The following is a 103,169-nucleotide window of genomic DNA, read 5'->3' as shown; positions in this document are numbered from 1 at the left end:
ATTTTTATTTGGGGGATTGTTGGCCAGGAAGACACTGGGAGAAACTCCCTTCTGTTTTCAAATAGTATGTTGCGTCAGGTATACAGTCAAATACAGGTATACAAAATACAGTCAATTCACTTTACAGGATATTCTGTGAAACAGTTTGAGACGACTTGAAGACGCGATAAGGCGCTATATCAAATGCAAGGATTATTATTATTGTTATTATTAAATAGCGCTAGAGCGTCTTTAACATAACGTCTAGCAGAACAGGTAGACGGGACCTCTCATCCAAAAGACGCCACTTTCAATAGTGCAGTGCATCCTCCACACTGTATTGGGGTGTTAGCCTACACTCTTGAGTTCAAAGTCCCAAAGTGGACTTGAATTCACAACCGTCTGACTCAGAAGCAAGAGTGCTACCAACTGAGCCAGACTGACACACTGATACAATGTGGATTACAAAGTTTCCATTTGTAAATACTGTTCTGCCCATACTTACAGTATTGTAACATGCTGCTCAAAACTCACAGGACATTTCTTGGAAAAATTCATTCAAAAGTTTGCTATGAAATAAGAGAAGTCCTGTTGTGGGCGCAACCTTGCAGAGTGGGTAATGCATCAGTTACTGCCTTCTTAAGAACATAAGAAATAGGAGGAGTAGGCCATTCGGCCCCTCGAGCCCACCCCGCCATTTAATAAGATCATGGCTGATCTTCTAACCTAATTCCATTTAGCTGCCCTATCCCCATATCCCTTAATCCCTTTAGTTTTTAAAAATCTACCGATCTCAGTCTTGAATATGTTCAATGACTGACATCCACAGCCTTCTGGGGTAGAGAATTCCATAAATTCACTACCCTCTGAGTGAAGAAATGTTTTCTCAACTCAGTTCTAAAGGGCTGACCTTTAATCCTGAGACTATGACCCCTAGTTTTAGATTCTCCAACCGGGGAAACAGTCTCAAATTACCTACCCTGTCAAGACCCTTAAGAATCTTATAGGTTTATATAAGATCACCTCTAATTCTTCGATATTCTAGAGAATATAGGCATAGTCTACTCAACCTTTCCTCGTAGGTCAACCCCCTCATCCTAGGAACCAACCTAGTGACCCTACGCTGCAGCCCCTCTAAGGTGAGTATATTCTTTCTTACATAAGGTGTGGTCTTCAGTCATGTTTCTGTAGATTCAACAAACTGCCACCGATTTTTTTTTTACTGAATTAATTGCAAACAAGAAAAAAGGATCTTTAAACAATACTAATATTACTGAGTGCCTGAACTCATTAATACTTAAGAAAAAAGAAATGACTCTGCAAGGCATCGTTTACAACTTGCATAGAAAAAGAGCAATGGGTTTGAGGCAAGCCATCTGGGCAGCATATGGTGATAGCACTGACATCCAGCTTAGCATGTGCTGATTTTGTTAAAAATAAAAAAAAGAAATTATAATGCACACACTGTGAGAAGCTACAAGATTATGCTTCTTTGGAAATTTGCACATTGCTCTAAACAACACCCATTGCTCTAATCAGTTCTTGGTTCCTGGCTCAATTCCAGGCAGGGCGAAACCTTGGGCATGTTTCTTTAGTCCACATGCCCAATAATAATCCCTCCAAGACAAACAATGTTTGTGGGACTGTTCAACTGTTCAAACATTTTCAATGTTTGTGACTGTTTGTGGGACACTGCTGTGCGCAATTGGTTGCCGCGATTCGTCCGCAAATATACGGTCAATTCACTTTACAGTCTATTCTGCGAAGCGTTCTGAGAAGTCGAGAATAAATAATATATATTAGTGCTAGTTTGATGACAATTTTAAGTAAATACAGTGCTTGTTTCACCAGTTACAGATGTTGAACTGCACAGGATGTACCGCTAGGTGGCTCTTCAACATTTTCTCTTCACTCACTCAGTAAATATACTGTATGTACCGCAACAAATCCACAGGACATGTTGCTTTAGGAATGCAGATACACCGCAATACTGTATTATTCCTAACGACGCAGACTGTTCTGGTTATTTGCATCGAAAATCTAAGCACAGTTGACAGTAAAACAAGCCACCAGGGACCAGCGAGGAGAGTCAAGAGGCAATGAGCCCAAGTGTGGAGTAAAGTTGAAATGGGGGGGCAGAGAAAGTTACTCTCTGGACACAGCCTTTCTGTGCGAACCAGACAGACAGCAACAGGCACACACAGCAGCACAGGGGAGAGAGAAAGACACACAGTCACAGCAGTTACAACAGAGCAATACTAGAGAGAGAGACACACATATACACACACAGCAAGTATAACAGAGCAATATTAGAGAGAGACACAGCAAATATAACAGAGCAATATTAGAGAAAGAGACACACAGCAATTATAACAGAGCAATATTAGAGAGAGACACAGCAATTATAACAGAGCAATATTAGAGAGAGACACAGCAATTATAACAGAGCAATATTAGAGAGAGAGACAGCAATTATAACAGAGCAATATTAGAGAGAGACACAGCAATTATAACAGAGCAATATTAGAGAGAGAAAGAGACACACAGCAATTATAACAGCAATAGTAGAGAGAGAGGGACAAACACTCACACACAGCACTCAAAGCAGAGCAATACTGGAGAGAGAGACACACACACAAATAGAGCAACAGGGACATATGCACACTCACTCACTCACACACACACACACACTTAAAAGCCACAGAAACACACACCTGCACATACTGAGAACAATCCACACACACACACACACACACACACATAGTGATAGAGCCATCCAGATACACACCAACACACACACAGATACTCATTGAGAAACCAAGAGATAAAGTCATAAAGCAATCTGGACACACACACACACACACACACACTGGAGCACAGGAGGTACACCTGCAAGAAACAACACCCCAAGAGAGTTGGAGAAGCAGACACAAGTGGAAGAGAGAGGGAGACACACACACACACACACACATATACACACACACACACACACACATACATGCAGACCACATCCACACAGGCAAAATACCAGAGAAACACAGACAGACGCATGGATGGATCCAGAGGGAGTTGTGAGCAAAACCCCCTGAAAGAGATTTGAGATCAGGTTAAGCATTGCATAATGTTTAAGTGCACAACAGATCTCGAAAGAGAGAGACAGAGAGACAGAGAGAGAGGGAGAGGGATGGATGGATGGATGGGATGGATGGATAGAGCTGACAGCAGGAGGAAGTGTGGAAAGTGAAAGAAAGGGCGGAGTCTGTAACGTGCAATGCGAGAGAGAGAGGAGAGAAAGAGAAAGGAGAGAAAGAGGAAGCAACTGCAGTCGGTGCCTGAGAGCTGAAGCTCTCGCATGTACCCAAGGCTGAGAGAGGGGGGGGGGGGAGTCAAACTGATCTGAAGGCTGTGTCAGAAAAGAGCAACCAACAGAGATAGCCAGAGAGGGACTGAGGGTGGTGGGGGGGGGGGGGGGGAGGGGGGAAGAGTTTAAACAAGAGAAGTGCTGCTGGGGTGTGAAGGTGGGACCACCTGTAGAGGAGGAGGAGAAGGAGGAGGAGGAGGAGGAGAAAAAGGGGGTTGGATGTGATGTTGGTGAGCAGCAACCAGGTGCACAGCGACTTGACTTCAGGGAGCAACTGTTAGAGGAGACCGAAGGTGAACAGCGGACTTGGCGTCTTTGCGTGTCTGAGAGGCAGCACTGATCTACCTGGACATCCCCAGAGCATCCCACCAGCCCAGCCTGGCTCATCGTCAGGAGCCCCGAAAGGGCGGACCGGTCACTTGGGGGGGCGGGCGGGCGGGGGGGGAAGAAGGCAGGGAATTCTTCCGCTCCCGTTGAGCCCGCAAGCCAAAGCCCTTAACGGGTCGGGTGGTCCTAGCTGGGCAAGCAGCGGTCAAAGCTTGCCAGACAGCGGAGTGGTCCGCCCAGCCCGTGCCCAGCAGCGCCCGCTATCGCTGGATGAGGATCTCGTGAGATGTCATGAAATGAGGCTCCGGATTGCAAATGTTCTAACACTTCTCGTCTTGGGTGCCTTTCTCTCTCTGTCGCTGTACGTTTCCTGGCTCAATTTCAAAGGTGAGGTTCACTTCTTACACGTTCTCTTTCCTTGAACGGCAGAGGCTCGGTCGATGGGTGTGTTGAAGGCTGGTGTGTCCAGTCAACCAAAGGCTCAAATTCGCACCAGTCGGTCCTGTCACCTGCTCGCAAAGTAATTAACAATAATAATCCTTGCATTTGATAAAGTGCCTTATCACATTGTCAAGACATCTCAAAGCGCTTCACAGGATATACTGTAAAGTGGAGTAACTGTGTGTGTTTTGTGGGCAAAAATAGTTATCGATTGCGCCCAAAAGATGACCAATTGAGGTTATATTATCTATTTATAAAATGGTATGGTGTTAACTAACGTGGCTCATCTGAACAGAGCGGTTGTTTTTGAAAGGCTTGCTACGTGTGTAAGGTTCTATGCTGCACATGGTCTACGCTGACACTCCAGTGCAGTCCTGGGGTCGCCTTGCATTGTCAGAGGTGTTGTCCTTACAAAGCATCCCTTCTGCCTATACAGGTGGATGTTAATCATCCAACGGCACTATTCAAAAAGAGAAGGGAGTTTCCCCTGGTGTTCTGGCCAGCAATCCCCCAAATAAAATTGGCCATTCACTTCATGACTGTTTGTTTGACATCGCTGTGTGTAAATTGCCCTCAGCATTCTCCTACAAAATACAGTTATGACACTTTACAGTTGAATCCTATGAAGAGCTTTGAGACATCCTCCCAATGTGAAAGATGCTATATCAAATCCAATGAATATTCTTATGGGAGGTGGGTGAGAATGCAGCAGTTATGCTTGGGTGGTAAGTATGCATATGACCTTAAATTGTAGTGAAAAGCAATTGTTACATATGAAAACAAGCCAGTTAATTTATTGTATTATAACATCGAAAAACTGAAAGCAGTTTGTGTTACAGAAATAATTATCTGATTTTCTCCTACCTCTCCCTCTCTGCCCAATAGCTATAGTATGTTTATAATAGCCTATTTATAAAATAGAGGTCAGTTTTTTTAATTGAAAAGGATGTAGGTTTTTGAAGAATTTGTTTGTACAGCATTTACTAGAATACAAGAGGAGTGATATTAACTCAACTATATAAGATAATCATTTCTGTGATCTAGCCTCCGGAAGGCGGGTAATAATAATAATAATCCTTGCATTTAGTATAGCGCTTTTCACGTCGGGAGGATGTGAAACTTCCAGAAGCCTGACACCACTTTGCAGTGATACACCCTCGGCAAAACCCCCGGCCAATTGTGTCATTCAGATCATTGCTTCCTCCCTGCCATTGACAGTCCTGCCGGCTCACGCTCTGTTTATTGGTTGGTCTAGGTCAAGCCCCCAAGTTGGAAATGAGTCACTTTGGCTCAAGCTTTGCTCCCACAGAAGCAGGTCACCACAAGCAGGACAATTGCAAAACCAGACAGAGCTGGAATTGCACAGATCAATCGATCAGCAAGTGAAATGGAAGATAATTCTAAAGATAGGGCTGGAGAAGGGGAGAAGACGTGATGCAGCGGGACAAGTAAAACTATTGCAAGAACATTAAAACAATCAGAAATAAAAAATATATACATTACCTTGAAGTTTTATGCCTATAGAACATACTGCTTTGATTTTCTATTATTAAACAGCAAATCCCGATCATGTTTTGAATGAAACATTCTTTGAAGTGTTAATAACCCTTGTGTTTGCCTTATCACAGTGTCAAAATAACTTAAAGTGCTTTACCTTAATAATAATCCTTGCATTTGATATAGCACTTTTCACGTCTTCTAGATGTCTCAAAGCACTTCACAGAATATGCTGTAAGGTGAATTGACTGTATATTTGTGGGCGAACGCGGCAGCCAATTGCGCACAGCAATGTCCCACAAACAGTCGTAGATTGAAAATGACCAATTTTATTATTGTTTTGTTTTTTTGAGGGATTATTATTAGGCGTGTGGAGTAAGGAAACTTGCCCAAGGTTTCGCCCTCTGCCTGGAATTGAACTCAGGTCTCTAGCTTGCAAAGCGAGTGCTCTAACCACTGAGCTACAGGACTGCACGGGTAGGGTCTCTTTGGAGCTGAACTGGTTCCAAGGTGACATGTTTGGCAACAGAATGTTGGAATCAAGCCATCCCTCCGTTACGTTCTTGGTAATCCGGTTTCTGAGCCTGGCGGATCCACAGTATTCTAGGGCATTGCTAATGACACCATAGTCAGCCTGGTTCAGTATCAGGAAAGGGAAGACTAGTGACCGTGGCAGGGAACCCTCCCACTCAGCTCCTGTTAACCAAGCAAGCCAAAGCCCCAATGGGTAGGTTGGACCTAGCTGGACAAGCATGAAATTCGTGATATCAATGGGAAAGCTATGCAGCTTTAGGTGGTTAGACTCCAGCAATGCACACTCTGGTGTCCCTAATTCTTTACTCTTGCCAACCTCCACCTACTACTTTCCGGAATTAGGTAAGCAGGATGCATCCCTCCAGGGAGAGAGTGCGCATTCATTCCAACAATTTATCTCTGGGATTTTTAGTGTAAGTGGGATATATGGAATTCTCAGCTTGGTTTGGATACTCCTGAGCATAGTGATTGGTTTCTGATGTGTTAGACACCTGTCTGAACAAAAAAAATCTTTGCGTTTCATATAGAGCCTTTCATGTAGGAGGATGTCTCGATATCCTCCTTCACTTGATATACCGTAGAGTGCAATACTTCAGCCATGAAGTGAGAACCAATTTTATTTGGGGACTGTTGGCCAGTATACCGGGAGAAACTCCCTTTTCCTTTCAAATAATTCCATGGGATCTTTAACATCCACCAGGCAGGCAGGGAGGCAGGCAGACAGGACATGTATGTATGTATGTGTGTGTGTGTGTGTGTGTGTGTGTGTGTCTGTATGCTTTCAGATATGTACGTACAAATGCTTTCAGATATGTCAAAGCAGTAGAACAAGATGGAACAGGTTCAGAGTTGTGTAGAGAAATTTCAAATCAAACACCAACAACTATTTCTTCACACAGAGGATAATTAAAGACTGGAATGTGTTACCATGAAAGATGGTCGAGATCAGCATCTGTTTAAGAAATGGCATAACGCTGTGATTAAAAGTGTATTCTGAAAGTGTGAGATCTGAAGGACCTTCTTCATCCAAAACTGATTTATGATCTTAATTGTTAAAGACACAAAACAATTGCATTTTCTGCCCTTATGATAATCACATCATGATCTCAGAGGGGAAGGTGATGAGCGTGGGAATAAAGGTCAGTTGACTTCAGATCCCCAGTTGTCATAATCAAGCTATATCGTGCTCTGGTCAGTCTGTGCCCAGATTACCATGTACAGTTCTAGTCGCTGCAACATAAGGCTACTGAGGTCCTAGAGGCAGTTTCAGCGAGCAATGAGGATGATTCCCAGTGTTAGAGGGATGAACTATGAGCAACGAGTAGTTAAGCTAGGGCTCTTCAGTTTTGAAAGATGTCTCAGAGGGGATCCTACACACAATTTTATAAACGTTTTCAAATAAGATTGAAAAATTAAACCCAGTACAATACTTTAGGGTGCACCAGACAACAAGTTTTTTTTTACCCAGAAGATAATTAATGACTGGAACAGATTGTCAGGTAGGGTGGTAACGGCTAGGACACCGGATTCATTTAAGAAGCAGCTTAATACAGTGATGGTAAAATGATAGGATGGGCATTCTGGATGGATGAGATCAAATAGGCTGAAGGACTTCCTTCATCCAAATTGATCTTGGGATATGATTTCTTGCATTTCAGATGAGAGTTTCAGGTGAACAAAGGTGAATCCCAAGTAAGATAACATGAATATCGCAACAATCAGAGACATTGGTTGAAATCAGCTGAGATAAATTCCGTGAATGGGCGGATAAGCGCAACAACAACAACAAAATTACATTTGTATAGTGCCTTTCATGTCGGGAGGAGGCCCCAAAGCGCTGGACAGACAGAGTTACAGACCCGAGCTGGGGGTCGGGGCGCAGGAGAGTGGAGGGCAGGGGTGGAAGCAAGAAGATTGAAAATACGGTTGAAGAGGACGGTCTTGAGGTGAGCCTTGAAGGTGGTGAAGGAGGGGGTGAGACAGAGGGACTATGGGATGGAGTTCCAGAGGGTGGGTGCAGATAGGCGGAAAGCCTGCCTGCCAATAGTAGGGCGAGCAAGGCGGGGGACGTGAAGCTGGCCGGAGCCTGCTGAGCGGAGGGAGTGAACAGGGTGGTAGGGGGTTAGGAGGTTGGGGAGGTAGGGGGGGAGCAAGACCGTGGAGGGCTTTGAAGGTGTGTACCAGGATCTTGAACTGTACTCTCTGTGTGATCGGAAGCCAGTGGAGTTGGGTAAGGATGCGATTAATAGGGTCGCGAAGCCTGGTGCGGGAGAGGACACGGGCTGCAGAGTTTTGGATGATCTGCAGCCTATGGAGGGAGGAGTTGGGTGCAGTGCAGTGCCAAATATAGCAGAGAGTTCATCTTGGAAAATAACAACAACAACAACAAGATTACATTTGTATAGCACCTTTCACATCAGGAGGACGTCCCAAGGCGCTGGACAGTGTACAGCATTTCAGACCCAAGCTGGGGTCAGGGAGGGAGAAGGGAGGGGAAGGGGGTGACCAATGGCATAGTCAAAGAGGAGAGTTTTGAGGTGGGACTTGAAGGAGGCTAAAGAGGGGGTGAGGCGGAGTGATTGGGGGGATAGAGTTCCAGAGTTTGGGGGCAGAGTGGATGAAGGCTCTCCCGCCAATGATGGGGCTGGTGGGTTGGGAGACTTGGAGCAGGCTGGAGCCGGCTGAGGGGAGGGAGCGGAAGGGTTGGTAGGGGTTTAGGAGGCCACAGTGATAGGGTCGAGCGAGGCCATGGAGGGCTTTGTAGGTGAGAACCAGGATTTTGAACAGGATCCTCTGAAGGATAGGGAGTCAATGGAGTCGGGCGAGAATGAGGTCACAGAGTTTGGTGCGGGAGAGGACACGGGCTGCAGAGTTCTGGATTATCTGCAAATCTAGGACCTCCTTTTAACAAAGGTTTGAGATACATTTTTCATTAGATCTGGAGATTGTGTTTAAGGAGGAGGTACTTCTCTTAGGTTGGTGGATGAAACCTAGTATTACAGCCAGCCAAGATACTGTTTCAATATTTTCCTGCAGAACTTGGACTTTCAGTAAGATTTGTGCCTCATCCAAAGCATAATTCAAATCTAGAATGCATTAAATAATGTCGGGCAAATTAGTTTGAGATGTGGATTGTTTCCAGGAAATCAACTACCGAATAATTCAGAACCAAAGTTCAAAAGGAAAGTGTTTGGTGAATACGAAGAAACCAGGAAATAAAATACTTTATTGGAGGTTAGGTGTGGCTATGTTTTATACAAACAGTACAAGACATTGATGCACAAGTCTCAAATTAAATGTATCACACAATAGTACAATTGGACAGAAAAGGGTTTGTTTGCCTCTGTACTTGTGTGATTGCAGTACTGCTGATTACCTTAATCATTCAACATTTAATAAATTCGTTTTAATTCAATTTGTGTTTGAATCTGCAAGAGACACTGTACGCTTCCAAGGAGTAGCTTGTCATTAGTCCCGATCTGGCGCATATACTGGCCTGAATTCATAGCCTTGGTAATGGAGCAGCTGGTGGTAGCATTCCAAAGATGAAGATGAAAAAACTGTTCCCAATGAAGGAAAGGGCAGAAGCATTCATAAAATAATTACATGAACCATCCTGTATTGTAACAATAGTGTGATCCTCTGCTGTCATGCTCTCCTTGGTCTTTGCATTCTTGTTCTTGCCTGGAAGTCATTTGTTCAATAACCCTTCTAAACAAAATATGCTAGAATGACTCACTCCATAGCATTCTTGCCTCTGAGTCATAACGATTGTGGGTTCAATGAAACATTAAGACTTTAAACATACAGCCCAGGTTGACATCTCCATTACAGTGCTTGGGGTAGCATTGTTGGAGGTGCTATCCTTTGAGACATTAACCAAGACCCCATCAGATGGATGTTCAGGTGGATGTTAAAATGGCGCTAAGGTACTCGAAAAGAAAAGGGAGTTCCTTCCAGTGTCCTGATCAATAATGCTCCCAGATAAAATTGGTTATCCACTTCATGGCTGTTTGTGTGTCAGATGTGCACAAATTGGTTGCCACATTTACCTACAAAATACACAGTCACTACTCTTCACAGCAAAATCTTGCGCAGCGCTTTGAGATGCCCTCCTGACGTCAGACGTTCTATGTAAAATACAAACATTATAAATGTACTTCCTTCCTGCAAAAAGCAGGTCTTCAAACAGGGTACACAACTGCTGCAAATGGATGTGTTAACAAATTGCAACACATATTACTAATAAAGCTGCTACTGATGTGCATAATTATTTTTAAAGAGATGAGATAATCATAGTGTTTTGCAAGGATTCCTGGCTCCATTAGTGCATTATAATCACTTATTAATAGTCTTTTTTTTGATACTGGTCTACATTTTTGCTAATAATCGCAAGCACACATATCTAAATGTCTACCTGCAAGTATCTGCCAAAACAAGAACACTCAATACTGTCGATGCTTATTAATTTGAATTTTCTAGCTGCGAGCCTACAAGGTAATTAAAAGACAAGTGACGGCTGGACTACACTCTGTTTTTCCTTTGTATATTTTAAGTGAAACATTTCTCGGCTAGAGTTTTATTGAAACAAGTGTTGGCACTATCGTGAATTGGGATACATTAAGCTCACATGACTAAACTTCTATTTCAGAGTCATGAGGAATTACTGCATTTAAACATATGTTTTTTCTTTGTTATACAGAATGCAGAGCAATAATTATCTTGGGCAATTGAAACGCCTCAAAGTTAAATATTTAACTCTGTTCTCGATTTTTCTGCTAGTTGCCCTGGGAATAAATTTGTAATGCAGTTCACTTGTTCTTCATCAATGTTGGAGGTTTCCATTGATACTTTTGTGACTGAACACGAGTGGGAAGGGAAGGCCGATCAAGGGAAACATCCTCTTTTTAAATGAAAAAAATCTACCACAGCAGGCTACTGCTCTGTCAGTGGATAGGATTCTGATAGGTAGATTGTAAATTTATTAGTACAGTAAAACTCACAAAAGTCTTCTGAATTATAATTATGAATTACATGATTATAAATCATATAATCGCCTAAATCATACATGTACCTGAGTCCCATTCAGTTTCCTATCAAAACCACTTAGATTTCTTTGCACTAGTTGTACTTATCACCTCCTAACTCCTAACGTCTCTATCCTACCCTTCAGTACTCCCACATTTACTGGCTGCATTGATTCACGGGGAAATAACATCCTGACTGGTTGATGCCATGCTCACTTACCACATTGAATTACCGGCTGCATGGATTGCGGGAAACACAGTCTTGATCCGTTGAGGTATGCACAGGAGAACTTAATTTCCCGCAATTCAATGTAATTCCAACACTTACATTGAATCTCGGGAAATGATTTCTTTACCAGTCACTGCAGGCACTGCAATTAAGAACTGCAAACTACTGCATGTGCACTTACTGTCTGCATTGAATTACGCATGCGCAAGGTAGACTATTGATTATATCAGACGTTATACGACTTATTCAACGCAGACTTCATATAAGTCATAAATACCAAGGAATGGAGGGATTTAAACACTAGAGTGAGGATCAGTTCTGTGACAGGGAGCAAGTGGAGTTTGGCAAGGACTGTAGTAACCGGGAGTAATTAAATAATACAGTCACAGGTTTATTAATTCTAGGAAATGAGAAACAACTTTTGTAAAGCTTCTCATGACAATTGGTGGAACAAGGGCACATAGGTAACATAAATAATGCTGTTGTCATAGGGGATACAACAGTGAGAGGTATAGACCGATGGTTTTGTAACAGAAGACAGGAGTCAAGGATGGTATGTTGCCTCCCCGGTGCAACAGTCTTAGACATCGCAGAAAGGGTGGATAAAAGTTTTCAGGGGGAAGGAGAACATCCAGAAGTGGTGGTCCAGGTGGGGATCCATGATATTGGTAAAAAAANGGGCTGAGACTCTACAGGGTCAATATCAAAAGCTGGGGAAGATACTAAAGAATCGAACATCCAAGGTGGCAATCTCTGAATTGCTCCCTGTGCCTCGAGCAAATAAGTACCAGAACGGCAGGATCAAGCATATGAATGCTTGGCTGGAGAAATGGTCCAGAAAAGAGGGCTTCAAGTTTCTGGATCATTGGAACCATTTCTGGGGCAGGTGGGACCTGTATCATATAGATGGGTTGCATCTAAACAGGGCTGGGGAGAATGTACTTGCAGACAGGCTATCTAATACTGTTGGGGAGGGTTTAAACTAGTTTTGAGGAGGGAAGGGAATGCAAAAAACGAAGAGCTAGAAAATGGAGAAATAAAACAGGGGGGAAGCACAGAACAGGTCAAGTCGGTCTTGGAATGCATGTGCCTAAATGCATGGAGTTTAGCAAACAAGATTGGTGAGCTGCAGGCTCAAGTGGTCAAAGGGGGGACACAATGCAGTAGTAGTAACAGAGACTTGGCTCAAGCAAGGACAGGAATGGGAGCTGAATATTCCTGGCTACAATGTATTCAGGAGAGATAGGGAAGAAAAAAAATGAGGGTGTGTGGCAATGTTAGTCAAAGATACGGTTATAGCCGTGGAAAGGGTCGAGGTGCTGGAGGGCCCCAAAACGGAATCTATCTGGTTAGAGTTAAGGAACAAAAAAGGAGCTGTTACGCTGATAGGGTTATACTATAGACCACCAAATAATGGGAAGCAAATAGATGAGCAGATCTACAAGCAGATCTCAGACAGATGCAAGGCCAATAGAGTCGTGATAATGGGGGACTTTAATTATCCCAACAAAGACTGGCAAAACAACAGCGCAAAGGGCAAGGAGGGGGAAATATTCCTAAAATGCATACAGGACAACTTTCTTGATCAGTACATTTCCAGCCCAACAAGGAAGGAACCAGTGCTAGATCTAGTTCTGGGGAATTAAGTAGGACAAGTAAAGCAGGTTTCAATGGGAGAGTATCTGGGTAATAGTGATCATAACATCATTAGATTCAAAGTGCATATGGAAAGAGACAAGGAACCATCTAAGGTAAAGATATTCAACTGGAAGAGGGCAAATTTCAGTGAGTTAAAAAGGGACCTAGCCAAGGTGGACTGGAAAGAAAGATTGGAAGTAAAACAACTAAAGAGCAGTGGGAAGTCTTCAAGGATGAGATAGCTCGGGGACAAAATACATACATTCCCACAAAAGGGAAAAGTAGGGCTTCCAAACCTCCGTGGATGATGAAGGTAATTGTATCTAAAATGAAGCAGAAAAAGAAAGCATATGACAAATGTCAAACCCAAGATACAGAAGACAACCAAATCGAATATAGGAAGTGCAGAAGAGATTTGAAAAAGAAAATAAGAGGGGCAAAAAGATTATACGAAAAAAGGTTAGCGGGTAACATTAAAGGGAATTCTAAAATATTTTACAAACATATCAAGGAAAAAAAGGTTAGTCAAAGGTAGGGTGGGGCCAATTAAGGACCAAGGGGAAAATCTTATTGTGGAGGCAGAGGGCATGGTTGATGTAGTGGAGTCCTGTAGCTCAGTGGTTAGAGCACTCGCTTTGCAAGTGAGAGACCTGAGTTCAATTCCAGGCAGGGCGAAACCTTGGGCAAGTTTCCTTACTCCACACGCCTAATAATAATCCCTCCAAAAAAACAAAACAATAATAAATTGGTCATTTTCAATCTACGACTGTTTGTGGGACATTGCTGTGCGCAATTGGCTGCCGCGTTCGCCCACAAATATACAGTCAATTCACTTTACAGTGTGTTCTGTGAAGCGCTTTGGGACGTCCTCCTGACGTGAAAAGCGCTATATCAAATGCAAGGATTATTATTATTATTATTATTATTATTATTATTATTATTATTATTATTATGTACTGAATGTGTACTTTGCATCTGTCTTCACAAAAGAAGTGGATGCACCAAATGCCGCAGTATCGGAGGAGAGGGTAGAAGAAATGGATAGGATAAGTATAAACAGAGGGGAAGTACTGAAAAGGTTGACTGCGCTGAAGGTAGATAAGTCGCCTGGTCCGGATGGAATGCAACCAAGGTTACTATGGGAGGCATAGGTACAAATAGGCTTTGGCTACAATTTTTCAATCTTCCTTGGACACAGGAGTGGTGCCAGAGGACTGGAGAGTGGTCAATGTGATTCCCCTGTACAAAAAGGGACAGAAGGACAAACCTGGGAACTGCAGGCCAGTCAGCCTAACATCAGTAGTGGGGAAACTCCTGGAGTCTATAATCCGGGACAGAATAAATCTTCACTTCGAAGAATATGGGTTAATTAGGGACAGCCAGGACGGATTTGTTAAATGCAAATCTTGTCTAACAAATCTAATAGAATTTTTCGATGAGGTAACGGAGAGGGTGGATAAAGGTAGTGCAGTTGATGTAGTTTATATGGACTTTCAAAAGGCATTTGACAAAGTACCGCATGAAAGACTTGTAAGAAAGATAGAAGCCCATGGTATAAAAGGGCTAGTGGCAGCATGGATCCAGAACTGGCTGGGAGACAGAAAGCAGAGAGTTGTGGTGAACGGCTGCTTTTCTGACTGGAGGGAAGTGTACAGTGGCGTCCCCGGGATCGGTATTAGGACCACTGCTCTTCTTAATATACATAAATTGTCTGGACTTGGGTATAGCAAGTACCATTTCCAAGTTTGCGGACGACACAAAGTTAGGTAGGGTGGTAAATAGTGAGAAGGATAGGAGCCAACTGCAGGAAGACATAGACAGAATGGTAAAATGGGCAGACACATGGCAGATGAGTTTCAATGTAGAGAAATGCGAAGTAATGCATTTTGGTAGAAGGAATGAGGGAAGGCAATACAGGCTGGTAATACAATCTTAAGGGGGTGAAAGAACAGAGAGACCTGAGGGTGCAGGTAAATGAATCCTTGAAGGTGGCAGGACAGGTAGATAAGCCTGTAAAAAGGGCAAATGGGATTCTAGGCTTTATAAATAGGGGCATAGAGTACAAGAGTCAGGAGGTTATGATTAACCTATATAAAATACTGGGTAGGCCTCAGTTAGAATACTGCACCCAGTTCTGGGCGCCACATTATAGGAAGGATGTTAAGGCATTTGAAAGGGTGCAGAGGAGATTTACAAGAATGGTACCAGGAATGAGGGACCTTGATTATGAGGAAAGGCTAGAGAGGCTGGGATTATTCTCATTGGAGCAGAGAAGGTTACAAGGAGACTTAATAGAGGTCTTCAAAATCATGAGGGGATTTGATAGGTTAGAAAGGGAAAAACTGTTTCCACTGGTGGGTATGTCGGTGACTCAAGGTCACAGTTCAGAATAGTATCTAAAAGAAGCAGAGGGGAAGTGAGAAGAAATTTTTTCATGCAGCGAGTTGTTCGAATCTGGAACGTATTATCTGAAAGGGTGGTGGAGGCCGATTTGATAACTACTTTTAAAAACGCGGCGGACGGATATTTGAGGAGGACGGGTTTGCAGGGTTATGGGGAAAGGGCTGGGGAGTGGGATTGACATTACATTGCTCTATTCAGAGTCGGCACAAACTCGATGGGCCGAATGGCCTCTTTTTGTGCTGTACGAATCTATGATTCTATTATTCTATGATAATCCAAACAGAGTAGCGGGGGAAACAATTTCTGTGATGCAGTATTGCAGTGTATCACTTTGATCTTACTGGACAGGATTTTCTTCCCAAATCAGAAGTTTATGATTGAATGATTCAAGGAGCTGTCATCGGACATTTTCTGTCAACTGACACCTGGGCAAGGAGCAATTTTCCATTAATGTTGGTTAAACATCTCCGTAGATTGAGTTTTTAACTACTCAAGCCCAGGATGCAATAGAACTGTGATTTATTCAGCCCAGAGCAGTTAAACTAGTTATGGATGTACATTTGCAGAAGAAAGTGGGTAATTATAGTTTAAAGCCTTGACAGATTTTGCTGATAGAAACTACATTTTTGACCCAACTTTCATTCTACAAACTATGTAAATCATATTTAACCCTGGTCAAGCCTGTCAAACTAAATGCCATCTCTGGGAAATCCACTCAGATGAGCAGATCTCTATAGTCTGACTTTAAAGTAATAATAATAACGCTTGCATTTGATAGAGCACCTTATTACATCTTTGAGATGTCTCAAAGGGCTTCACAGAATATAATATAAAATAAATTGACCGTATTTTTTATAGGCGAAACGCAGCAGCCAATTGCACACAACAGTGTCCCACAAACAGTCATGGATTGAAGTGACCATTTTTTTTGAAGCAATTATTACCCCCAGAAAAGTGATCCACCAATTGACTCACAACCAGGTTCCTACTTACTGCTAGGTAAACAGAGGTGTGTGGAGTAAGGAAACTTGCCCAACATTTAGTTCTGCTGGAAATTGAACCCAGGTATCTTGCTTGCAGTCAAGTTTTCTAACCACTGAGCTACAGGACTCCACAGTTAGTGGTATTAGAAGGGAGAAAAAGAATATGTTTCTGCCTGCCTTATATTGGTATAGGGATGAGTTAAAAACATATTTGTGCCAAACTTACAAAAAGGAGGTTTAATACTCTATTCCTTTTCCCTCTTGGGTTTCAGCAGTGAAGTCCTATAACATATTGGTTAGTGGACTTACCTCACAAATGAGAGGACCTGGGTTCGATTCCCAGGCAGGGCAAAACCTTGGGTGAGTTTCCTTACTCCACATGTCTCTGCTTATCCAACAGTAAGTAGGAACCCGGTTGTTAGTCGCTTTCTGGGGTAATAATCCTCCCAAAAAAACTTTTCAAAAATAATAATTTGGTCACTCAATCTACGACTGTTTGTTGGAAACTGCTGTATGCAATTGGCTGCCATGTTTCGCCACAAAATATACAGTCAATACACTTTACAATATATTCTGTGAAGCACTTTGTCACATCTCAACTATGTGATAAGGTGCTATATTAAATATAAGGATTATTATTATATAGCAGCTAAAAACAGTGTTGTTCTTTCTACAAAGATGTGCACTCAACATTAAAAAAATATTTTATTTCTAAATCTCTTCTGCTTTGCATATTCCAGTAAAATTGTTTTTTTTCAAGTTTGAAAAAAGGGCCATAAAGCCAGCCATCAGAATTTCTAATTCGGGTGAACTTGCATAAGTCATCTCATTGTAAGTGGTATATTCCACTAAGTCGTAGCTGCATCGTTTTCCTATGCAAATGTCTTTGATTTCTTAGCCACTTATCCGACTTGTAAAATCTGACTCATCACAAAGTCATCTCTTTGTTTGCATGGTGTTGCACTCTGCTCAAATGCATGTTGGATAATTGAGCGAAAAGCAGCAGCCAATTGCGCACAAACAGTCATGGATTGAGTGACCATCAGAGTGATGGGATGGTGGCGCAACTAATGGGTAATTGCATACTCCATATAATTACATGATGTCTGTCCAATCCTGACTTCATGCGATAATACGGAGTGCACTGTGTATAGTTTTTTTTATTCACATTCAACCAAACAGTTTAATCTACACACAGTAACAGGGCAAATTGGGAGCAACTTCAGATCTGTTTACTGTTTGCATCCATTGCATCACGCTTAACTCTTGTGTTGACCTTAAATAGAATTTAAGTGAATTGTGTTTCAAGAGTAGTATTACAAATCTGAAATCAAATCTCTTTCAGGAAATAACACCAGCCTTAAGAGCAATTTTTGCATTGTGCCTCGTCTGACCTTGTGCATATTAGAGAGTTGGGCTCCTTTTGTTCCCCCACCCATAGATCCAACAGAAGAGAGTGCTTCTCGCTTCTCTCTCCACATCCCCTCCCTCACCAACAAAGCTCATTTGTTGCAGAACAATGCAGCAGTTGGCCAAGGTGTCAGCACCCTATGAGGGGTGTGAAAGATCGATCAGAAGTTTTTCAAAGCCTTTTCTCAGAATCTGCTGTTTTGTAATTTTAGATTGACTGCAGGATATCACAGGTCTCATCTGAGTTTCTGGATCTTCATTTTGCAGAACAGAAACTGCAACTGCCAACCAAGCTTCTGGTTTGTGAATAAACTGATAAGGTCTGCACTCCAGTAAAGTGCTGCATTGACAGAGATGCACTCCTTTGGATGGGTCATTGAACCAAGGTCTGCGAGTTCAGTTGAAGGTTAAAGATAGCACAGAAGTACTTGAAAAGAAAAGGGAGTGTCTCTCGGTGTCCTGATCAACAATCCCCAAAAATAAAATTGGTCATTCGCTTCATGGCTGATTGTAGGACATTGCTGCATGCAAATTGGCTGCCGCATTCGCCCACAAATTACAGTCACCGCACGTTACAGTATATTCTGTGAAGTGCTTTGGGATCTCCTGCCAATGTGAAAGACACTATGCCAAATGCAAGCATAATTATTATAAATACACTTCCTTGCTGCAAAAGGCAGGTTGTCAAACAGGTACACAGCTGCTGCGAATGAGTTCCTCACAGTGTCATAAAAGTACAACACGTATTACTAACAATAAACCTGATTGTGTGCGTAGAACAATAGAAACATAGAAATTTACAGCACAGAAGTAGGCCATTCGGCCCATTGAGTCAGCACTGGCCCACAGAGCAAGGATATTGCTTCAATCCCAGTGCCCCACCTTATTCCCATATCCCTCCAAGCCCCTTTCTTTCATATGCCTGTCTACTTCCCTCATGAAACCCACATTGGACTCTGCCTCCATGATCCTACTTGTTGCATACCCAACAAATCTCTGGGTGAAAAAATTCTTTCATGTGCATGTTTTTTCTTTGTTAAAAATGGCATAGATTGTCATAGTCATAGTATTGTAAGGACTATGATTATTATTATCAGATATTCGAATCCAGCGAGTCTGTCCAGTTCACTGCTCAACAACTATGCTCAACCTCAGGAATTCACCAGCCCCACCCCTCCATCTCACATTCTCTCTCTGTGTCCTTAATTCCCACATAAAAACCTATCTTTGACCACATCTACAGTCACCTCCTTCCCCGTCCTCCCTTGATTGACGTTCAACCTCATTTTTATGAAGTGCTGCAAAATATTATCCTTATGTGAAGGTCACTAGATAAATGAAAGTTGTTGTTGCTCTCAAGCACCCTCTACACACTTTGATCTCTGGTGAAGCTTCTTTGATGACAACCATCCCACGTTTATATTTATTCAAGCACAGAAATCCTGTGGTGCTATGTTCCCTCATGGTATTAGATCTGGTCATTTCCTCAAATCTTCCCACTCAGCTGCATTGAGATTCTGTTTTTAAATAGGGAGTAAATTTCCCTGTATGCGAGGCCTAATTGGAGTTAACCAGAGAGAAAGTCAGAGCACATGATGTGGGCTTTCCCTCAGGGAGCGAGGGAGCAATTCCTTTTGACTATTCTCAATAATAATAATGATAATAATGACAGCAGAGCAGAAACCAGGTACAGATTGCTCTAGTGCAAGAGATGGTGTAGAAGTAAGCTGAGAAGTGTCTTAAAATGTGGAATTGAATGCTATGCATTTTGCCGTGGTGCACTTTTTAGCTCTTTGAGAAGTTCATAAGCACTTTAACAACAACAGCAACAATTACACTTATATAGCGTCCTTGTTTAAGTGATTCATTCAACCTGAAAGGCATTGTACAAGTGTACATTGTTGTTGGTAGTAATGAGCCTGGAAGTGTCTTAGCTTTGATACATGGCAAGTACTGAGTTAGATGAACTAACCACACCAGTTTCCTTGCCAGTAGTGGGAAGAATTAGCTGGAATTTTTCGACCTGATCACTATCTGATAATAATAATGCTTGAAATTGATATAGCACCTTTCACGTCGTGAGGGTGCCTTAAAATGCTTGACATGAAATATTGTAAAGTTTAGTGATTGAATGTTTTGTGGGCAAACTTTTTACCTTTTACTGGATGGATCTGTTGCTGCCTGTGGATCTATTAGACAAGGGAAAAATTGGACTTTACTGGGGGAAATGCTGCTACATTTACTAAAGACTGATGGGCTACTCTGCTCATTGCCTACCTTTAGTCAATTTATTGCTACGTGCTGTTAAGTAACTATAATGAGATTTCAAAGTATTGTATAAATTTAAATGTATAATTCGAGCACCAAAAACGCACGGCACGGTGTGACAAATTTTTATGGCTACGACTAGACTGTAAATTAATTCACTGGCTTACGAGAATCATTCTCGACCTTTGGGGAACATAGCAAAGCTTGAAATAAACCTGCCAAGTGTGGCTTTTGAACAACGGTACAAGAACCAGATTGTTCACATAGTTTATTTATCCAGCGTTATGGAAAGCATGCAGTGTAATGAAGACTGACAGCTACAGTTCTTATAGCAATTGTGCAATACAGGAGGTTACTTTTGACCCGCACAGTCTCTTTTATAACACAACAGACTGAACTCATTGCCGCTCTCCTCCCTAATGCGAATGCAGATTAAACCGAACAAGGGCTTGCCAGCTCGAAGGTCCGAGACTGCATTGAGCTTCTGCCTGCGATGCGGAGAGGAAGCACTGACAACAAGACCCTGTTGTGCTAGCTGGTGTGTCGTCAGTTCCCGTCCATTCTTTCTTTTGTGCAGTAATGTTATCATTTAAAATGCGCTTATATTGCGTGCATCCTGACCTGGTATCTCACATGCCAGATGATGATGTCACCTTTCACCCTTTCACACATATGACCATCACGTGTTGGATGTTAGTATCCTCACAGAGCTGGGAATCGAGCAAGATAAACCAGGTGAATTTGGAAGGTTTGTTCACTCTGAGCTGATTCTTTATTGGGGGGCTATCAAGGTAACTCAAGCAATCTTACAGATTACAAATTACAGATTACAAAAAGTACAGTTACAAATTAACAAACACCGGGTGGTAGACAAAACCAACTGATAAGGGTTATGTCCCAGGTTTTTTTTATGTAAGGAATACAATGAAACCATTATGGAGACCTCAGTCATTCATATATAAATATTGCATAATAATTATGCACCTCACTGTTAACCAGGTCATCATTCATATGTAAAGGGGGATTTTAAGGAAACAGCACTAAAGACCCTAACAATGTAAGAGGATAATAAATTATAATATTTTTTCATTTGCGCAGAATCTATTGCAAAATGTTCCAAAGTACTTCACAGGTAATTGGTATCAAGTGGAGTCACTGTGGATTTGTAGGCAAACGCAGCAGCCGATTTGCACCCAGCAATGTCCCACAAACAGCTACAAATTGAATGACCAATTAAATTTTGGGGGATTCTTGGCCAGGACACTGGGAGAGATTCCTTTCTCTCTTCATACAGTCATGTGGGATCTTTAACATCCACCTCAAAACGAAGATGGGACCTTGTTAGTGGTTGACCTTGGTCCGTCACACTTCAAGAAGTACCATGACTCTGACAAGATGGCACTCCCTGAGTCCCACATGGGAGTGTCAATTATTATAATGTCTAGAGAGATGTCCATATATAGTGCAGCCTCATTTTAACATGGGACTTGCGAGCCTTAAAATCCCAACCTGTATAATGGCGAGGTACAATATTGTGTTTGACTGAGAGTGGCCGCCACTCAAGGGAGTACGCCAGCCAGCTGCCATGCTTAAATTAACTGCCGACTTCCTGGTCAGCCGGTCACTGCAGTATCACTTCCTGATTTCTGCATCAAGTCAGAAGTGGTGTTGGTGGGCACCTGTTGATCCAGAGGTTGGGCACTCTTTTTGTACTAGTAGTTAAAATGATCGGCCTCCGGGTCATTATGACACTTCTGGTTTCCACATGTGCAGCAAAGTAGTAAGTGACATCAACACGTGCTAATGCATTCAAAGTCTGTAATTTTTAGCACAAAAAGCTATTCAGTGTGCAGGAGGCGAACAGACTGGTTCCACACATGCACAGTGCTAGTGTATTATTAGCAAATTTGCACCATTGGGTCCTGCATTATAACAGGTAGCAGATGGATCGACTGGTCTGGAGGTAGGTTCCTGCCTAAGCAGAGTTTGAGTTTGCTGGAGGACTGATGTCTCTTGTGACTGTTCTGTTTCGAACAGTTTAGTTTATTCAAACGTTGTTGGTGTTCGAGTTAAAAAATTAAAGAATGGCTGGTTATTACCCACGCGCTTCCACCACACCAATTTTTCCTACAACACACAATGATACTGCAGTACGTTTATGCTTCAATGCTAAAGATGGCTACAAGTAGACCAGATGGATATTTGATAACAAACCTTTTTTTTATCAGAAATTATTGGGCAAGGTTATATAAAAAGTGATTGTAATTTAGAATGCTCCGAAACAGATATACCCAGCAGATGATGTTTAATCTTTCTTTCAATGGTTTCACCATAATAAAGTGGCTTTAGGTAGTCCTGACAGGGGAAACGTGGATAGGTTTAAAGCATTGAAAACAACTATGACAGCTTAAAATATATCTCAGTGCTGCAAGTGAAGGTCTGAAATTCTTCTGCGTAATCACAGGGTTAAAAAAATCCAAAGCACACCAATTGTTGCAACCTTTTTCAAATGTAGTGGAACTCAACACCTCCACACTCCCACCCAGTAGCTCTGAGCAACAGTTGAGACAACTACACGTAACTGAAATTCATGTCGGCATAACTGATCTATAACTATTTGCAACTACTGTCACGAATACTATATCTTCACCTCTGTTATAGCATTAACCTTACATTTACTGTAACATTGTACAGTGGTGCTCCTTTCATTCCGCACATACACGTCAAACAGATGAACATTAAGATCACAAAAATAATATTTATTGTAAAATATGCCAATTATTTTTGGCTCTGAAACAAATACCATTGCTGATAGCTATTATGTTACCTTTCTGCTTTAATACAAACAAAGCAACATTCTCCCATTTCACATGAGAACAAAACAACAACAACGTGCATTTATATAGCGACCCTCAAGGCTCAGATAAATAAGGCCTTTGGCCCATTTCAGAATACCCCAAATAACCTGTTCCAGTTATTAATTACCTTCTAGGTAGAGAAATATTTTCTGGCGTCCGTTTTGAAATTGCAGATAGTAATCCTGACGGAGCCCGATGAGCGGAGGGAGCGAGCAGGTTGGTAGCGGGTTAGGAGGTTACAGAGGTAGGGGGCAGCAAGACCATGGGGGGCTTTGAAGGTGAGGACCAGGATCTTGAACTGTATCCTCTGTGTGATGGGAAGCCAGTGGAGTCGGGCGAGGATGGAGGTGATTATTTTCAGTGAAGATAAAAATAAAAAATGTTATTTTTTTCATTGGCCTTTCTTGAAAAAAAATTCCACCTGGGTCTAGATTTACTCTGTTAAAGTAACATTTAGAGCATCCAGAATTTGGCAAATTGTTGAATTTAGTCTTAACCTTGAAACCCATTATCTATCATTTTTAAAATGTTCTAAAACACTGCTTGACTGCAAGCAAGAATAATTTATTCCAACATTGTGCAACTCTTTGACAAGGTCCCATTTTGCACTCAATTTTGGTAACCAAGCTCCAGAATGACAAATTGTTGGAGGCTGTTCAGAGAAGAGAAGGATGATTCTCCTTCTATAGTGTAGTGGTTTGCACGCTCGCCTCGCAAGCGAGAGGACCTGGGTTTGATTCCTGGGCAGGGTGAAACCTTAGGAAAGTTTCCTTACTCCACACTCCTCTGTTTACCTCGCAGTAAGTAGGAACCCGGTTGTTAGTTGATTGGCGGGGGTAATAATCCCTCCAAAAAAAAAGTTGTCACTCAATCCACAACTGTTTATGCAAGATTTATTATTATGGGATTTAGCAATCAGCATAGAAATGTCCGTCATAGTGGAGAAGTTGGGAAAGAAGACAGAGGGGTGGGGGCTCTGTGAGATTAGAAAAGATGATATTTGAAAATGTAACTTAACAGATGGACTAGCACTTATCTATGTTCCTATATTAACCAATGACCCTTCTGCAAGAAATCTGTATCCAACAACAACAGCAGCAAATTGCATTTAAAGAGCGCCTTTCATGTCGGGAGGGCATCCCATGTTTGAGGCGGAGTTCTTGTCCTATCTTTTAAAGCCCTACGCAGTCTCCATGTACTCAGTGGCAAAAGAAACAGAGGGGAGATGATGGGAAAAATTTTTACCCTGAGAATTGTTACGGTCTGGAATGCAGTGCCTGAAAGGGTGGTGGAAGCAGATTCAATTCTAACTTTTAAAAGGGAATTGGATATTTACTTGAAAAGAAAAGAATTGCAAGGCTATGCGAAAAGAGCGAGGGAGTGTTGACTAATTGGACAGTTCCATCAAAGAACAGGCACAGGCACGATGGGTTGAATAGTCTCCTTCTGTACTATAAGACTCTTTGATTCTACTAATAAAAGCCCCAACCCTTCCCGATTTATAAATGTTTAAAAAATTGTTAAAAATAAACCACCAAAAATCTAATTAATAAAATCAGAAGCCCTAATTGTATGATGAATACAATACAATGCAATGTACATTTATACAGTGCCTCTCACGGAAGGAGGATGTTCCAAAGTGCTTTGCACAGTTAGATTTACATCTAAATTACATTTACAAGCTGTTGGTGGACGGATAGGGAGGGAGTGGGAGTGGGATGAAGCTGAAGAATAAGAATGCTGTAAACAAAAGGCAAAGTATTGCAGATGTTGAAATTCTGGTATAGACACAGAAGTTGCTGGGAACACACAGCAGGTCAGACAGCATCCATGAAGAGAGGAAAATTAGTTAACATTTCAGATCTATGACCAATCGTAAGAACTAGGGGATGTTGGAAGGGGGAAGATTATAAGGACAAGCAGAGAAGTGAGCAGGGAAAGAATGATACAGGAAACATTTTTAGATGGAGGACAGAAGATGATGGGCTTAGAGGTATTGATGGTGCAAGAGGCTTTTGTCTTGCACCATCTGACAGCATCGAACAGAGCAGCTGATTTCACAATGATGTCCTTTTTCCAAACAACAACATTACATTTGTATTGCACCTTTCATGTCGAGAGGACGTCCCAAGGTGCTGTGGCGTAGTCCGGTCAAGCTTAGGGCAAAGGAATAAATTATATTGAAATGCATTGACTTGTCACTTTAAGTGACACCTCATCACCCAACAAAAAGCGGGTTTGCTGTGTGATTTTTTTTCATGAAGAGAATGGTCCTTTGAATCCCTGGTTGAATCATACGAGCTAGCATTTGGCTTCCAGAAGGTGATACTGATGCAGGAAGAATCACAAGTTTAATGGTATGAATGTATACTGTTAATATGCGGTTTAGGAGAAAGACTTTCCTCTCCTGGTGAAGGAGAAGGGAGCAGAAAAATGAAAATAGAAACTGCTGTCACAAGCCACAAGTAGACTGGCAACGATCCAGTTTTATAATCTATCGTCTTCTCTTTCTTGGCTGTTACACTTTTTTAACCCACTTCCTTTGCAGCTTCAATAGATAATGTCATCATTCAGGAACATTCTGACCCACCACCGTTTTTATAGCTTACAAACAGTTGAGCTAGGATCTGGTTCACTCGCCCATTTTAAATGGAGCTACTGTGCATTAAGGCTTCTTTTGTCAAAGGTTTCAGGTGTTTATATATCAGTTTGTACAATTTTAAAGACAGATCTGTAGTTGCAATATCCACAGTTGCTGCAAATTTGTTTGCATATTTCCTGTGTGGTTATATTTAAAATTCAAAACTTTCATATGAACGATATTCTTAATGCCAGATAGGAGCCTCACTTGTTTCCATGCAGTCTGACTCAATGTATTAATTCATTCTTCCTCTCCAAAAGTTCCCTTTTTGTTTTCTCTCTGTGTCTCTTTTCTTGTGAAAATAGTGACTCATACTGAGGTAGGTAAAGATCAGTGACACTGGTGGATGAACTAAGGAATGAAAGATGACATTTATTGGGAGTGTAATAAATATTGCCCCTTTAATGTTCTGCCCTCTGCAATGATAAGCTAATTGAGTTTTTTTTAAATCTACTTAACTTGATATGTGTATGAAAGGAGTCAGATAAAATGGTCCTGTGTAGACCAAAGAGAGTAACTAAAGACAAAATTCTCCCTTCCTGAGTTCACGGGGGAGAATGCAACTCCTTAAATAGTGAAGAATAAGGAGACTAAAACCCCACAACCTATTGGGCAGTTTCTGTAAACCCTAATATTACACCGTCTTCTTCAATAAGGATAGTCTCATTCTGGGTGTCCAGTCTCAAACATGAAGAATAGTTCTTAGGCAAGATGTCACAAGCTGAAAGAGATCAGGTGTGTTAGTTGAGTCATTGCTCACTATCCCAAAACAGCGTGAGGCAGCAAAACACAAGGTAGATGGGATCCTGGGCTATATCAGTTGTTACATTTATTGAGTTTAGATCTCCAGACATCATACCCAGGCTGTACAGTGTTCTGATCAGACCATGCCTTGAATACTGCAATGAAAAGTTATTCAGTGTCATCTGGTTAGACCAGTATCCCAACATTCTGGGGTCCCCAAGCCTTGGCTCTTGCTAATCTGCACCTAAAACTTTGTGGAATTAGGTCAGCAGGATGTGTCCTCCAGCGAGAGAGTGCGCATTCCATTACAAGACTATCTCTGGAATTTCCATGTGTAGGTGGGAATGCATGCAATTCTCAGTTTGGTGTTGATACTCTTAAGCCTAGTTATGGGTTTCTGCATGTGTCAGACACCCAGATGATCAAAAAAAAATCTACGAATTATACTGCACTGTTTGTGATCAGTGAACATGACACAGAATATGGCCCTTTCCTGCTCTGCATGACTCATGTAAGAGTGAGTAAGATATCAGAGAAACGTAATGTAGATAAATAGAAGGCAATGCATAGATAGCAAGTTTAAAGTGCAGGAGAAAAAGCCAAGAGCATTAATAAAGACAGAAGACGATCTGATATGATTATCGATCATACACTGAACGCTAAACAAGCATTAGGATATATCTTGAGGACAGTTAATTTTAATTGAAAACAATTTATTTTCTTGACCCGGGAAACTCATTGGCAAATTAGAATGTCATGCAATTTTGGTAAATTTATCTTCAAAGTCTTATTCATTCCCTTGAGAAAATGCAGTGTTGATGGTGAGATTTCGGTCATGAAGAGGAATTCAGAGAATTGTCAGAAAGGAGATCGAGGGGAAACATGATTCAGCTCTTTACACCATCCAGGCCTTTAAAGAGTTATAAGGCACTAGCCTTACCCTTTGCGGCTTCGCTTGCAACCAAAGGATCCGATATAGAATGTAGATTGACACGCAGACCGACATTTCATCTTTATCTATACTCATCTGGGAGGACTCCTTTTGGGATGACTCAGTGGGAGGACTCGGCACTTTAAAAATGTTGTTGTTGTTGCCGCAGCTTAGTGTTGTCTTTGTTCTTAATTTGTTCCCGCAGCTTGTCTCCGTGCTCTGTGAAGCAGGATACCATAGTGCCACGGTCAGCCGGTGCGACCACCAGGTGCAACTGCAGTGTGTGCATACATAAGTAGGTGCTCTGTGAAGCACGATGCCACAGTGCCACTTTGACTCAGCGGCTACCGGTAACTGCAGCAAAATACGTAAAACCGAAAATAACTCATGAAAGATAGGAGATACCCAAAAACAAATATGCCCATGTCACTCCTAGATACAAATTTTCTGATGAGATATAAATCATGTCTCTACGTCAGTCGGCTATTGAAATCCTTCTTGAAGCGCAGACAGACATTGTCATTTTATTACAAAAACACAGAAGTCGCTGGGAACACTCAGCAGGTCAGGCAGCATCTATGGAGAAAGGAAAATGAGTCAACGTTTCGGGTTCAGTTCTACGAAGGGTCATGGACCCGAAACGTTGACTCACTTTCCTTTCTCCACAGATGCTGCCTGACCCTCTGAGTGTTCCCAGCGACTTCTGTTTTTGTTTTCAGATATCCGGCATCTGCAGTATTTTGCATATTGTCGTTTTATTAGTATAATATATAAGAAGATATAAAATAGATAGATAGAAGAAGAAGATACATAATATTAGGGTTGCAAAAAGCGCTCAAAGGGAAAGTAAGTTAATAGATTAAATTAAACAATCTGTGTGGAGTAAGGAAGCTTGCCTTATGTTTCGCCCTGCCGGGAATCAAATCCAGATCTCTCGCTTGCAAGGCTGGTGCTCTAACCACTGAGCTACAGGACTCCACTAATGTTAGGAATGAAAATGATGCACTGTTTAGCTCAGCAAGAGAATGTGCATGAAATGAGAAATGGCACAAGATACCTGTTTTTCCAAAGACCACTCACAATCTAACCTATCATAGTCTTCACCCCAGCATCTCCATCTTGCAGACAAAGTGCTACTTAGCCATCTCCTGAACCACAACTGGAGCAAATCCATAGAAATGTATGATACAGTAGGAGGCCATCCCACATGAGTTGATAGAGCTCCAAAAACATCCAGAATTCTCACACATCCCATATCTATGGTTCATAGCTTCGACTCTTAGATATTAGATAGTGTTAGTGTTCAGAGGGATTTGGGTGTCCTTGTACACCAGTCTCAAAAAGTTAGTTTGCAGGTGCAGCAAGCAACCAAGAAGGTGAACGGCATGTTAGCGTTCATTGCAAAAGGTTTAGAGTACAAGAGTTGGGAAGTCTTGCTGCAACTGTATAGGGCCTTGGTGAGACCGCACCTAGAGTATTGTGTGCAGTTTTGGTCTCCTTATTTAAAAAAGGACATACTTGCCTTAGAGGGGGTGCAGTGTCGATTCACTAGGTTAGTTCCTGGGATGAGGGGACTGACCTATGAGGATAGGCTGAATAAACTAGGGCTGTATTCTCTAGAGTACAGAAGAATTAGGGGAGATCTTATTGAAACATATAAGATTCTTAAAGGGCTGGATAAAGTAGATACTGAGGGTCTGTTTTCCCTGGTAGGAGAATCTATAACCAGGGGTCACAGTCTTAAAATTAAGGGTCAGCCTTTTAGAACAGAGTTGAGGAAACATTTCTTCACTCAGAGGGTAATGAATTTATGGAATTCACTACCCCAAAAGGCTGTAGATGCTCAGTCCTTGAACATCTTCAAGGCTGAGACTGATAGATTTTTAAAAATTAGAGGGATTAGGGGATATGGGGATAGGGCAGGTAAGTAGAGTTAGGTCTGAAGATCAGCGATGATCTTATCGAATGGCGGGGCAGGCTCGAAGGGCCGAATGACCTACTCCTGCTCCTAATTCTTATGTTCTTATGTTCTTATTCTTCCAACCTCCCCTCCCTCTTCCTAGGTTCTGGGGTACAGAGGTCATGCTATTGATTGGAGTGTTCGATCCTCTTAAGTTTTAATGTTTGCTCATGTTAGGAGGCAAAGATCGTGTTAACCGCAAAATCGTGTGTATGCTACGCCAATACAGCTGCCTGCGTATGTTACCAAAAATTGGCACCCACCTGTGTTTTTACACACAATTTGTTTTTGCAATCCAATTTGTCAGTCAAAGTTCAATGTTTAGTCAAGGACTGTCAGATGATCATGCACCAAAAAGAAACATGCCATTGGTTCTTGTTACGCATGATCATTTAGGATGTATTTCAACACCCATGCTTACAGGATACACGTTTTTTAAATACTTAAAATAAGATCTCTGGGAGGATTGTTGTTAGGGGGTTGAATTAATTTACCACTGAGTCTGGATCAGTAAAAGGATTTGGTGAAAGAGGTGGAAAGTGTGACTTTTTTAAAACAAAACAATACGAAATTACATTTATATAGCACCTTTCACATCGGGAGGGGGTCCCAAGGTGCTGGACACTCATGAAAGTGGACCTGAGCTGGGGAAGGCGGTTGGGATCAGGGAGGATGGAGGCCAGGGAGGGTAGAAGTGTGGCCGAAGACACAGTCGAAGAGGAGGGTCTTGAGACGTACCTTGAAGGAGGCAAGGGAGGAAATGAGCAAAGGGAATGTGGAATAGAGTTCCAAAGGGAAGGGGCAACTTAAAATAACAAAGGTAATAATGGTACAGCAATGATGAATAACCCTTCCTCTGTGCTGAACAGTTCTATGAAGTGATCCAATGTCCTTTAAAACTGTTCCAAGTGGATATTCATCCAGGACTTTTTCCGAATGAAGTCTGTCAAAGGAACATCTATTGATTTTAGTAGGAGTCTGTTCTCTGTGTTAATGTCTACTGCTATGAGAGGGAAGGAGAGTGCAAAAGAAATCTTTTAATCTCTCGCTCCACTCCAGGCTTTTTCATTTTAAATCTGTGTGCTAGGGTTGCTTTTATGAGATTAGGTGTTGAAGGACAGGAATTAACACCAGACAGACTCAGTTCTATAGTGTTTATATGTGCCTCAGAGCTGTCAAGTGACACTATTAAAAGGATAGAACCCCATTTCATTGTCAGTCCTTTGCCATTCATGAGACAATCTCTTGTATGAGACAATCTCGAAACGATCTAGAAAAGGCATTACAGTGATCAGAGCACATTGCATTGCAAAACTGCAGAGAAAGTGGAAGAACTTCATAATTATGAAGCTTTAAAAATGTTATAAGTAACCGACACATTCCTATTGCATTAATTGTAGGAGGAATAGGCATGCAAAGTCCACCTTTGATGTGCCATTTATGCTACCTTTACTGTGCAAATGTAGCATAAATGGCATAGCTGCCATCCCAAAGACAGTGAGTGAAGTGCTACAATTTTCTATAGTGCCACAATGTCCCTCGGCTAAGGAATCAATCATGAGAATGGGATTTAGCTCCTGCTGTAATGCCCTTCAGGGTTGAGTGATTTGCCAATGAGTACCTGTTTTTTGGGCTAACACATGAAGAAAGACCTATTTGGTCAGTTAGTGGAACCATATCTGCCCTCCACCCTCCCCGATCCCGACCTCCAGCTCGGGTCTGATATTCTGTCTATCCAGGATCTTGGGATGTCCTCCCGATGTGAAAGGTGCTATACAAAAATGTAATTTTGTTGTTGTTGTTGTTGGAGCTTTATCCCAACTGGAATCAGGGAGAGGAGGAGAAAAAGCAGTACAGTTGCCATTTTGCCTCTGGTCCTGAAGATCATTTCTGTATACGGGGTAGGGCAGGACAAGGGGTTTACAGTAGCAGGTGTCTCTGATACTGCAGAGGTACTTATATTTGAATTGCCTCAGATTACCCTGGAACAAAAATACAACAAGAATGTAAACTGGTGTCGGATTGGCGCAGTTGGTAGCCCTCTCACCTCTGGTTTAGGAGGTTGTGGGATGAGTACTGAACTGCACTTGGAGACTTAAGGTCTAAAATCTCAAAAGATTTTGTCTAGGTTGACAGTCCAAGTGCAATGTTTGGGGTGCACTACATTGCAGTAATAGACAAACATCTAGAAACGGAAAACATAGTAAAGAATAGTCAGCACGGATTTCAAAAAGGAAGGTCATGCTTGACCAACCTCATTGAATTCGTTGAAGGGATAACAGAGAGAGAGCAGACAAGGGTAATGCGGAAGATGTAATATATTTAGATTTCCAAAAGGCATTCAATAAGTTACCACATATTAAACTAATGAATAAGGTCAGGGCATGTGGAGTCAGGGGAAAAATAGCAGAATGGGCAGCAAGCTGGCAAAAAACAGAAAACAGAGAGTAGGGGTAAAGGGTAGCTACTCAGACTGGCAGGGGGTGGGCAGTGGTGTCCACAAGGATCGGTATTGGGACCACTGTTTTTCACAATATACACTAATGACTTGGATTCGGGAATCAGCAGTACAATTTCAAAATTTGCAGACGACGCTAAATTGGGGAGAGTAGTTAATACAGAGGAGGACTGCAACAAATTACAGCAAGACATTTAAATAGCAAATGCATTTCAATGTAGAAAAGTGTGAGGTGGTACATTTTGGTAGAAGGAATAAGGAAGTCACATACATCCTGAAAAATTAAAACCTAAAAGGGACCTAGGAGTACACATACACAATTCACTAAAGGTAGCAACACAGGTTAATAAGGCCGTAAAAAAAAGCAAACCAGGCATTGGGGTTCATTTCTAGAGGGATAAAAATGAAAAGCAGGGAAGTTATGGTAAACATCTATAGAACCTTGGTTAGACCACACTTAGAATACAGTTCTGGTCCCCACATTATAGAAAGGATGTAGAGGCACTGGAGAGGGTGCAAAGGAGATTCACAAGGATGATCCCAGAACTGAGAGGTTATACCTATCAGAAAAGGCTGAACATACTTGGACTCTTCTCTTGAAAAGAGGAGGGTAAGGGGTGACCTGATAGAGGTCTTTAAAATGATGAAAGATTTTGATAGTGTAGACATCGGGAAGATGTTTCCACTTGGGGTGGGGGGAGACCAAAACCAGGGGTCATCAATATAAAATAGTCACAAATAGATGCAAATAAGGAAGTTAGAAGAAATGTCTTCGCACAGAGAGTAGTGGGAATGGGGAATATGCTACCACAAGGAGTTGTTGAGGCAAATAGCAAAGATGAATTTGAGGGAAAACTGGAAAAGTACATGAGGGAGAAAGGAATAGAAGGTTATGCTTGAAGGCTTAGTTGAGGAAGGGCAGGAGGAGGCCTCATGTGGAGCATAAACACCAGTATAGACCAGTTGGGCCGAATGGTCTGTTTCTGTGCTGTATATTCTAATGTATTCTACTGTATACATTGGTGTGTCAGCTTGGCTCAGTTGTAGCATTCGTACCTCTGAGTCAGAAGGTTGTGGGTTCAAGTCCACTTTAGGAGGAACTTCTTCAAGCAGAAGGTGGTAATAATGTGGAACTCATTGCTGGATGCTATATTTGAAGCCAAAAACATCAATGCATTTAATAGAAACATGATGTATACATGAGGGAGAGAGGAATAGAGGGGTATAGTAGAGCAAATAGAGGTGTATAGTAGAGGGTAAGAGGGGTATAGAAGAGAATAGGAGAGTTTGGGGATTGTGCGGAGTTTAAACACAGTCTTAGACGAATTGATCTGAATAGCCTGTTTGTGTACCATATGACTCTTATGTAACCCAATGTAGCATTTTAGAGCATCCAAAGTTTTAAAAATTGTTGAATTCAGTCTTAATTTTGAAGCGTGTTTTCTGTAAATCTCAAAACAATTTACAGAAAACCAGCTTAAAAATTAAGGTTGTATTTTCTAATCGCTCCGAAATGCTGCATAAATAGAGTAAACGTAGACCAAGGTGGGATTTCCCCCCCATAAAGGCATTGGCAATGCAAGTTTTCTAGCTGCTGAAAGAGTTAAAATTCCTGAAAGTTGAGGAAGTAATTACACATTTAAAATTAATGGAAATCTGCTCACTAGCTTACAAGTTGAAAATTGTAATCGGTATGTTTTTATTATAGTTTTGGGGCTATAATCCCTTACAAGTATTTGAATAATGCTGGGTGTACTGAATTTCTCCCTGGGTAATTGCGTTGGAGGTCAAAGAAGAACTGTAACACCAGTTTTACAAACTATCTTCACCTCTCTTAAATGAAACAATGGCAATAGTAAACTGTGGTGTTCCATGGTTTAATTTGAACTGATTCAATTCAAAATTGAGTCCAATATCTGCGAGACTCAAGAGGACAAAGCAGTAGTCTGACAGGTCACCATTGTAGTGAGGACAGTAGAACAGCTAGTTTATTCCATAAGCAAGGAGACATAACTTAAGAATAAAAGGTGTCCTCATGGAAAAGTAATCTGGGGTTCTTACTGCCTTCACAATTGTTACTCATGGAAGAACTTACATTTTTCTATCAACTTGTTTTATAAGCAAACCCAGCCACCATGTTGCAGTGAGGAAATGTTCTGAAGTGAGAAAACAATTTATTTGGAGAATTTTTTGGCCAGGACACCAGGACAAATTCCCTCTCTTTTCAAATAGTAACATCCATCCAAATCGCAGGGTTTTCTTGGCTGTGTGTCCGCCTGGCTCAGTTGATAGCCCTCTTGTGTTCTGAATCAGACGTTTGTTGGTTCAAGCCCACACATCAGGACTTGGAAGCCATCTAATCTATGCTGACGATCCAATGCAGTGCTGGGGTGGGGGGGTTGCTCATTGTCAGATGAGATGTTAAATGATGTTAAATTCCATGGCACTATTCAAAAAGAGAAGGGAGTTTGTCTTGGTGTCCTGGCAAATATTTTAAAAAATGGTTATTTACTCCATGGTTGTTTGTGGGATACTCCTGTGTACAAATTGGTTGTAGTGTTTGCCCACAAATTACGCATAAACACCAGTTTTCAGTGAATTGGGGAGGACTTTGAGCGATCTGGACAACGAAACAAGGAGACTATATCAAATATAGGAAATATTATTATTACTAACATCTCATCTGAAAGAAGACACTTCAGACAGTGCCTATTGCACAGCAGTGGCAGCATAGGGTGACGTGCAGCATGAAACTGTGACGTTCTGATCCAGAGGCAAAAGTACTGAGCCAGGCTGACACCAAGCTGCCTCATGTCAAGCGCAGATCAGAAAGTATGGGGTTTGGACAGGCAGATGGGATTGTGGCTTGAGTTCTGTTTTCTTTGCTGCCGACTCCCAAACTCTGTCAATGACAACCCTATCATTGTACAATCTGTTTACGTAGCATACAGAGGGTGAATCAAGTAAGATCTAGCTGCAAGGACATCTAGATGTGAAGAACTTTTTTTTTCTCTTTTGTCAATCGTCTGACACACATTTTAAATTACATTTTATTTTATATAATTATAGCTAGCAGCCAAGAATAGTGCATTGCACAATTTGAAATTTAAGGGAGAATCTCCAATAAATCAAATAATTTATTTGGGAACGATCCCTGTACATCTGCTGCATGATTTTTGTTTTGAACAGATAGACCAGATCTGAAATAGATTAAAAAGGAGAGACTTGTTAATATTTAAGGAAATATGAAAATCTGCATATATTATGTGATGCGTTCATTTTCAATCCAACACATTGCTGAGGGCATTATTGATGATCAAATTCACAGATTTACCTCTCAGTATTTCTGTTCGGGCTTCCAAGAGTTGAGTTATCAAATTGAATGAACAGCAGTATTCGGCAACTGTAACAAATAAGATTGTCTTGAGGCAATGAAACACTTCACAGGTAATTGTTGTCAAAGGCAAAGATTGTTGTTGTAGAGAACCATGGCAATCATTTTTTATACAGGAAAGTTCCATATTACAGCTGTGCAATGAATGTTATGAAGCGCTCTGAGACGCCGATGGCGTGGAGGGTGCTATATAAATCCAAGTTGTTGTTGTTGTTGTTGTTGATTTGTTAACAAAATATTATGTTACAACTTAACACAAGCATGGAAATTGGTGATAATGAATACATTGATGGAGTGTGTGTGTGGTCCAAGAAGTTACTGCATAATGGAATTCCAGCTTATGGATTCCAGTGGCCTGGCTGGCAAGACACCAGCATTAGTCTAAGATTTTTTCCCCCTAGGTTAAACCAGCATCATGTTAAATGACAGTGAAACACTAAGATTCTCGAGCTGAAAGTCCAATGCACGGTATGATTGACGTTTTGGCATGGGGAAGAACCAACTTCCAACATGTCTGAGGTCCGTTCGTGTTATATGTTATTGTTAGAGTTGCCGTCCTACAAAATATCATCTGGGTCTTTAAAGTAGTACTTTCTGTTTTCCAAATGTGACTGGGGTTTAATAAATCTACATATTGTGTGTCAGTCTGGCTCAGTTGGTAGCCAGATTGGTGATTTGGAACTCACATATTCTAGGCTGACACTATAGTTCTGTGCTGCAGAGGGGAAGGGATGTTGTATTGTACAAGGTGCAGTCTTTTGGATGAGGCATGAACCTAGCATTGCATCTGCTGTGGTTAAAGATCACATGGCATTATTAGAAAAGCCTCTTCCGCTGTCCTGGCCATGAATCCCCCAAATAAAAATGCTTGTTCACTCCATGGCTGTTTGTGGGACATTGCTGTGCTGAAATTGACTGCCTCATTCGCCCACAAAATACAGTTATTTTATACTATATATCCTGTGAAGTGCTTTGGGACTTGTTGATGACATGATAAGGAGCTATATCAAATGCAAGGCTTATTATAAGGAAGCTGAATTCAATATATATAGTAATCAGGATGATAGGTGTAAGCCCATCATACATTAGAATTTTTGCCTCCATTTTAATTTATAATTGAATCTCATAATTTTAATTTATCTGAGATGCCAAATGGGAGCAAGACCCAGATCAATACTTTCAGTTACTTCAAGTCAGCAGAGTAAAACCCCGGACTGCCCAGCCTCTTAGGACGTCCTCCCAACATGAAAAGCGCTATACAAATGTAATTTGTTGTTATTGTTGTTGAGTAAGAGGGCACAGGTTCAGGGCTGTGAGGGATTAATCAGACAGGAAATATTTATTACCCAAAAGTAATCCAATGGATTACCAGGAAGGATGGTTGCTGTCAGACACTAGACTCCTTGCAAAACAGTTTGACATTATGATGGGAAGACATTAGAGTGGATGTTCTGATCAAATGAGTGGAAGCCTTTTTGTCACCCAAACCCTTCTTGTGATTTTGTGCATCATTGTGGCTTAGTGCTGCCGGTATTGAATCACTATGTTTATAGTGCAACAATGTGAATCAAGCTGACAATTTAGACAATAGGGTCTGACAGCATAAATTTAATCCAAAGTTAAATGTTAAAATATCACTAGTCACAGAATAGGGTACGTGTGAGGAGTGAGTGGGTAAGTGAATGACTGGACCTCTTCATTCCATCTCCTTAATTTTTCACACCACTACTGTGTTGTGTGCAACTAAAATAATGCTGCCCTTACTCTGTCCCTTGAAGCTGAATTTATCCATTGCATGTATCAACAGAGAAATCAAATCCAATTTATTTTGTATTGATGCTATGGCCAATGGTGTAATTTCTATGCGCACGTATCATTTATAAATAATTGCACTACTCTTATTCTGAACTTTGCAGGGTTGGGGGTAGGCATGTGTGTGTGACCTGACAATATCAGGTCATCAAAGATAATAGTATGTAACCTTTCACCCCAGTGTCACATTTAGGATGATGTTGCAGCATTATTATCTGTCACTTCTCAGAGCCATTAGAAATTGATAGTTCTGGCGTTGATCATAAGAAAACTGCAAAATCAGAAAATATTCCCTTGAGGCCTGGACTTTGCTTTTTGCTCGTAAAATATACAATCAATTCACTTTACAGTATATTCTGTGAAGCGCTTTGAGACGTCTCGAAGACGTGATAAAGCGCTATATCAAATGCAAGGATTATTACATGAATGAATTCAGTTTTTAAGTTAACACTAACTAATAATCGGTTAGCTGTGGCTGACTTTACTTAATTCCGGCTTGCTGTGTGCCGATGAAAGTGTAAGCAGTGCACCCTTTTGCCAACATTATATTGAACCTTCTCTCCACGTTTTTCCTCGCTGTGGAATGGAGACTGCTAATTAGTTGTTTTCTCCTTCCCTCCCTCTGCGTAGTTCCCCTGATGTGCATGTTTATGCTTGTGGGTTTATTGTAAATGAGTAACGCAATCCAGAGTCGCATTCCTTTCAACGGGAGGACAAAAAAAAAGCCTTCAACAAAAACAAGTACAATGGAAATTTTAATTAGAGTTAAATCACTCCCCTCCCCATCATCACTCCCCTTGGACTGGGAATTTTCATAAGACGATGACATCTGCTGCAGACCAAGATCACAAAAGAGGCCGCATCTTTTGAGAATCTAATTTGAGAATCTTAAGGGTAAATCCTGCTTTCCATTTTGTGAGCAAGAAGAGAGGAAATGGACAGATGTAAGCGTGTTTGCACTGCCAGTGTTTAAAACAATATGTTGGGATTGTTGAGACATTCAGTGTGTAATTACAGTTTCTTTTCAGACATCAAAATGATGTTTACAAAGTTTATTTTGGTGAGGATGATTTCACGGGTCGGTAACTGTGCTATAAAAGTGCTCATATAATTTTGGATCGGAAGTTCTTGGACTGAAATTTAGCTAGAATTTCTAAGGTCAGTCACTTGTTCTGTCCTACATGCTGCAGGGGAAAGAAAGTTCACTCCCCAGAGTGAAAAATGTATCATATACAAGATTATTTTTATATTAATTTCTGCCTCATACACAGGACATATTAACTTGTGCAGATTATGTTTCTGATAAACCTGATGAAATATATTTCCGATTTCATTAGGCCCATGGGGGAGAAGTGTTGTTTCAGCTCGATTGATTTAAATTGTAAGATACGTTGTTGAAAAATACACATTATGTCAGTTTTATGTTTATTGAAGTCTGTAGATGTTTATGATTATTATATTCTTGGTGACTGCTTCCTCATTTGTCTTGGACAAAGTTACTTTGGATTTGGGTGATGCAGTGATTCAAACTGGGTAACTTATTAGCTTACAATAAGATCTGGGGTGAAATGTTCTAGATTCTATATTCATTCAATAATAAAAATACTGCTGTGCACCCAAGCTGGAGGTGGGGACAACTAAGGAAGATGTGGTGGTGGGGTGGGAATAACTAGATGCATGGTTGAAGAGTTTAGACTTGAGACAGGAGTTAAAAAGTGAGGAGGGACAGGGTGAGTTGAAGGGACTGAGTCTGTGAGGCAGAGTGACCATCTGTGAGAGTTGATGCTGTAAGTGCTGAAGATGAGGAGGCACTGCTGGGAGCCAACCCAAGTAGGAGGGCCTCAGTCTTGTTGTCATCGAACTGAAAAAAGTGAAAGCATAAGGAGAGAAACAAGGACAGAGCCCTGAGGAACACCGCATGAGATTGCAGAGTAACATAATTACAGATTATCTAACTGAGAGTCTAAAAGGCAATCAGACCATTAGAAGAACAATAATGTAACAGAGAAAACATCAGGTTATAAAATGGAAGGAATGAGCAGCCCCACTATGAGTGGTATAATTAACGTCCATGGGTACAGACATTCAGTGAACTCTAGGAGTGATGGATGCACAATCCTAGGTTGGGAACCATTCAAGTGTTGACAAAGAAACTAAGTATGATGGAGTGGACTGCTGTTGTTTTCCTACTCGAAGGCAAGATATTTTGACAGACAGACACTAATTTGTTCCAGTCAATTTGAGGCAGTTCAAAGTGAATTATTCTAATGTTCTTGTCACAATCATTCATATGAACATACAAGATCTTGAAACCTAAGGTCATGTTCTCTAATTCACCAATGCACTTTACACTATATTCTGTGAAGTGCTTTGAGACATCTCAACGACGTGATAAGACACTATATGAAATGCAAGGATTATCAACTTTATCGGTGAAAAAGTTTTCCCCCATCCTACACTTTTCATCTCTATCATTGCTGTTCAGTTCTGAAAATTCTTCATTCAGACTTAAGAAATTAATTGTTTATTTGTGGTTTGAATTGCTATAAAGAATAATTTTTCCTTCTTAATATTTTTTCCACGGAAAGGACCCCCACAAGGGGCATTAAGGTGTTCATAGAGCGAAGTTCTGATATAAACGACGATAAAGGTAAACTAATCATTTTAGAAACTGCATTAATTTGTTTTAACTTATTCTTATTCCAGAAATTATAAAAAATATTATGAAGCTATTGCTATCATTAATAGCACATGCCTCACTAAACTAGGTGGAAATATGACCAAACAAAATGCTACATGATGCCAAATCTAATTCCATCACAGATTCATGTTAATGACAACATTTAAAAATTGCACTGATTTGAACTGCAAATTGTCTTAAAGGGAACAGCAAAATATCAAACAAATTCATTAATGTGATACTTTTCTCACCAAAATCAGGGAGCCTCATAGTTTCTATTATAGCAAAATAGCACAGGATTAGAGAATAAGAATACGAGAAAGCATAAAACTGGAGAAGGCCATTGATTCCAGTTAAATTCATAGAATCATAGAATTATACAGCACAGAAGGAGGCCATTTGAATCCTTTCATAATTCTGAAAAATTCTATTAAGTCTGCTCTTAACCTTCTCTGCTCCAAGGAGAATAATCGTAGCGTCTCTAGTCTCTCCTGATAGCTGAAGTCCCTCATTCCTGGTACCATCCTGGTGAATCTCCTTTGCACTCTTTCCAATGCCTTGACATCCTTCCTAAAGTGTGGTGCCCGGCACTGAACACAGGACTGTAGCTGAGGCCTAACCAGTGTTTTGTAAAGGTTCATCATAACTTCCTGACTTTTGTATTCTATGCCCCTATTTATAAAGCCTAATATGCTTTTTTAACAGCTTTATCTACCTGTCCTGCCACCTTCAAAGATTTACTTATATGAACCCCCAGGTCTCTCTGTTCCTTCACCCCCTTTAAGATTGTACCATCAGCTTATATTGCTTCTCCTCATTCTTCCTCCTAAAATGCATCACTTTGCATTTCTCCACATTAAACTTCATCTGCCACATGTCTGCCCATTTTACTAGTCTGTCTATGTCCTCTTGCAGTTTGCTACTGTCCTCCTCACTGTTCACTACTTTTTCTAGCTTAGTATCATCAACAAACTTGGAAATGAAAGGATTAGAGTATAAGAGTAGGGAAGTCTTGCAGCAACTGTATAGGGCCCTGGTGAGACCACACCTGGAATACTGTGTGCAGTTTTGGTTTCCTTATTTAAGGAAGGATGTACTTGCCTTGGAGGGGGTGCAGCGTAGATTTACTCGGTTAGCACCAGGGATGAAGGGGATGAGTTATAAGGATAGGCTGACCAATTTGGGCCTATATTCTGTAGAATATAGAAGAATTAGAGGGGATCTTATAGAAACCTATAAGATCATCAAAAGGCATGATAGAGTAGATAGTGGGAGATTGTTTTCCCTGGTTGGAGAAACTAAAACCAGGGGTCACAACCTTAAAATCAGAGGCCAGTCCTTTCGCACTGAGTTGAGGAAGAACTTCTTCACTCAAAGGGTGGTGAATGTATGGAACTCACTACCCCAAAGAGCTGTTGACGCTCAGTCCTTGAACATATTCAAGACTGAGATAGATTTCTTATTGCAAAAGGGATTAAGGGATATGGGGATAAGGCAGGGTTAGGTTATTAGCTGGAGTTAGATTAGAAGATCAGCCATGATTGAATGGCGGGGCAAGCTCGGTGGCCGAATGGCCTACTCCTGCTCCTACATGTTATGTTAAATTATACTCCCTTTACCCAAGTCCAGAATATTTATATCTGTCTAGGTCACTTATATTAAATTGTGCAACTTTATTTAGAATTATATAATAATAATCCTTGCATTTGATATGGTGCCTTTCACATCGAGAGGATGTCTCAAAGTGTTTCACGGGATTTACTGTGGAGTGGAGTGACCGTGTATTTTGAAGGTAAACACAGCAGTACAATTTGCACAAGTTAAAGAATATATAGAACTCTGCAGCCCGCATATTCTCCCCCATTAAACTCTGTGAGTCCACCTTCCCCATCCTCACCTGCCTTCTCTGTGTCCCTTATCAGCAATGGATCAACTTTAAGATCCCCATCCTTACCTGTAAGTGTCTCGTTGACCTATCATTGAGATTTCTGCGGCCTCACTCCCTTGGCAACTTCCTCCACTTTATCAACATTGGCCTACTCCATGACTCCGACCGACTTTGTCCAACCATCGACAGGTGACCTTTCAGCCACTTTGCCCCTGTTCCTGTAATCAAACTCTCTTTTGAAATTCCTCTACCTCTGCTCCTCTGCTTTCAAAACCCATCTAGAAATCTAACTCTTTGACCTTGCTTGGTTGGGCTGCCATTCAATCTTTGTAAAGCACTTTGAAATGTTTTTCGTGAACAGAAGCTTTAAAAGTTGCAAATTGTTGTTTCCAAAGTGTGTGGGTGGGTGTTTGTTGTGGGTGTGGTTGTGTTTGTCATCTATGTTCAACTTTGAAATTGTTGTACATAGGTCAAATTGAAAGAACTTGCACATACTGGTTGTCAACTGCTTCTACAAATACTGACCTTGCCTTTTGTGGTCAGATTTGCAACAACTTCTCTGACAGAGGAAGAGGGGAACACAAATAGATTTCAATATCTTGCTTTACAGCACCTATTTAAGAAACACACTGCACAGAGAAGATAAGCCACACCCTATACTGTACTGCGCCCTTCTATTCCAAAATAATCTTGGAGGCCAACGACAACCCCAGGCTTCTCTTCTCGATTACCAACCGGCTCCTCGAGAACAAAATTGAGGATTTCCTCAAGACCAAAATCGAGGGGATCCGTTCAGCTGCCTCCACCTTCCCAACAGCCACCTCCTCCCCACCTCTCCCTCACATTTCGGCTCCTACCCATCACTCCCTCGAACCTGTCTCGCACTCCTCTCCCACCACCACGATAACCTGCATGAAGCCCACCACCTGCTCCCACGACCCCAGCACTACCCCTCTCCTTACCTCCCAGCTCCACCTCCTCGCTCCTTTACTCTCAGACCTTGTCAACCTCTCCTTGGCAACTGCCACTGTTCCCACCCCCCCCCGAAAAACAGCTGTCATCACCCCTATCCTAAAAAAACCTTTCCTGGACCCATCCTTGTGACTAACTGCCACCCCATCTCTAACCTTCCTTTCCTAGGTCCTTGAAAGAGTTCCTTCCTCTCCAGTCACTCCCTTTATGAACCCCTCCAATTAGGTTTCTGTGCTGCCCACAGCTCGGAAACAGCCCTGGTCAAGGTGACAAATGACATTCTGTCCATCTGCGATCAGGGCTCCCTCTGTCTCCTCTTCCTCCTTGACCTCTCTGCTGTCTTTGACACCATTGACCAATCTATCCTCCTCCACCACCTCTCCTCTTACCTCAACCTTCAAGGTTCTGCCCTTGAATGGGTCAGATCCTATCTCTCACAGCGGCTCCACTTTGTCATCACAAACAGCTTCTTCTCCAGGCCCGGACCATCTGTGCGGTGTTCCTCAGGGCTCTGTCCTCGGTCCTCTCCTCTTCAACCTGTACATGCTCCCTCTTGGTGACATCATCCACAGACATGGGATCAACTTCCATATGTACGCAGATGACACCCAACTCTATCTCTCTGCCTCCACCCTTAACTCCAGGACCACTGATGGCCTGACAGACTACCTGTTAGACATCAAGTCCTGGATGAGAGACAACTTTCTACAGTTGAACATTAGCAAGACCGAGGCTCTACTGATTAGCTCACGCCAGCGCCTCCGCACCTCAGGCATTGGCAGCTTCAACATCCAAGTATCCACACTCAACCTCCCCAAGCCAGTCAGGAACCTAGGTGTCTTGGTCGACCCTGAACTGTCCTTTCTCCCATACATCCGTGCCATGACCCGCTCTGCCTTTCCCCACCTCCGTAACATTGCCCAACTCCAGCACTGCCTCACCCCTCAGGCCGCCAAAATCCTCATACATGCCTTCATTACATCCAGGCTCGACTATACCAATGCCCTGCTTGTTGGCCTTCCCAATTCTTCCTGTCACAAGCTACAGATCATCCAGAACTCTGCAGCCCATGTCCTCTCCCACACCAGGCTCCCTGACCCCATCACACTCACCCTCGCCCAGCTCTACTGGCTCCCCAGTCCTCGGAGGATCGAATTAAAAATTCTTGTCTTCACTTTCAAGGCCCTCCAAGGCCTTGCTCCCTCCTACCTCTCCCACTTGCTAACCCCCTATCAACCTGTCTGCTCCCTCCACTCAGCAGACTCCGGCCTGCTCCATGTCCCCGCTTGCCCCCCACCCCCCCATTCGGGTCCTAATCCCTGACTGTTCAGCAACATTGGATGTCCTCCCGACATGAAAGGCGCTGTACAAATGTAATTTTGTATTGTAATGTAATGAAACATGCCACTCCTTTCCAAGTACAAAGGCTAGAAACAAAATGTTTCAGCACATTCAACGCGCTGGTGATTTTCACATATAGCGCCTTATCACATTGTTTTGATCCATCTCAAAGCACTTCACAGAATAAAATTGCCACGTTACACTTGAATGGGTGTTACGTTTATTAGTGTATTTGAACTTTCCTTTCTGTGTGAGGTGGATATGCTGTACACCAGATATCTTTTCAAGAGCCATTTCTGAATTGTCTTATTAATAGTCCCAGGTGCACCAATGATTAGAGGAGCTATACTTGTCTTGTACTGCCACATGTGTCTGCATTCAATTTGTAAGTTATCATACTTCATCAGTTAGTTGATTGGCGGATAGCTTTTCAGGGGTAATAATCCCTTCAAATAATTTGGTCACTCAATCCATAACTGTTTATGAGACATTGTTTTGCACAATTGGCTGCTACGTTTCGCCCACAAAATACACAGTCACTCATAAAGAGATGACTAATAATAATATTATTTGCCTTTTATGTAGCACCTTTCATTTCTTGAGGATGTCTTCAAGCATTTTGCAGGAGTCGCAGTATAGTGTAGTAACTGTGTTGTATAGGAGTTGATGGAGGCTCATGTGGCGTATAAATGACATGGACAGGTTGAGCCGAATGGCCTGTTTCTCTGCTTAAACATTCTATGAAATAATAATAATATTTCTTGCATTTGATATAATGCCTTATCACTATGTCAAGACATCTCAAGGTGTTTCACTGTAAACTGGTATTGGGCTGAGGATGTTCATTGGTCTCTGAGTAAATAGCAGTTCAGAGCAGTCCAAATGTCCAATGCAAAGAGTAGTTGCCATGCAGAGCTGTGGATGTTATTGTTGCTCATGTGTGAATTATTTGCAATGTACAAATCCTGCCTGCACACACCTTTACTGAAGTTGATCGTATACACAATCCAAACCACTTTACAGTGCCGTATATCCTGTGAAGCACTTTGAGACGTCTCGATCACGTGATAGGGTACTATATCAAATACAAGGATTATTATTCTTATCTTTCTCCATATTTACGAGGAGAGAATTCAATATTTCAAAAGCCATCACAGATCTCGGTAAACCTACAACAACAGGATGCAGCTGCCTGTTGACTTTGCAGATATGTAGATTGTGGAAGGCTTAACTGCTGGATATGCTTGACAAGTTGCTGATATAAACCAATTCCAACACCACATGTGATATGACTTTATATGGACTAGCTTAGACACTGCTGGGTAGGGATATAAGACAAAACAGTGAATAGAACTTGTAATATGTATTGAGACATTCTCACAATCGCTCTCTTGACACCGCTAATTGTATGCCTGAATGACAGGAAACGGTAAGGTGGATGCCCCGGAAGGATGAGCTCAAATGTTTGTACAAGCTTTCTCCCTACAAATCTATCTTGTGACACTTTATTGTGCATTGCAACAAATTAAAAGCTGGGTTTTCATTTTAAAATCCCCTTCACTTCTTTTTGGGACCCACACTCCCTTGCACCATACCCTAAACTGCTGGTATGAGAACACTTGATGCAATCCATTAGTGTTCATATATATATATGTTTGTGAATGGATTTTTTCCACATGGAACCACTGTCAGGAAGCGATACTCCACCAAGAGCAGCTCCTTCAGGAATAACTGCACATGTGCTCTTTTGTACAAAATGTAATAATTGCTTTTTATTTTATTTTTACAGGGGATGAAATGAGCAAGTACCAGCAAGAGTTTCTGGAACTCAGTGACAAGCTGCAAAAAGCAGAGGAAGAAAACTTGAAACGCTCTAAGGAGCTGCACCAAGTGCTGGAGGTGATTAAGACTGTCCTAGCATCAGAGAGAAAGTCAATGAACATCACTTCAAAGATCGTGTCTGGATTCTCAGGTACACCCGTGGTATATTTGCTCTGCGGAACCAAAAACGCTATAATATTTTTAAATTTGTCCTTATTTTCTTAAAGAGTATCCATAAATTTAAAATAGTGAGCAACAATTTGAAAAATATATGTGGAGAAACACAGTTTAAATCCAAGAATGATCAATGTTTGATACAAAATGTGTCGGGTGAGACTATAGATGCTGAAACATTATTAAGAGACTATAGATGCTGATCAGATTATTAAGATCAAATTATTAAGAACAGTCAGAGACTGACTGCTCTTTTAAAGCTTGAGTCTCAGTGGGTCGAACAGCCTTTTCTCATGCATGACTTTTCTACATGATTTGATTCCACTGTATCTTGTGATTAATTTGCTGTGGAGGGCTTCAGTTTAACTTTATTTTGTCTACTTTCTCTGTTCTTAGATGAAACAAAAGTGAAAGCAAGGAACCTGACCAGAGGTCAGAATAAACTGCAGCCAAGTATCTTCCATCACCTCCCTCACCTACTCACTCGTGAAGACAGTCTTCAACCAAAGTTACTGTTAGGACAAGGGAGGACTGGAGGTAAAGAACCAGCTGCAAGAGATGCAGACAAAGCTGCATCTTAGGACAGCCCACACAAACCAGACTCACATCAAAACAGATTTCTTCATGCATCGTGAATTGAGTGATCAAATTATTAAATAATAATAATTTGATCACTCAATCCATGACTATTTGTGGGACACTGCTATGCTCAATTGGCTGCCACATTTTTGCCCACAAACTTTACAGTGTATTCTGTGAGGCACTTTGAGACATCTCGAAGACGTGATAAGGCCCTATATCAAATGCAAAGATTATTCTTGTTATTATACAAAAAGTATGCAAAAATCCAGTACTGTAGGTACTGGAACAAGAAGCTACAAAGGGTTTCAGAATAACTAGGCATATTCCTCTCAACTGAAAGTAAATATTCAGTGTTTGACTCAGAGCAAAATATTAACTAATCGATTCCTGATTGAAATGCTGCTATGTTAACAAACAGTATTGTTGGCAGGACATCAGAAGGAACCGGTTTCTCTTTTCAAATAGTGCCATTGGATCTATAACATCCACCCGAATAGGTAGACAAGACCTCCATTTAACTTTTCATCCGAAGGATGGCACCTTTAACAATGCAGTTCTCTCCCAGGACTGTATTGGAGTTTCAGCTAAGATGGTGTGAGTTCAAATTCCCAACGGGAAGCTTGATCGCTCAATCTTCTGACTCATAAGTGAGTCAGTGCAATCAACTGAGCCAGGCTGACGTCTAAATTATAGAGCACAAGGAGGAAGAATTAAGAGAAGTAGGATAAAATAACAACAACAACAACATGGTTACATTTGTATAGAGCCTTTCAAGTCGGGAGGACGTCCCGAGATGCTGGACAGCGTACAGCGTTTCAGATACAAGCTGGGATCAGCTGGGGGGGAGAAGGGAGGAGAGGCAGGGGGAAGGGGGAGTGACCGATGTCATAATAACCAGCAGAAAGAAGCAAAGAGAAAACCATGGATATAAAAGTAACAAGCTCTTTGAGAAATAGAGGAGCAAATGGTTAGATATAGGAGAGAGGGAGACAGGGAACGACAGAAAAGCTTAGAACTAAAGACGAGAGTGCACTCACATGTGAAAAGTGGTAGCTGAGAAAATGTAACAGAATTAAAATGTAGAGAAATCGAAGCTGGTCAAAGGGGAGATAGACGTTAAGAGGTTCAGGACTGAAAGCCTGAGCTGAGAGCAATGAGACGCAGCGTACAGTAAAGAAAAACGATAGCAGCAATGCACTGTAAGTTAATGGGTACTTTCAATTATTTTGCTGTTAGACCAAATTGTGTTAATCTCTGAAACCTATTCGTTTACTCCATTATTGTCTCAAATTTCATCTCAGCTGGGGTAGCATTCCCCTTGCCAACTGCTCTGTAAAGTCCTGGAGCTCAGTGGTTAGAGCACTCGCTTTGCAAGCGAGAGACCTGAGTTCAATTCCAGGCAGGGCGAAACCTTGGGCAAGTTTCCTTACTCCACACGCCTAATAATAATCCCTCCAAAACCAAAAACAATAATAAATTGGTCATTTTCAATCTACGACTGTTTGTGGGACATTGCTGTGCACAATTGGTTGCTGCGTTCGCCCACAAATATATAGTCAATTCACTTTACAGTGTGTTCTGTGAAGCGCTTTGGGATGTCCTCCCGACGTGAAAAGCGCTATATCAAATGCAAGGATTATTAAAGGAACGGGACTTTCACCATGCTCACCCTCTGTTTCTATCTCGGGAAACAGCTTGTCCGTAATAATAATAACCCCTTCATCATCCCCAAACTCTCAAAGGCCTTCAACTTCATGACTGATGGGTTTAGAAAGAAAACCTTAACTGGTAAACTGAAAATAAATGTGTGATGACAGTGGGCATGAGTCGTTTTCCTTTCATTGTCTACATGAAAGACATTGCCCTTTATTTAGCCCTGAATTACTCAATCACATTTCCTCCATTTCTACCCAAACCACTTGTGCTTATTATGTTTTGGCTGTTCCTATGTGAAATATCCATCATAAAGTACGTTCAATGCTTTCTTCTCCAGCTCCTTTTGAAGTAATTGTTTTATGCACTGATATAAAAAATGACCTCTTATTCAGAGCGATTGCCATTTGAAAGTGGCTTTAGTGTTCAGATCAATTTTGTGTGAGACGGCTGTAAAAGGCTCAGATGAAGGGTTTGAGATTCTTCAGAATCAAATATTTGTGCAAACCTAGCAAATTCCTCTGTCCACAAGCTTAGAAAGGAAGGACTTGCATTTAACACATTAACACATTGAAAGATCTCAAAGGGTTTTACATTAATTACTGTGAATTACTTTTTGTAGGCATCCATTTGCACCACCATAGTCCCATAAACTTCAATGAGATTAATTAGGTTAACTAATCTGAAAGATTTGTGCAGTCTGGACGCTGTGAAAAATTCCTTTCCCCTTTTGAATTGTATCATGGTATCTTTCACGTTCACTACTTCACTTTACAACATCTTATTTGGCATAGCGCCTTTCACATTGGGAGGACGGCTTAAAGCGCTTCACAGGATACGCATTAAAGTGCTGTGACCGTATATTTTAGAATAGCAACAACAAGATTACATTTGTATTTTATTGGCGAACATGGCAACATCCCACAAACAACTATGAAGTGAGTGACCTATTTTATTTGGGATTGTTGGCCAGGACACCAGGAGAAATCGCCTTCTCTTTTTTAATAGAGCCATGGGATCTTTAACGTTCAGTTGAAGAGACAGATAGTACTTTGGTTTAACGCCTAATCCGAAGCACGGAACCTCCAACATTGCATTGCTCCCGAGCACTGTGTTGGAGTGTCAGCCCATAGAATATATGAATCCCAAGATTAAACATATTAGTAATGTAAATGAGATTACATTGGAAGATGACCCTTTATAGATTAATTGGTTAAATTGGAGCCAGGCTGTACTTTTGGCACACAATGCTATATTACTTATTGCACATGTATTTTTAAATGGAACCCACAGAAATTTCAGGAGCATCTTTGACCCTTCAATCTCTTTAGATCTATGCATATCTCTAATACCTTGTCTCACAGCCACCAACGTCGATTTAGCAAAAGGTTCGTGATCAATGAGTGAGGCATGCATTTAGGCCAAATCCATCCTGAGATTGATTTGGGCACATTGTATGCTTGCAATATATTTCTGTCACCTGGATTTATGATGCAAATACTTGCTATTTCGCTACTATCTTCCTCCCCCCTCGCCTATTCATCCACTCCACTTCCTGGCCTACAGTATAATGCAAATGTGCATGATATTTGTGTTCACATGAACTGTCAAGTCGCAGGTGGCTGCTGCATTTAGATATATTTTTAAATATGATGTTCATGCTTAAAAATATACCTTATCTCTTCCTCCCCATATTCAGGTCATACCTGAAGACCTTCCTATTCGAACGTGCTTACGGTCACCTTCCCCTCCCACTGGTTCGGAGTTGTGCTCTCCCACTGTTAAGCGCTCTGGGATGCTACCCTGCATGAGGGGCGCTATATAAATGCAAGTTGTTGTTGTTGTTCAGTGGTATAAGCAACAGGTCTAGTCAATCTAGCGAGGTGCATCTATTTACTGAACTGGAATGTGACAAAATAGTTCTAAACGTAGAAACTACCGACTGAAATAGTTTCAGCTTGAACTGTAATTGGACAAGTTCTATACCGGATACCAGCTGGAGTTTCCTTTACCTGCAATAACAACAACAAATTGCATTTTTATAGCGCCTTTCACATCGGAAGGATGTCCCAAGGCTTGAAACACTCAATCTGCTTGGAATTGAGTATCGTATCAAAATTCTTGAACCACACTTTGCTTTTACAGTAATTTTGTAGCTTATTTCTCTCAGACCATAACTTAGTTACTCACCAAGCCAGTTCGGAATCTATGTGTATTGTTCGACCCTCAACTGATTTTTCTTCCCCACATCCAAGCCATGACCCGCTCTGCCTTCCCTCACCTCCTTAACACCGCTCGACTCCGCCACTAACTCACCCCTCAGGCCGCTGAAACTCTTGTTCATGCCTTCATCACCTCCAGGCTCGACTATGCAAACGCCCTGCTTATCGGCCTTCCCAACTCCTCCCTCCACAGGCTGCAGATAATCCAGAACTCTGCAGTCCGTGTCCTCTCCTGCACCAAACTCCTCGACCTCATCTCCCCCATTCTCGCCTGACTCCATTGGCTCCCTATCCTTCAGAGGATCCACTTCAAGATCCTGGTTCTCACCTACAAAGCCCTTCATGGCCTCACATCATCCTACCTCTGCAACCTCCTAACCCCTTAACAACCCGCCCGCTCCCTCCGCTCAGCCGGCTCTGGCTGCTCCACGTCCTCCGACCCACCCGCCCCACCATTGGCGGAAGAGCCTTCAGCCACTCTGCCCCCAACCTCTGGAATTCCATCCCCCAATCACTCCACCTCGCCCCCTCCAAGTCCTGCCTCAAGACCCTCCTCTTCGACCATGCCATTGGTCAAACCCCCTTCCCCTCCCCTCCCTTCTCCCTCTCTAACCCCAGCTCGGGTCTGAAATACTGTACTCTGTCCAGCACCTTGGAACGTCCTCCCGACATGAAAGGCACAAGACAAATGTAATCTTGTTGTTGTTAGTTTTACATCAGGTTCTCAGGTTTCTATAATAAAATACGAGGCCAACTGACTCTGTTTATTACATTCACAGACTTTTTAAATTCCTAAACTTACAAATATATATGCAACTTTCTGGCATTTTGTTGCATCAAAGCCATTCTGCACCAACTACAACAGCAACAACTCATATTTATATAGCACCATTCACACGGGGTAGCATCTCAGTTTGATGCCAGGGAGAAGAAGAGATTGAGGCAGGGAGTTCCAGAAATTCGAAGTAGTGGCTGAAAGCATGGTGGAGTGGCAGGGTCATCGATTGGTGCCCAGAAGGCCAGAGCTGGCTGAGTGAAAGGGCTGGTAGAGGAGTGGATTGTGAGCAGGTTGAAGAGGTAGGGAAGTACTCGGGCATGAAGGGATTTGTAGGTGACCTAAGGGAACATGGCTGACGAGTTAACAATGTGCTGATCTGGTCACATGAAATTTTATCCCATTCTCTGTGCTTGTAGGAGACGTTTTGCTCTACCTGTTGCTAGCTGAAGCAACAATTTAGATTTGTTTGTACTTGTTGCTCGTTGAAGATGCTTATTGCTTTCTCTGGACAATTATATTCAATTGCAGTTGCAGGGTGACACAAGAAATTTCTTTCCCTTGACTTTCTGTGGTGAGGCCGTGCAGAGGAAGCTAGTGTGCGTGGCCCTCAAAAAAGCCGATTGGCCTCAAAGGGGCCTTTCCCTCCTGATATCTTTTAGGAAGGCAACATGTGGCAACCATATGCAGTAAACCAAGGAGCTTGGCTATCTCAGGACACTGGCTTAAAGGAATGGATTCTCCTGAATCTCTCGGAGTGCCAGAGTGATTAGTGGCACACATAAACTCTGCCCCCAGTGGAGCAGGCCACTGTTGTTGACTTGCTGACTGACACAGACCTGACCCGTCTAGCAGCCGGGCATTAACATCGCAGCGCACAACTTTCGAGACAAATCTTGGCTGCTGCGTTTCGCCCACAAAATATACAGTCAATTCACCGTACAGTACATTCTGTGAAGCGTTTTGAGACGTCTCGAAGATGTGATAAGCGTTACATCAAATGCAAGGATTATTATTTATGATTAACTCTTATTTGGGTGCCAGTTTGAACAGGCATGGTTGTTTACTGCACCGGCGCTGGGATATCTGCCCCGCAATGTAAGTGGAATCAATTTCACAACATTCTCATCCCAGGCCATTCCTGAACCCATCCTACTTGATGCAACTCTGCACGTATGGAGGGGGCATCGGGGAATGGAGCAAAGGTCATGGGGGAAGAGCAGGAAAGGTTAATGGAACCAGGGTATGGGTGAATTGTTGTCATTTTCTCCTCTACTTGTCCTCCTCCAATCTAGAAGGTGCGGATTGTGCCGTGGTACAGTTCAGTGACGCTCTGTACCTCATCCAAGCTGCCAGTGAGCCCAGACAGTGAGTGCTGCCAGGCTGTCTGAAGCTGCTGCGTTGCAGACTGTAATGAATAAATGTTGCGGTGGAGCAGTGCCATTACTCACAGGGTCACTCAGGAAGGAATGGCTGAATGATTTAACAAGCCGCTGTGGCAGATACCCGTTCAGAATCCTGTTGCTGACATATCCTTGTTTATATCCTTTTGCTAAAACAATGACTTAAATCACATACCTTCTTTGGAGATTATTAAGGGTGCGTTGACCCTCAAATGCTTCAGTGGGTAACTTCATCAAATCTCTCCATCTGCTTTTTGTATGGACGTTCAGTTCTTTTGGCATTTTTTTTCTTAACAGCCTCATCCTGATCCAGGTCAAAATATTGCAGTACCTATCTCTACCCTACCCTATATTTTCAGCACTCTCTCTTACATTTTGATGATCAATTAACATTTTCTACTATTGCCTCTTTTCCATTTAGTTGTTTCTTAAAATCCTTCAACAAGCTAATTTTGCCCACAAAATTTACAATAAATTCACTTTACAGTGTATCCTGCGAAGTGATTTAGGCCCATTTTTCTCATTCTTTCGGAGCACCCACACTACTGTCTTCCAATTATGGCTTTAAGCTGTTTGTAATTGAGTCCAGTGTCCTATGCTCAACCATCCTTCTCATTAACCTGGTCCAGCTGTTATAATTACTCTTGTTAAAGAAACGCTTCCTGGTGTCTTTCCTGAAATTGCCCTCAGCAACTCCAAATCTGTAGCTTGCTGTCTCAAAACATTTGGAAGTATTGTTAATAGTCTGTTTCCTCAATACCATTTAAAATCTTATATACTTCTATGAGGTCCTCTCTTGAGATGTTTCTTTCAGCACTGCAAGGCCCTAGCTTGTCTAATTGTTGCTCATAGTTCATTGTTCCTCCTCACTGCCTCGAGCATCTGGACAGAACAGTAGTAAATGCACCAGTGCCAATTTATCCTTTGATCTCTCACTGCATCAAGCTGCTCATTTAGTGCCATGATATTGGCAAATTTATGATTAGAAGCCACAGCCCACTGAGAATGGTAAGAGAATTGTAAGGGACTGTGGCGAATGGGTAGAAAAGGAAGCATTAATGGTAAGTAAGATAATTCATATATATGAATTGCAAAATAAGGTCATACTAAACACACTGTGCACAAATGCATCATAGGATGTACAACAGGGCAAGATAAATTAAACTTTATTTCCTCCCTAATTTTTAATTCAATTTTTTCATGGTAGGAGTTCATTGGCAAAGACTAGGCAGGCTTTGGGACGTCCTCCCGACGTGAAAGGCGCTCTATAAATGTAATTTTGTTGTTGTCTGACACAGACAAAAACCCATCACCATGCTTAAGAGTATCCAAACCAAACTGAAAATTCCATGCATCCCACCTACACATGGAAATCCCAGAGATAGATTGTTGGAATGGAGGATGCATCTTGCTTACCTAATTCTGGAAAGTATTAGGTACAGGTTGGCAAGAGCCAAAACTTGGGGACCCCAGAGTGTATGTTAGGGTACTGCTGGATCTTAGAGAGAGAAGGAAAGGTAGAGACTGTCCAAATTCACCCTAGGACCTTTGAAGCCAGCAGACATCAGACTTGCATTAGATCAGGGTGAACTGTATTCTGAGCAAGCGCTAAAGATAAAAGAGCAAGGGGCTAACCCATCAGGTCACCCAGTCTCCTTCCCCTAATACTCAGTGACCTCTAAAATAATGCAGGCAATGTGGCAGCATTAACAAATGTTATGCACTACAGTATGATGTCTGGCTAGGTGATGTAATGCTCACTAGTCAGGCAAAGCTCCAGTATCTCAAACCATCCCCCTGATTTATTCTGTATCGTGAAGGTTAATTGTTGATGAATTGTTAAAGGCAAACAGAAGTGCCAATACTTCACTTAGTTTCTTAAACACAGTCATGAGGGTTTCAAAAACTGGAATCGTGATTTCTAAGTGATTTTAGGTCACCTTGCCTCATGTTGCCTAATCGCAATCCCACAGCCTCATTAACTCGAGTAATTTTCGCATTAAATCCCTTCTTAGCACTAGCCCCTGGGAAAAGAGAGAAGAAATAACCTAGGCTCTGGTTAATATTTTTATAAGTTCTTTGAATATGTAAACAAAAGAAGTGAGATAAGAATCTGGGAATTGTTGACCAGGAAGCATGATATCAGCAATGGGGAAAATACAAGAGCTTTTCGTAAGATATTCATAGGGGTCCAATGTCAAGTGCAGGATGTCTGCTCCAGGAAGTAGAAACCGTCAGTGAACAGTTACCACAGGTCAGCGTGACATATTTCCAGTTACTGGAAAGAGTTCCCATTTGTGGAACTTGGATTCTTATTTAGATCCTGGGTTTGCAAAAATAACACAAAATAGACTCCATTATCAATGTTTCCTGTGGCCTCTGCTGTCATCTTTAGATGAGGAGTTAGAATGGAAAAGCAATAGGCTATGCATCTTAAATGTACTGCAGTTATTTGAGGAGATGAAAACTATATTAACAGGTTAAGACTATATTAACAGATGAAAAATGTATTAACAGGTGAGGACTATATTAACAAATGAAGTCTGTATTAACAAATGTGGACTATATTAACAGGTCAGGACTATATTAATAGATTAGCACTGTATTAACAGGTTAGGGATATATTAACAGATGTGGTCTGTATTACCAGATGTGGTCTATATTAACAGGTGAGGTCTATATTAACAGGTGAGGTCTATCTTAACAGGGGAGGTCTATATTAACAGGTGAGGGCTGTATTAACAAGTGAGGACTATGGAGTCATAAGATGTCCTTGGGTTTTTTAATTAAAAATGTGATTTATGTTCTGTGGGTAAAGCTTTCAAAGAAGACTGAACCTGCATCTTTATAATATCAAAACATCTCAAGGTCCTTTAGAGTAATCACCATCAAATGTACTGATGTCTTTTGTGTTCAAACACGGAAGCCATTTTGCGTGAGATAAACCATGAGATGCATGACCAAAAATAAACCATGAGATGCATGACCAATTTATCTGGACAATTATTGACCAGAATACGGAGAGAAACTCCCTTTCCTTTCAAGGCTTGGCATCTCCCGCAATGTGATCCTCCCCAGCACTGCCTGTAGTACCATTTACATTAGGAAGACATGTCAAAATAGTTCACTGGATTTTACTATGATGTGCCATGACTATATTTAGTCATGGTCAGCTAATTCCCACAAACAACAACTTGCATTTATATCCTGCAGATTAGCATCTTGGAGCCTTAACAGTGGTGGAACGTGACGCAGATGTGACCTGAAGATGGGCAAAGAAGGGGGCAAGATGAAGGGATTGAAGCAGAGAGTTTCATAGTTTTGTGACATAGTGGCTGAAAGCATGGCCCTCGGTAGTGGAGTAGAGGGAATGAGGGATGTGTAGGAGGTCAGAGCCAGTTGAGCACAGGAGGAGTCAGGCAAGAACTGGGGTGATGGGGTGTGGGTGAGAAAACAGGCGGCAGAGTTTTTAATTAATTGAATTAAAACAGCCATGAAGTGAATGACCAATTTTATCTGGGGAATTGTTGGCCAGGACATAATTTCTCTGGTTGGAATTGAACTGAAATTGAGTTGGAATTCAATCCAACTCTGTAACCCAGCCAACTCTTAACATTTCTTGGCTGCTCTGGTGGATGCACAGAAAACATGCAAGGGGCTGTTTTTAATGTTTTTCAAGAGAAAGTTGCGCACTGAACTCCAATATCAGGTGCTCCTGGTACAATAAGGAGCGGAAAATTAAGGAGTAGGCAATATATATCGAGGTTTCAAGCTCCACATCACTGTGGAGTGATGTTGCAAGCAATAATAATATAAATAGTAATAATAATAGAGCCTTTGCATTTGATATAGTGTTTTATCATGTTATTGAGGCGTTTCAAATTACTTCACAGAATATAATGTAAAGTGGATTGACTGTGCATTTTGTGGGTGAAATGTTGTTCCCAATGTTGCTTTGGTAAGGAGCAAAACTGTCTCACTTGCAGAAATATAAAGAAGGCTTCAAATGTGTGCTTACAAACTTATTTATGTAATAATAACAATTCTTGCGTTTGAAGTAATCTTGCTTTCTGACATAGAGGTAACTAAAGTTAAAATTCTAATGTATTACTCTGTTTTATTTCCCCCCCCACCCCCACACTTTCTCATCTTAGTTTCGGTGGTGATAGGTGTCCCTACAGTAAAGAGAGAAGTGCAAACTTACCTGCTGGACACACTAGACTCCCTGATCTATGAGCTATCTCCTGAGGAAAAGAAAGATTGCGTAATAATTGTATTCATCGCAGAGGTCAGTCATTTCATAAAACAGCCAAATTGTTGTGGAATTGAAACTAATGTTTTAAATAGACAAGGCAAACAGGATGTTCATTGCCAAATCAAATTAAGATCACCAGAAGTCATATTGAAGCCATACATTGCCCTGGGCAGGTCAGACCTGGAATACTGTGTGCATTTCTGATTACTACAGAATAAGAGGGCTCCAGGGTTTAAAGTATTGCAGAGGAGGGTAAGAAGGAATGAGTCCTTGAAGGCTGAGCTATGAGAAGCAATTAAATAAGCTAACGCATTTAGACTGTGAAAGAGATGTCTTACATCTTACAGGTATATAAAATGGCAATTGGGATTTAAACATTAACATACAACAATACTTTAAGATACACCAAAACAATAGGGCAGAGGCACAGTTGTGAAGGGCAATTTCAAGACAGGCACCAGTGGGCAGAAAACGCATTCTTGTGGAGTCCTGTAGCTCAGTGGTTAGAGCACTCGCTTTGCAAGCGAGAGACCTAAGTTCAATTCCAGGCAGGGCGAAACCTTAGGCAAGTTTCCTTACTCCACACGCCTAATAATAATTCCTCCAAAACCAAAAAACAATAATAAATTGGTCATTTTCAATCTACGACTGTTTGTGGGACATTGCTGTGCGCAATTGGCTGCCGCGTTCGCTCACAAATATACAGTCAATTCACTTTACAGTGTGTTCTGTGAAGCGCTTTGGGACATCCTCCCAACGTGAAAAGCGCTATATCAAATGCAAGGATTATTATTATTCTTATTCTTGGCTGACATCACCAAAGCCATTGCACATGACACTGATTAGAATTTAAGGCCATTAGAAGTATTTCTTTACACAGAACGTCATAATTGGTTGCAGCAGGTTACCAGGAAGGTTAGTGGAGGCCAGGATATTGAATCGAAGCTGTAATAGGAAGTTTGCAGGTGGACATTCTAGAAGAATGAGAGGAAATTGGCTAAAGGCCATTTTTCATCCGAACCTTTCTTGTGATCATAAAACTGTGATTTGTGCACTGAATGTCTGTACAGAGTTCACACGTCAAATGGATTCCATTGTTCGGTTATTCTGTCAGCACTCCCCCCATCCCACACCACCCCCCCCACCTCCACCATCACATTCTCCTGCCTTTTCACATCATTATGATGGGTAGCCATCTCCAGAGTAGTTGTTATCTGAAAGAACTCATTCTATCTAAGTAATCTGGATCACTGTCCACCCAGAATCTCACTCCTCTCAGTCCCTCTTCCAGGAATCTCTCCTCTCAGTCGGCCTTCTCTTTTTCAAATGTAATTTCTCAGTGTGCACATGTGCTGAGTCTGCAGAACAAGATTACATCCTTCAGTTAGTGTTATGTTTTCTTTCAATTATAAATATGTGGGGGTGAAATTGTTTTTTGCTCATTGCAATGTTGGATCGAGTATGAAAAAAAAATTTCTCCAAACAGTTACAAAAAGTGGCTGCTTTTGTAAAATATACCTTTAATTTAAAAGAACCCCATTATAAAGTGCTTTGTTATTACCCAGTTCACTTATTGCACAGTTGAGGTGTGGACCCCAAGCTTTACTTACCCAAAAAAATCCAGTGCACATATTGGCTCCCTTACTACTTCAAAACAGTTGGCTCAGGGAAAGCCAAAATAGCCAACCTCTGGCTCCGTAGGTCACCAACAATGACACTTCCTGAGCATGCATATTTTGACTTCCCACACACCAGTCAGCATTTTATTTTCCTATGCTGATTAACAGTGAAAGTGCTGACTAGCCGTTATAGGACTAGTTGGGATTTTATAGATCTCAACTTCAACATTGGTGAAAGGCGCTACACAAACGTAATTTGTTGTTTTTATAACAGACTACTATATTACAAACACTGTGGTGAACCCTTGTTGCTACCTAGCTGAAAGAGCAATCCTGCTTTTTCTTTCTCCCTCCTCCAAATAAATATTCTGTAGATAGCAGGTCCTTGTATTGAAATAATTTTCTTGTGAGGTTGCATTGGGATAACAGATTTATTAATGTCATAGTTGTGACCAATTTTTTTTCAGCAAAATTGATCATGGGTAAATCTTATCAGATTAATATTTGATACTTAAGTTTAGCAAAGGCTGAGGAATATCTTTTGGCTGTTTTCATTTTCACCATTCATGCCTTGGGCTGCATGTTGAAATTTTTGTATTGCAATCAAATAGTGGTATAATAATAATAATAATAATAATAAACCTTGCATTTGATATAGTGTCTTAGCACATCGTTGAGATGTCTCAAAGCGCTTCATAGAATATACTGTAAAGTGAATAGGCGGTATATGTTGTGGACAAAATGATTTGCCTACTTTATATCAGCAGGTTAAAATCCCCAGCTAAAAGAACAACTTGTGCTTATATAACACCCTTTCAGGTGGATTGAAAGGTTTGTAATGCATAACAGATCCATGATTGAGAGCACCAAGCAGGGAGAGAGAAGAGAGAAATAAGTAGTTCTATAGCCCAAAATACAAGATCCACATTCAAGATCATTTTAAAGGGATTGAAATAAAAAGCCAGGCCGAGGTTTTGGAAGAGAGTGCTCAAGGGTAGTGGCATCTGTAATGATTAAAGGCTTGGCCACCAATGGTGAGAAGGAGGGAGGGAGCATTGAGGAATAGACCTGATTGGAAGATTGGAGGGAACAAAGTGCTTGTGGATACAACTGATCACTTGTACATGAATGGATCATTGCATCTGATCTACAGCAGAAGAAATAAGCAACAAAGACATCTAGAGAAACAGATAGAAGAGCGGAATTCCTCAAGAAGGCTCAGACTTGCTTGTCAACAGCGTTCTACAAAGCCTGTGTCCAATTAATGTTGAAATATTGTAGCCCAGTTGGGCAGGTTATTGAGAAGTCCACCTTCCAGTCCAGTGGAATAGTACAAAGTCATGCTACTTTCAATGAATTGAACAAAGATACCAATGAGATCAAATAGGTTAAATGGTCTTAAAGCTATTAAAATGTAATGAGGATTTTGATTTTGAAGATTTCTCTATATTTGTATTTTACAGGTGAATGAAAATTATGTAAATAGTCTTGCAGAAAACATAAACAATGTGTAAGTATGACTTAATAATAATAATCCTTGCATTTGATATAGCGCCTTATCATGTCTTCGAGAAGTGTCAAAGAGTTCACAGAATCTACTGTGTATATACAGTATATAGATTTTGTGGGTGAAACACGACAGACAATTGCACACAACAGTGTCCCATAAACAGTCATGGATTGAGTGACCAATTTTTTTTTAAGGAATTATTACCCCCGTAAAAACAATCTGCCAATCGACTAATAACCAGGTTCCTACTTAGGCGTGTGCAGTAAAGAAACTTGCCCAGTATTTTGCCCTGATGGAAATCGAACTCAGGTCTCTCACTTGCGAGGTGAGTGCTCTAACCACTGAGCTGTAGGACTCCACTTCATTATATTGCACACATTTAACCTGCCAATAGCAAATTGCACTACATTGGAGCTCATGTGCATTGCCATAAATCCTTCAGGAAATGTAATACTTGGAGCAAGCATGGCCTCATTATATTCATGGGATTGTAGTGCATTGGACCTCTGGTAAATGGTGTTGTGACAATGATGGAATACACCACACTGGAACTCCAGTGAATGGAACCACAGTAATGGTGGAATCTAAGGTCAATCCCCATGTCAGTGTGCTCATGATCCCCACAGTGACATAGCTCAGGAAGTGCTCCCAAGTTGAGAAGGAAAGAAATGCTCTGCATGTCCTTGATCATTTCCTAGTCATAAGAGCAGTTCAGATTGGTATTTGTAGATCACATTCCTCCTCCTCCTCTTGACTCTGATAAGTAGGTAACCAGAAAGGTAAATAAAGGGAGATTACCTCTCCCCAAGTAAAATCAAACTTTATGCTTGGGCTTTTCGACTTTTGGCCACTCTGTGATTTTGAGGATTTTTCATAGTATACTGTATATTTAAAGAAGCATTAATTGTACACATCTAAATGTTTCTTTTTAACTCACGCCCAATCGTAGTTATATCAACAGATGGTCAGCTCCCCCCAATAGCTTGGCTGGTTAAGCTACTGTTTGCAACTGAGCCATAAATACCTAGAAAGTCCCATAATGCCTCGGCCTCAAATTGGTCTGAGCTAAAAGAGGAAGAAACCCCAGCAGCAACCCCAAGTGTCCCATCATTCACGCCCTCTGCACAAACCGCCTCCTTAAGGCAAGCACAACTTCCCCCTCCCTCATACGTACCCTCCCCAACTCTCCTCTCCTACTATTCTCCACGACCATCTCTCCTGTACACCCTAAAATCCTCTCTGCATCACTCTCTCCTCCCTCTCCTCCCACCAGCAAACCCACCCGCATTTCCCTTCAAAATGTCCGTACCCTCTCTAACAAAGCCCTCACCATCTATGACCTCATCCTTGACGAGCATCCGACATTCTTGAGCTCACAGAAAGCTGGCTTTCCCCCAATGACCCCGTCCACTCCTGGCTCCTCCTTCCACCATACCCCCTGTTCAAACCAACATGGCGAGGGGTGGCCCTCATCTCCAAAGCCTCCTTTGGTCTTGTCCCCTACTCCTCTGGCTGCTTCCCCTCCTTTGAGCACCTCACCCTCTTCTATCCCTCTCTCCCACTGAAAATCCTCCTAGTCTACCGCCCCCCTAAACACCCCAGCTCCTTCCTCTCTGACATCTCTACTCTCATCTCTTCCCTGTCCCTCTGCTCCGAACGCCTGCTCATAATGGGCGATTTCAACCTCCACCTACACTCCCCTTGCACCACTTCTTCTGACTTCACTGCGCTCCTCTCCTGCCTAAACCTCACCCTTCACATAAATTCACCTACCCACAACCATGGTCATGCCCTCGACCTCGTAATCACCACGGCCTTTATATTTCCGACCTTAGCATAAGTGGACAAGGCCTTCTCAGACCACTTCCTCATCTCCTTCTCCTCTCACATCCCTCTCTCCTCTGCCAAACCCTCAATCATACTCACCCTCACAAAGGCCTTCACATCCTCAAATATAATAATCCTTGCAATTGATATAGCGTTTTTCATGTCTTTTAGATGTCTCAAAGCGCTTCACAGAATATACTGTAAAGTGAATTGACTATATATTTGTGGGCGAATGCGGCAGCCAATTGCGCACAGCAAAGTCCCACAAACAGTCGTGGATTGAAAATGACCAATTTATTATTGGTTTTTTTTGGAGGGATTACTATTAGGCGAGTGGAGTAAGCAAACTTGCCCAAGGTTTCGCCCTGCCTGGAATTGAACTCAGGTCTCTCACTTGCAAAGCGAGTGCTCTAACCACTGAGCTACAGGACTCCAAATATCCCTGTGGCCTTCCACCCGCAGAGATCATGAAGCTGCTCTCCAGCTGTTCCATGATCGCCTCTCCTCCACCTATAACTCCCTCATCCCCCTGAAATCCAGGACCATCTCAAAACCCTCCCAATCCCTCTGGTATAACAATCATCTCCACTCCCTAAAAACCCAAACCCGGCTGCTCGAACGCAGATGGCAGAAGACTGGCCTGACAGTTCATCACCAACTGTGGCTCGAGCATCTCCATAGCTACCGCCGTTCTTTGACGTGTGCGAAAACGTCCTTCTACTCCAACATCATCTTGGAGTCAAAAAACAATCCCAAAGTCCTTTTTTCCACCACCCACTACCTCCTCCATGCACCGCCTCAGGCGTCCTCACATCCAATGCCAAGTGCGAGGAGGTCATGGACTTCTTTTCATCCAAAATACATAACATCTGCCAGGCAGCCTCATCCTTCTGCCTCTCGTCACCCATCACCACCCCTTCTCTGTCCCCCTCACCCTCCCCATCATCAGCTCCTACCACGAACCCCATCCTACAGTCCTTCCTCCCCATCTCTCCTTCCTCCCTCTCACCCACCAATGAAACCCACCACCTGCTGCCTCGACCCTCTCCCCACCAACTTGCTGGTCACCCAGCTCCCCCTCCTCTGCCCACTACTGGCTGACATCATCCGCAGACATGGGGTACACTTCCATGTATGCGGACGACACCCAACTCTATTTTTCCACCTCACACTGCGACCCCCAGGCCCCTAATGTTCTATCTGCCTGTCAGACATCAGGAGCTGGATGAGCGCGAATTTCCTTCAGTTGAATGTTGACAAGACAGAAGCCATACTCTTTGGCTCTCATCAACGTCTAAAATCACATGCGTCTCAACTCTTCCACCTACCCGATCTCCCCCTAAAACTCTCCGAACCCGTACGCAACCTAAGCTTCAGGTTCGACCCCCAATTATCTTTCCTCCCCCACATCCGGTCCCTCACCAGCACCGTTTTCTTCTACCTCCGAAACATCGCCCATCTCCACTAATACTCCACTCCAAAAATCGCTGAAACCTTGGTCCATGCCTTTGTCACCTCTCGGTTGGACTATTCAAATGCCCTCCTCGCCGGTCTCCCCTCGACTTCCATTCACAAAATCCAGGTCATCCAAAACTCTGCCGCCCGCATTCCCACCCGTACCAAACTCCGCTTCCCGGGTACCCCAGTCCTTGCCAGACTGCACTGGCTGCCTGTCCCAGAGAGGATCGACTTCAAGATCCTCACCCTTGTCTTCAAATCCCTCCACTCCTCTGCACCCCCCCTCCCTCTCTGACCTCCTCTCTCCTCAAAACAGTGTCCGTTGTCTTCACTTCACCTGGTCTGGCCTCCTCCTTGTCCCTCGAATCCTCCGCTCCACCCTCGGTGGCCGTGCCTTCAGCCACTATACCCTGAGGCTCTGGAACTCCCTTCCTCACTCCCTTCGCCTCGCTCCCTCTCTTCCTATTTTCAGGTCTTGGATGAAGACCTTTATTTTCGACCGCGCCTTTGGTCACCTTCCTCCCCCTCCCCCTGGCTCGGCCCCGGGATCCGTTACTGTGAAGCGCTCTGAGACACCGTCCAGCTTGGAGGGCGCTATATAAATCCAAGTTGTTGTTGTTAAAAAATCATTGGAAAGTTGCCAATAACATGCATAAAGAAATGATAATTTTATGTTGTATTGGTTCTCGTATTAATACCACACGTTAAATTGGTGCTTATATTGGCATTGATGTTAATGATAACAATCTAATTTGAGCTCTCAGGCAAAACGAATATCTTTTGGATTACCTGCAGTGTAGTCCAAATCTGTTCTGCATAAGCAAGCCCAATTACTAGGTTCAGTTTACTAGTAGATTGATTTCCAAGTTACCTTTTCATGGATTCGGCCAAATAGATTTCCCCAGTTACTGGAACATTTCGCCTGGAGCCATAAGCTTCATTGTAACATTATCAGTTGTGAGGCAATGTGTGAGAAATTAGAAAGTCCAACAGAAGAACTGCTAATTGCCCTTCTGGTGAATGAGAGAAAAATCAACGTGGTGTTGTTTTCAATAGGTTTCTTTGGAATAAACATTAATTTTGAGTTCTTGATCTTCTGCCCACAGATATCACAATGAAATAGAGTCTGGACTTCTGGAAATCATCTCCCCTTCTCCTGGGTTTTACCCTGACCTCTCAAATCTCAGGGAGACCTTTGGAGACACACAACAGAGAGTTAAGTAAGTTTATCCAGTAATACACCAGCACACTATTATGTTACCTTTCCACTAAAAGCATTTCTACCAATCACTTAAGAACGGTACACGTTCCGTTACCACATATGGTGGGTTATTCTGTGATTCGTGCAGGTTATTCTGTGACCGTAATGGGGCTTACTCTGTAAAGGTGCAATGAATAATTATGTGACTGTGTAATGGATTACTATATCAGTACAATACAAACATAAAGATGGCCAAAGCACTGTCAACGTCAAGCTTGCTGGCAAGGAGAAAAGTAGAGTGGGTATTCTGGAGGGAGGGGTTTGAGATCAGCCAATGGGCCTTCTTCATCAAAACTAATCTTATGATCGTGTGATGTTTAATTGAAGAGGAAGAGGTGGGTTGCTAATGGCTGACTGTGGAGATTAGTTGGCACAGTTAATTCAAAAGCTACTTTTTATAACTGTGGCTATTGTTTCCAACCTAAGGAAAGCTGCATGGATTCAGTTATGCCTCATGTGGGTTAGATACTAAATTTAATAACAGATATGCAAAATAATATGTACAACCTCTCCAAAAAAACAATTCTTAGAAAATTAAATGATCAGCAAGTATGACTTTGTCTTTCGCTAGTTGCATATCATTATTAATAATAATAATCTTTGCATTTGGTATAGCACCTTATCACATCATTGGGATGTCTCAAAGCGCTTCAGTCTGACAGATAACTTGTCACAGTGATGGTCTGAAGTTAGGGTTACAACTTATCGTTGAGTGTGTGGAATTGATACCACCCATTTTACTTTTTCAATGGTGTTGTCTGGTCACTTGCTGATATGCCTCCTTCTGCCAGATATCTATGTGAGCAGCAATGTGTTACTGCTGATAGAGCTATATCACATTCATCAGAAATGAGTTGGCAGTAATTGCTGGCTGCTTCCAATTTTCTGCTTTTAAAACCCGAGTGAGACATACGGGTTGTATTGTTATAATACTAATATAATCACCGGCTCAGTAAAAAACAAATAGTTTCCAATAATCCATTCTAAAAATACAAATCTCTTTTTCCTTACCTCTTTATAATGAGATTATAATGAGATTGTCCATGAATGAAATTGTAAATAATTGGATGACATCAAAAATATGGGATTTCACAAACTGCAGCATTTTACTTTCCAATCTTTCTTTTGTCAGACTTTTCCCTACCACGTCATGATCCCCTACAAACAGTCAATAGTCTTAGGAGTTAGTGCATCATGAATACCTCTCTTTCCCCTATTACCACCTCTCCAGAAACAACAACAAAATGCATCTATATCATGCCTGTCACATAGGGTAACATCTCGGAACATTGTAAAATGGTGTATTTTGATGCCGAACCAGGGATAAAGGGAAAGTGACTGTAGGCACGGTCAAAGAGGAAAGACTTTGGCTATGATATGAAGATGGGCAAAGAGGGCAAGCTGGAGGGACTGGGGCAAGGAGTTCCAGAGAATTGGAGTTTAGTGGCTGAAAACACAATCACCAATGGTGGAGTGGAGGGAGAGTGGGGGGAGAGACGTGGAGAAGGCCCAACTGAACACAGGTCGGAGATAGAGAGATGCCAGGGCATGAAGTGATTTCTAGGTGAAACTCAAAATAATTGAAAAAATTTTAACTAAAGGATTTGTTCTAAAGTCGAATGCAGTTTCAGACTCTTATCAAGAGATGAAGTGTCCCAATAAACAAACTCTAAATAACTTAGTTTCAGAAGTTTTGCTGAAGTGTTGGAGCACAGTGCCTATGACCCATGAATAAATGGCTTTGTTCATCACCTGACGTCTGAAACTTCCTTCCAAGCCGTTTGGAAAATTGCTTTCCTAACTAATTTCTAAAATTGACTCCATCGATTTATAAATAAATGATTGGTAATTAAAAATGACTTGGTTGATGGCTCCGCACCCAGAAATAAGAAATACCAATCCGTCTTCCAGCCAGGAGCTTCCGAATTCAGAAGAGTTTTACAAATGACGGTGTTGATGAAAGCTCCAGTCTGACCTATGTTACTTTAGTGATGATGAGGCTGCAATTACAGCAGCCAAACCTCGTCCCCTTTCATTATTTCTCCTCTACAAAGATCGGAGAATTCATTAGGGATCCAGGTCTATCATTAAGCTCCTGACCTCAATATAAAAAAAAGGTTGGTTTATTCACTCGTATTCTATGCAGTACTTTCAAAAGAGCACCTCCTCCATTACATTATTTACGAAGTTTCCCAAGTGGGTTAAAGCACCATCCTGCAATACAAGTTCAGAGCATGTGGAGTCAGAGGAAAAATAGTAGAATGGATAGCAAGCTGGCTGCAAAACAGAAAACAGAAAGTAGGGACAAAGGGTAGCTACTCAGACAGGCAGGGGGTGGGCAGTGGTGTTCCACAAGGCTCGGTATTGGGTCCACTGTTGTTCACAATATACACTAATGATTTGGATTCGGGAATCAGCAGTACAATTTCAAAATTTGCGGACGACACCAAATTGGGGGGAGTAGTTAATACAGAGGAGGACTGCAACAAATTACAGCAAGACATTAATAAACTTGCTGAGTGGGCATTTTTAAATGGCAAATGCCAATGTAGAAAAGTGTGAGGTGGTACATTTTGGTAGAAAGAATAAGGAAGTCATGTACATCCTGGAAAATTAAAACCTAAATGGGATAGAGGAGCAAAGGCACCTAGGGGTACACGTACACAATTCACTGAAGGTAGCAACCCAGGTTAATAAGACCATAAAAAAGAAAACCAGGCATTGGGGTTTATTTCTAGAGAGATAGAAATGAAACGCAGGGAAGTTATGGTAAACCTCTATAGAACCGTGGTTAGACCACACTTAGAATACTGTGTGCAGTTCTGGTTCCCACATTATAGAAGGGATGTAGAGGCACTGGAGAGGGTGCAAAGGAGATTCACAAGGATGATCCCAGAACTGAGAGGTTATACCTATCAGGAAAGGCTGAACATGCTTGGACTCTTCTCTTGAAAAGAGGAGGGTAAGGGGTGACCTGATAGAGGTCTATAAAATGATGAAAGGTTTTGATAGGGTAGACATAGGGAAGATGTTTCCACTTGTGGGAGAGACTGCAATGGCTCAGAAACAACCATGGAGTGAGTGACCAATTTGATTTAGAGGATTGTTGAACAGGACATCGGGAGAAACCTTTCTCTTTTCGAATAGTGTCATGGGATCTTTTATATCTACCTGAACAGGCTGACGAGACTTCGGTTTAACGTCTCATCTGAAGGACCTCAAACAGTGCACCTATAATAATAATAATAATAATAATCCTTGCATTTGATATAGCGCTTTTCACATTAGGAGGATGTCCCAAAGCGCTTCACAGAACACACTGTAAAGTGACTTGACTGTATATTTGTGGGCGAACGCGGCAGCCAATTGCGCACAGCAATGTCCCACAAACAGTCGTGGATTGAAAATAACCAATTTATTATTGTTTTTGGTTTTGGAGGGATTATTATTAGGTGTGTGGAGTAAGGAAACTTGCCCAAGGTTTCGCCCTGCCTGGAATTGAACTCAGGTCTCTCGCTTGCAAAGCGAGTGCTCTAACCACTGAGCTACAGGACTCCACGTACCCCCCCACCCCACAACTGCATTGAAGTGTCAACTTCGACTATGCGAGTTCAAATCCCAGTGTGGGATTTGAACCCACAACCTTTGACCTCGATGTGAGGGTGATGCTACTCAGCAAGCTGAAACACACTTTCTTATACACTGTCTTGAAAGCTTCCAAATCCAAAATGCACCTAAAATCAAATCCCACCACCACGTTCACTAAAGTAGAACATAACTCCTCTGCAAAGAAAACCAAACATTCAAGTAAAGCTCATTGAGCTTCTGTATTTTGTATGTGATTGTGATATCACTTTAAATTGCCTGGGAAAACAAAGCTTGCTTTAGGTTTGGACTGGAAGAAATGTCTTCCCGTATGGTCAATAAGAATAATTTTCGGGATTTCCAGATGGTCTTCTAGCAGTATGAAGGACTTTTATGTGGCTGTGCTTCAAAAGTAATAAATGACATGACCAAGACTGCAGCAGCTAATAACTACAAACAAAATCACAGCTGCTGAAAAACACAAACGTGAGGCTCTCTTTGCTCACTTGAATCAAATCTCCCTTGCATCGATGTACTGGTATTTTCAACGGTTTATGCAGCAGAGTTTTTGTTTCTTTCTAGGTGGAGAACAAAGCAGAATTTGGATTACAGCTTTCTAATGATGTATGCTCAACCCAAAGGAACCTTCTATTTACAGGTACTGAGCAGTAGAATGATGTTGCCTAAGATTTTATGTTAGAACATGACACTGTGTGCTCTCAGGTATTCAATTCCTGCCACCCCCTCCCCCACCAACCAAAAAAAATCAATTCAGTGTTTTCCATTTAATGGATCAACTCTCAGGATTTAAACACAGTGATGTAATAGCAGTGATTTAAAATGCAAGAGAAGTGGCTGCTGGAAAATATCAGGTTATAACAACAATCTGAAGTTTCATCTAAATCAGATGTGCGCTTCACTTCTTAATGGAAATTATTTAAAAAAGCCCACAGGGAGAGCAATCGATGCAGCTTGCTCTGAGTTTAAGTACCATCTTGGGTCTTTTTTTCCGTAACCAAAGAAATCTTGCCACTTTTCTCTAAGGTTGCAGCACTATTGACTTTTCCAGGTAAAGGAAAATGTTTATTATCTTCTGCATGCTTGGCTTTTATTTATGGAGGGAATGCAATTTGCTGCATTTTATTTCCGCATATTTTCAACGCTTTCCACAGCCCAGCATCTATCTAACACCATAATGCCTATTTTCCTGGTACACAGGTATACATTCTCTCTCTATACCATCCCACACCACCAGGAATATCAAGCTCACTCAGATACAGGCTGAAGCTCCCTCTACTGAATCCCATCAGCGTTCCTTAATATTGGTCTCAGAGGGCCATCAAAGTGTGATATTTTCTGTTTGTCTCTGAAACAGAGAATCAGGAAATAAATTCTACCCAAATCTAGATGCACTCTATTTACGTTGAGTTCAGTCTTAACTTTGAAGTTGTTTTTCTGTAGTTCTTAAAAGAAACTTACAGTACATAGACTTCAAAATTATGGCCATATTTAAGAATTTGCTGAATTCTGAACACTCTGAAATGCTACATCAATAGAGTAAATAAATCTTTAGATCCAGATGGAATTTCAACCCCTGCATATATAGGCTTGTTTTTACATTGAACATTTTCCATCTTGTGTTTGAATGAATGAGAAAACTGTAGTTTGCATGTAGTTTATATCAACAATTAACTCTCTGCTGTGTTTCCTACTCACAAAGGTAATTGGTTGTTGATTTTAATTTAAAGTTGGACAAGATTGATAACTGGGTGTGTTTTGGACATTTGGTTCAATGTTTGAGTTGACCATAGAGTAAAATTCTAATTATCATTTCGCCAACAAAATATAGTCAATTCACTTTACGTGTCAATGGGAAGAAAATTAGAAAAATAATTTGATCCAATAAATTTACGATGGATGGTGGTGTGGTGGGGTAGTGCAGACCTTATTCTGTAACATGTAGCATGATTGAGTTCCACCCTAATAAGAGTTCCACTATGGAAGCTTTTGCCACCAAAACAATAATAATTATCCTTGCATTTGATGTAGCATCTTTCACATCAGGAGGGCGTCTCACAGCGCTTACCGAATTCACTGTGAAGTGTAAACTGTGTACTTTGTAGGTGTACTATGGACGATCTGATAGGGTTTCCAGTTGCTTCCTCTGACTAAACAGAGAGGTGGCAGAAGCAAGCATGATTCTCTACGTTGACAAGTGACGTGATCAGCTGTGATGGCCTGAGGAATGGAATGGAGCTCTCCACCTATTCTGTAGCCATGTGTTAGTCAGAATTCACTGGCTTAACTGCAAACAAAAACAATTCCTGTCTTCTCACTTTGTGTACATTGCAGACATATTGTTCCACGATTTCCTGAATGATGCAGTTCAGTGATTGCCTTGAATCCCATTGGCGGAGGTTTTCAATGATTGAGAAAGGGTGTGTTCGGCTTGCAGTCACCAGTGAGATGAATGTGTCACTTTTGATGGCCTGCTTGGTGGAGAGATCCATTAGTACAGTGTATCAGCTAATAGCAGTTGTTTGAGATCCCTGTGGCCCCTTTTACACATGCCTACTTTACATTGCACAGGCTTTTTGCAGCCCATTTACACTCCCCACTACCCCCACCCCCAGCACCATCACTAATTCATCGCTCTAATTGAAGGGAAGCTAAATGTTCGGAGAAGGTACACACAGAGAGAGCGAGAGAGAGAGAAGTAGAAATTGTGACTGAACTGTGTTTAATAATTAATTTGTTATTTCCCGGTTTGTTGCCCTCTGTGGATTATAAATACTCCAGGGTAACTATGTTGTCAAATATTCTGTTCTTACTTCGTCTTTGAGTCAAAAGATTGTGGGATCCAACCCCATGTCGGGACTTTGAGCTCACAGATTAAACCGAGGCTCCGTCTTCCTGTTCAGGTAGAAGTTAAAGATCCCACAGCGCTATTCGAAAAGGAAAGGGAGTTTCTCCTGATTGACCCAAATAAAATTGTCCTTCACTTCAGGCCTATTTGTGAGACATTACGTTGCAAATTCGCTCCTGTGTTGGCCTACAAAACACAAGGTCACTTCACCTTACAGTAAGAAGCTATATCAAATACACAGATTATTATAATCCTTGCATTTGGTATAGTGCCTTATCATATTGGAAAGATGTCTCAAAGCGTTTCACAGGATTTTTACTGTGAAATGGAGTGACTGTGTATTTGAAAGCAGTCCAACTGCACACAGCAACATCCCACAAACATTCATGAAAAAACTAGGCGGATAAGACCTCAGTTTAACGTCTCAAAAGAAGGACGGGTTTGACAATGCAGCGCACCCCATTACTGCATTGGAGTAGCAGCTTAGACGATGTGAGTTCAAGTATTATAGAACATGAAGAAATGGAATAGCAGCAAAAAATGTTGATGTTCTGCACAATTACTAAATCGAATCCTTTCTGCCCAGGCGTATTTTCCCATCCCTTCATAAAGACTGGTCGTGGAGATGAACACCATCCCCAACCCCACCTCCAACTTCAACACAGTGTTTGGGTTTTCAAAATTGTGCATCTGCCACTTGACAAGTGCCTTGTTTTGACTGTGCTCCCCCATCCCCAACCAATATTTGACTATTTGCCTCACAGGCTTCTAGTTGAGTTCAGTCAGCATCCTAATTTTAACTGGATTGAAATGCCCAGCTATTTGTTAGAGGTAATAATACAACACAGAAACCTGTGGCCACAACTACTGTTGAATGGGTGGAGGCAGAGGATGGAATCTTTCACATTGGATAATATATTTTTCCCAATATACTTGTCAGTCCATCAGATATAATCACAACAAAATGAAAGCTAATAAAATGAAGCCGCTGGAACAGACTGTTAAAATCCTATTGTCTCAGTGCTTTTTCGGAGGCCTTGCATCAAGACTGCCTTTCACCACCTGTCTAGTTATTTTATCTTTCATGGATTATGCTCTTCTTCTTTTGCTTGTGTCTATGTGCCCAGATACTTGGTGCTTTTATTTCGCTGTTCAGTAATGTCTTTGTTCATCAATAAAATGGGGGAGGGGGGAAAAGAAAAGATATCTGCACTACTGCAGTGTAAATGCTGTAGCTTTACACATCCTTTTGGAATCTATTGAGGCATTCACAAGGGTCTCACAGGAGCCTGCCAAGAGACCAATAATGTAGCCATGATGCAACGATAATAGTCGGCCATATGATCCGTCTGTGAAGAAATGAGATGTTATTGTTCCTTGTGTCTGTTAAAGTAGCTCCAGTTCCTCCTGGTAATTGTGTGGTTGTGAAGCCTGGAGTATTTCAGATGATTCAGTTACAGATTCTATTCGACGGTACTTTCGGTGAGACAGAGGGAAGAAAAACTTAAAACATCAAATATGACAGGTGCTTTTAGCATCCTCATTCTTAATTCATGTCATAAACACAAACTTATTTATGCAGCGTAATGTTCCTATTTGTTACTGTTACAGAGAGTGTTAGCTAGCAAATTTTTGCTCTTTGTCTGGTCATTTAAAAGCTTTTCAGTGGTGTTTTTTTTTCTCCTTCTCCCAAACAATAAGCACACCAGCTGCTTTCAGTGAAACAAATGTCAATAAGATCTGTGTAAAAAAACTGAAATCATCAAAGTAAAATGAGTTTTGAAACTATACAGAGAAATTAATTATAGATTTATTGCTGTGCGCAATTGGCTGCCACACAAATACACAATCAATTCACTTTACAGTACATTGTGTGAAGGGTTTTGAGATGTTTATAAGATGTGAAAAGCGCTATATCAAATGCAAGGATTATTATTATAGGTGTAAGCGATCCTTTCTATATACTTGCTATATACTTCTCAACTGCTAGAAAGTCCCACATCAGGTTTGGATGTGGTAATGGATGTGGGACTTTGAGGGACTTTCTAGCAGTTGAGAAGTATATAGCAATTCTCGCACTGACACTCAATGATGTCCCTGATAACCTTGCACATAGATCTAACTTTTAGGTGTATCGCTGGAGTTTTTTGCTGGTATCTCACAGTCCCACATCCACTACCACATCCAAACCTGATGCGGACAAATAGATATGTAGAAAACTGGCATTCTACTGTAGTGGAAGCACACAATATAAAAATGAAAGGATCGCTTACATCTATAATAATAATCCTTGCATTTGATATAGCGCTTTTCACATCTTATAGACGTCTCGAAGCACTTCACACAATATACGGTAAAGTGAATTGATTGTTGGTTGTATTTGGTTAATAGATATACAGCACATTAAGGGAAAACAAACTGATCGAATTCTTGAGTGCTCTGGCCACCAGGAGATAAGTGATGGCCACCTTCTAGGAGACACTTCAACAATAGGTGGCAAACTCACTGTCTATGCCTCTGAGATCCCATTTAATTTTTTTCATGTACTTTATAGCATTGAGATCCACGCTGTGCTGCAAATCTTTGTGATGCACAAAGTAATATCCTTTTGATTGCCTTTTAATTATGTCCTAAAGCAGCTAAAAATGGAAATCCAAATTTACCCAAGTAATAGTGCATAAACTGGATGGTTGACAAGAAAAAGAAACAAGTTACATTTTCTTCAAAACAGGATTTTTGTATTTTAAATGTCCCACCTGCATTATTTATAGCTTTTTTGTGAAATTGAAAGCGTCAACTATTCTCATGCCTCAAGTTGTGCTGTGAGTTTGTGGGCAGTTTTATTTTGTTTTGGGTAACAGTCGGTCACCCCAACAATGGATCACAGCACAGGATCATAATCAATGCACTATACTGAACATCCAACTACCTTAGCATTACCATGAGCTTTATTGAAACAGTCATCCTCTTGGAAATGCAGTGAAACTCTGATAACTCATCACCCTAAGGGAAAATGGTTAAATGACTACTTTTCAGAGTTGACGAGTTATCCAGAGCACAGTATTTCAAAAGTACAAAGTATTTGAATCTGCCCGAGAAAGAAATTAAATTTCTTTAAATTTTTCTTAATTCAAAATACTCACATAAGTGTTAAAGACATTTACAGTGGCTCATATACAAATACAAAAACTGAATGGTGAACATGAACTATGTGGATACATAAACTACAAGCAAGCTGATAACACAACACATAGCACAAAAAGGCCACAGACACAAAAACACTAGCTGATTAGAATACTGATAACTGATCAGAAGTTTAAAACTTAAGCATAACCCAAACAAGGTCACAGGAAAGGGAACCTTTTACCTGCGCACTACACCACTTGAATGAAGTTAGCGGAAGGAGGAAGACGGGGAAGTACAGTACTCACCTCACCTGAGACATATGACATTTTCATCCCTGTTAAAAATTCCTGAATTGCTTTGAGATTTGAAGACCAAATAAAATAATGAGTTATCAGAGGTATGTAACATGGAGACACCATCTTAAAAGTGTGAAAACCTGACTAGTTATGAGATATCCAAGGTGACTAGTTATCAGACGAACATAATTAACATTTCTTATGGGAAATAGCGGAATATGAATGAGTGACTGGTTATGTAGGGTTAACAACTTATTCCAGGGGCGAGTTTTCAGAGGTTCACTGTAGTTTCATTTCTTTCAAATGTCTTGCTCGCTTAAAGAAGACTTACTGTTTGTTTCTTTTTGTCTTTGTTACAGTTAGAGGATGATATTATAGCAAAAAACAACTATTTACAGACCATAAAAAACTTTGCACAGCAGCAGCCTTCTGATGATTGGATGATCCTGGAGTTTTCCCAGCTTGGATTTATTGGTAAAACAACTAACTATACTGTAGTCAGATCATTTTTATATGTGGAAGTGGGTCCATTTGGGACTGAATGTTCAGTAGGTATTTGAAAACTGCTTTAAATATTCTTATTTCTCAGAAAGTCTTTAATGAACTGTAATGAACTTTTATGAAATCACTTTCTCAGTTGGCTCAGGATAGATCTCATGCAAAACCATGCCATACAGACTGGAGAAGTTCCCAGGCCTGGGATGAATTGGATAATCTCAGCGGGGGAGTAGAGCAGTAAGGCTTCAGCACCTCAGGTTAGGGAAGAAACACGTGAACCTAATTTAGGTCACTATCATTGGCCTCTACTAAAAAGTGATCAAGTGTAGATGAGTGTGGGACAGGATCCAGCTCAGCTGTGATATCCCCACAGACTGCCAGCACTGACTGTATAAGATCACACACAACTTCTCGGACGTCCAGCCTCTGGAATCGTCCAACGTTTTTTCCCTCCAGCCTCTGGAATCAATCTCAATTTTGTTTGAGATGTGACAGTGGCACTACAACAACAATTTGCATTTATATAGTGCTCCACGCGGGTCAGTGTCTCAGAGCGCTTAACGGCAGAGCCCGACACCGAGCCAGGGGGAGGGAGGAGGTGACCGTAAGCACAGTCGAAGTGGAAGGATCTTCACTGAGACATTATGTAGAGAAAACCAAGACCCAGGTGGAATCTTGACTCAAATCTCACATTGGCTTTCATTTTGGGTGCTGTTGTCATCGGCCAACAATGACATCTGAAATCTCACATTGTCCAGAATTTTAACAGAGATTGAGTTGCCTTTTGTATGAGCTGACAAAATGAAATAGAAATAGATTTTCATTTCTAAGTATATTCAGCCGTGTCTTGATATTGGAAACAAGGTCTTCATTCACGTTTCGTGCCTTAACAAAAATACAAAAAGGCTTGTGTTTTTCGTTCGCAATTGTTTCCAAAAGAAAATGCTAACTGTTAATCATATTATAAAACAGAGAGTTATTTTGTAGGATTTTTGTACTTTAAATACAAAAGAGCTGTACTGTATTTCAGAATTTGGAGCAAAATTCAGTTTGCAGAAATGCTATCAAGTTTCGTACATTTTACATCCTCAATAGGGTGTAGCTTTTAAGGAACAAATTGAAGTCTACTTCCACAAATGAATGCTGACATTTGAGCCGCAACATCCTCCATTTTCATAGCTACTGCAATATTGCAAATCTTTAAACATGAAACAGATTTCAGAAACCTTTAGGAGCCTGGGTTTGAAAGCTTACTAATGGTAGAAATAATATGATCACACAAAAGTCATGTTTTAAAATCAGCTTGTTTCTCTTCACAAACTGCTCGAGAATGACATACTTGTCTTCACGATATTTTAATGAACAGCATAGCATCCTATCCAACACATTGGTCTGTTACTTGATAGCCCCGCTCACAGTAGGTGCCTTGTTGTTCGTATCTTCATACTTTTCACATTTATTAATGTTTGCCCCTTTTTAATTGAAAAGAGGATCAGGTGTCAGCCCACAAACAGCCTGCTGCCCAGCTGGTGCTTTGTTGATGACCACATTGCTTAAAGCTGCAGTATCAGTTTCCCAGTTATCTATCTTACATCAATCAATACATTTCAGTGGTCTTCATTCAGCAACTCATTCTAATTACATTTGGTGATACCATACTGAAAATGCTGCTGGATTTATAAAAGAGACTGTCTTTAAACAAGCAAAGAATAGACAAGCTGGGGTTCTGCTGTCTTGAGGAGAGCTGTCTCAGCACCTTAAAGAAGTATCCCCACCCTGTGGAACTCCGTCTCACAGTCCCTTCGCCTCGCCCATTCCCTTGCCTCCTTGAAGGCCTAATTCAAGAACTTCCTCTTCGAACGGTCACCCTCCTACCCCCACCTTCCCTGCCCCCTTCTTGATCGGATGCAAATCCTTAACTGTCCAGTGCCTTGGGATGATCTCCTGGCTTGAAAGGCGCTATACAAATGTGATTTGTTGTTGTACATGAGATTTTAAATGGGATTGCAAAAGTAAACGCAGAACAATATGTTCCGATACACTGAGACATCAGAACAAGAAGGTCACAGGTTCAGGGTTGCAAAGGGCCAATTCAGGACATTTATCAGGAAGTATTTCCTTCATTAATGACTGGAACAGATTACTAAAAAGGGTGATTGAGGCTGATCCCAGCTCAAAGTATTATGCAGACATACTTATCTGTTGCAAATTCTAGCCATGTAATCACTTTTTCAAGCATTGTTGTTTTTGAGTGTTTCCTCTTTTTATTTCGATGAAATTGCTGATGACTGTTGCCAAAGATTTGCAAACTAGGTATTTCTTTATCATAAGCTATCTGATCCAAGCACACTCCTAATGTAAGCATAACAAATTGAATTTACATTGAATATGAGCCAACAGTTGAGGGCCATCGAGGAGAATGATTGAGTTGAGAGCCAGAGAAATGTCTGACAGCTTGATGCCTAAAGAAAGAGACTGAAATGGGAGGATGGTGTAAAGTGTGCTTTGGAAGTATGAGATAAAATAGTCTAAAGAGCCTTTTTCACTGTCTTTAAATAGTGTATTGGTCAGCAGAAGGAAGATCAGCCGGAAAAAACACATGTCAAGTCTGTCTTGTGATGTTGGACACGAGCAAAACATTGTATTTTTTGCAGCGCAGCAATATAGTTTGATTCAAACTGCATTTTGACATTGCAGTGTATAGCCAGACTACATTACACTGTGCTTAATAATAATGTTGTTGTTGTATAGTGCAGGGGTGCACGTGGACCTGGGGTGTACCAGAGGTGAGGTACACATCTGGTTTGTGGCTGTAGTTGCCCAAAATCATGGGCATGGCATGCATACAGGCACAGAAAGTTTCCAGCACTTCTTGGTAAGTGCTGGAAACCCCGGCCAAAGCAGTCACGTTGACTGTCCAGCTTCCTGAAGACTGCACCCAACTGAAAGCTGCCAGTGAATGTTAAAAGCTGGAAGTAATGTCAGCAAATGACCCAGAAGCACTGAGCAGTGGCTATTTGTATCAATCGACCTGTTCTAACATGGCTCTGATTTTACAGATTCAATCACAGGCCAGTGTTGAGGTCTGACTGTACGATAAATGCCAACGAATGCTGGCCAAACTTTTTTCTCTGCATGTTCTTTACAAAAAAATTTCCAAAAGGTTAAACAGGTTTCTTACTTTATGACTCTGTCTTCAATTATCTACTAATATAAGTAATGGTCCTTGCATTTGATATAGCGCCTTTCATATCGGAAGCACATCCCACAACATTTCACAGGAAAGTGTAGTGACTATTTTGTAGGCGAATGCATCTACCCACATTCAAATATATCTCTACTGGGAGAATGTGTAACTTAAGTTACAATGGAAGCATTGTACAATGGAAAGATATAGTACTGAATAAGAGTAGAGAATTTCACCTCCAGTAAATGAACAATGGGGTTGACCACATCTTTCAGAAGCTACTGTCCCAGATCAACCTTTTCGTTCACTAGTTAGTGTTGCACGGCTGAGTTTCCATGCCTCCAGGCTAGCATAGAGAGAAAACACAGTCGCTGTAGTGAACTTGAAAGCTCTGTGATGGAGAGGCATCTGCCTACACATAATCTGAGTGATTAACACCAGAGTACAGTACTTTCATCTTTGCACTCGTCTATTCATCTAAAGACGAGTCCTGTGGAGTCCTGTAGCTCAGTGGTTAGAGCACTCGCCTTGCAAGCGAGACACCTGGGTTCAATTCCAGGCAGGGCGAAACCTTGGGCAAGTTTCCTTACTCCTAATAATAATCCCTCCAAAACAAAACAATGATAAATTGGTCATTTCCAATCCACGACTGTTTGTGGGACACTGTTATGCGCAATTGGCTGCCGCATTTTGCCCACAAATATATGGTCAATTCACTTTACAGTCTATTCTTTGAAGCGCTTTGAGACGTCGAGAATACGTGAAAAGCGCTATATCAAATGCAAAGATTATTTATTATTATTAAAGAAAGGAAGTTCCTGGTTAAAAAAAATTGTATTCTTTTTTAACACCAAATCACATTGAAACTGCAAATTTATTACAAGTAAATAAAGAACTGCAATCACAAGCAGCACAGAAAATCTGGAAACTAAAATCCTCACAGAATCCATTTTAAAAGATCATTGACAGCAGGATTCCTGTGTGTGATGTACTGAAGTCTGGCCATTATACCCAGGAAATGGTTGCGACAGTGAGAATTTTAACAACCTCTAATTGCTCTAAATGATCTGATCTTGGCTTTCCTTCGCTCATATCTATGCTCAGTGCACAGGAAATGACAAAGCACAACTTCATCTACTCAGGCTAGTAGGTTTCATGGTGCCTTGTGAGTCTAGCATCTTTCTGTGTAGTGCAGTGTGCAGAAAGTGATGTCAGTGGTGACCTGATATGAATAATAATAATAATCCTTGCATTTGATATAGCGCCTTATCACATCTTTGAGACGTCTCAAAGCATTTCACAGAATATACTGTGTACTGACTGTATATTTTGTGACCGAAACGTGGTGACCTGATGACCAGGAAGTCAGCCATCTTTTTAGTGCAGTGATGTCAGTGAGGTCCTATGATCAGTAACTTCACATTGTAGAGGCACTGACTAACTGCGCGCACCATTATAAAGTGGGATTTTATGGACCCCCAACTACTGTGTTGTAATGGGCCTCTACTATAGTTGTGGGAAGGGGTGTATCACTCCCAAACGTGTTGATAATTAAAGATAGGTTTAAATTGTACCTTTAGGGCAAGTGATAATTATCATTACCATGTTCTGGACCCCTAGAAACATTCTATCTCTAATAGCCCCTCAACCAATTTCTTTGCCAAATAGTTATTCAGTCGCCTCTTGGATTATCCGACAGATGCATGGACAAACATAAGTTGAGGAGTGAGAGAAAGGGAAGTGTTATTTATTTCATAAACCTTTCCATTAATAACTCTCCCGCGTATTTATGTGAACAGAATAAAATAAAGTTTATGATAGTTGAGTCTATTTGAAAAATTAGTGTGAGTAGAAGAGACTTTTTCAAGGCTGGCAACATAATATTTATCAATAAGTCTCTGCAGGTGGCCGGGGATACGTGCTTTTAGATGGGTGTGCCAGCCCAAACCCACTAGATTGTAAAGATATCAAAGGTGCTCGAAGCAAAACTACTTAAGTATGCAAATATGCAATCTGAAAATTCCCCCTAGTTTGTACAATTCAAACCTACCTTTAATTAAGTTTTGTCTTTACAATTTAAGATTATGCCAAACTGTAGAAAAAAATCTTCAATTTGAGAGTGAATTTGGAAGGAATCTTTCTGCAGTTCTTAAAGCAATCTGCTGGCTTTAGGATTTTTCCCCAATTCTTAAGACAAAATAGTCCTGGACGAGGTAGAACTTAGAGCCTAAATACAGTTTTGATTACAGGATTGAAGGCTATAAAGATTGATATAAATGATCAAATGCCCAAAGAAGATGTTAATTCCTGTATTGCTGGAATACACCTGTGTTTTACTACTTGTTGATCTTTAAGGATTGAGCAAAATACACTTTCTTCCCTCAAGTGAATTCATGGGTGAGTTTATGGTAAGCCAAACAGCAAGGTGGAGCAATAGTCATTTCTTATAATTGCTGAGTTCCTGTCACTGCGTGGGTTGTTTGAAGTCACTACTTGAATGCAGACAGGACTCTCTCCCATAGGGAGGGAGGGAAGTCTTTAATTCCCCATCTGCATTGCATGTTTACTTGCCATTCATTTGGAGAGCAGAACTGTCAGAAGCCTCAGGAGCAAAGGGTTAGTTTATATTCTTCACAAAATAATTGATGTGGGTCGATAGAAGACATTTACTTGAAATTTTGCTAGATTTTAAAAAGAGGAGAAACTTGGGAGGGAGGAGTTGGAAACATAGCTAGTACTTGGTACATGTTAAAATTGAGAACGTATTTTCAAACTAAAAAGAGGACACAGGTTCAAAATTGACTTTGAGCTAATCTCCTAGAAATGCGACATGCGTAGAATGCAATTCTATGGAAATTATTCTATCTTATTTACAGAATTGGCCGCTCCTGTAATCAGGATAATGTCAATGGAAGCGATCTAATCTGAATCCTTCCTTAAAGAAGTGGCTTGAGTTTCTAACTATTCAACTGCAGTGAATGTCCTAAATAAATTAAACAATGCTGAGGTAAAAAGGTAAAAAGAAGCTAAGGTCAACAGGGAGTACATTTTATTCAAAGCACTCCCACTAGAAATAGGGCAAAACAACACTTTATTGAAACAGTGCTGCCCTGTAGTAAATTTAATGAGGGCAGGAGCTTTGGGTAAGTCTGAGAGCTAATCTGTTGTGGAGTGAAGTTACCTTCAGTGAAAAGACCATTTAAGGTTACAGAGTGGAAACTTTTCTGCATGGAAATCATACAATATTAGGGCACAAAGGCTCGTGTTTCTCTCCACATCAGCCACCTAGTCTAATGTGTCTCTTCCCATACCCTTAACTATTCTTTTGCAAGCATCTACTGGATATAATTCCCTTTAAAACGAATTTACGGATTCTGCTTCAACAATGCTTTTGCAGCAGAGAATTCTACATTCCTACTACCCTCGATGCAAAGAAATTAATCACCAGCCAGTGGAAATATTCTATTGCTATTTATTCTATAACAATCTTGAAGGCCTCTATTAGGTCACCCTTCAACCTTCTTAGGTCCAGTGAAAAAAGTCCCATGTTTTCATGTCTCTCTTTATAAGTGAAACCTTGATAACATGGTACTAATGCTGATAACATTCTGTGTCATTTCAAAGGTACATCTATTTCTCCCAGTATCATGGCCAACAATCCCCGAGATAAAATTGATCATCTACTTCTTGGCTGTTTGTGGGATATTGCTCTGGCCAAGTTTACCTACAAATCCACAGTCTCTAAACTTTACAACAAAAACAACAAATTACACTTGTATAAGCACCTTTCATGTTGGAAAGATGTCCCAGATGTCCCAGGACCACTAGGGGTTTTGGACTCAAGCTGGGATTTGTGGTCAGAAGGGGAGGAGGGCAGGGGGGCCAAGGCATGGTCGAAGAGGAAGATCTTCAGACTGGACGAAGGAGGCAAGAGAGGGGGTGAGGCGGAGGGATTGCGCGATAGAGTTCCAGAGTGTGGGGGCAGAGATGCTGAATGCCCGACCGCTAATGGTGGGAAGTGTGGGGGCCCTGAAGCAGGCCAGTGTCCGCTGAGCAGAGGGAACGGACAGGCTGATATGGGGTTCTGAGGTCGGAGAGGTTAGGGGGGAGCAAGACCGTGGAGGGCCTTGAAGGTAAGAACAAGGGTTTTGTACTTGATTTTCTGAGGAATGGGGAGCCAGTGAAGCCAGGCAAGAACGGGATGATAGGTTTCCGGAGCCTGATGTAGGAGAGGACACGAGCTGCAGAGTTCTGAATAATCTGTGGGGTGGGGGAAGAGTTGGGAAGTCCAGTGAACAGGCAGTTTGCGTAGTCAAGCCAGGACGTAATGAAAACGTGGATCAGGGTCTCGGTGGCCTGCAGTGAGTGGCAGTTGCAGAGGCAGACAATGTTGCAGAAGTGTGGAAAGGCAGAATGGGTCACGGCATGAATGAAGAGTTCGAAACATAGCTGAGGGTCGAAAAGCACACTGAGGTTTTGGATTGGCTCGGTGAGGTGACTAGTGCAGCCATGAATGATGATAGTGTCAGCAGCTGAGGAGAGGAGGCCGAGCAGGAGGCCCTCTTTCTTACAGTCAATTCTACGAAGTACTTTAAGATGTTTAAACAACGTAATAAGTAAGATGCTATATCAAATTATTATATAGTTATCTGTAGATTAGGAATTAATTTCACAGAATGTCGATGGTTGTGGGTTAGTACAATGTTTACAAAAACAACAACAACTTACACTTATACAGCGCCTTCCATGCACAGGGCAGTGTCTCAGAGCTCTAAACAGTGGTGGAGCCTGACTCCGAGCCGGTGGGTGGGTGATGGAGGAGGGGAGGTGGCAGTAAGCATGGTCGAAGAGGAAGGTCTTCAGGCTGAACTTGAAAAAGGGGAGAGCAGGGGCAAGGCGGAGGGATTGAAGGAGAGAGTTCCAGAATTTGGGGCTTAGTGGCTGAAAGCGCGAGCTCCGACGGTAGGGTGGGGGGTGCGAGGGACGAGCAGGAGGCCGGTGCCAGTCGAGCGGAGGCGCCGGGTGGTGGATTGGGGGTGTGGGGAGGTAGGGAGGTGCCAGAGAGTGAAGAGATTTGAAACCTGCAGGTGACTGGGTGGGGGCAGGAGGAGAAACCATTTGCAGAGATGAGATGGAGGCAGTTGGTTAAGTAGGTATCCAACTATGCGAGTGCGGTCCCACTAAGGTGGTTGAGGGAGGAGAGGCGGTGGAGGAGGATGGCGTGGTCAACTGTGTCGAACATGACAGAGAGATCCAGGAGGCTCTTCAGGAGGTTTACATAAGCCCAGAAATGTATGGAATGGTTATATTAAAAATAATTTCTTTACTGTTTTGATCCAGGAAAGTTGTTCAAGAATGCTGATCTGCCATTAATAGTGGAATTCATTATCATGTTCTACAAGGACAAGCCTATAGACTGGTTACTCGACCACATATTATGGGTGAAGGTGTGCAATCCTGAGAAAGATGCCGTAAGTTTGTTTCTCTTTCTTGATCGGTGCCTCAGGCACCAACACCAAATGTAACATGCAATAAACATCTGTCAACTGTACTTTTTTCAATCTTGTGTCCATTTCAGCACTAAACATTGATCAGCTAAAAGGGTATCTGTCTTCAGTTAATGAAGAAAGACGACATCAGCTCCTCCAAGTCAGACTGTGGATGATAATGGGGTGGGGGACGGGGATAGAGAATAAGGATTGTAAACACAGTGAACAATTTGGTTAATTTTTAAAACATACGGATTCTTTGATGTGGAATTCAGATGTTAAGCACGTGTTTAAGGCATAATAGAATAGTGATGGAAAAGGGTACTTCCCCGTCCCCATCGGATTGATTTCAAAATCGTGGCCTTCACCTATAAATCCTTTCATACCCTAGCTCCTCCCTGTCTCTCTGATCTTCTCCTAACTCACTCCTCTGCTCGTCCACTCCACTCAGCTAACTTGGGTCTGTTGTGAGTTCTCCGCCCTCTCAGTGCCATTATCAGTGGCTGAACCTTCAGGTTTTGTGCTCCTAACCTCTGGCTAGAAGACAGACCAACCAAACTAGCTATCTTGTTCTTTATATACATACTTTATACATATACTCTTTTACCCAATAAGATGATGTGTATTTTATACTGAGCAAGGAATGGTTGGTGATGACCTCAGGCCAGTTAAATGTTTTGCTTGTCTGCTTTATGCTGTGTAGCTTTTTGCTTTTCAAATTGTACACCAGTTCCCTTTGCTTCCCATTTGTCAGTTTTCAGTCTGAGCTCAGTTGATAGCGCTCCTGAGTCATGAATTATGTCAGTACATCGTTTAGGATGACATTCCAGGTCAGTGGTGGGGTAGAGGTGCATTGTTGTAGCTGTCATCCTTTGGATGTGATGTTAAAACAAGGCCCAATCTATTTGTTCAAGATATGTTGTGACATTAAAGAGGCTAATATTCAAAAAGAGAAAAGAGTTTCTGCCGGTGTCCTGGCCAACAATCCTCTTGATAAAGTTAGTAATTCACTTCCAGGCTGTTTATGGGACATTGCTGTGTGTAAATTGGCTGCCGTGTTTGCCCACAAAATACACAGTCAGTATATCTCATTAAATCCTGTGAAGCGATTTGAGACGTTTTGAATAAGTGATCAAGTATATGATATATAATGCAAGAATTATCATTATGATATGACACATCCAGGATTCGTTATTTACAAATCTTTTTGGTGATATTGCAATTTATACCCTATTATCCCTGCTTGCCTTCACAGTTCTGTGGTAGATATCAATCAGTGTAATTCAAAGCCCTTTGTATTTTAGCCAATTCTCCATTTTGTGTTCTTTACCTCCCACCAGCTTCATCACATTCATTATTATAACAACAATAATAATTAGACCTACCCAAACCTTCTGCCCTCACGTCCTCTGTTTCATTAAGGAGGAGAGAGGAGAAGTCAGCGGAGATAGAGCAGGAGGGGTGAAGTGCAGGTTGAAGTCACCTAGGATGAGGAGATATTTGGAGCAGAGGGAGAGGGAAGGTAGGAGGGTGGAAATGTCCGAGAGGAAGGTGGGGGGAGGGTTTGGAGGGACGATAGGCAAGGAGGATTTTGAGGGAAAGGTTGGAGAAGTGATAGTGGGTAAGGTGCTCAAAGGAGGGGAAGGTTCCGGAGGAGTAAGGGGATAGACCGAGTGGGAACCGGGAGACAAGAGCCACAACCTCACCATGGTGGTTAGGTTGTCGGGTGTGGTGGAAGGTGTAGCCAGGTGGTGTGGCCTCGGTCAGGGGGAAGGTGTCGCCTGGGATGACGCAGGTTTTGGTGAGAGCGAGGATGTCAATGTTTTTGTCGACAATGAGGTCTTGAGCGTTTTGCTGGAAAGGGATTGGACATTTTGTAGATCGATACGGAGAGGACAGCTGGTGGTGTAGGAATGGGCGAGACGAGGCAGGGTTGGGGGGAGGATTGACAGAGAGGGTAAGGATGTGGATCATGCCAACCCTTCAGGGATCAATGGGCTTTGCACCGGAGGTGGAGGATGGGGCAGTCAGGGCGGTTGCTGTTGGACAGCCAGCAACGTCTGCCACTGTGGGCACAACAGAGGATTCAAAGGCTAGAGCAGAGGGAGGGCGAGAGAGGATCGAGCAGGGATAGGAGGTGGGGAAGGCGGTGATAGAGAAGGGTTGAGTGGGGTTTGTGGAGAGAAGGGGACAGGGGTTGTCCTTGATCCCCACCACAGGAGCCCTGCTCCAGGTAAGCGCCTTACCTGTAGGTCTTGTTCTCCGCTCCAGGCAAGCCACCGTGGGAGGCAGTGAGCCCAAAAGCTCCAGGCTTCAGGCTTCCTGCATCGCTCAAGTCACACTCAGTGGTTCCCACTCGTGGTTTTTTCCCCTGTTTTTGCAATCATGTTTGGGAACATCCTCACAACACCAGCCTCCTGTCCAACGCCATTGTGAATAGAGGTAGAAATAAAGTAGAATTAGTGAAGGCAAAGTATCTCATTCCCGCCCATTGAGTTGGTGACTCAATAAATCCATCCATCTTATTTGATGCCTTAAAATGCCATCTATCAGAACTTGTATAGTTCACACTTGGTCAGTAAGTAAACACATTTATTTCCACAAAATATACCTACACTTCCACCACATTTAATAGAAATCAACAACAACAACAACTTCCAGTTACATAGCGCACTTCAGGCGGGGTAGTGTCCGGGAGAGCTTCAATCAAGGAAAATTTATTTTTATGTCCTTTTTACTGAACTATGGATGAAAATCACATTGCGATTAATGTGAGAAAATAACTTCTGCTTATGCTATTTTGTGCTATTGAACTATGTTATGTTTTTGAACTACTGTTTATGTGAATTGAAGAATTATGTATCACCACTATTTTACCACATGGTCAAACCTGTGGTATTCCTAAATGTGTCCTGTTTCCTAATTAAGGAATGGTTTCAAAGTGGGTGGTACACTCACTCTCCCTCCTAATAACGATAGCGCACAAGCTGTTGAAAAATGCACCATCGTGGATTCCATTCAGCAGGGATTTTCCCAATTTATTCAGGAATACCCGCTAACTCAACCTGGATTAGAATCCCATGATTAAATCAGAAAGCCCACTTTCAACACTTACAGACTTCAGTGGAGGCTTTGCTGAAATCTCCAAGCCCAGCAATCTGTTTACCAAGCAGTTATTACCTCTTTTAATGTGCGCTACAGCCACAAAAAGAATTAGTATAAATCAGACAGAAGATTTATGCAACACCTGGTTTATTGATTTTACATTCTTCAAAGGTATTTGCTCCCAAGATTCAATGTGCGTAATGTGTATTGTTAGTGATTACTACACTCAGCCAATGTAAATTTTGTTGGAATACCGATAGCATGAGATGGCTAGGGATTTAGGTGTGAGCAATCTAATGGGTTTCTCAAAAACCTGGTGCGCAAATCATCTCAAGCAGCTGTAGTATTGCCATGAGATTTTTGACCAGCAGTGTGATTGTAATGCCTATCAGGAGAGTTTGATTTGTCCATATTCATTATGGGATAGCCTACCTTCCTGCGTTGAGGCACCATTTGTTCCTGTCCCTGATCCCACCAATCAAAACTCCCAACCCAGGATAGCAATGCACGTTCCTTTTGTCATTTTATTGAAATCTGAAAACCTTGAATATAAGGGGTACAACAAAGTAATTCTTCATTCAAGTCTATTTTCCGGTGGGGTGAAAATTGGGTCCTGTGAGGCCTTAATGCTCACTGGTGGTCATTATCACATCACGGGAAACTCTGCCATGTTGATGTGTGGCCATATGTGTGACACCACTGTCCATAGCTCTATCACGATTATTGGGCCTGGAAACAGCCCACAGCAGTCATTAGATTTGTTGGCAGGGTTTTCTTGTCGGTCTCACTCCTTTGCAGTATATGAAATGGGGCTTTCATGATCAACAGCAATGTGGAGTTAAGCTGGTAACCCACTAAGCAGCACACCACAGACCAGCATATCTAATGTAGCCTTGAGGTCAAAAATAATAATAATAATAATAATAACTCTTGCAATTGGTTTAGTGCATTTCACCTCAAAATGACGAATCAAAATGTTCACAAGATTTACAGTAAAGCGTAATGAACATGTATTTTTCAGGCAAAGGTGCAGCCAATTTGCCCATAGCAATGTGCCATGTGCCAAAGTGCCAGCAACGTGCCATTTTTCAGCGCCTTGTCCTCCCGACATGAAAGGCGCTCTATAAATGTAATTTTATTGTTGTTTTTGTTGATGTGCCATAAATATTTTGATCCCATGGTACTATTCGTAAAGCGAAGAGAGTTTCTCCTGGTGTCCTAACCAACAATACTCCAGATAAAATTGGTCATTCACTTTATAACTGTTTGTGTGATGATGCTATGTGTGTATTTGCTGTCGTGTTTGTCAACAAATACATAGTCATTGTACTTCACAGCAACAATCCTGTGAAGCACTTTGAGACATTCCAATTATGCAATATCACAGAAATATTATTGTCTTACAAGGGATTTGGTCAGAACTGTAATGCATTCAATATCAGTCACGGCATACCTTGGAATCATCTGTTAATTCTGGGCCTCATAACAGTAGCATACCTGATACAACTGTCGAGTTTGCCTACAAATAAGGATTGTTAGTATTATTATTATTAAACACAGCCGTTATACATCACAGAAAAATCCTGTGAAATGCTTTGAGACTTTTCGATGATATAAGTCTCTGTATGAAATGCAAGGATTATTATTGTTATCCGTGTTTCGCCCACAAATATACAGTCAATTCACTTTACAGCATATTCTGTGAAGCGCTTTGAGATGTCTAGAAGACGTGAAAAGCGCTACATCAAATGCAAGGATTATTATTATTATCACCTTAAGCATTGCTTCATGCATTTTTTTTCTTTCCTTCAGAAACATTGTGACAGACAAAAGGCCAATTTACGAATACGTTACAAGCCTTCCCTCTTCCAGCATGTGGGAACTCACTCTTCACTGGCTGGAAAAGTGCAGCCTCTAAAAGTAAGTTTTTAAAAAATATATATTCAATGCACAGCATGGAGTAAACAGAAAGAATAATAATAATAATCCTTGCATTTGATATAGCGCTTTTCACGTCGGGAGGACGTCCCAAAGCGCTTCACAGAATATACTGTAAAGTGAATTGACTGTATATTTGTGGGCGAACGCGGCAGCCAATTGCGCACAGCAATGTCCCACAAACAGTCATGGATTGAAAATGACCAATTTATTATTGGTTTTGGTTTTGGAGGGATTATTATTAGGTGTGTGGAGTAAGGAAACTTGTCCAAGGTTTCGCCCTGCCGGGAATTGAACTCAGGTCTCTCACTTGCAAAGCGAGTGCTCTAATCACTGAGCTGCAGGACTCCACAAGAATGTCGCACCATCTAAATTGAATTTGATCTGGCTTTCATAAGTTACTGATAGCTTTAGAAGTAAAATGGCATCATGGCTTATTATCTCATCCACATTCCTTCAGGTGGATATGAGGAGCAGTAAAACAAAGAGGTTCAATATTTGAAATGTTCCCTTAAAGTTGCAGCACCTTTTTTTCCTTTAATCAGCCAGAGGCCCATAGAAATTTACAGAACAGAAAACCATTTAGCCCAATCCATTCAGTCCTATTGTCTACCTTCTCTTCATCCATGTTTAAGCTAATGTTTAGCTTAGATTTTTAGCCATGTCTGATGCAAATCACTGCTATGCAGTTTTAATTCGTTATATAGGCTCCAAGTCTGATCAAATGCAGTATTGCAGTCAAACCCGTTATTACAAAATGTATGCAGATTGATTGAGGCTTGATGCCATTGCATCAAATATCTGATACTATTTACTTATGACAAAGTAACAGCATGTAGCAATTAGCTCCAATCTTGATCAGTGAATTAAAATATGAAATAAAATATCAAATAAAATGTGAGAAGCGATACGGGCAAATCCATTGTAAATTGTCCCACGTGTTCGTCTTTCAGATAGTAATGGTATTAAAAATAGTTGTGACTTACAATTTTCCTCTTAACCAAAGCACATTGTGTCAGGATAGTAGGGATATTTGGGATATTTAAATAGTGAACTATGTTTTTCAATATTGACTTTGGAAAATACAGTGATCGCAGCTGAAGATATACACCAATGTACATGTTTCGGTGCTCCGAAATTCTATACTACATAAAGAGCATCACGTAAATGCAAGTTGTTCTTGTTTCTATCTGTTCAAAGTATCTCTTTTGAATTTCCAGTTCTAATTCTGACTATTTTTTTTAAAATAAAGGATAAGGACTTTGGGAAACAACAATTACATAGAGGGCACTCAAATCCCATGGCGGAACTGAACACCAGCTTGAAAGTCTATCAGCAATACAATCTGGCAAAGGCCTACCAAGGCGAGAATTTCTTCTGGGCATTTGTTCCTGAGGCCGGGGACTTCATCCAGTTTAAATTCTTCCAGCCATTGAAAGTGGAAAGGTTAGCACGGATTGTTATTTTTATGAACTTGTCACAATGGCACAGAAGCTGGATAGATGACGTTATGTTACTTCTTTTATCTCAGGGTGCAGGGGTCTGCCCAAGCCAAGGATGCCTGCATTGTGGATGGCATTTTCTCCAGGCTTGAGCTTGGGTTTCCAATGCACCTGAAGTCCCGTGACCCTGTATGCTGTATGGGAGATTTCCTGGAAAAAATGCTCCTTGAGTTACCGTCCTTTTTTCCAGCAGTCACACAAGTAGCGACAGTGCAAATAGGCCGTCTGCATGTTTCTTGCCTCGCCTACTCTACCATCAGACACTCTGGAACTACCTGCCTCCATCCGTCCATCTTATTCCCTCTTTGCTCATTTTCAGATCGCACCTGAAGACTTCCTCTTCGACTATGCCTACAGTCTCTGCTCCTTTCACTTTTGCTCGGTGTCAAACAATGCTATATGTGTCAGCCTGGCTCAGTTGGAAGCATTCCCGTCTCTGAGTCAGGAGCTTGTCGGTTCAAATTCCACATTGGGACTCCGAACTAAGTCTAAAGTCTAAGTGGTGGCCAATCTTTATGATCAGCTAGCAAAATAAATTATCATGCTAAGGCCACTCTTTCAAACAGGGGAAGTTATCCATTAATAATATTCAAACTTCAGTGTTCCCTCTGCCGTTCAGGATAATAATAATAAAAAATAATCCTTGCATTTGATATAGTACCTTTCATATCAGGAGGACAGCTCAATATACTTCACAGGATATACTCCGTATTTGGAGATATACAGGGCAAAAAATTTCCAGCAATATTCCATAAACAGCCATGAAGTGAGTGACCAATTTTGTCTGATGATTGTTGACTAGATCACTGGAAAACTCCATTCTCTTTACAAATAGGTTCATGGGATCTTTAACAAACACGTTTATGCCATAAATCAATAAATATCAAGAAAAGCTGAAAGCACACTCCCAATTGGACACGGACTTACCTAGACTTATGCAATTTTTTTTGTTGGAGATCAGGGGGTGGTAATGTATTTTGGGTTAGGAGCTGAGTGTTCCATTGAATTCAGCGGAGACGCTATACAGTTCTGGGAGCCATGAATCCTCAGAATTACAAGCATTGAAGTGATATTGAGATGTTTGTCTCACAAGAAAAGCACTATATCAGTGCAAGTTATTGTTGTGATGTGATAAGGATTATATTTTGTGTAGTTTCTGCCTTGTTTACTTCTCATTTCTGTTTTCTTTGCCAGATACGTCTTTAGAAGTGGGAATGTAGAACACCCGGGAGACAAACTTTTCAATACAACAGTAGAGGTTTTACCAGCAAACGTAAGTAATTTCATGTTTAAATGTCAGAAACTCCTGGCTAACCTGCCTACTTGGCAAGGGAAACATTTATGCAACGTCACATCAATGCTCTGGATAATTTAATCATTAAGAATTATTTCACATTTCCATCCTTTTGCGCACGTAAAATTTGCACTGAAATGTCAACTTCCAACTTGGTCTTTTAATGCTTTGACATAGAGTATCATGGAATTTGATAAATACTGAATATTTCTGTTGTTGAATCTTATCAAAATAATTCCAGGTTCATCTGCATCAAAAGTAAAAAAAAAATTCCTTCCATCTACAGTCCTTTGTTGGGAAACAAAGTTAAACAGATTGCTTTGTTCAAAGATCTAGATGTCCCTCCCCTCACTGTTCTAAATTCATATTACCCACAGAGATAATCTGGTCTGTGCTCATTCTCAGCTGTGGCAGAAGTTGAGGACACTTGGCTTCAGAACCGATTGAAACTCCGCTCCCCGATCACCCCAGTCCTTGCCAGACTGCACTGGCTCCCTATCCCAGAGAGGTTCGACTTCAAGATCCTCACCCTCGTATTCAAGTCTCTGTGCTCCTCTGCATACCCCTACCTCTCTGACCTCCTCTCTCCTCAAAACAGCACCCGTTGCCTTCGTCCTCCGCTCCACCCTCGGCGGTCGTGCTTTCAGCCACTATGCCCCGAGGCTCTGGAACTGCCTTCCTCACTCCCTTCGTCTCGCTCCCTCCCTTCCCATTTTCAGGTCTCTGCTGAAGACCTTTCTTTTCGACCACGCCTTCGGTCACCTTTCTCCCCCTCCCCCTGGTTCGGTCCCGGGATCCGAAACTGTAAAGCGCTCTGAGACACCGTCTGGCGTGGAGGGCATTATATAAATCCAAGTTGTTGTTGTTGTTGATTGGGAAAAAATAACCTGAGTTCCTATTTCTGACCATTATACACAATACAATAGAGCATACACAGTGATCTCTGTGGAACGCATTTTTAACCTACGTTGGAAAATGAAATTTGTTTGATATTGTCTTAATATTCCCTTTGACTCCTCTTTTCTGTCAACCTTTCAGAGAAGTGTCCTTGAGAAAAAATCGTTGCAAGACTTTAGTGTCAAAGACCCCAAATACAAAATAACAAAAGATGGATATTTAAAAATAGGTAAGAAACTTTTCTAAAAATAATCTAAGCTGTTGAAGAATAATGCTCCACAGAAGGAAATTCTTTAAATATGTTTGCATTTCTGATATCCAGCTATCTTAAAAGGAGGCACTAAATGCTGATTTCTATCATTAATTGGTGTAGTGCATTCTGTCAGAGCAGAGTTCTTCTGTTTAAGTTTATTGGCATTCTTTGCAACTCAGTCACTAAAGTGAGTCACATTACCAAATTGTTGCATATGAGAGCCCAATGTGTATAGAATACCATTATTGCAAAGACCTGCATGTCCCAGGATGGGTCCATATTGTTACAATTACCATCCGTTGAGCTGGCTGGATCTGCGGTCATGCCCTGGTGTAAAAGTGTGGGAAAACTGGTGAGAGTGTTGTTCTTCTCCAGCAAGAACCATACCCGTCATCAATACCTTCATTGAGCTCCTAGTGTACCCGGTTAATCTGGGGAACTCAGCACACCGTGTCCAGAAAGAATAATTATCTGCACAGACACCAACAATGGTTCAACATTTGCACAGCACCCAACATTACTGCTATTAGGCTTGATAATGGCATTAAAGCCAAGGTGACAAATTGTAAGATTGAGATCTAATGTGGACTTTCAAAAGGGTTCTCAAAAACCCAATCCTGCAGATACTCAGCTGTAATGTGCATTCACTTACATCAGGAATCTCAAATCTTTTTCAAAAACTGTTGGGACTCTTACAGTTTTCACCCTACAATGTAGAATACCTGAGCCTCAAAGCTTCCCTCTCTATATAAGACTGCCTAATCGTGTCATATATGTGGGACTGCACATATGAATGCCTCTTCCATGCCAGATGGAATCACACAAAGGATGATTCATTTAAATTCATTGTTCATACATGGGAGAAGTAATAATTACTCTTTCATTTGATATAGTGCCTTATCATGTAACCAAGGTACCTCAAAACGCTTCACAGGATATACTGCAAATTGATGCAACCTTATGTATGTTGTACTCTATACCAAAGCTATAGAGCAATTGACACATCAATATGAAAATCTGTACTGTGATTATTGTGAAGTCTATCTACAAAGGGTATGATCCAGTATCATTGCTATTCTTAGAATGTGTCAAAGAGAAGGAGAAGGCAATACTATTGAGATTGACGAGATTACCAGATACTTGAATGCTCATAACACATCAGCTTTTGAAAGCTTTTGGCAACGGTTTCATTTTAGAACACATGTCAAGTACCGAGCATGATACGACTTGCAGTACATCCGCTAGATTAGCAAATGTGAGAATCTAGGATTTGGGAAATTTACTACACTGCCAAAATCTTACAGCTTTGACACAAATCCTATTTGATCTATGACATTTTATTCCAAGATTTTCCAAAGCATTTCGAAGTTTGAAGATAGTGACTTGATGAAATAAAAGGCTTGCCAATATCATCAGTCAACTATCTTGCTTGTATCCATCTGAAGGTGAGCACCACTCTCCTAGAATGTTACTCAAAGCATGTGTCATGGGTCCAGGGAAGCCCTCCTCAGTATCAATGATGATATGCATCCATGTTTATCGATGGTCTCTCATTGTTTCCAATGCCTCTGTACATCACCATTTACTGCTGGTACTGCACATCTCACATTTTAGGAGGTGAATTGCCATGCTGGGAGGTGAATATTCATCCTCTGCATCCCTCTGGTTCCTTCTGATTTTGGACTACCTTTGAACTTGAAGTATCACCAATTCTCTGTCATGCCAACACAGGAACAGATAATATTGGGCTATATTTTTAGCAGCGTTTTTTCTCACATGGAAATAATACATCACCATTTCTTATACCTCTGGTCTCAAATTGTATCATTGTATCATCATGGACACAGAGGGAGTCTACAAAAATGTTTTACACCCCAATGTATTGAATTAATTTGAGTTTTGCAGTTACATTGGGACATGATTGACTATTTTCTAAATATCTATCTATACTAATAAAAAAAGTGTTAATTTAGAGATTACAAGATCAGAAGTGTGATGTTTGTCATGGTCTTAATCTTAAATCCATTGTCTTGAAATGTAAGATTGGGAATAATTTTGGAAAATTCACAAATTCATTCTTAAATTGGAAGCAGGTGTTCCAAAATTGATTTAAAAAACTATGGAAAAGTAGTTCTTAGAATTTCCGAGAGGCCAAGATCTTTCCCAAATTCTACACAATCTTATATTTTCAGATGGTGGACTTAAGGTTAAGACCAAGTGAATTTCAGGCCTCCGCACTGATATCCAAACAGTGTAGACCATAAACAGTTGCAGAAGAGGATTTGTCAACATTTTTGTCAGTCAGCTTCCCCATGGGAGATTAGCCAGTCCTTTTCAAACGTTTTTGGAGTTTTACGATTGTAAAATGCTGGACTTCACTTTGAGAGATTGGATTACACCTATTATGACTTTGCATTAATGAGAGGGAGCATTGTGAAATGAATAACAAATTCAAATGAACAAGACTGGGGCAAAGGATTGCCTGGACTGTCAGCAGCAGAGAAGCTGACCTTGCTTCTCATTGCCCATTGGAGCCCGAGAAGGCAATGATGTGTTTTTTTCTTTTTCCCCAACATTAAACATCAACACAATATACACACATTATGTGTATGGTACTGTATGCACGTAAATATACACACATGTGGCGTGTGCACCAACAGACACACACCCACACACAACTATCAGCCAGAATCATGAGAAAAAATGTTTTTATTTCAAAAGCATGTGAGAACATGTGGAATTGTACTCTAGGCATTCACAGTGAAGAATATGAATTTTCAGTCAAATTTGTCCTTTAATGTGCTCTCATTTCACAAACAAAATTGAAATACATTTATTTTCTGGATTTGAACATTTAATTTGTGGATTTACAGTTAAATAGCTGTTTCCTTATTTACCAAGATATGTTTATATCATTTATGGGCTTTGAGCAAAATTGCCCAGTTCATAACAGATTATGGACATCTCTGATTGTACCATTCAGAAATGACTAGAACTGGCCCAAATTCATTTAATTTTATGGCTCGACTACGCCAACTCCCTGCTTTTGTAACTCTTCCGTCCACAAGCTGTAGATCATCCAGAACTCTGCAACTCATGTTCTCTACCACACCAGGCTCCGTGATCCTATCATCCCACCCTCGCCTGGTTCCTCATCCCCCAGAGGATAGAGTTCAAAATCCTCGTCCTCTCCTTCAAAGCCCTCCATGGCTTTGCTCCTTCCTACCTCTGTGACCTGCTAACACCATGTCAACCTGTCTGCTCCCTCCACTCAGCAGACTCCAGCCCGCTCCGCTCCACCATCAGCAGTCAGGCCTTCAGCCTCTCTGCCCCCCACCCTTTGGAACTCCATCCCACAGTCACTTTGCCTCGCTCCCTCCTTTGTCTCCTTCAAGGCCCATCGCACGATCCTCCTCTTCGACCACACATTTGGCCACCCTCTTACTCCTACCCTCCCTGCCCTCCACCCCTCCTGATACCAAACCCCTGCTTGGGTCCAAATATCTGACTGTCCAGCGACTTGTGACGTCCTCCCAACATGAAAGGCGCAAAACAAATGTAATTTGTTATTGTTGTTTATTACAACTCTTATAAAGTTTGTCCAGAGGAAACATGTCAGATGGTGGTCGAAATGCATGAACTGGAGGTGAGAAGGATTGGGTCTGTACCTCAATGCAATGGTTCATGGCCAAACTAACTCTTCCACTTGTTACCAATTTAAGTTTGCAGGCAGTTGAATATGGCATACTATTTTCCTTGTGAGTGACATAATAACTATGTTTCATTTATGCATTAAGGTTCATTTGTGAATGGAGTTGCAGAAGGAGAAATCGAGACATCGATTGGAAAGATTGAAGCTATTCGGTTAACTATTCAGACAGAATCCCCTGTTTGGGTATTACTGAGTGAGGTAAAATTTAACTTGTTTCACAGAATGCTTACAAAGCTATTAGGGTGAAATGCTCATTGTTTTATCATGATTTTCTGCTAGGAAAAGAGCACAAAGAATTTACCGGCAGAAATCCCACCACAATTCCACAGACATGCTAAAATGTAGGGGTGAAAATTGCTATGTTTCTTAATAGAATTGACTCTAAGTCAAGAGTTATTTTGTGTTATAATTTAAGATCACTCAGAAAATTCTTCAATCTAGTCTTAATCAGGAGACTGTTTTTTGCAGTTCTTAAGAAGAACTGGCTTGAAATCAAGACATTTCCACAATCCACAAATTGGTCTTACAAGTTCACACCTTTTCTATTTTAATACATTGAATCTTGCTAAAAAAAATCGCAATCTCCAGTCAATAGCAGAAGTCTGTCTACAGAGTGAATCTCTTCAGGTTTAGCCCAATGGTTGGACCCGCAACCAGTATCAAAGATTTCAGCACTGCTATGATTATTGAAAAGTTCAGTGCCACTTCACAGGTTTAACACAGGTTGAGTGAATCTGGTGAAGCAACACTGAAAAGCCAACCAATTTTAAACCTGTGATTTTCTGTTTTTTTTCTAATGGTGAATGACAAAAGAGGATACAGAAAGGAGTAAGGAGATGGCCTCTTAAGAAAAAAATCATTAGGCTTCAGATTTTCAAATTACATGTCATGTAATTGTTTGGGTGAAAGTTAACATTATCATATTATAATATATCATATATATATTACATATAAAGTTGATGTAAATATGTTATTTGTATACACATTGCTAACCAATTATTTTGAATAATTAAATACTGGGTGTTTTTCAGACCTTTAGATAATCATTATATTGTTTGTGTGTGTGGTGTGTGGAGAGGGAAGGGAAGAATAGGTTCCCTTACTGTCTGCAACAAAAATCACAAATAGCTGTTAAAAATAAATTCTGCTTGCATGTTTTCTCAGATACTCATTAAGGCAGCTACATAACTACAAGAAGGAGATTCCACTACCTTCCAGAAATACACCAACAGTATTGTCTCTTCAACCAAGGATAATTACACGAAACGTAATTTGAAAATCTGAAGCCCAATGATTTTTTCTTAAGAGGTCATCTCCTTCCTCCTTTCTGTATCCTCTTTTGACATACAACAACTATGGAGTTTTTTTTGATGGAGATGGATTTCTTCCACAACTACGCCGTCTAGTGGAGCCACATTAGAAGGACAATTCGGTCATGTTCAGCCAACCTGAGCCAGAGTAAACTTTAGGACTAATTGATTGTGGAGAGACATTGAAAGTATGCAAATAATTTAAACATGAGCTTTTAAAAACAAGTTGAACTTATTTATAAATATGCTGAATTTGTTTTCCTGTGTTTGTTTCAGCAAACCTTTACTCTCACCAGGAGGCTTTTAAAACAAGAAAGGCATAGTGTATTTTAATGAAAACTTGAATTTCTTGCCAAGTGGTTAATGAACTTTGAAAACAATTCATCCAACTTGATTTTAGAATTATCTTTAAAGTTAAGGTTGGTGTCATGCCTGTGCTTGCAAATACGCGTAAGCTGAGTTTCCTTCCTCTCCTCCAAAGTATTTTTGACTCCAAAGTACCTCTGCTGGGATTTAGTTCAACGGCCAGTTGTTCTCTGGTACCTCATTCAAGTGCCCATTATTTATGTGTAAGCCTCGACAGTGAGTGGCAACATATCTGAGCCCGATCTCACCCGAAGTCCACATAAGCGCGTCCTCCAGCAGAGGTTCACATACAGCGACCCAAAGTGGAAACCTTGTGATTCTCCTCTCCCCTAAACCAGGAGCACTGAGGCCAGTTGTCACAGCTGCTAATCCTGGCTAACTCAGCTCAGACTGGGATTCCAAATGTTATGGGCTTTGGGTTGGCTGGGTTTTCAGTGTTGTCTCTAGCAACCTGGTGAGGTCCTCAAGGCAGCCCACATGAGACTAAGTGCTGCACAACATTCACTTGCCCAGTGAGGGGCCAGCAAACGTGAATGTTTTGGGCAAGGATGACTTTGAATGTTGAATTCAAAGTTGAATGACTGGGCAAGGATTCAGACAAAGAACAGGTGGTCCAGCAGTCTGGCTGATAGCCAGGTAGATCTAGTCACTATTTTTTGGGTACCTTTCACATGTGGTACTGCTACAAGTTTAAAGATTAAGCTGTTCTCAAATCCATTCATTCACTGGTTCTTGTTCTAGCAACACTTATGAATGTAGTTTTATTAAATTCAATTTAACATTTTTTTAAAAAATGTCATTTTTGTAGCACAAATACTGTATCAAGGTGCGTTTCCCTCCTTTGCCTTCATTACCAGAGATCAGGTTAGAATTTATAAAAACGTTAACTCAGTATGCACGGGTATCCAAAAAATGCATATGTCCTAAATCACCTTGCATAACACAAACCAATCAACTGGCATGTTTAATTTCAGATCATTCCCCCACCCCGAGATCTGTCAATGAGATCTTGGGGGTTAGACTGAAATGAAACATGCCAGTTGATTAGTCTGTATTATGCCTGATCATCTGACAACAGTCAGTTTACGTGAGAAAACAAAGAACTTTGACGACAAGTCTTGGATCGTAAAACAAATTGTATTGACGGTACCAATTTTTATGTATAGGTAGATTTTTGGGATATATAAAAATATACACACGATTTTGTATTAACATGATCTCTGATTACAAAGCACTCACTATCACAAACAGGAAAATCAGGCCGTTTAATTTAAATTTGGTCTGCCACATGTAGAAAACCATCTCCTTAATTAAGAATTGCCTGTACGGGTGCACTGGGGGAGGGGAGGTACTAAAGATTTTAACCAGCTAAACCTGCTCAGCTTGCCATTGCAAATGCTAGATACAATACAAAAGTACATTTGTAAAGTGCCTTTTACGTCTGGAGGACGTCCCAAGGCTCTACTTGTCCAACTAGGACCCATCAGGACTTTGGCTTGCAGATTTAACTATAACTAAGTGGGAAAAGTTCCAGCCACAATCTGCTTCTCCAAGTCCCCCTAATGAGCCAGAATGACTGGTTGCAGACCTGTCTGGTTTACAAACCTGATTACCAAATCTGCCAAAATGAATCAACTCAATTTCATTATTCCATTGCCAGTCATGTTGCACTGGAGTCAACACAGCCCCAAACACACACCAGACACTACTGCAAAAAGCATAGTGGTTAGTTAGCCATAAGACATCTGATTTTTGTCAATGTCATTCCATAATTAACTTGAAATGGGTATTGTCGTTTTCCTCAATCCATCTGGCTTGAGCTTGGTTGAGCCATCTGGCTGAAAGCTGCCTCAGCTCATGTCAATGAGGCAGGCAACATTGGCAGTCAGGTTTATAAACCTTATCCAATCAAGTGTTCAACCACTATCTCAACTAACCAGTTTTAGTTTTTTTTCCAATGTAAGAGTCTCAAACCTTAACCCCTCACCTTTCATTTTGAAATCTACCTGCGTTTGTACAGCAATAACTGGCCTTCAGTCTGAGAACACATTATAAATCATGGCTTGCCAAAAAACAATACTTAGTGCTTCTGTTGCAGTGTTGATGTTTCTGGGATCAGACTGTATATGAAGTTTTAGTCAGGAGGATGTGGGATATTAAAGTCAATGTATGCAAGCTTCCCAACAGGAGCACTTTTTCAATCCTTTAATTGGAATATAATGTTGGAGATTTATTTGTTTTTTTTTAAAGTTCATGCTTTTCTTTGATAGTCAACTCTATATCATATTACAGGTTTCTTATTTTTTTGTAATTAGTTGCTGATAGATGCATCAGACCTGGATGTTTTTCAATGGAAAAATAAAAGCAAATAAAACTCTTTCATTTTCACTGTTCCTGACTTTTTCGAATTTGCTGCACTGAATGGTATCGTGTGAGAAGACATAGTTACTACTGCATACGGAGTGTGATTTTTTTGTTCATAAAACCCAGGTGAAGATGAAGTCAACAAAACATTCCATTACTTTTTATACTACAATGTACCAGAAATAACTATACAATGATTTGGACATTATCCGCCCTAATATTCTCTATTAATTTTCCTCTTTTCAAGGTGGTGGCTCACTCTAATCATGGGAACCAATAGCCTCCAAGTAACAAAAGCACCCAAGCAGCAATTTATCTAGTGTGGGCTCTAACAGTGAACATCAGCAAGCGATCTGATGATGGTGAAAAGATTAGATCCAAACTTAGTTTCTGAGATATTAAGTACATTGGTTTAGTCATGAGTGACATTGCAAACTTCAACTTCTTGAGAAGAATGAAATGTTGAAAATCCATTTATTTTGAGATTACAACGCCCAAAACAGCTTGAACTTCTATAGCACCTTTCATGTGGGAAGAGTCTTGGAGCACTTAAACTAATATAATTTTTTAAACACTAGGATCTTAAGAATCCGCTCATACCCAATGAGAATTCCATTTGTTACTGCAGTCAAATCTTGGTGTTGAAGTCTTGAATGTACTTGGACCCATAAGAATATGCTTTAAAATGTTAATGCTGTCAATTGTGAGATTTGACCACAAGATTAAAGGAATATCAAGTAAAAAATAGAAAATTACTATGGGCACAAATGCATAACCTTATTATTTGAGAACATAATAATGCCAACCATCTTCAAATTCAATGCAATACTGTATTCTTTTCTGAGCAATCATAATGCTAGAATAATCAAATGCTGCCAAAAATAAAATGAGAATAACAAAGTAATAAAAAACTCAATGCTGCCAAATGATAGGCCATCACTCAAAAACAGAATATGTTTCACAAGGGAGATAAGCAGTGCTCCATGGAAGGACAAAAGATAATAAACCTAACATTTTGGTATTGCACCTTTCACATTGGGAGGATCTCAAAGCGCTTCAAAGGCTATTCAGTAAAGTGTTGAGACCCTGTTTTGTGGGCGAATGGGATGCAACAAGCATGCAGAGAGAAAGGAGTAAAAAACACCTGTAAGAAAATAATAATCCTTAGATTCGATATAATGATTTGACGTTGTTGAGACATCTCAAAATACTTCTCAATATTTTGCTGTGAAGTGTAGTGATTGTGTAGTTGTAGGCGAATGTGGCAGCCAATTTGCAGTGTCCCTCATCAATGTCCCACAAACAAACATGGAGTTACTGACCAATTTTATTGGGAGATTGTTGGCCAGGACACCAGGAGACCCTTCTCTTTTCGAATAATAATAATAAGTAGACAGGACCTCGGTTTAACATCTCATCCGAAGAATGATATCTCCAACCATACAGCATTCTCCCAGCACGGCATTAAAGCATTAGCTTAGACTATGTGATTCCAAGTCCCGACGTGTGGCTTGAATGCACAACCTTCTGATTCAGTGGTGAGAGTGCTATCTCACAGACTGACACATAAAACCAAATATTATTCTGAGAAGTTATATCTTCTCAGGTATATTCGCCCACACATATACAGTCAATTCACTTTACAGTATATTCTGTGAAGCGCGTTGAGACATCGAAAAGACGTGAAAAGCGCTATATCAAATGCAAGGATTATTATTATTATCTATGAGATGTTATATATATTGTGTTTTGAAGGTTTAGAGCAGGGTGGTCCAACTGGAGTCCTAAAGGCCACACCAGCCCCTGCCAAACAATTCTAATAGCTGCCAAGTCTTCGTGGAATAGAGATCATGATACAAAATAGGGATCGCCAAAGTCATATATCCATTTATTATTGTGTGCAAAAGCAGATGGTTTCCCTTTGGGCTGCTAACTTGTGGTATTTAACTTGATTCACTCAACTTTGTTACAAATTAGCCAATCTTCAAGCCAGCCCTTTATCGCTTTGCTTGTTGGAGTAAAATAAATCTAATAATTTGAAGATTTGTTTACCAATAGCACAATTCTTAATAAAAGGTTGGCAATGGAGCATGCTGCATTTTTTGAAAGATGCGATGTTTCTGCTTAAACTAAATTCTTGATACATCACCACTAGGGGTTGCAAACCTGTGCTCCTCAAATCCCATGAATAGGAAGCATAGTAATAATAATAATCCTTGCATTTGATATAGTGCTTTATCAGGTCTTCGAGACATCTTAAAAGAGGTTCATAAATTCTTTGCAGGCATTTTAAGATCAATCAATATTTTTCTGGCTTATATACATGTGGATACTTTTAAAAGTGGTCTAATTGGTGCATCATCACATTGGTACCCCAATGCATGGAGCCATACAATGGTAGGAGACAGATTTACATCTCTGACTCTCAGCCTGGTTGGTTACCTCAATAATGTTGTCAGCTCAGCTAAAGAGCAACTAATTTGGATTTAGAAGGAATAAGTATTGTGAGGAGTGAGCTTTGAGATGTTTCGACATTATAAGTGTTATAAAAACATAGATTCATTCAATTGATATCTCATACCACACAAATCTGAAGGAATTCTTTGAGGAAGTCACTAATCCCTTGGATAAAGGCTATTTAATAGATAGAGGGTCTTTTCTGGATCATCAGGTTTTCACACTGTGCATAAATGATCTGAAGGAGAGGAATTCTTTGTGGCTAGGTGGATGAAGAAGGATAGCATTCGTGACGGTTAAGATCAATAAAATAGACGGGAAGAAGTGACATATAGATTTTAATGTAGATAACAACAAGGCAATCAAATGTAAGGATTATTATTATAATGCATATTGAAATGAGGAAGCAGTAAGTGTGAATATTTGACTACAAATAAAAAAAAATTGTTCCAGACATGTACAGGTCATTGGCCAGGCCACGTTTTGGGGATTAATTAGCAGTATTTCTCAACGGGATTCTTCATTCAGAAATCTGAAATGGGAGCTCCGTTGTGTCTTGTTTATGCCAACCCATGGGAACTGCACTAT

At 41.2% G+C, this 103,169-nt stretch overlaps 1 protein-coding gene across 2 annotated transcripts; it reads left to right on the top strand.

Annotated features, from left to right (window-relative positions):
* The first annotated feature begins 3,766 nt into the window (after nt 1-3,766).
* Nucleotides 3,767-98,745, top strand: LOC103181292 (alpha-1,3-mannosyl-glycoprotein 4-beta-N-acetylglucosaminyltransferase B). Of its 2 annotated transcripts, none has more exons than XM_007897658.2 (15): nt 3,767-4,054; nt 45,566-45,748; nt 46,168-46,308; nt 56,561-56,694; nt 59,744-59,790; nt 64,182-64,295; nt 68,504-68,579; nt 74,569-74,683; nt 83,235-83,365; nt 88,301-88,408; nt 89,679-89,872; nt 91,123-91,201; nt 92,261-92,348; nt 96,170-96,282; nt 97,249-98,745. In XM_007897658.2, the coding sequence occupies exons 1-15, from the start codon at nt 3,964-3,966 to the stop codon at nt 97,270-97,272; spliced, it is 1,638 nt and encodes a 545-aa protein (XP_007895849.1). In that variant the 5' UTR covers nt 3,767-3,963; the 3' UTR covers nt 97,273-98,745. The 2 variants fall into 2 exon arrangements, with proteins under 2 accessions (XP_007895849.1, XP_007895851.1); XM_007897660.2 differs by lacking the exon at nt 3,767-4,054 and adding an exon at nt 45,167-45,205.
* Nucleotides 98,746-103,169: the final 4,424 nt, after the last annotated feature.

The sequence above is a fragment of the Callorhinchus milii genome, unplaced genomic scaffold (assembly GCF_018977255.1).
Source record: "Callorhinchus milii isolate IMCB2004 unplaced genomic scaffold, IMCB_Cmil_1.0 Scaffold1, whole genome shotgun sequence".
NCBI classification, from domain to species: Eukaryota; Metazoa; Chordata; class Chondrichthyes; order Chimaeriformes; family Callorhinchidae; genus Callorhinchus; species Callorhinchus milii.
The sequence above is the reverse complement of the archived record's forward strand: the minus strand, read 5'-3'. Positions and strand labels throughout refer to the sequence as shown.

What these genes read in the sequence shown, in the direction of transcription:
- LOC103181292 (XM_007897658.2), top strand. Translation starts at nt 3,964, where the DNA reads ATGAGGCTCCGGATTGCAAATGTTCTAACACTTCTCGTCTTGGGTGCC. An exon ending in GCAGAAAACATAAACAATGT is followed by an intron (nt 59,791 to 64,181) that starts GTAAGTATGACT and finishes TTCTGCCCACAG; the next exon opens with ATATCACAATGAAATAGAGT. An exon ending in AAGGAACCTTCTATTTACAG is followed by an intron (nt 68,580 to 74,568) that starts GTACTGAGCAGT and finishes TCTTTGTTACAG; the next exon opens with TTAGAGGATGATATTATAGC.